At 36.9% G+C, this 144,179-nt stretch overlaps 4 protein-coding genes, 1 non-coding gene and 1 pseudogene across 5 annotated transcripts; 5 read left to right on the top strand and 1 right to left on the bottom strand.

The window, feature by feature from the left end:
- Window positions 1-34,476: 34,476 nt before the first annotated feature.
- LOC145765313 (ephrin type-A receptor 4-B-like) lies at window positions 34,477-60,074 on the top strand. Its single transcript, XM_082577114.1, has 20 exons — window positions 34,477-34,618; window positions 35,513-35,574; window positions 37,689-37,846; window positions 38,100-38,220; window positions 39,254-39,364; window positions 40,077-40,251; window positions 41,809-41,913; window positions 51,114-51,269; window positions 53,092-53,200; window positions 53,497-53,641; window positions 53,812-53,893; window positions 54,951-55,156; window positions 55,606-55,939; window positions 56,223-56,348; window positions 56,777-57,015; window positions 57,146-57,364; window positions 57,722-57,871; window positions 58,202-58,389; window positions 58,847-58,999; window positions 59,289-60,074. Exons 1-20 carry the CDS (start codon window positions 34,549-34,551, stop codon window positions 59,401-59,403), a joined length of 3,024 nt encoding a protein of 1,007 aa, XP_082433240.1. The 5' UTR covers window positions 34,477-34,548; the 3' UTR covers window positions 59,404-60,074.
- Window positions 60,075-63,607: 3,533 nt separating this feature from the next.
- LOC145765381 (ephrin type-A receptor 4-A-like) lies at window positions 63,608-110,115 on the top strand. Its single transcript, XM_082577197.1, has 20 exons — window positions 63,608-63,851; window positions 76,778-76,842; window positions 81,255-81,412; window positions 81,634-81,757; window positions 84,960-85,070; window positions 89,473-89,631; window positions 89,816-89,933; window positions 93,735-93,890; window positions 96,605-96,713; window positions 99,468-99,612; window positions 100,384-100,477; window positions 102,096-102,328; window positions 102,558-102,763; window positions 102,880-103,094; window positions 104,775-105,022; window positions 105,995-106,204; window positions 106,757-106,906; window positions 107,054-107,241; window positions 107,560-107,883; window positions 108,679-110,115. Exons 1-20 carry the CDS (start codon window positions 63,758-63,760, stop codon window positions 108,830-108,832), a joined length of 3,261 nt encoding a protein of 1,086 aa, XP_082433323.1. The 5' UTR covers window positions 63,608-63,757; the 3' UTR covers window positions 108,833-110,115.
- Window positions 110,116-111,011: 896 nt separating this feature from the next.
- LOC145765797 (U6 spliceosomal RNA) lies at window positions 111,012-111,107 on the bottom strand (annotated as a pseudogene).
- Window positions 111,108-121,560: 10,453 nt separating this feature from the next.
- LOC145765601 (uncharacterized) lies at window positions 121,561-123,203 on the top strand. Its single transcript, XM_082577437.1, has 2 exons — window positions 121,561-121,674; window positions 121,940-123,203. Exons 1-2 carry the CDS (start codon window positions 121,617-121,619, stop codon window positions 122,713-122,715), a joined length of 834 nt encoding a protein of 277 aa, XP_082433563.1. The 5' UTR covers window positions 121,561-121,616; the 3' UTR covers window positions 122,716-123,203.
- Window positions 123,204-131,460: 8,257 nt separating this feature from the next.
- On the top strand, window positions 131,461-132,365 carry LOC145788521 (zinc finger BED domain-containing protein 5-like). Its single transcript, XM_082600282.1, has 2 exons — window positions 131,461-131,527; window positions 131,869-132,365. Exons 1-2 carry the CDS (start codon window positions 131,461-131,463, stop codon window positions 132,363-132,365), a joined length of 564 nt encoding a protein of 187 aa, XP_082456408.1.
- Window positions 132,366-139,915: 7,550 nt separating this feature from the next.
- LOC145765783 (U6 spliceosomal RNA) lies at window positions 139,916-140,020 on the top strand. Its single transcript, XR_014288656.1, has one exon. It is a non-coding gene; the product is annotated as a U6 spliceosomal RNA (small nuclear RNA).
- Window positions 140,021-144,179: the final 4,159 nt, after the last annotated feature.

Here is a 144,179-nt window from a genome sequence, read left to right as displayed (position 1 = left end):
TGCTCTTTATTTATAGCTGTTGTTAGCCTAAACTTGGTTGAAATACTATCGTTTTGTGAGACCCTGGCTAAAATAGCGCTAAAAATTAGAGCTGATGTCGTCAATTTCTTTAAGAGGTGACGCAGTACTTTAAGCCGTGAAGTTTTTAGACAGTTCGCGCTGATGCCGTCAATTTATTTCATTGACACGTACAACACTGAATATATACTATTATATAGTTTTTAAAACTTCGAACGTTTTCCGCCATACACATGTTATCCCTCTTCAAGTAACGACAAAATAACGATTAAAGACCATATATTCGATTGCCAATCATATTTAAACAACAAAACATACTTGAAATCTTTTAGCGTTTTGCGTAAATGTTTCATCAAATTTGACACTAAAATCCATGAGGCTTTGCTAATAAAATCATGCAATCTTCGCCTCAATATGCAGTTGTTTGCCGCAGGTGCTTCTTATTTGCTTAACATCTTTTCTTAATTCATCATATGATGTGTGTTTGTCTTGCGGAATTAACCGCCATGTGATGTGCCTTTCTCCTCTGCTTTGCCGTTTCAGGCGTTTCATTCTTATGCATTTCGTTTTCAATTAATTGTGTAGATCAGTTATTTATTTCGGATGCAACCTAGTTCGTACCATGAACAGTTTGTACCGTCAGTTCGTACCTTGAAAAGATCGAGAAAAAAAAACAAAAAAAGCCGAAGTCGCTGATCGCAGTTTTCGCAATCGCTTTAAAATTTTCCCCCTGAAAAAATTGAGAGAAAAAATAGCTCAAAACCGAAGTCCGCTGATCGCAGTTTCCGCAAACATTTTTCCGCAGTTTCCGCTAACCTTAACCATAGAGTAATCTATGCTCTAACCCTCGCTGATCGCAGTTTCCACAAAATTTTTTCCGCAGTTTCCGTTACCCCTTACCCTAATTCTAACTTCTAACCATAGAGTAATCTATGCTCTAACCCTAACCCTCGCTGATCGCAGTTTCCGCAAACATTTTTCTGCAGTTTCCGCTTTTACCCTAACCATAGAGTAATCTATGCTCTAACCCTCGCTGATCGCACTTTCCGCAAACATTTTCCAGCAGTTTCCGCCAACCGCAGTTTCCGCTTACCCTAACTCTAACCATAGAGTAATCTATGCTCTAACCCTAACCCTCGCTGATTGCAGTTTCCGCAAAGATTTTTCCGCAGTTTCCGCTAACTTTTACCCTAACCATAGAGTGATCTATGCTCTAACCCTCGCTGATCACAGTTTCCGCAAACTTTTTTCTGCAGTTTCCGCTTTTACCCTAACCATAGAGTAATCTATGCTCTAACCCTCGCTGATCGCAGTTTCCGCAAACATTTTCCAGCAGTTTCCGCCAACCGCAGTTTCCGCTTACCCTAACTCTAACCATAGAGTAATCTATGCTCTAACCCTAACCCTCGCTGATTGCAGTTTCCGCAAAGATTTTTCCGCAGTTTCCGCTAACTTTTACCCTAACCATAGAGTGATCTATGCTCTAACCCTCGCTGATCACAGTTTCTGCAAACATTTTTCCGCAGTTTCCGCTTACCCTAACTCTAACTATAGAGTAATCTATGCTCTAACCCTAACCCTCGCTGATCGCAGTTTCCACAAACATTTTCCCGCAGTTTCGCAATTTCCGCTAACCACAGTTTCCGCTAACCCTCGAGTTTGTTTCAAATTATTTGGGGAAACTCCGAGCAGCGACTTCGACTTTGTGCTATTAAACTGCAATCAGCGACTTCGGCTTTTTTAAATTTTTTCTCTTGATCTTTTCAGAGTACGAACTGACTGTACAAATGGTTCAAGGTACGAACTAGGTTGCACCCATTTATTTCAATGTAGATGTAAAATCAGTTATTTTTTTGTTACTTGAAAAGGGCTAACATGTGTATGACTGAAATCATTCGTAGTTGTAATGTATGTTCAGTTGAATATATTATGTTAAATGCCGTGTGGTTGCTTGGTTTTATCTGTTTAAGAATTTCTAATCTAAACACTTGAAAAGTACCGTACTCGTTTATTTTTGGTTGTAGGAACATAATCTTTGATTTTGTACCTATTGCGACAACATAGCCTATTCCGGTAGTGCACTACAATCACAGCAGGAAGCAGCTAAGGGACACAGTCACAGAGCATTTTGACTTGACATGCCATTACGTGTCTTACAAAGACAGCCGCAAGTGGTGGCTACTGTCCAAGCGACATTATTTATCAAGTTCCACAGTAGGGTGGAGTGAAAAAAATTTTTTTTTTCAAATCAAAAAATGAGATTTACCGAAAGTGGCGTATGAACTTAAAACCAACTTCTGAGAAGGTTTTGGGTTTGTGCCACCTTCACCCAGGTGGCCCATAATTTTTAAAGGTCATCCGAGGGTCAAATTTTATGAAAATCCCATAACTTGGAAACCGGTTAAGCTAGAATGTTGGTTCTTGGCTTAAAACGTTCAGAAGGTCCATATTTATATCTGTTATATTGCAACTTTTGTCTCTATTTCTACCGCATAAGCCAGAATTTGCCAAAATAAAGCTTTTGCCTTATTCTTATGAAAAACGTAGCATCCATCATCATGTTTGATTTTCAAATGGAACCTTTCACAATAGAATATTTTAATAGCAATGATCAATGATCATCCCTCCCTTTTCTTTGCCATTGCACCATGTGATTTCTATGGAACTACACTGCTCATTAGTGCTTAGTCAATAGTCATCCATGACATTCTGCTAGGTGCACATGGCTCAGTGCAGTTTGCAGTAACCTAGTGTAGGTGTTACTGGTAAGTTTCAGTTTGTCAACTAATAAACCAATCATATAGAAGTGTACTTGAAATAGCCTAGAATTGTTATGTTGAGATTGCTGGCCCATATGCTGTATTTCTGCCAATGGGCATGTTTGTTAGAAAAATTATGACAGTGCAGAAGTCTGGTTGTACCATCCTGCCCAATTGTATTTTGAAAATTCCGTGAACTGTGTATTTTGGACGCTGCACATTTATTTTGTAAAATTCAGACCGTGAAACTATATTACTGAGTTTTGAAATAGCCTTAAACCGTTGTTTAAAATGCTTACAAGAAAGGTTGTGACAAGGATTTGGGAACGTCAAGGAGAGTATAAGTTTATGAGTACTGGTTCATTCCCTATGGGTGTTCTTCCCACAAAAAGAGATGTACTACAAAGATTATTGCATGAGCGGAACTGGAGAACAAAAGCAGCAATTGTTAACATCGCTTCCGAATTTGTTGAGCGTTGAATTCATCGCAATGTTTATTGCAGCACTGTAAATGGTGTAGTTTGTAGACTTCAAAAGGTAGTTAAAGGTTTTAGATACATGGAATCTCGGCCTAAAAAAGGAAAATGGGCAGCTACAAAAAGTGCGAAGCAGGACATTAAGGCGCGAACAAAACGGCGCGAGACAAAAAGGCGCAGAAAAAAGGGCGCAGAGACAAAATGGCGCAGAGGCAAAACGGCGCAGACAAAACGGCGCCAAATCAATGTAACAATTTTTTTTTCTTTTGAAAATACTTAACTCAAGCGCGAAGGTTGATCAATAATAGTTTTGATTCAAACGCGTTGCTCACTTCAAGTTCATTTGGGAAGCACGAATAACATTATTGTGAAGAGAAACTGCTGTGCAATAATATCTAATTTGTGATAATTAAATGAGTTTAACACTCAATGACATTCTTAATTCAAATGCGTTGCTCCTTAAAGAAGTTTAAATGCTTTTGATGTCATCCGTCGGCGACTGGCCTCCAAGGAATGGACACGGACAAATTGTTTCGGCTTGGGAGGGAAGTGTTGGAAAGCATGTCCAAAAGTTTAAACCAGAAAACTTTGGAGAATTTTTTTTAAATTGCTGAAAAAAAGTAGCCTACTGTTGTGAAATGCAGTGCGTAATTTCATTTGTGCAGTTTCGTTCAGTTGAGGAACATTGCAAATTAATTAATTTACCAGACAGCGCAAAAAACTTGAAAAAAAAAACCTTGGCGATTTCAAAACAAGCAATGAGTGTGCACCGTGTTTTTCTATCTTATCACTATTTTCGTAGGCCACATTCCATTCTCAAAACTACACAGCTGGTAAGGAGCTAAAAATAGCACGCTTGAATCAAAAACTTCAACAGTCAAAGTTCCCGTTGTGACATCACAGAGGTCGGTGAGATGAAAACAAGTCCGATTGCCGCAGTTTGTAGAAAAATGCTTTGATCGTACATGCTCTCCCAGTCAGCAAAGATGGTCTTTTTTACATTGTTTCAATGTCTGCTGACGATAAATCAATGTAAAAAGGACCAGTTTTGCTGGCTGGAACATACATCATAGTGTTAATGTGACACAGAACTAGTAAACTCTTTAAAGTTTAACCAGAATTGTAAACAGTTGTATGCAGTATCAGTTGTAATGTGCGTTGCTGCCTAGTCAGCACAGACACCTTCTCAACAATTACGCCCATTCACAATTACTGCAGAAACGTAGTAAATAAACAATTCCTGATTTCGCTAATCATCGGCAAACCGTTGCAATTTGTACCCAGCTCGAAAAGTAAAAATAAAACCCGTCTGGTTTGCCATAGATTCCGTCCAACTGTGGTATTGATTTGCATCCTATCTTTGACACCCATCTCTCTGAACTGTCACGTGCGCTAATTCTGTACTACAAAGCAATTATCCAGGTAACAATATCCGCCATTATAACTTTGATTCAACGTTGCCAGACTTTGAATCAACATCAATGCAAAATCAATGGAATTGTTAGCTGTGTAAGAATATATTTTTGCAGCTTGTAGCCAAATCTGCCTACATCTCAAGCAAACATTTGTTTTCGATCTTCGTACCTTTCAAAACAAACAATTTTCAAGTCTAAGCACTGTGGTCGCACTTTTGCCAGCTGGATAATTACAGAATAAATAGTTTCTTGGCAGTTGATAAGCCGTCACGGTTGTTAGTGTGAGAGACAGAACGCAAAGTGTGATGCGGGAATATTAATCGCGCCGTATTTTGTCTTGAAAATGATGCGACATAATCTTTGAACTTATTGCAAACAAATGTACGCTGTTTCAAATTGCTCCCCGACCAAATGTGGTCTTTACTTCTCGACTGAACTTGACTTCAAATATAAGGAGCAACGCATTTGAATTAAGAATGTCATTGAGTGTTATTGAACTCATTTAATTATCACAAATTAGATATTATTGCACAGCAGTTTCTCTTTACAATAATGTTATTTCGTGCTTCCCAAATGAACTTGAAGTGAGCAACGCGTTTGAATCAAAACTATTATTGATCAACCTTCGCGCTTGAGTTAAGTATTTTCAAAAGAAAAAAAAATTGTTACATTGACTTTGGCGCCGTTTTGTCTGCGCCGTTTTGCCTCTGCGCCATTTTGTCTCTGCGCCCTTTTTTCTGCGCCTTTTTGTCTCGCGCCGTTTTGTTCGCGCCTTAATGTCGTGGACCGCAAAAAGTGCAAATTTAATCTTTTACTCAAAGTCTATTTCCCTAGCTGGTTCCAAATCAAGCTCAAGAGCAAGATTACTGATGGACCAATAAATTTCTATAGTATTGTTGATTGTGTGGTAAAGTTTCCAAAGAAAAATGTACGAGATATTGCATTGAAAGTTCTTCAAAGAAATGCATATTTTGCGCACCATGAAAATGTTTTATTGGCAATGCTGACCGATGACGATGAAGGCGTTCGCCGGCTTGGGGTTAATAAGGTGCTTAGCATGTGACGAGCAGCAGGACAATATTTCATTGAAAATGAGGCAAATTGTGTTGATGATGGCAGCGACATTTAAGAATTGGCAACCACTGAAGAGTTTGGCCACAGTTCAGATCAAAAAGTCCAAAAGTTTCAAATTCCAAAAATTGATCCAACTGCTAAAGTATATTATAAATTATCCAGTTTGAATCTGAAAGCCATGTCCGAGCCACCTGCATTACAACAGTTGAAGAATGAAAATATTGAAGATTTTAGACAGAACAAGTTAAAAATCGAGCACCCATGTCACAACCAAGCCGTTGAAAGGCACATTAAGTTGGTAACCGAAGCTTCATCAGCTGTCGCCGGATTTGAAAGAAGGGATGGTCATATACGTCAGAAAATGAGATCGCGAAAACTCATGAAGAGATTCAATACAAAGCAACAGTTTGCTACATAGCCAAATTCTTAATTTAGTGTTTAATTAATAAACAATCAAGCATGTATTTTCATAGGATGTTTAGAATAAGCTTAAATTGTTGGGAACTAGTATCAGCAAAACTAATATATTTTGCTCTGCTAGTTATTTCCAGAGGTGGGCAGTAGCGCGCTACTTTTGTAGCGGTAGCGGCGCTACTTTTTAGTTGGAGTAGCGGCTGCAGTAGCGGCGCTATTTTTATTCCAAAGTAGCGGTAGCGGGAGAGACGCTACTTTTTTCAGTCGCACTCCCGCTACCCGCTACTTTTTAATTTAAATTGAAAAAAATGCTTGCTTTTTTTGCAATACTGGCATGGTCAAGCAGCTATATAATCGGCTTGATTGCAAAGTTTCGGTCTTTTCTAGCTGACGCCAACTTCTTCGGCGAATATCTCCATGTGATGAAGCCTATCTGCCAGGCTTTAGACATTCTCCAGGGCGAGTCCAAGGCATATTACGGAGTCTTGCTTCCAACCATCACAATTTGCGGGAAGAAGTTGACCGAGATCAGTGATCTTGTGACCTGTGAAGAGTTGAAAGTGAAAGTCCTTGAAGGGGTGAGGAAACGATTCAACAAGTGCTTCAACAACATGAAATGCGTTATGGCATCATGTCTTCATCTCTCCTTCAAGACGTCGTGGCTACAATTTCTGCACTAACTTACGTTTCCACGGATGATGCTGACGCACTGCAAGAAAAAGTCAAGACAGATGTAATTCGACTGTTGCGGGAGACATCAAGCCAGGTTGATACCGAGAAGAGTGACACCAACACCAGTCATGACTTCGAGGATGTATTTTTTGGAGTGTTTGCGCCATCCCGGAAACGTCGATGCAGAAGGAAGCCACAATTGTGGACGCCTTTTTTTTCGGACAAGAGCAAGTCCTTGAGTTTTTCGAATACCGAGTTAAAACATCTGTTCATTAAATACAACAACCCCATTCCTTCCAGTGCTGCGGTGGTGAGACTTTTCTCTGTTGGAAAAGATGTGCTTAAGTGAAAGGGTCTGCTACTATTCGGCTGGTCCGATTGGGCTGATCCGATTCGGCTAGTCCGATTCGGCTATTACCCTTTTCGGCTACAGCCCGATTCGGCTAGTCCGATTTGGCTGATCCGATTCGGCTAGTTCCCTATTGGGCTACAGTCTTTAGCGGTTAGTTCCCTATTTGGCAATTTTTTTGAAAATCCAACGATAATCCTTCTGTAATCCAACATCGTTTCTTTTGCATTCCGACAAAGAAAAGCAAATTGAAATGAAATCTAGCGAAAAATGTTTGAACTATTAAATTTAACTGTTTGCTCACATAAAATGGACAACGACGTCTTCTGTTTATTTAGAGAATGTTGTAATATCGCTTCTTTTATAGCCTAGTTGAAATCATCGAAGCTTTAGATGAGTGGGGTTTAGACCTAACCATTGAGATCTTAAAACTAAAAAACGAATTAAATTTATTTTTGAACTATCAATGTTTGCTCAGATAAAATTGACGTGTATCATGCATCGCCGTCTGCATGCAAACTTAGAATATATTAGAATCCTCAACAACTACAAAATTCTAAATCCAACGACGCCTTCTGTTTATTTGCAGTAGAGAATTTTGTATTTTATTCCACAATAGTTGATCTCGAAGCTTTAGATGAGTGGAGTCAAGACCTAACCACTGAGATCATAAATCATATTTATGACACCGGTTACATCCCTAGTGATATGGTACGTTCCATATTCATAACTTTACCAAAAAAAAAACGGAGCAACAGAATGGTCACTCCACAGAACAATTAGCCTTGTGAATTACGTAACAAACAGCTTACTCCGAATCATGTTGATGAGATTGAGACCAAAACTACAATCGGAAATTTCAACAGCACAGTTTTTATTTTCAGACAAAGGGACCACAAAAGGAATTTTTACATTAAAAATGATAACAGAGAAATGTATGTCCGGTTCTTCTGTTTATTTAGAGGATTTTGTATTTTAATTCGACAATATGGTATCTTTTGCATTCTTGCATTTTATCCAGTGTTTACCTTTGAGTGCTTTCCCAGACGGCAAAATCCGTCATTTTTACATTCATTCAACGTCTGCAGACGTTGAATCAATGTAAAAATGACGAGTTTTGATGTCTGGGTTCGTTCAAAATATGTGTTTTACATGAAAATAACAGTTTTCATGATTACCAATAGGGGTTAATGAGATGAAGTCTCAGCCAAAACGTGTCAACGAAAAAAAGACAGTTGCCAAATAGCGTTTGCCATAAAAGATGAAGTTAAAACCTAAGTGGCAGTTTAGAGTATACCTGGGTTTCGGCGTTACATGACCTGAAATTCCTTTGGTTAGTTCCTTCGTTAGACTCTCAGTTGATGTTACTTGATCATGGCAGAGGAATCGATTAGTACGCAGCGCAAAGGTGGGGTTTTTCTACATGATGGCTACATGTTTCAACTAGCTCAATATAGTCCAGACGGGCTTAAGAAATACTGGCGTTGTTCCCGACGTGATGACAAATGCAAGGCTCGCATCCACACTTGTGTGGCAACAAATCAGATAATAATGTGTGTTATGATGACTATATTTCGATCATTTGAGAAAATGTGCCAAGAAATGTCAAATACTTGAATTGTAATAATCGCAACCATTGTTCACCTGCATTGACGTTGGACCTGGGAATACACCACGGACTGGCCTACCCTAATAATTACAACTGCTTTGATAGTGACGTTGTGCTATTACTTATTACTAGGGCCATTTGTTTTTACATAAAAAATTGAAAAATATGACTTTATTTTTTGAAATATATGATAATATATGACTTTGTTTTATAGCATCAAATTTATGCTAATCTCTAATTAATAACTCGTATGTAAGTTTTTACATGTATTTTGAACAATAACACACTCGAACAACTAACAAAACACTTCTGTTTCGCTTGAAAATCATTACAAAAATGCAAATGTCTAATGCATCCACTGGCGCCGACTTACGGGGTGGCCAGCCACGCCACCCCATAACCTCTATGGCATGATGGCAGCCACCCCGTTTAGGTTACATTACTTACTGCAAATAAATGTAATTTGAACGAACGTTTAAATCTTTTTTTGATCATTGGTTTTCGCTTCAAGTCAACGTAAAGCAAGAGGTGAACCAATACAGTATTGCGAAGAAAATGATTGTTTTTGTCATAAGCATGATACTCGCGTAACATCAAGCAAGCTACGTGAAGATTACGCAACACGTGGCAGCCGTGGCTACGAGTTTTTTCCTTGTTGCGATCGTATTATTTGTTACTTTTCATAAGTCATTGTTACAATTGTTAGGTTTACAATGGGATTTATTAATCAATAAAATACGATCTTTCCATTGCCTCCCTCAAAAATCTTTTTTGAAAAATTTTAAACTGCTCATAATATCGCTATAAATTATGCCAGCTATAAAATACTTGGAAATAAAATTATCTCGATGATTTATAGCTCCACCTCCTAAATGAATATCTATTTTCAAATTTTATTAAAAAAAATGCAATTTTTGAAACTTTTTGAGTTTTTATTTAAAAAGTGCACCTAGTAAAGTAGCAGTTTTAACGTTCTGCAAATTTACACGTTTACATGATTCTATTCGAGGAAAGCTACACCCCCTGCCAATTTCCAATAATAAAGCAGTCTTTTTCAATTACTCAAGATTTTGCATTTTGAATTGTTTTCCGATTTCAATTGGAGTGTACTGTCATCTACGTCTTGCTTTAATTTCTACTTTGTTATCTACTTCATGCAGTAATAATGTAATATTGCGTGTCAATGCGTGACAAATTGTGAGGCGGGAATTTATTGGTCTTACATAGGAGTTGCTTGTTACATCATAGAAAAAATTACGAAAAGTTGTCCTGTAAAAGTTTGAGGAGGGAATTTATTGGTCTGACATAAGTTAGGAGTTGCTTGTTACATCATAGAAAAAATTACAAAAAGTCGTCCAGTAAAAGTTTTCCCCGACATTCCAGTTTTATTCAGCTTAAAGATGCCACCGAAAAAGCGTTCAACTGTCGCAACTGTTTGATCTATTTGCAAGCAATGAAACAAGATCATTAATGCTTCCAAACGTAGTCTGCATTGTGAAAATATACTTATCGTTGCCTTCCACCACCTGCGAGGCGGAGCGATCGTTTAGTAGTGCACTCAGGCGCATAAAAACCTACTTGTGATCTACCATGACGCAACAGCGATAGAACCACATCCTAATTTTAAATGTTTATCAAGCTGAAGCTTAACGGTTACAACTTGACCAGTTGATTAACAGTTGGATTGACAGAGCTGCCGTTCGCAAAAATACTTTTGCCAAATGTTAAATGTCGGAGCGACAACGTAACAATAAAATTCACGACATACTTCCTGTGGTTTGTTGTAAAGTTGTTTTGTAAATAATCGAGCTACAAATCAGGTGTGAAAAGACAATTGCATCTACGAAACACGCTTAGTAAAAAACAAAAACATGCAGTTTGAAAGTTTTTAGGTTGCCATATTGTGCTATCCGCCACCCCGTGCAAAATTAAAAGTCGGTGCCTATGCCGGTGTCATAAATATGATTTATGATCTCAGTGGTTAGGTCTAAACCCCACTCATCTAAAGCTTCGAGATCAAAATACAAAATTCTCTACTGTAAATAAACAGAAGGCGTCGTTGGATTTAGAATTTTGTAATAGTTGAGGATTCTAATATATTCTAAGTTTGCATGCAGACGGCGACGCATGATACATGTCAATTTCATCTGAGTAAACATTAATAGTTCAAAAATAAATTTAATTCGCTTTTTAGTTTTAAGATCTCAATGGTTAGGTCAAAACCCCACTCATCTAAAGCTTCGATAATTTCAACTATAAAAGAAATTTAATAATTCAAACATTTTTCGCTAAATTTGTCGGAATGCAAAAGAAACGATGTTGGATTTTGTTGGATTACAGAAGGATTATCGTTGGATTTTCAAAAAATTGCCAAATAGGGAACTAACCGCTAAAGACTGTAGCCCAATAGGGAACTAGCCGAATCGGATCAGCCAAATCGGACTAGCCGAATCGGGCTGTAGCCGAAAAGGGTAATAGCCGAATCGGACTAGCCGAATCGGATCAGCCCAATCGGACTAGCCGAAACGGGCCATTCCGTAAGTGAAAGCGGGCAGGACTTAGTGACTCTCATTTTGAAATGCTCGTGTTTTTGAAAGATGCGTAACAATAAATTTCCCTTAGAATAATTTCTATAACGACGTTAAAATGACAGCGTAATAACATACGAATGATAACATTCGTTTTCAAGTTTAATTTTGCGTCACTATAATTATAGGGACTTGAGTGTTTCCTAATGTCATTTTAGACAAAAGTAGCGGAAGAAGTAGCGGTAGCGCGCGCTACTTTGGCCCGAGTAGCGGTAGCGCGCGCTACTTTGGCCCAAGTAGCGGTAGCGGGTAACGCGCTACTTTAAAAGTAGCGGGTGCCCACCTCTGGTTATTTCAATAAACTTGTGCTGTGTATTGCTATTGGATACGTGTAATTACAAATGAGTTGATGTCATGGTTTCTGTAACACTCATTGCAAACAGTGGTGAATTAAGGTTGGCAAGGGTCTTTACCAAAGCCCAGTCAGCCTTGCCCAAATTTGCAATGTATCAGAGTCGAAATATATTTTTTCTGACTTTGATAGTCCTGATGTTTTCAGGTTGAAGATTTTCAATATTTTTTCACCACATAATAATTTTTATAATGCGACCCTGATTGTAAGTAGTTTCTCATAAATGTCATGGAAACCAAAGATGTAAATTTTTAAACTTAAGGTCAAATAACATTGTAACATTATCATATGTATTGCATATGAGTCTTTGCTTCATTATTTTTGTCATTGAGTTTTTTTGTCACATATCCATGATTGTTGCTTGCATATCCTTTGTACTAACTACTTAGAAAACAAATCAATAGCTTTTTTTCCCTAAAAGTCTGAACCTTAAAACATTTGACCAGGCTAACACTCACAATAGTACTCTAATAATAATAGTAACACTCACTTTTCCGGTTAGTTTTTCCCACTTTTGATACTAACTACTTAGAAAGTATTTTAAGCAGTACCGTACTTAGTCAGTTTGTACCTATTATGCCTTAACACATAACTATGGGTGCAAATAGTTCAAATATAGCATTTTCACTTCTTCGCGTTACATAGTTTTTAAACTAAAACGTCATTTTTTATTATTATCAGCTTATGTAGTTAAAATAGAGACAAAAGTTGCATTAGAGCACATATAAACATGGACCTTCTGGAAATTTTAAGCCAAAAACTAACATTCTAGCTTAAGTGGTTTCCAAGTTATGGGATTTTCATGAAATTTGACCCTCGGATGACCTTTAAAAATTATGGGCCACCTGGGTATAGGTGGCACAAACCCAAAACCTTCTCAGAAGTTGGTTTTAGGTCCATACGCTAATTTTGGTTAATCTGATTTTTTGATTTGAAAAAAAAATTTTTTCACTCCATCCTATTCCACAGACATTCTCACCAATTGCTCACCCAGAAGGAATGATTGATTGAATTGTTTTCCTCGGACTGGGAAAGCTTCTTGCAGAGCTTAATCCTGGCAGTTTCGCATACTTGTAGAGGCTTTGAATCACTGACACAGGCCCAGTCACCGAGATTGGCAAAGTGAAGTTTCTGATTGTTGAAGTCTTGTTGCCGGGGAACTATTTCATCCATTAGATGCCGCTGAATGGAGAGCAGTCCTTAACGTGGGTTGCTCAAGTCAAGCGCACACCCTGAAAATGGCGAGAGTTGAACCAGGGCTGCTAGATCTTGAAGCGTCTTGCTAACCAACTGCGCTATCGGGGCGGATGATATTTTAATTCTGTTCTAGCCTAGTGCCACTTATTGTGCTTATGTTTACTTAGGGACTAATGTTTACTATGACAAAACTACATTGAAAAGCTGTACAAATAATTTAAATGAAAATGAAACTAAATTTCCTCAAAAAAGTGAAAACGTTGGCACTTAAACATCAAATTCTTATTATAAATGCTTATTCGGTTACACTCAATTATTTCTCATTTACAATCTATTCAATTTGTTTGTCAAATTATACAGTCACACTGCGCTAGTTTCATGCAGCCTAACAGGCCACACTGAGAGTCACTCAGCCATTTCAAAAGGCAGTGGCTATTTGACCGGCTCCGGTCTTTGAATCTGAAACACTATTTGACCGGTCATGACGTCATTACATAAGTACTTTTTTCTTTTTCTCTTTCAAAGCAAAAGACGTGAAGCGCCGATATAAAGTTCTAAATTCAACACGTTCTCTTCAACTCAGTCCGTGGCGCATACGTTGCGTCTCGGGTTGCCATTCTAGAGGGGATGAGTTCGATATTATCCGGAAGCATTGACTTTTTTTTCATTTTTTTTTTTTTTATTTAAACTTTGAACCGAAGCGCATTTTTGTGATCAATTTTTAATTTGAGTAGCCTACAGCTCATTTTTTTATGTCTTTTCAAATGTGAGAAATAAAGTTAGAGTTTTTTTAATTTGCTGGAATTTGAGAATTTCTCTTGGTAATTTTCCGATCGTGATAAGTGGTCCAATTTTCCAATCGTCCATTTTTTTTAAAAGAAAATTACATTTTTGCTCTCAAGTTAGTTATAGCCTATACAATACTTCTTTAAAAAATATAACTAACTTGAGAGCAAAAATGTAGGGTCGTTCAGCAAACACGGTCACTTATGACGATCGGAAAATTACCCAGAGAAATTCTCAAATTCCAGCTAATTAAAAAAAGGCAGTGGCTATTTGACCGGCTCCGGTCTTTGAGTCTGAAACACTATTTGACCGGTCATGACGTCACTACATAAGCACTTTTTTCTTTCAAAGCAAAAGACGATAAGCGCCTTAAGTTTTAAATTCAACACGTTTACTTCAACTGAGTCCGTGGCGCATACGTAACGTCTCGGGCTGCCATTCTAGAGGGAATGAGTTCGATACTATCCGGAAGCGTTCTTTTTTTTTTTTTTAAACTGATATGAATGAATCAACAAGTGAATAAAAAAGTTTCAAAACGAATTAAAAAAGTTTTTTCTAGTCTTTATTTTTAACAAATTCCTTTCATTTCTTTGCACAAATTCTCTAAAAAAATCACACCTTCTAATAGGCTGTAAGATTATGTTTCGCTGAAGTCCGAAGTTAAAAATTAAATCCAGTCTCATTGTCGCACAACAATCAGTCAAGTTTCAAATCATCATCTCAACCAACCCTTCAAGACAACTTTCCACTTTCACTTTACTACGCTACGCTGAAGAGGTCGGGAGATCGAAACACTGGCCTTTGTCCGTAGTTGCTTTTCATAATGTCTTTTTAGACATTCTTTTTGGGTCAATAATGTCTTTTTAGATATTACTTTTAAAGAAATAAAAAGGAGTCAAAAGGCATGTAAATTTCACTCTGTGTGGAGCTACATGTACTTGAGAGGTTAACTGTTATTCTTTTATTCTTATGTAGTGTACGTCATGTACTTATGTAGTGACGTCATGACCGGTCAAATAGTGTTTCAGATTCAAAGACCGGAGCCGGTCAAATAGCCACTGCCTTAAAAAAACTCTAACTTTATTACTCACATTTGAAAAGACATAAAAAAATGGGCTGTAGGCTACTCAAATAAAAAATTGACCACAAAAATGCGCTTCGGTTCAAAGTTTAGATAAAAAAAAATGAAAAATAAGTCAATGCTCCTGGATAGCATCGAACTCATCTCCTCTAGAATGGCAACCCGAGACGCAACGTATGCGCCACGGACTGAGTTGAAGAAAACGTGTTGAATTTAGAACTTTATATCGGCGCTTCACGTCTTTTGCTTTGAAAGAGAAAAAGAAAAAAGTACTTATGTAATGACGTCATGACCGGTCAAATAGTGTTTCAGATTCAAAGACCGGAGCCGGTCAAATAGCCACTGCCTTTCTTTTATGACAGAACAATAGGCCTATACCTTTTTTTAAACTGTGATTATTTTTGTATTGTAATACTGTTACTGAAAATGTTTTTACTCGTAGCCTTGTACTATTTATTGGCTTGAACTTTTCTTGGTTGCACTGAAGTTTAAACGCCCTTGCTACAAGAGTTTATTGATTTCAAAAGTTTTTCCTATTTTTAATCACCCGGAATAAAGTTTATATTTGAATAAAACCTTGAGGATCGCAGCAGCACATGATTTCTTTTTTTCCATTAATATTACTAAACATCAGCTTATCTTGTTTTAACAACGTAATTTGCCGATGCTTGACATTTGTCACATTAAGAACTGGGAAGCAGCTGACTTGATATAGTCTTTCACTGCTTCCTGTCTGTTGTGGTATTTAGATAGCTATGGTACTATTTTATTCGTATTGTGTATAATTGTACCGTACTATTGTCGCAACAGACAAAATAAAAGGTTTCTCTCTCTCACTCTCAACACATGTTAAGAAATGAAATTTGCTTGGCACAGAGAAGTGTTGCCAGACTCCACAAAATAAAATTTCAATTCACACGTATTGTAAATTCTACAATCACAACTTCATTTTCAGCACTTTTTGACAGCAAATTGCCTTATGAAATTCTTTTTTTTAATCACTTTTTTGAATGTCAAATCCTCCGGTCCTTCAACTCAGGCCACGCTTTCTACTCAAACATCCCGAAACCTTAAAGTTTATTTGATTCTAAATGTTAGCAAGTGACTTCGTGAACACAGAAGTTTCAAGATCAAGTTGCGCTGGTTCCACTCTTGGGGTGTGAGCTTGAGCATTAGCAAAGCATTCTAAGGACTGCTTTCCATTTAGCGGCACCCAATGAATGGAATAAATCCCTGGAAACAACACTTCAACAATAGTAAACTTCTCTCTGCCAATCTCGCCCTCGGTAACCGGCCTTGCGTCAAAAGTCTCTACAAGTATGCCAGACCAGTAGCGCACTCAGCATGGGGCTAAGGGGCTCAAGCCCCCCCCAAACTCGCCACAAAAAATAAAGTTTTTGTATGTTTCCTATGTAGGCTAGGCTATACCTTTTGCTTACAGGTTAGATATGAATAAGACACAACAATACAACAGGCCCGAGCATTATAACAATATATTTTACATAATTACCGTACAAATAGTTTTAACAGTCGAACGTTTTCGGCTTAATTTTAAGCCCTGGTCACAGCGGTAAACCATAATCTCTTCGTGGGAAAATTGTAACATAAGATTCCCAAATCCGTTCGTCTGTATATAATGACCGAAGAAACACACACTTGAACTTCTTTTCAAACAGTGTATTCCTGTAAAATTAGCCCGAGGCTACCGAAAACGAGGGGGTGCAACGCCTACACCACTTAAACTGTCACTACACAACAGATTACTTGGATAAAAGACGGAACCTTTGTCCAGCTAGCAAGCACTAAGCCAACAGTTAAATGTGCGGCCAACTTTCAAACAATCATTTTACGAATGACCAGAATAGATAGCAATATCTCAAATTCACGTATGCAGTACTGTGACGCAATAATGAAAGACAATTATGAAGTCATTCCAACAGGTGTTTAAAGCTGATGTAATATTTCCTGTTTAAACAGGCCCAAACAGGTCTGACACAAGTCTATGAACAATGGTGCAATTTCGGCACATTTTCTAGCAAGTTCCATGACGTAATATTCAGTAGACTTGAACGGTTTTATATGACGTTTGATTTGTACAGAGATTGGCCGTAACATAGCGGCCCCTAGTTATGACAGTCTAACATGGCATAACTAAAAAAGAATTGAAGGACAATCGTGAGCCAATGAATAAAAACACATGATACACAAATTGTTTGAATCACTCACGTTTAAGTTAATACGCAAATACAAAGGGCATGCAAAGAATGAACAGCAATACGAAATAATACACGATACATGAAATTGGTACCATAGGTACACGCTAAAATGACGCTATATACAATGGTTGCGCTAATAACCGACTGTTCCGGGCTCAGACAAGGGTCGGCCACCGCAGACAAAACCAGGCTCAAACCCTAACACTTAGGTGTTCTTTACGGGGGCGAGGCACGAAATATCCCTCAACACGTAGTCTACTTTTACTTTCCCCGTACTCTCATCATAGTTGCAGACGGCAACTTTGGCTCTACGAACCACAGGCTTCCCTTTCCTAATTTGTGGAACTACCTCATGCACCCTCCCAAGTTGATACTTCCCACGTTTACCAATGTCTTGGAGAGAACCCACCACTACAAGTTGACCAGGCTCCAAATTCTCGGCCATTTTTAGCCATTTTTTCCGGCCCTGAAGACCTGGCAAGTAAAAATCGATCCATTTACTCCAAAACTGCTGAGAAAGTGACAAATTGAACCGATAATCCCTTCTTAATTGGTCACGATCATGTGGTTGCCCAACAGCACAGTATGGGTCTAAGTATGGGGTCAAAAGTGAGGCAGGGGTGATGACAGTAAAATCCCTAGGGTCGTCACTCAAAGGTACCAAAGGGCGTTCGTTCACGATCCGAACGGCACTGCCTGTGTACGTAAGCAGTTCAATAAAATTGGGCTTACGAATTGAAAAGTCCAAAATGTGAAAAAATGCAATTTTAAATTGTTTAACCATTGCCTCCCAGGCGCCACCTTGCGCCGGAGCATACGGAGGTATAAATTCCCAGTTTATCTCTCTCTGTCTCAGGGCGTTGTGAAATTCAGCTGATTCTATCAACTCGGGTAACTTCTTAGATGCTGCCTGAAAGGTACTTCCATTATCGGAATAGATAGCATTAACCTGCCCACGTAAATCTGTAAACCTTGTAAAGGCAAGTAAAAAATCACTCAGCGACAATGACGTAACCAGCTCAACATGAATAGCGCGAGATGCCATACATGTGAATAAGAGTCCCCAAGCTTTTTTGTGACTCCTACCTTCAACAAAGGTCAATGGTCCAAGATAGTCCAAGCCGCAATCAAAAAAGGGTTTCCTATGGGCAGTTGTGCGAGACAAAGGTAAATCAGACATGAGCTGCCTTATAGGCCGAGCTTTCTCAATCGCACATACACCACAATCATTAAGATACCTCTTCACGGAAGCATTACCATTAGCGATCCAAAACTTCTGTCGCGTAGACAACAAAGTGTGCTGTACTCCACAGTGCGCATTTCGATTATGATGCGACAGTACAACAAGCCTAGTGAAGGGGTGCTTCGAAGGCAAAACAATCGGATGCTTTGCTTCTAGAGAAATCTCGGGAGAATTACTTAAGCGCCCTTCAATGCGGATTACACCAGCATCATCTACACAAGGTCTGTACTTTTTAAGTGAACGCAATCCTTTCAAGCGTTCCTTCTCACGTTGCGAAGCGCCAACACTACCCCACTTTATCACTTCCTCAAGTGCATCCGGCGATCGTTTGGTCATTAAATGTAACACATCGCCATACACGCTTTTCTGAACAAACTTCACAGTTAAGTCTAAGGCTCTATCAAGATAAGAGGCGTCCAGTTTTGGCTTCATAAAGCTACGCTTTTTCGTTTTACAGCACAAAAATTCAACAAAAGCAACCAAATAAGCAATTCTCTTTTTCATAACATACAAAGAAGGTGCGGCCTCGATCAATCTGTGAAGGCCACCCTGTCCAACGTCAAGCGACCCCTCTTCGTCACGAAGATATAGGCTATGGACAGATACTGGAGTGGGATTTTCTACAGATGGAATTTCTTCACACTGATAGAGAAGACTAGAACCATTTAACCACAACTCTCGAAACTCTTTCTTTGTAATAAGATTTGGCCTTGTGCCAACATCAGCTGGGTTCATATCGGTAGGGCAAAAACGCCAATCCTGGGCTCCAGACAACAATAAAATATGCTCAACTCGACGCGTAATAAACTTATTCAAACGTAAATCAGGGTTCTTAATCCACTGCAACACAGTCCGAGAATCACACCAAAAATACTTACTGCAGTCGGGCATCTTCAATGCCTCGTAGGCCTGCTTCACGAGTCTTGCTGTATTTAAAGCGGCAACAAGCTCTTTCCTAGCTATCGGCCAAGAAAACTGATTTTTTACAACAATGGTAGATTTACCCAGAACGAAAGACACACTCGGAACTCCGTTAACCAGTCTACGTAAGTAAACAACAGAAGAGAAAGCTTGATTCGAAGCATCACTAAACCCATGCAATTGATATGAAACAATATCATCAGGACTGCACACACCAGAGTTTGCAAAATACCATCTCGGTAACGAAAAATCCTTAAGCAGGTCCAAAGAGCGAAGCCACGACTCCCACTCTTTAACAAAGCTATCAGGGACCTCGGTGTCCCAATCAAACTTGTCTATCGCCAATTGCTGAAGTATAAGGCGTGCTTTTAGAAAAAATGGCGCTCCAAAGCCTAGCGGATCAAAATTTTGTCCAAGCTGACTGAGCATACTTCGGCGCGTGTGTTTAGCTAAGGGCTTTAAGGAACATGCGATACGCATCTCGTCAGACTCGGTTTGCCACACACAACCCAATGTCTTCGCTGATGGCAAAGTCATATTTTCAGTCTGAAAGTCAATGTCACGAATCAAAGGTGAAAGCATCTCATTATCCAAATTTGACAAGACAATCATAGACTCCTTGTTAGCACTCCACTTAACAAGTTTAAACCCACGGCTATCAAACAAAGCAATTGATTCATGAGTGATTTGCTGAGCTTCCTCTAAGCTATCAGCCGAAAATATAAAATCATCCATGTACATATTATTTGCAATATTGCAGAGAGTCAATTCACCAGCACTGCTGGGATTCTGCTCGATCATTTTCTTTATAGCCAAGCAAGCGATATACGGGCTACTCTTTATTCCCCAAGGGTGTACACAAAAACGAAATGGTACCATCCTACCATTTTCAAGGTCATCATCTTCAAACCACAATATACGAAACAAATCCCTTTGCGACTCCGGTAACTTTATTTGAAAGAAGCATTTAGTCACATCAGCCATGAGACCAAATCTACCAAGCCGAAATCTAGCCAAGACATCTACCAGAGGGTTTAACAAGTCAGGACCCGAAAACATTACATCATTAACACAAGTTCCTCGAAATTCAGACTTGCCATCGTAAACAATACGCTTTTTTAATTGTGACGTCACAAAGTATGGTAAATACCATTCAAATCCCTTGACATTTCCTGCTTCACCCGCACGCTCAATATAGCCATTAGATTTAAGATCTTTCATGGTGTCAGTAAGGAAATCACGAAGTTCAGGTTGTTTTAAAGCCTTCTTCCTTAAAGCAGCAGCTCTATCTGACGCCAACACAAAATTGTTAGGTAGATCAATATCTTCCTTCAACGGAACAGGTATCTCAAATCGACCATCTTTCAACTCAATATTCGGTTCGACAAGTTCTCTAGCCAAATTATCATTGCGAGACAATTCACAGGTTTCATTTTGCAAAGTCAAATCCTGAATGACTTTATTCAGGTCTGCTATTTCCATATCACGAGACTGAATTTTACGCTGAAAGCCAGAGATGACATCCGACTCTGAAGACGTCTGCAGCTCTGCACTCTGCACACTTTAGCAACGCTTTCAACTAAGGGTGACTTACCACCACAAGCCAACCAACCGAGAGGAGTGAGTAAAGCATGCGGTTCACTACGATTTTCACCAACACGTTCTTCTTTTGTCCACATCAAATAAGCGTTGTCATTGCCAATCAGTACATCTACAGTACTACAATCATTCAAATGAAACATATTCACGTCATGGAAATGACGGAAACCACTTAAATCTTGTTTATGGGGTAAAGTTTTAACATCGTCAGCCCAAGCTGGGTTAACCACCGAGGTTATATCACAAAACAGTTCATCAGTCTCTAACGACTGGATGTTGAGTTTAACAAGGTCAGCACAAGTAAGTTTCTGACCAGCCAGAGTATCTATTTTAAACGACGCTTTATCTTACGGTTTAAGACCAAGTTCGCACACCAAGTCACTCGAAACAAAGGTCAACTGCGAACCAGGATCATGCTGACAATACACCAACTTCGATTTGCCAGTCATTGGATTCAAAACACGAGCAGCAGTAACGCGGTTAAAGGCTGCTTTAACATTTCCAATCTTAACATTACGCACAGGAACTCTGGCACCAGCATCATCTTTACCGACCGAATCCAGAGAATCACGTGACGTCACATAAAAATCATGCAGAAGAAAATAGTGTTTCCTATCGTTGTTAGGCCCACACTGACGACAGTTGTTTGCATGATTACAGTCCTTAACCATATGCTGGCGCAAACAGTTCAAGCATTTTCCAGCTTTCACAATGACATCTCTCCGACCTTTAGGTGTCAAGCGCAAAAATTCTTTACAATTAGACAAAAAATGATATTCAACTTGACCACGTGACGAACAACAAAAACATGCCGGTATGTCACTACGTCTGGCCACACCGCCGCGCGGTGCGCCAACAGCAGTCGAGTACTGCGAACTCCCTGAAATCACATTATCATGGGGTTTTACCGACGTCTGCCTAACCGGACATGAAAGCAATTTTCCTTTGCCAAACTTTTTAAAATGCTGCGACTCACCAGAATCGCCCATTAGCATGATGCTAAAATCAGTCGACTTGCGCGTTTCCTCCCGTACTACAAAATCAAACAAACTCTGAAAAGTAGGTTCCTCAGTGCTACCATACTGATCACCTAAAAAGTCAAGATAACGCTGCTTAGCGTCAAACGGGAGTCGTTTAGCCAAATCCAAAACAAAACGTCCTTCTAATTTATCACGCTGACCATAAGCTTTCGCGTAAAGCAAACACTGCGACAATTCATCTTTAAACTCTTTCAAATCACTGGAAGAGATAGAAGTCAATTTGCTACCATAGCGATACTTTCTAATTTCTGGTTCTGCGAAAAGATCTCCACGAACTCCAAAACGTTGGGACAAGCGAGCTAACGACATTTCTATCCTGTCTTCCTCTGACAAGCCAGGAGTGTCAGAAACCAAATTAGCAATCGTTTGTGCAGCTGTTCTAACACAAGCTGCTTGCAACAAAGTCAAACGAGTTCCCTTAAAGGGCGAAGCTGCCATCAAGGCCATAACACGATTTTTAAAGAAGACAAATGGCATATTATTACCATCGTAACCAATCAAGGCCGCCTTATCGAAGAACGTCCTACTATTTTGGTATTCAAAAAAGCAATCCTGCTGTTGAGAACTCGATTTAGCGGGAGAAGACAAGCTATATCCCTTAAGGGGCTGAGTGGGCTCAGTCACATGCACAGCCCGATCACGATCCTCACACACGTTAAAATCAGGAGACGCGATACGCCTCTCACAACCACCCAAATTACGTGTAGCTGGGCGATCAAAAACTAGCGGCGCTGAAAACTGTGAAGGGGGCAAAGCATTACTGCTAATGGCGGCCCCGTGACCTGTACGCTCTGGGGGAGGAGTTCGGTTGTAATTTGCAGACCTTGGCTCTACAGCCTTCGGAAGACCCTTAGCCGCGGCCCCGAGACCTCCTGAAACAGCTGGAAAACATGTGGATTGTACAGGTCCACTTACGGATTGAACAGGCGTCTGGAAAAGGTTAGGTAAATTAAACTGTGATTGATGTTCACTTCTGGAATGCCTAGAAGAGCCCTTCCTAGAGCTACGCCGGGAGCCCAACTCAGAACGATATTCAGCTAAAACTACCTCTTTACGTTGTTCGGCCCTCAACTGAGCGTCTTTGAGTGCGAACTCAGCAGCTCTAGCTTCGGCTCTCGCGGCGGCCTCAGCAGCTCTCGCTTCGGCCTCAGCTCTCGCGGCAGCCTCTGCTCGTGTGGCCTCAGCTCTTGCGGCAGCCTCAGCTCGTATGGCTTCAGCTCTTGCGATGGCCTCAGCAGCTCTTGCTTCGGCCTCAGCTTGGATCTGGAGCTCCTCTCGTCTTAACTGTAGGTTAATTTGTGCAACTATCCGTGACGAGCTCTCAGACATTCTAGTGCTTACATTTGAGGCGCTATCCTCAGGATGTATGTCAGCATCCAACCTATCTGAGAACTCACTTTCTTTTTGTTCGAAGTTATTTTTTAACGAGTTAAATTCGGGATCTACCCTATCACGAAGTTCTGCTAAGATTGCAGAGTTAAAAATTTTACTCAAGAGAGCATCGAAATGCCGTAATTCCTCTTCTAAAGTAGATAACTTAGATCTAAAAATTAACAGTTCCTGCTTATCACTCAAAGAACCTAGGGCTACAGAAAGTTTCCCAATTTGAGTCAAAATATCCCGTCTAAGATGCCGGGCCTCTCGAACTGACTTAGCCTCATCGTTAATGGGTCCCTCCCCAGAATGGCCTGCCCGACCGCAAAGAACATCATCAGGCTTAAACTCAGTCGAGTCGACGGCGGTCGAGTCCCTGTCACCACCGAGTGTAGACATATTAAATGTTAGGGCTAAATTTAACAATAAAAAATTAAGTTACACAAACACACAAAATTACAGTAGTTATAAAAAACTTAACTGCAAGACCGTAAAAAATACAAAAAAGAATTTAAATGCACGATACCGTAGCTGTACGAGTATGTGAAGTCCAAACGTCCACAAAACTTGCTTGGATTCTTCCACTTGAATCTTCAAGCACAGATGGATTGCCTTTAATCTTCTTTCTTGCCAATAAATGTCAAAGTTATTTTTCTTCTGTACCAAACTGAGAAGAAATGTCTTTACTTTTTAGCTTAAAGTTCTTCAGTTGCCTACCGAGAAGAAATGTCTTTAATTTTCTTTGCTTCTAAGTGCTTCTTAGCCTACCAACTACAAACTTCGTCTTTTATTTTTTTATGCTTTAATTTCTTGGCCCACCAGCTAACAAGAACTCGTCTTTTATTTTTTATGGTCACAGCGGTAAACCATAATCTCTTCGTGGGAAAATTGTAACATAAGATTCCCAAATCCGTTCGTCTGTATATAATGACCGAAGAAACACACACTTGAACTTCTTTTCAAACAGTGTATTCCTGTAAAATTAGCCCGAGGCTACCGAAAACGAGGGGGTGCAACGCCTACACCACTTAAACTGTCACTACACAACAGATTACTTGGATAAAAGACGGAACCTTTGTCCAGCTAGCAAGCACTAAGCCAACAGTTAAATGTGCGGCCAACTTTCAAACAATCATTTTACGAATGACCAGAATAGATAGCAATATCTCAAATTCACGTATGCAGTACTGTGACGCAATAATGAAAGACAATTATGAAGTCATTCCAACAGGTGTTTAAAGCTGATGTAATATTTCCTGTTTAAACAGGCCCAAACAGGCCCAAACAGGTCTGACACAAGTCTATGAACAATGGTGCAATTTCGGCACATTTTCTAGCAAGTTCCATGACGTAATATTCAGTAGACTTGAACGGTTTTATATGACGTTTGATTTGTACAGAGATTGGCCGTAACAAGCCCTAATCAAGAATCAGAAAATAATTAATAAATGCAATAAATTTCAACTTTTTGAAGGTAAATTTACATTAGGAAAAGGCAACTACATAAATAACTAAGCTTACAAAAAAATTTGCACCACAGGGAACGTGATACATCAAGTAAATGTTGAGGAGAATGAACGCGCCTCCAGCAAATAATTGTTTGTTTAAATTTGGGTTGTAGCGTATAGCGTTAACAGTGCTTCCTGAATTTTGGTGTCAAATTGGGATTTTCCTTTGCGTAAAATTATAAATGAGTCAGCAGAGAATTTTTGATCTGTGTAAAAAAGAACGCTCCATGATATGGTCTTTGATGGCACCTTTCTTTAACTCCCTAAAGCTCAGATGCTCCCGTACTCTCGTGGTCAAATGTCTGGTGGACAACTGAACATACCGATGTACCATAGCGTCACACGTCAATGCCGAATCACACGGACATGTAAATGGCCGAGTGGTTAGCGCGTTGGGCTCGCAGTCGAGAGCCTGCATGTTCGACTCCAGCCACCCGCACTTGCTGTTGTTTCTCTGGGCAAGAAACTTTACGATAATTGCCTCTACCCAGTGATCGATTTCGAGTAATGGGTAGTACCAAATTTAAGTCATAAGTAGAGTAGACAACCGAAACAGTCATTGCCGTCAGCTGCAACGTGGGTCAGGTGTACGTCGGAAGGCGTACACCGGTGCATAGCGCTCAAGTCCGCTTTCCCGCAATGCAGGATAAAGATAAACAAACAAACAAACAAACTGCATAGGCCTACGACATTTGAGCAGAGAGACGAAGGCGTCTGGGACTTTAATTGAAAATACGAACTAATTTTGAATGTTTTGTAAATAGGAAAAACATCCACATCAAATTTACTGATTACAAAATTAGTGTTTTGTTTCAAACTGTTTTCGTGCTAGTTGTTGGTTTCGCACTTATCTGTGTTGGCAAACGGAAAGCTAATTTTGTCTTGTCATAGGCCTAGATGACGAAAAGTCGAGATCTATAGAAGATTGCGAAAGTGGACGTATAGGGATGAGAGTGTTGATGATTATAATAGCGTGGGGTTCACTAGGCCAACTTCTAATCTGATTTGAGAAAACGAATCCTGATGTATCGGCAAACCGGTGGGTAGTGGGCCGTGAGTGCCTTTAAATATTAGGCCTAATCAAAGGGATGGGCACCGTGCCGATCTTAGGGTATTTCGGGCCCTGTGCGGAACGTACTTTGCTGGCCCCAATGACAATGATCCAATTCAGTAGCTAAGCTAGATATTTTGAAAAGGGAGGTGGGTGGTCTTACGTTCGGCGGGCGAAGCCTGACGGCGTCATCGCCGAAGGCCACCCTGTGGCGGGGGGTCTTCTCCTAGAAAATTTTGAAAAATTACTTTGACTTTGGGGAATTCTGAGAGCATGTTCAACAAAAATTTGGGTATGAATATTACAGTAAAATGGTGCTGTCCGGTGGCATAGCAAAAGGATAAGATCATGCTTTCCTCAGCATTTTTTGAAAATATAAAACTATGTCTCTACTCTATGTTGATTTGGATGCAACCTATTTTGTCCCCTAACAAATTTTTACCCCGATTCTGTACCCTGAAATCCAGGCGCGGATTTATGGGGGGGGCCCAGGGGGCCCGGGCCCCCCCCGAAATGTTGTGAGGAATTATTGTTGAAATTCTATGTATCCGCATCAAATCGTTTGATGTACGTCTAAACAGCTGATATTAGTCCCAAGGCGGACTTAACTTATCTGGGGGGGGGGGGGGGGGGGTAATTTTTTGTTATTATTATGGTTAAAATCATGCATCGATCAGACTCCTTTATTCCGTTATACAACTGTAAGTGCATTTTAATAGCAACATTTGTTGGTGCTGACTCAGCTGAAACCAATGCTGAACCAAATGACGTCAGTTGAAACAATCTGAAACCTTGAATGGCTGTTTTATAGTTTTTAGCCTTCATTATAATTTCAATCAATTGCCGTCTATGCTTGCAAACATACAAACATCCAATTGGTTATGGACACTGCATAAAGGGTTTTAAACCAGATTTCAAGTTTACTTTGCATGCTTAGCAGTTTTTATTCAAGCAAAATGTATTTTTCAAACATTTACAATTGACGAAATGGCTGTTTCTTTTAATGTCTATTTTATTTTATGGCATATCGTATATGTCGTAGTATAGTGGTATAGTGGCTTAGCCAAGGGGAGGGGGGGTTACAACCCCCCCCCCCCCCTTGGCACGCGTGCGACATCACGATATTGAGAATGAAGCTTTCAGTATCTATGTCTCTTAAACAAAGTTTTCCTAATTTTAAACGAAACTGCATTAAAAGAGCGAGTTTTGCCAATACCAAACATTCAAATATCTCAGCCAGGAATTAGCAACAAGAAAACATAGAGACTTAGGTTTATTACCGAAAAATCCGAAGAAAACATGATCTTATCCTTTTGCTATGCCACCAGACAGCACCATTTTATAAGAATATTTTTACTCACATTTTTGTTGAAAATGCTCTCAGAATGCACCAAATTCAAAGTAATTTTTCAAAATTTTCTGGGGGCTGCCCCCCAGACCCCCCGCCGGCCGTCAAAACCCCCCCTTTCAAAATTCCTGGCTACGCTACTGTCGTAGTATCATTGTTCATATCTGCTTTATCTTTTTCTTTCTGTTTAATTGCTTTTCAAATTTTCTGGCCCCCCCCGAAAAAAACTCCTAGATCCGCGCCTGCAGTGAAATCGGAGTAACAAAATCAAATTTCGACTTAATTCGTCGCCTGAAAAGTTCAAGAGAAATTTTGAAATGTTTGCGGCAACTCCGATCAGCGACTTCGGCTCTGTTGTTTTTTTTCTCGATCTTTTCAGGATACGAAATATTCAGGGGACAAAAAAGGTTGCACCCGTTGAGTCTCTATGTTTTCTTGTTGCTAATTCCTTTATTGAATTCACTTTGTTGAATTTTTCCATTGGAAATAACAAAATTACTGCATTTTGTGAGTAGATTGCGGCCCCCTAATTTGCGGCCCTGTGCGATCGCACGGTTTGCACACCCCAAACACCGGCACTGATGGGCATTGGCCTACCGTCACTATTATCGCAAATCACTCGGCCGACATTTCTGAATTAGCCCCCCCTAAATTTTTTTCTGGGTGCGCTACTATGCCAGACTACCAGAAGTCCAGTAGCGTAGCCAGGAATTTTGAAAGGGGGGGGTTTTGACCACCCAACGGCGGGGGGTCTGGGGGGCCTCCCCCAGAAAATTTTGAAAAATTACTTTGAATTTGGTGCATTCTGAGAGCATTTTCAACAAAAATGTGGGTACGAATATTCCTGTAAAATGGTGCTGTCCGGTAGCATAGCAAAAGGATAAGATCATGTTTTCTTCGGCATTTTTCGGAAATAAAGCTAAGTCTCTGTGTTTTCTTGTTGCTAATTCCTGACTGAGATGTTTGAATGTTTGGTATTGGCAAAACTCGCTCTTTTAATGCAATTTTGTTTAAAACTAGGCAATTTTTTTTAGACTGAAAGCATCATTCTCAATATCGTGACGTCACACACGTGCCAAAGGGGGGGGTTGTGACCCCCAAAACCCCCCCCTTGGCTACGCCACTGCAGAAGTCACAATAAAAATGAAAACAAAAAATTGTTTACCGCTGTGATAGTCAAGCGAAAGTTTGTGGTTTTATTCAAACATCAAAAAATATCATGCCCTACAAAAGTAGTATGAGAAAAAGGCAGAACCAAGAAAGAAAACAAAACACCTATGCAAAAATGATAACTGTAAACTGCTAGCATAATGCACGAAGCAAAACCACCAAACCTAAGTCTAATCAATAATCATAGTTTATAACTTCATACTCGGTCAGTCCAGTCAGTTCATATGCCGACTTGAATAGCCTACAGTCAATAAGATAACAGCCAAAATTGTTCAGTCCGAAACAATTTGCTAAACAGTCGTCAATGTTGTGAGTATGACAATAGAAAAAGTCATAGACAAAGTTTATTCAAATAAATTTTAAGTTTTTTTGTGAAAGTTTTTATAATCGTAGCCCCGACTATTTTTGAAAGTAAATCATTTCTTATTTTTGGCCCTAAGAATTTCAAGCTGCCTTGACCTTTCCTTGAGCTGACTCTTTGTAGCCTAAGTGAAAGTTTTGTTTGAAAAGCTCTCGTGCGACGGCAAGGTAGGCCTACTTCAGAAATTTCCTGAAAGTAAGATTCAAAGTAGCCAGACAATAGCATATTTTTGAATTTAAAGACAAGTTTAGAAATTTTCAATTGATGCAAATTACTGATAGGAAGTATGTCGAGATATTGATACAGTATAGTTAAAGTTTTGCTCTTTTGTTGCTAAAGGTTATTGTGCAAATGATTCGATTTTGCATTGTTGAAATCACCATGGTTGAAATCTTCTTGAGCAGTTTTTTGTGTGCTTGAACCCCCACACAAAATGTCATATTGGAAGCTATTATTGAGAGTGCAAGAGCATAGTAGGCCCATGACAAACTCAAAGTTGTGGCATAACGATACGAAAACTAAATACATTTAGCAAGATATCAAATCTTGCAAAATAATTCCTTTTTAGGCTGATTGCTATTGTAGTAAAAAAATCACTAAAATTTTGACTTTTTTCTTCTGCAAAATTGAAGGTTATGGTTATTTAAAAAATGTACTTTTATGACTAAATCTAAACGATTGAAATAGCTTTTTTCATGTTGTCAACGGTACCCGGTTAGTTGGTCGACAGGACAATTGGTCGACAAGACAGTTGGTCGACAGGACGTTAGGTCGACAGAACGATTAATTTTAGGGTTAGGGTTAGTTAACTAACCTTAACCCTAACCTAACTCTAACTCTAACCCTAACCCTAACCCTAAAATGAATCGTCGTCGACCTAACGTCCTGTCGACCAACTGTCTTGTCGACCAATTGTCCTGTCGACCAAATGTCTGTCGACCAATCGACCGTGCACCGTCCTTCTCAACCCCTAGGTCGCGACCCAAAACTGGGTCGCCGTTTCATTTGGCTGGGTAGCTGTAAGATGTGGTAATAAAAGATAATGTCCCTTGAGCAAAGTTAAAACTGCCTACCACTAGCTACTTTAGTTTTTGTAATTTCCACTATTCAAACTACGCCGCAGGTTTCACTATCGGATTTTGCCACACGCATTTTGGATAAAGTGTAGGCGTACACAGTACTGTATACAACAGCACACACTACAGCACTAGGGAATTGTAACAATTAATTGCTTCAAAAACCACACTAAACATAAAGATCGCGTCCCAGGAAATAGCATCATTTACTGTTTTGAATTAGTTACTGGAAGACACGGAGTTAAGGCTTTGACGATGTCCAATTGTCCAGCTTGTCATAGAAAGGCATTTGGGTTCATTAATACGAGAATTTGATTATCCCTAAAAGTGCAAAGGATTTGACTTTCAGTGCGACAGTGTACTGATGAACTGTTTTAAAAAAGACACCCTTGGTCAATTTTGGACAAAAGTCAAGAATGAAAAGACTATTTTTGGCACGCACGCACGCAGCAAAAGCTCTCCTGCCATATGTTACTGCCTGCCTGTGAGCGGGTTTTCTACGCTTACTCACATCAAAACAAAGAGAAATTGTCTTCAGCGTGAAGATAACATGAGATTGGCACTAAGCAAGATAGCTCCAAATTTTGACAAGATTGTTGAAACAATACAAAGTCAAGGCTCACATTAATTAAATTTGACATTTTGTTGTTATGTTCTCGTGTTATATACGAGTGTGGCTCATTTTTTCATGCTTACAAAACGTTGTGCGAAACGTAGTTTTAGAAATAGGGTCGCCAAATCTTCGCTATTAATTTAACCTAGCCTACATATTTGGGTCGCCACAAATAAAGGTTGAGAAGCACTGGCTTAGGCGTATTGCACACTACACAACATTTTACTGCAGAATTGGACATCTGTGCGCAATAATAGTAGGCCTATCAGGCTGCAATAAAACTATTATTTTGTGTTGTGCACAGTGCACATCATGATATCTGTCCTTTGCCAATTTATGTATCCTGCATTGAATTCGTGTGTCAGTTGTTGATGGTGCTGTTGAGAGGTGTCGCTTGTAGCTACATCTTTAATGTAAAATTTTTAAATTCATTTTTTTATTTTTCTTAGATGTAGCTTCTAATTATTTCTGAAGAGGACACTATGTGGTGTCGAAAACGTTGGGTTTAGTAGTTTTTTCATGTTATTTTTGTGTGTTTAATGTTAAATCCGTTAACGTTAGCCTACTGAGTGTTAGGCTATATATGTATCTGGTAGGCCTACAGCTACAAGCCAAGCTCTCTACCAAGGCTCAAACATAACATCTTGTGAAAACATAATCAAGTTAATCATCTGACCAATCCTAACCTTTCTTCATTAACTTTTGCATTCACCACATGCCCAGCACCAGCAGAAGTGAACGAGAGAAGTCACTTTTTTGACTCCGGCTCCGGTCCTGCTCCGAAAGTTTTTAAAAAATACTCGGGCTTTTTGCCCGGGCTTTTCTCAAACCTGCTTTTACTACACTATGCCCCTCCCCTTCCCCCTCCCCTACCAAGAGAATTCCTAACTTTTATGATTTAATTTAGGGTGCTTTTAACAGAACATTTTTGCACGTAAAGTATTAAATTACCACTTTGGGCCCCTAATTTGCTCGCAAAGCACTCGATTACCTTTCTGGGCCCTTTTGCTAGATTACGGTCTCCCCAGGACTAAAGAATAACAACTTTTATGCTTGAGATCAGTCGTTTAGGATGGTTTTAACCAAACTTTTTGCGCGTAAACCATAAAACCACGATTTCGGGCCCCCTACAAGCACAGGCCTGAGCCCTCAAGGGTACGCCGTACCCTTCGTACCCCCCTCTCATAGGCCTTGGTCACAATACATCATAGAGATGTTTTTCCGAACCAAAGACCCAGAAACCAATTTTGTTTCACATTGGTTCAGACGTCTGCAGACGTTTTGAGCTTTTTCTTGTTTAATTCTCTTTGTTCAAACTATTATGATCAATATTAAGCCTATCAATGTAAATAAATATTTGAGATAAATATTTCAGAAGTCAATACGAATTGTCACAAAAAGGCAACAGCTTATTTGTTTGCTGTCTGTGAGTGTGACTGGCTATTTTTAAAACCAGAACAAATCAACAAGCTCTTTCAAGCACTCATTTAAACTTTATAGTTCAAACTAACTTTGTTGATTAGCATGAATTTATTCAAAGCTTTTAGGAAATTGACCTAATTTGTGAAATTGGTCGCAGTTCAGCTTCTCAACGTATTTAAAACATTAGGTTTGCATCAGAATAACGATTATCATTACGAAGTATTCAAGTGCTACTTTTGACTGATTGGTGATGGGAAAACCTGTGAAAAGTCTAATTTCCTGAATAAACAACTTTGTTTATTTTAGACTCATGCAAAACCTTGACAGATAACGCAATCAGTTAAGTCATGTCCTTATTTGCTTTAACAAAGACGTAAAAATTTTCTACGATACTGTAACTCCGCTGAAATTTACGACATGCATTTCTGTTTAAACATTAGTTTCAGTCACTGGCGTTAGAGCGACATTCTCTTTTAATCACTTGCTTTTGTTAGTGATCCGATAGACTAGATTTATTAATTACGACACAGAAATCAAAGACTCGAGCGAAAAGTTTACAATCTTGACCAAAACATGAACTAAGTTAACGAGCATAAAAAAAGGACTGAAACAAAGAAGTGCGTATCATTCGATGTGCTTGAAGCAAACTTTCTGGGTTAACGATAAAATCAGTGCTTTGCTAGAAATAGAGACCACGTTCAAAACAGTAAACAATATGGGCTAAAAATGCCATGATAAGCTGAACATGAATGAAACTCACAGCTTCTTTCTGGAAAATGTTAAGCAGTTTGATACCCATCTGAAGTAGCTTAGAAAAAGTCAATGATTGGCAAACCGGAAGAATCTCTGCATACTTGTTTGCATTCAAGCAGCTGTGTTTTGTTTTATTGAGCAAATAAGGCATGATCACAAAAGTGCGTATGTGCTTAACCTAAAATCTATCTTATTCTTTCAGCAACTACAAATCGGCTTACTAATGGACCCATTGCATTTTCTCGCTTGGAACGTCACTTTTTAGAACAAACAATATTTGATTTTTACTTTCAAAGAGTTATCAACTTCTCATACTGAAAAAATAGCATGTAGCCGATCCCAAGTTATATAAAAGTAGGGGGTTTTGTTCTTGGCTGTCAGAAAGAACATTTTAACAGCTTTACGTTGATATTTTCAAGCCGTTTTAGATGACGTTATTTGGGCAAGTGAGTACTTTTTAATAATTGTTAACTTAACTCAAAGGCAATTCAAAACAAAACACCTTGATAAACCTGAAACTAAATACAAGAACAATCAAAAATTTAACTCATTTGAAGATATTCTGTTGAATGACGTTAAAACTCTTGTTTTCTCATTACATGGAACATATTTTTGTTTCATTAGTTTCGTCCAAAACACCAAAAAATATTTCTATTATGCAACATTTTTTTGTGGATTCAGCTACTACAGTAATGTTTAGCAGACGACGTAGACGAATTCCTGAAGTCAAAGAATTATTTTGGTAGGTGGCGTTCACGAGCACTCAAATCGGAGACATCAGAATATCTGAAAGGAAAAAAGGGCTGTCTGTCCAGCAAGATGCGCTTGTCGAATTCAATAGCACATCAATTCAAAGCACTCTTTTGAACTCTCAAGTCACTGAAGTCAGTCAGAACAAAAGCTCGGTCTGAATGGTTGCATGACTTCGAAGTGGACATTTGCACAGGAGATAGCTCAGTCACTTGTTTACAATGAACAACGCTATTGCCGAAGCTGCCGTATCATAATAGTTGTTGGCAAAGTTGCTGTTTTCGAATCAGCTGTTCATGTGAGGCCGGCGGGACTATGAACGCTTAGAAAAGTCGAGCTAAGATAGAATCGTAACCTACATTACAATACCACAAGTTTTAAAAGCACACCAATTTTTCAAGTGAAGTGTCTTGTCTCGGTGATTAATTTTTAATAAGAAAAGTTGAATTAGGCCTAGAATTATACATTTTTGTATCTGTTTGCGATTGACAAAACTTGTTGTGTTTCATTTGTAAGCTCTATGAAATTGATTGAGACTGGACGCACACTAGGCATTTTACGGGAAACAGTTTCTTGTGGAAATAGGCTAGTTACACTCTTCAGCTCAGTCTAATTATACATTCAAATTTATTGATTTAGTATTGCTTAATTTTTAAATGTTTTTGGTAGAGCGAGCTGGTCACCAATACGGCCTGTTTCTAATGTAGTAGCCTGATTATTGGATTTAGTAGAATTTTTAAAAATCAAATGAGAGGAGCTCTGGTTGAAATTCAATTTTAGCTGAAACCCTCAAACTCAGTATTTTGTTGGTATTGTGTGAATCAATGGGTACAGCAGCCCATCAGATAGCTCCGCTTGGCATTCAACAATCGGTTTCGATTTAACAAGTTGGGTAATCAGCTGCTGACATATTTAGGAACTTACACGCCGGTTCTCGTCTGAATGAACAAGCTACAGCAAAATGCAGCTTGCATTTTTTCCTTACTTTAATGAAAGGTCATTTTAGCTTTGCCGCGGCATTAGCGTTAAAAGCTGATTTGTGAATGTCATCACAGGGGTGTTGTCGCCACAAGTTATGAGACAAGACAGCAAGATGAACTTGAGCGTCATTGCAGCTCATACGTTACAGCCAAGATGACTTATGAAATATTATTCAACAATGCAACATGTTGTTGAGTTTCAGCTACGGTAATCTGCATTCTGCTTTTCATGTCAGGAACTTTGTTGTTATTTTCCAGGTTGTACTTTTATATAATTTGCAGCTAAAAATTTGAGCTTTAGACAACAGCACAAAGACGTCTCTTTTAAGCCGGATGGCTTTCTCACTAAGCTTGGTGTCAGTTGTTATGGGATTATTTTTCTGTTTTGCGTTATCAAAAGAAGGTAATTTTAAAATTGTTTACTTCTATCATTGGCTAAGTTACCTTAAAAACGAGGACAGTAGGGTTCAGGATTTGAAAGTACTTTTCATCCAATCTAAACTTTGAAAATGTCTCCGATTTGTTAAAATACCAATCATCATTTAAAATTTTTATCTGGCAACTTTGAGTAATTCTTTTTCAAGTTATCTTGTATGACGTTTTAAGTTAAACAGCTTTCTACATTGCAGTCTACTGCACATTGTTAAAAAAAAAATGTCAGGTAATAAAATGGTGCTGGTTTTTATTGTAAATTTTACGGTTTTTATTTGACTTTTTAAATGTTTTCCTGCAACATGGTTCTGTGATCTGCCACATGTTCCGATAAGAATGCACCAGCGCTTTAAATGGTAGAATAATATTTGTAGTTTCTGTTGGTGCCCCTTACGCAAGCTGAGAAAGGTGCAGATTTTTTCTCATTCATACCTCAATTCAAAAACGTTTGCCTGAAAAAGAGCCTTCTTAAAATGTAATTATGACTTTTAAGTAAGTTAAATGTGCTTTATCTTGAATTAAGTATTTACCTTTCACCTTAGGTTAATTTTGGGCCTGACCTTTTGGCGTGTGTGCGTTTTTGGAAGCCAGTGTAGTTGATTTGAGTTAGCAATATCTCGCCACATTAAAATAGAGAAAAACTTTGACTGACTTGGTCACTAACTTTTAACTTTCTTTTAAGTCGAATAAATTTGATTTTGCTTCATCATGGGGTGCACTTAAATTCATTCACTTAGCTTCTTCAAAGCGATTCGTATTCACTCCTGGCGGTTACAGTAACTTTAGACCTGCATAAAAACAACGTAATTTGAAACTTGGGGATGTATTGTTTTGTTGAAATCTAACATTTGCAGTTGTATTGCAGTGACAATCATCGATACACGTAATGCCACGTCCGACTTGGGATGGCCGTCCTCTGGATTAGGGGTAAGCTTTCATTTAATTATAATTATTTTTGTTCAACATCATTCCGTCTCCGTTAGTTGTGGTAGTAATTATTTTAGCCTATGACTGCTGCATCTCAACGACGGTGCGTGTTACTGATATCATTTGTTGACTATTGAGAATATTTACATAATCTTTCCGAAGCGGTAACGATAGAGGTTTTAGCCTTAAAAAATTGTTTAAAATTTATAGTGCTCATCATTCTTGTCATGTTATGCCTTTGAGCTGGAATTTCTTTCCAGAATTTTTTAAATATAATAATTTATTTGCATCAGACAAAGCTGTCCATATCCAAAACAAAACAACAAAATAATACACAAACTGCAAATGCACAAATAACGAACAACAACAACGAAATAACATCACAAAATAACAAAATAATACACAAACTGCAAATGCACAAAATCTCAATAAATAGGCTATCTACTGTTACAAGTTTACAGACAATGGTACGGTAGCGTTACAAGTTAGAAGAACTGAAAGTATTGAGAACGATAAAAACAATCAGATGACATGGCAGCCATCAAAACTAGTTAATAGCATACATAGAATTATTATAATGAAGACGGTAATTTGATATACGATGGCAATCAGACCTCATCAGCTTCTCATAAAGACCTCATCAGAACTCATAAAAACACCGATATTTTCCAACAAATATTTAGGGGCCCGAAACTTTTTCAAAGGGCTAGGAAGCATGAAGAAACCACAGCGTATTATTTGGATACATTGCATTTTCCTTGTAAATATCTTGATTTGTGGCCCAAGGATCGCATTGGCATCGGGTCCCAAATATCCTCTTTATGGCCTTGTCTGTCACATATTTTGTTTGTAATAATCAAATCAACAAAATCGTATCAACTGTCGTCTGTAAGATTTTAGTTTAACAGTGATTCCACTTTATCACGATTTTCATTCGAATATGACAAAACAAGAATTAAATAAATGATACCGTATGATTTCCTTTCGAATCTCTAATGGAGATTTGGCTCATGAAATATAGATGGTTTCTTTGTTGTGGCATAGACCGTAGATACGGCGTTTGTTGAGCTAGTAGTCGGTACTGGGGTTGTGGTCGCATATTCACAAACATACTTAATGCACTTTGTCCCTACGATACTATCTCATCACGTTACAATTTTTTTCTATGTATAATATTGTTATTTTTATTTTATTCACGAAGTATTAATTTTTTTCAAAGCTTAAACTTAACCTTTTTATTTATGCTATACGTTGATCACTAACTGAAAACAATGTATAAAAAAATAAGAGAATTTGATAAAAACTCCGATTACACGGAGATTTTTTATCAACTTTGCAGAATTTGTAACAAGCTGTTGTGGCTATGAAGTAAATTGCACACTATTGATAGGACGATGCGTCAACATTAATTACAAATGTCTCCTCGGTAATATAATTGTCAATGTTTGTAATTGCGTCATTATAACAAGCGTTGTCAAAATCTATTCGTTTCAATTCTTTGCTTCAGACGGCGAAGCACTGCAATCATTTCCAAGCTCTTAATGCACCCTGATGACATATAATTACACGGCTATAGCTACCCTGTCTAATATACTCAGCAGGCCAGTGGCCACCCGTGTATCATCAGCTACTAATCAACATGGCATTGTAGTTGTATCTAAACGTCTTCAACAATCGTAGACGAAATTTGCACGATATTGCGAAGTAAATTTTTTTAATACGGATAGTATTCTATGTTTTTGCAACTGTGCTTTGATTGAATTCATTGTCAGATTCAATCTTTTTTGGTGTCAGAATGTTATCAGGGCATCTGCATTATCACTAAGCCAACCGGTTTTGTGACGGGAAGCCATCTGTCACCACTACGACATTTTGCTCATAGTTGCATAATTTAGCCTTTGTATCAGTTATTTTAACGTTGAATAGCGAAATGTCACTGCACCAAGCATCTTTGCATCTTGACACACATTTATTTGATCAAATATACAGTCAAAGAAAAGTTGCTTTGTTGCATCAACGTCTGCTACTACTTCATATTTAGCACTTAAAGCGAACCGATCGATGATGTCATATAAAAGAATCTTTTGCAAGTATAAAAACTTGTACATTCACAGTGGACGGAAGTTACCAACACAGACGAGACGGAAGCAGACTTACGTACATTCCAAGTCTGCAGGATACGACGCCCTCACCAGAATAATTGGATGCGTACCCCTTATTTGGAAGTCGGGAATGCGCAAAGAATATTTGTCGAAATTCGCTTTACCATCAGGTGAGTACGGGATGATATTATGGCGAGGTTGACGAAAATAAACTTGAGCAACACAAACCAAGCAAACCAGACAGTGGGCAATGCAAACTTACTTGTTCAAGATGTTAACGTTACGTAGTGTATGCGTCACGCTTAAATATTTCTAGCTGATATCCGTACATTTCAAAAGATTGTATTTCTAACGGTAGCATTGAGAATATGAGCATATGTTTCACTTGCGTTAAAACTGTTTTATAATCAAGCACCTTTGCAGATCTTGTGAAGGAATGAAGCGAATCGTCTCGTGCAAGGAAACGTTCAATTTATATTATCTACCATCTGATGGGCAGGACGATGCCCGAGCATCGCATATGAACGTCATGACGTATACAAAAGTAAGTGTTTTCACCCTATTCTGCCAAGGGGTTATGCGCTCATCTTTGATTTTACGATAATCGTACATCCACCAGCCAATAGCATTTCCTAGCTGTGTGTCGTGACCTGCATGGTATGGTCATCAAGCCAAACTCCTTGAGTAGCATTGGCTTTGGAACAAGAGCCTACTTGGCTGTGTTGTTTGCAATGTGATGGATAGTTGTGGAGTTTCCACCTTGCAAGTGCGCTTCGGGTTCTGATGGTCATGTACGGAGTCTGTTTAATGTTGTTCAGGCATCTTCAACATATTTTAAAAGTTAGAGGCTTTGGAGCACTATTTTAAGCTTCAAATATACTGTAATTTGGTGATGATAGCTGTAGGCAGCACTAATGTAGTGTCACCCAATCCTCTTGGCCATGAAGGAATATGTGCTGTTATTTCGAAATAAAGATTAGACCCTTTTCAATATATTGTTTCTTCACTTTCTTCAGGCTGGTGTCCTCCCATGCGTCACCATAATGTAGTTTTTAGAAAATATATATCAATCTAATTTTAAACTACTGTACATCGCTACAATGTACATCTATATTTTAAATGTGATTTACGGCAACCATTTAAAAGTTGTTCGATTGCGCAGCTGCTGATGGCTACCCTCTTCTATTATAAACATGGGTTTAAAATAGTTGCCATGCTGAATTACTCAGCAACCAGATATTTTCAGTCATTTTGAAGAATTGAACCTTTTTGTGTTTCTTAATCATTTTTTGACAATGATGCATACAAGCTGATTTTTGCGTTATTTTAGCGTAATGGCGTGCTGATTGAATCGGTGATTCCTTTCGTTAGCCTTTGGGTGAAGAGATTTGATGGAAGAGCCTTCATTTCTCGAGTTACTTTGCTTTTGCTCTGGATCCAAATCCAACAAACGTTGCATCAACGTAAAGCCGGACAAATTTATTTTCCGATAAAAATGTTGAGGATAATATGTTTGGACCTCCCATCAAGTACTTGCCTGCGATTTAACAATCGATTAATCTTTCATTCTTTTCCAGGTGGGGACCATTGCAGCGGATGAGAGGTTTGAACCTCATTCCATTAGCACCAACACTGAAACACGAATTATTTCGCCTTTGCATACGAGAGGCTTATACATTGCATTTCAGGTACGTTTTACTACCATCAGCTTGTTTGTCAAATAAAAAAATACGGCACCTTTCTACAGACTGAGATGAGTTTCTTAAAGCTTTCAATAAAAGGTTCAACGCACTACTATCAAAGGAGCCGGCAATCTTGTTTGGGGCTATCAATTTGCTGTCGTACTCTGCTTGCTCTCCATACTTAGTATCTTGCGTTCAACTTTACATTTTTAAAATGGTGGTACAAAATGATGATGAAACAGTGAATGGGGATGCAAATGTCAAGAGAGTAATTATCTGCCACTGCACCGGCTTACGGAATACATTTTTGATCAATATTTACTGAATAAATTGAAGCAACTTTGCCTTTCTGCCTATAGGTGTCGCGTATAGGTGTTTGACAGCAGTGTCACGTAACGTTGGTTAAATATATATTCTACCTCAACAGATAATGTAGTTTTCTACACAATTTCGTTTCGAGTTGTTGCTTCTCACAAAAACCATATGGAGAAGATTGCAAGCGCTGCTATGATGCAGGAAATGCTTGATCTATCTGATGCAAGGATAACTTAAAAGCTCAGATTTTTGCCATCCTTAAAATTGTTAATTTTTCGACGATTCTGGCTTTGATTTAAGCAGTTTTGACTTGAAAATTTTTCTGTGGCTGAACTTATGCAGCCTAAAGCTTGATTTTGAATGGAGTGTGCTTGACTTGATCACAAACTATCAATTCTTACAGGACACAGGAGCTTGCATGACTATCATGCATGTGCGCATTTACTACAAAACTTGTACGGAGACCTTCCGAGATCTTGCCTGGTTTCCAGAAACAGTCGCTGGACCGGAAACGACATCATTGGTTGATGTGACTGGAGTTTGCGTCGAAAATGCGATTGAATTGCGTCACGATCCAGGTTTGCCGTCCAATTCTATTCACTGTTTCACTCGCTCAGATGGCACGAGATTTCAAGTCCTGCTAAATTTGCAACAATTTTGTTACTTTTGTTTGTAATTATATTTTGTTAAAGACCCATAGATGGTAAAGAGCATGAAAAACGTGCTGAAATAAGGCAACCCCTATGATGCTTAGCCAATAGCCATGTTCTTTTCACAATAGAGAATGTTTTGAAACAAGCGTATCAGTTGCATAAGCCCTATTCCCTTGTCAGCTTACTTAATATTAACCCGATTAGTCGCAAGATTGTCAGTCGCAGTTTGACAGTCGTTGAAATGTCGTCTGTGAACAGAGCATTGATGAAACATTTTTGGTATAATGATACTGAATTTGTTTATACTTCCCACATTATTGACAACTTTGTGCTCATTGCCCTTCACAAATTCACTCTTTTATTTTTGACACCGCAGCGAAAACGGAAACTGTAGTTTCAGCAATAATAAATTTATATTTATCAAGCTGGGATTATGTTGTGTATCAGTTGCATTTGTTGCCTTACGTTCATACTCAGCGTTACAAGAAGTTTGACTCAGGCGTGGATTAGCCAAAACAATGTCGTTTGCTACGTTGATGATGCTGTAGCTGCCGTGGTGGTCAGTTTTGTCATGCAACCATCAACGAATGGTAGAAGGTTTCATGTACGCTGATGTTATGCATACTTTAAAAATGAGCTCTTTTTGTTGATTCAACGTTTGCAAAATTTGAAACGAAATGAAACGGATCAATTTAGTAAGCTGGGTATGCTCTCCTGCTGATTATGCTTTGGTGCCCAACACACCTCAATGTGTTTCCAGCATTTTGATAAGTTTCGTCGTTGCTTTAAGCTAGTACAATTGTTCGGCAGAGGTCATTTTTAGCGTTTGCATAATAGGCTTTTGGGTTATTTGACTTATCAGAACCTCATCTATTCTTAGTCTATTAATATTTCATTGCTTCTTCCTCTAGTTGGCATGCCTTTTCTTTTTCTTATTATTTCAGCTTGCATGTATTGTCACCATTCAAATAATTTTTTCTAGTTCAAATTCAATGTTGAATTCGTCACGCAAATAATTGTAGTCTATCTGAAAAAATGTGTGAATTAATAAAGACTATTCTTCTCTCTTTCAATGGTTTATAGGCCTAATATTAGTAACAGAACGAAGCTTCAGGGTAGCTCTAAAACCTTTGATGTAAAAATCTTTTTTTTAAATGTTGCTGTTATTGAAAGTATAGAAATTGGTGTTGCCATAAAATGTTCCCCACTTTAATTTGAACACAAACTTGAGGATTTCAAGTCAACCAATCTAAGAGGTTTTGCTTCAAATTTGTCTACCACAGAACAATTCACACCGGAACAAAACATGGTTTTCATAAGTGTTTCTTTTATAATCCTACAGTTACTTAGTTCACATTGTGCAGCGACTGATGATTTTTCCGACATTTCGTTCTTTATATACTTTGCTCTATTTCTGATAAATTGCACAATAAACTTCCGTTTAAACCTGTGCATTTCCTAATTATACGATGTTTTGAACAGTTCCTACTTTACATTGCAATGGAGAAGGCCAATGGCTGGTACCATCTGGCAACTGCCTCTGCAAACCAGGATTTCAACCCAATAAACAACTCACAGAATGCAATGGTACGTATATAAATTTTTGTTAGGCGCTCAAACGGAAACTTGTAGTATAATTGAGCGAACACATTATGTGATTGTTGTGTAGAATTTCAATAGCGAGCGAGCACTACAGGCTATTCATCTATCAATTTTATTTTGATAAACTAAAGGTCAACTTGATTTCAACTATATTCATCCTATGCATTAATTTTTTACTGATTTTAAGTAGCACTGACAATGTTGTCTGTCTGTACTGGTGGCGAACCATACCTGGTTGATCTTTCCAAGGAGTGGTCTTTTTCAAAAAGCAGCTTAACTATTTTCAATAGTAGAGATTTTCTACGAGACCGTCTCTTAATTTTCATTGCTTATCTAAGTACTGTAAATTAGTATACTTCAGTAGATGTTCATTGTGATGGCTGTTTTTTGCTTTGAACATTAAGTCTGTCTTAACAAAAAAAAAAACTTAAGCGAGTAATGTCGGTCTGAAATTGCATGCAGGAATTTATTTACAAATAATAAACGTTGAAATAATGTTCGCTGTAGAAATGGCGCGTTTTAAGCAGGAATCTTTAGGATAATCCCATTTATTCAAAGCGCAATGATCAGGGTGAAGAAGAGTTTAAATCCCCTGCTTTTTACGCCCCCCTGGTTTGTTTAATAATAAAAAGGAAATCTGATTTGCAAAGATCAGGAATCTTTTTCATTTTTGAATGAGTTTATTGAAGAGCCCAATTAATGTAATGGGTGAATTTTCATTGACTGTTTTTGCAAAGCTTATTGTTTAATTTTATTGGGATTTAAAACAGCATTGCAGAACTTCGAAGAGCTAACTAGTCATTTGGGTTGTGCTTTGCACTGAAGTCAAACTGTAAATTATAAATTTACAGAAGTTATATACTGCAGTGCGGCTGCAGGCAAAAAAAAAAAAATGAAACACACATTGTTTTAAAGATTGGCCAAAAGATCTTGTTAGAATTAGAAACTGGAAGGTGCTCATGGAACGTACTCCACACCAGTCTATTTGACGTAGCCTAGTATGCGTATACGCTTTGTGGATGCTTTTGTTATCTAAACTTAAATCTTTCGCATGTAATGGGCCACTAAACCTCGACATTGGTAAAAAAGTTAATCAAACGTTTTAAAAACATGAACAACTAACTGTAGTTTGATTACAAGATGCAATGCCATATTCCATTACTAATGCTGCAGTGCATAAGTATATTTAGGTTTAATGATAGCCTTAATTTAATAATATGATATTCTTCATCGTTTGAGTTATTTCGGCTGGACAAAGATCAAGAAACTGATATTCAAACAGTATTTCCAATAGCACAGATTTTAATGGATCTTTTGTTGTTTTTGTGCTGTTTTCGCTTTCATTCAGGAACTTTTTCTTCGACAAACAACTCTGAAACAGTCTATACCTGCAAAATGATCGCAAAATGATGTATTTAAACGGTTAAACAAAGTGAAAGAGTTCATCCAATCAGTTTATGATCCAAGTTAGTTTTTTGCTTTTTCAAAGAAGTCTTAACATCCATAGATCACCGCATTATGAATCTCAACCAGTTTGCTGATTTTATGGATATTCAATATATTATTGGATATTCAACTTCGTGTTTGTACAATATTTTGCCAGGTTGTACCAAGAATTGATAAAAGCGTTGCTTTCAGTAGGTAGTTCTCATTTAGTGATCATCATGTTACATGGGCTTGACTCAGACTGTACCTCGACTGTACGCGACTGCGAAGAAACTGAACCATCTGGTCTGTAAGACGCTGGTAGTAACATGTATTCACAATAGATGAATGGAAGCGTTGTACCTGAGCGTATGGATATATCGATCTAAACGTTGACTTTTTGATATTTGCTAATATGTGTCAACAAACATATCAACTTTAATTTATGAAGAGGATATGAATTTTTCATGCAACAACTCTTGAATAATCCAGTGCTAATGTGCCCTGGAGACCAAGGGCATTAAATAAGGTAACGACAGATGGTATCAACGTTCATCTGATGCAAGTGAAAGTAAAAGCAACAACAATCAAGTTGATTTGCATTTTACGTTTTTATGTTGCTTTGACTTATCCGATAAACGTTGCAACTAGTGCTAGAAACGAAAAATGTCCTGATAAACACCCAAGCTATTCAGTATTCAGACGGTATCAAATGAAGAAGTGCGTTTCAACAGTTTTTAAGAAACATTGCAACGGGCTGGAGAGTTAAGTTTGAAGTTTACAGTTCCCAACTACGTTTGTATTGGCGCTTTACTATCCGAGACAACAAAATAAAGGATTTCTGGGTAAAAACACGAATCATCTGCGAGCTCGAGCCCTAAGAGAATCTACCTGGCGGTCAGAGGGACGGGTCTGCTACTATTCGGTGAGTCCGATTCGGTGAGTCCGATTCGGTGAGTCTGATTCGGTGAGTTCCTAACTTATAACCCCTAACCTTAACTCCTAACCTCTAACCCTAAAACGGCAATGATAATTAGGCTACGGTACCCAATAATTTAAAAAAAAAAATTGAAAAAATCCCCCGTTAAGGGATCGGACTCACCGAATCGGACTAACCGAATCGGACTCACCGAATCGGACTCACCGAAACGGGCCATTCCGCAAAGGGACACCGTTTTGATGCTCACTGAAACCAAATGTCGGTTGCGTTAGCGCACTTCGGTGCATACCAATAATAAATGCATCTTATTCAAATTAAACCACGCTGCACTTGTCTTATACTACCACACCGTTCTAATGTTTTGACTACGTTGTAACATCAATCACGTCAGATTAATGGGATTATATGTAAAATACACGAAAAGAAAGCGTTGCTCATGCATGGCTTTGGTGTTAAGAAAAAGAATATGCAAAATAACATGCTCAGACAAAACTTCATTTCTTTTTTTTATCGATTATTTCCTGTAAAAAATTGTATTCTAGATCTCTCAGTAATCAATATCAGTGTCTTACATACCTTGTTAAGTATTTCTTGGCTTTGAATTTTTGGATTTTGTAGGTTGTGAGAAGCAGACTTTGGCAAAGCTGATTGTGAACAGAATATATGCCTTCCTATTTTGATCTAGTTTAGAAGCAAAACATTTCTAGGTTGTTGTTGACGTAATTTTGATGTAACAACAAGGTAACTATGGAACGCTTGAGCATAGAGATGAAAAACAATGTCGTGATTTGGGTCCTTTCAATATTTATCCGGATTAAGACGTAAGTTGTTTTCAAAGCATATTTTTCCTTAAGTCTTGATATTTCAACAAGCAAACTGAAGCGTACTTCTCAGTGCTTTAACTATTGTAACTCTCAGCCAAAAACAACATTTTTTCAAGAGTTAACTTAAAATACAAATATAATCTGAATCCTTTGAAATTTCCGTTTCCGAAATACCACTTTAGGTTCTACTTCTGACACTAAAATTTGTTTAGCTAAACGTTTTAATAACATATCTTATTGAACAACCTAACGCTTGATGGTAAGTTATAAAATTTCATGCTTCGTACAGCAGGTACTTTATATTTTGAAGCTTATAAAAAAAATGTTTAGCAAATAGCCTAATGAAGGTTTTGCGATGCACATGTCTATCTGTGTTGTTGTGATGTTGATTTAACATCAGTTGATGTTACAGTATTGTGAATGATAGTGAAAACTTTTTGTTTCAATAACTGCACAGCTGCAGACACATTAAATTTTTTACGCGGTTGGTGTTGAATATGTTGATGTTTGACTTTGAGCTATACCTCGTGTTTATAATTTCCTTTAAATTATTTAAAAACTTTCAACTGACTTTTTCATTACACAGTTAAAACTTTCCCTTTTAGGAATGTTTCAAAAATGTTATTTGTTGTGAACGCTTGATGCAAAATTTCTTTGTTTTTGCGTTTTTTTAACGTAGAAAGTGCAAATTTATTACCAAATCAATCACTAACGTTCTTCGTTCACACAGGCTTTCACTGGTTTTTCAAAGGTTTTGCTTTTGTATCACACAATCCTGACACCAACAATTGGAGTCACATTAGCGATACATGTCTTTTGCGATGTAACATTATCTCTTTACATGGCAGCTTCTTTTGAATGCTTTATCTTTACCACAACAGGTCTCCAGAGAATTGGGAGTTGGAAACCTGATCACTCAATTACTACAAACAGTTTCATCGAACATCTCTCAAACCATTCACGAGTTTCACACGTTGAAATTATTTGCGCTTAATTTATGGCAACAAAGAAAATTACTTGCGTTAAAGTTAAAATCACGAAGACGAAAAGTTGATATGAAGTAAAAAAAAGTAAAAGGTTTTAAACCAAGTTGAAGCCTTTCAAACATTTATACTTTTTCACTTTTCTTTGGTTGAAACTTCGCGTCTTGGTGCCAAGTTTTAATGTGTTGGTGTTAGTGTTCTCAGCAACTGATGTTAGGTTGTGGTTGTTCAGTGGTTGCGGTTGTAAAAATATAACTTTCTTTCGTTTTTTTGTTTGTTTAGGCCTTTAGGGGATCGATAGAATTTTGTAGACACAACTTTAGCATTTTCATGTATTTAGTTAATTTAAAAACCGAGCAAAACACACTTTCAATACAAAAATTTTGCTAACCTGAGCAGCTGTTCTATCAACTTGTCCCCGAGGATCCGAAACACTTCTTTGTAACAAAATTGCTTAGAACAGTCGCACATTTGTCAAGCAATATGTTTACATCGGTCTGTTCAAAAGACCATTGTACCTCTTCTTCCACACGAGAATTTGATCTTTTTCAATGCACTTTTGTTTTCTAATTTCCCATTCTTAACTTGCCGAGGGCTTTTGTTATTCAACCCAACGCTCTGAAATTTGTAACATTACCACGCAACTTATTGGGGTATGCCAGTGAATACCCTCAATACGTTTAAGGGCTCTATAGTGGTAAATGTACTTGCATCTTTTCGTTGCTATACCTTGCTACTAATCAAGTTTTTGTTTTTACATATTCACTTCCAAAATTAACAGTTGTTGTTTATTAAATTGAAGTTGCTGCTGTCTCCTACCATGCCATGCATCACCTTATTTCAAAGAAGGCTTATCTCAGACAGCAAAATCGGTTATTTTTGCTGACGGATTTTGCTGCCTGGGATTATTCTATAGTTCTTGAGTATGTGGATAGCCATTGCACGTGAAAGTCAGTCACCTATTTATTTTTGTTTTTAGCTTACTTTTCCTATCTCACTGCCGAATCTTATTGTAGTTTCAATCGGCATTGTTTAGCTTATATCGCTTTTACCAACCAGTGTAATTTTTTAAAATTGGAATAAATAAAAAATGATAAGAATAAATACACAAAAAATAAAAGAATTACTACAAATACATATGCCCAAATAAGCAGTATTGGAAACGCTAAGTAGATTTTTTTTTAATGTTTAGAAATGCAACAGGTGGTTTCGCATTCAGCTACTGAATCAACCAAAACTATTAAACGTGGTTAGTTTGTTTGAATTGCACATGAGAATGCCTTAACCCTCACAACTACATTGTTTTATGAGTGCTGACAGAACATGCTTCAATGCTGTTTAGAAAGCATGCAGTAAAAAGTATTTACTTATCTTCAACGTGCATAAAGATATTATTATTACACTGCCAAGAAGGGATTTAATGAGTTCAGCACCCCAGTGATTTTTATAGTAATTCAACGTCTTGGGAGTCATGCTAAAAGACTGATTTGCTGACTGAAAAGGGGACGAAAAATAAAAAATTGGTAAATTCTTTCGAAATGAATCTTCAATACAAATGAGGGATTGATGGTCTTGGCGTCTTGAGTCAAATTGTTTTGTCTGCTTAGTTGTAATGACGAATTTTGCTTCCATAAAAAAAGAAAACAAGTTGTAACTTATTTTTAGTATCAGAGTGAATTTATCACTTTCAGGTTGAAGAGATAATTGACTGAAATATAGATAAATTTTGTTTTCTTAAATAACACTTTTGTTCTTTTTACACAAACTCAATGAAATCATAACGTTAAAATGAAATTAAGAAAAGCATTCAATCTTCTGCCAAACTGTCAGCGTGACAACCCATGTAGGAAAATTCGTCTATTTTTCATTGTTGAATCAATGCAAAAATAACGGATTGTGATGTCTAGGAGCGCATCCATGGTGGTTACATGCATGCTGCTGTGTGTAACTGTTCCAATCAGCATTGATCATACTCGTACATATAATGAAGGAAGGTTGCGGTGATGCCGCCAAACGTGATGGATTGAAGTCGTTTAGACGTTTGGAGTCTTTCTAACCACAATACGTCGGCTTGTTATTTTAAACGAGTGTTTTTTTGTTTCTCTTTTTACAAGATAGTAAATTTGGCAATAATAATTGTAATAAATCGAGTATCGTTAGACTTTTTGTCAAAGCGGAAATTGAGGAAACAGATTCAATTCAATTCACAGGCGCCTAGTTCAGACAGCTGAACTTTTTCACACAAATTGTGAACTTTTTGGCGTGTCTATTCCTTCTACAACGACGTAGTTTCAATGTCAAAGAAATGCTTTTTTTTTTCATCGTTGGTTGATATTCATCCTCTTTTGGCAAACGATCATTTGTTGTTTAACAGTTGCTTTTTCTGTAACTTGCATAAATCTTTCAGTACTTCGAATCTCTTTTGCTGTTTTTAAAACATGGGTAGACTAATAAGTCTTATTTTAATTTCTATGTTACTACGTTCGTAGACAATATTGCTGCACAAGTTGATGCTGACACATTTTTCAACACTTTCATAGCATTGAAAACGTGCAGACAACTCCTTCGACATTCCAGTTATAAAATTTGAACAGTCATCAAACTTTTCAACTCATCTCCAAAACAAGTGGTCAGCTTTGAGATCGTGCCATTTGCATTGATTTAACGTATGCAGACGTAAAAGTGTTGTTGCAAGGATCGTTTTCCACGCAGCAGACAGTAATAAAACAGAAAGCTAAACTTGTCTTGCATTGAGAGCTTAGCTTGCTTCGTTGCCCTGGTTGTTTTTTTAAAGGTTGAAACGTAATTTTTGTACTACTTAGTTATGACTATCAATTTTACAAGAAAACCTTGGAAACAAACGCTTGGGCCTTCATTGCATTTTTTCATGAACACATATCTTTCCTAAAAACAAAACGGAGTGAAACGTTTCGCACATCTGTGTCATTGCGTCGTACAAAGTCTCGAGGAAAAAGGATAGGAGGTTTTGAAATATGTTTTGATGCTTTTGTGTGGCCACATTCGTTTTGTTTCCGTCTAAGCAGACAATCCTTTGTGAAAGCGAGAACTTTATTCATGATGGATCGTTGTTTTTTGCAAAATTTGTTGTTTCTGTTCCTGTCGTATCAATCTCTTACTCATCACTTCCACAAACGGTTTACACCAAGTTAACCTACTTCCCACCTACATCACATTAACATAAAAACAACCTTTGCAATTGTGTTTGTTTGCCAGAGCTGTCCTGGCCAGTGACCACGCTGAAGATTCCAGCCAAGTGATTGCAGTTAGAAGATGCGTGTTGCATTTTCACACATGCTAACTACCACACTTTTACATGAAAAGCTGCTAGTTATAATAGATTTACAAAGGAATGGGATATGCTGCTAAAGTTTTTTGAAAACAGAATCACTGTCCTGTATCATCCCAGTGATGAGGCTTAGCGTAATGATATCTTATCACAGATCCACATGCATAAACATACGTAATAATCGAGTATACATTTTGAAACTTAATCTTATAAAGACGCATAATCATGTTTGAAAGCTGAGAGTATCATTATGACGTAATGAAACGCAGACACCGTAAAGCAATTATTTTAACATTTTAGTTTAGAAAGTTTGAAGCTGAACCTCATAACTGGCTGACAGATTTTCGAAAGGAGAAGGTTTGATGCCCCCTGATAGCATGTGCTTTTATGCCTGTGTCTAGACAAGGCACTCAGTGACCTACCAAAAAGCGGGCACGAGGATTTGTTTCTCTACTTTTGGTAATACATTTTAAAATCATTTAAAATGATTAACATCATTGGAGATGAGAAAATGTCCTTCTTTATGAAAGTAGCCTACTTCTCCTCCGACTTATCTCTAACATCCACATCAAAGTCCGATAATAACGATCTTCTTGATTGACGATTATAGAAACGTTTCCTCCTTTCCTCATGATAACAACAAAGCAAGCTTTTGTTCCTCAGTAACAATTTTGCTTTCACAGCAATGTAACTTTATGTTTTTTTACCGTTTTTTAGCAAAAGTGTTTTTTTGAGTGGCATGCTGAAACGATTATAAAATTGTGGAGTTTTTAGACAGTTTGGATGATTTTTTTAGTTGCTTGACAATTTGATAATAATGTTGTATCAACCACACAACTTTGCTTCACAAGCAAAATATTTTATTACCGTTTTGTGTGAGTAATAAAAGTACAAAGAAGTAAAACCCTTATCTTTACAAGTTTATCCATTATTCGTGTGGGCTAAGTTTCGATACTCCACTCCTTTAGTTTGAGACGATGAATCAGCATCGCCTTTTGTAGGTTGAACGTATGTAATAAGTTAACTCAAAAATTTATAACAACAAAAGGTATTTGCTCAGGCTCATCTTGAGTGTCATATTTTCCTATTTTCACCTTTCGTTTCAAGCCCTATTTCATTATGACGTCACAATGTATAGCATGTGACTGTTTCACAAGATAGCGATTTGTATGTCCCTTTACCTTGTTATCAACATATTTTTCCACTTAACACTACTTGTGAAGCACCTTAGTTCACAAGAGAATTACCACAGGGTCCTACACTTTAAAAAATTAAGTCACATTTCCTTAATTCGGTATGTGTAATTTGTACATCAACCATCAAGTACTTGTGCGCTATCACCTGCGCACGCAAATGGGCCAGTTGGAGATTTTTGAAGACGAATTAAACGATATAATGTCATTTCAACTGTGTCTCTTCAACATCAGTTGTTGTACACATGGAAACCAGTTGGATTTTTATTTTTGCTTGTGAATGAGTACACATGCCAGTGCTCTTTTATGTCTTCTCACGAATGCATAGTGTTTCACAGTCCAGAAAGAAGTGTTTCACTGAATTTATTCATTTTGCGTACGGCTACTTCAAAAAAACTATTGTTGTTTTTGAAAACTGCCTCTAACCTGAAATACTCGATTTTGCCTAGCATTGAGTTCTTTCCCTTGTTGAAGTGGCAATGCGGCATTCTCACAGATGCGTTTCCTTTTTAGAATGTCCAGTTGGTAAATACAAGTCATCAGAGGGAAACGAAGACTGCAAGAACTGCCCTTCAAACAGCTTTTCTCTCGATTTTGGATCAACATCCTGCAGATGTTCGTCAGGGTTTTTCAAAGCCGCCGAAGACCGACCTAACCTGCCCTGTTCAAGTGAGGATCTTCGTATGATTGTTTTCAGTTCTACGCATTGCTTCACAGTTTAGTTCGGGCAATTATCTTAGCTAACCAGAGTGACTTACTGTAACTTGAGTTTTACAACCAAAAGATTGAAGTCACATTGATGATATTACATGATATATTTAAGAAAATATCAGGGCCTAGTTTACTTTTTACACATGGTTTCCGAAAAGTGCTCCTATTCAGAAACAATTTCTGAAATCTGTCGCTGAAAGGTTCTGTAGTGATATTGCAACTGGGACAAATTGTCGTTGCAAGAAGTATAAAATCCTTCTATTTAAAATACTTTTGAAACCAAGTCATTAAAATAGATTTTTCATTTTATTATGGGTTCAAAATCACATTTTTCTAATTTTATATTTTATTTCTTACCACAACAATATCAGACCAAATCTTAATCTCTTTAATACTGCAATTTCCAATCAAATCGTGACAAGGATCACATTTTATCGATCACTTTGTGCAATCAAACTGTCAAGGTTCCTCATGCATTAGTTAGTTTGTGTTCCGTTGTTAAGTTTAATTGATTGAACATTGATTTCCAGGTGATACATTTAATGTTTTGTGATTCGTTAGCGCTGAAACATGTCAATCTTATGTTATAGTACAGCTTCATTTGTTGGGCGGTTAACTTTTTGAAAAATTCTTGTTAAAAAATCCATTACAGATTTTACATGAAAGCTTGGCTCTGGAACGTTCGCCAACAGCACGCAAACTACAATACAGCTCTAATTTAAATGATATGAGATGTTCTACTGGTGCAAATTAAGCTAAACTATCACAAGATGCACCAGTAGAACATCTCATATCATTTAATTTAATGCCTGGTGAACAGCCTCATTCAATTTTCAACAGCTCTAATTTTTTGTATTTTTGAATCGTTTTCGAGTTTGTTGAGTTAATTTGCAAGAAACTGAATTGAGCTCAAAGTTTTTTAATGTAAACTACTTAGTATTTTCTTGAAAACTTGACGGTTTTTGGATTGTTTCAAAGCATTTCACTCTCAAATTAGAGTAAAAGCAGCAATGTTGATATCATTCTTGCGGCCATAAACAACGCATTGCTACAAACCCATTATCTTATTATGGAGTTCATAGGTTCTTCGAGGTCATGTATTTGATTAAAAAACAAAGTAGGCTACGGAGTATTGGTTGCTACTCTATGCAACAACAGTGCTAGCAAGAGGTTACCTAATGCATGAATTATCACCAGCATTCATTATTACAGCACCTTGTAACAACCAATTGGTTTTGCTTAGGTTTAACAAATTTTTGTTTTAACATGGTCTGGCGTCGAAAGTTCGAAATTCTATTATAAAAGTAACTGATTTATGAACTTAGTATTTGTGACAACGTGTTTTTGAAAACTCAGTCGAGATTTTTTAAACAAACCGATTTGTTACCCACTAAATTGCTTACTTCAACATTTGTTTCGTTAACAAGAATAAACAAAGCTTGCAGGTGTTTTCTATGCTTTCTTTTTCTACCTCTGATTGCAGCTGCAGTGTTAGTAGTGGCAAATAACATCAATCTTAATTTCGCATCAACAGATCAGACTTTAAATTTTCCTGTTTTTTTTTTATTTAACTTTTAAATACGATAGAGTCTACTAGAGTAGCACACCAACCCAGATAGCAAAATCCGCCATTTTTACATTGATTCAACGTATGCAGTATAAAAATAACGGATTTTGCTATCTGGGAATGAACAAGAAAAGTTTAAATGCACAATATCAACGGCATTTGCCACTAGAATGCATAAAACAAAGCTATTAGGAGATTTATTTCTATCTTTAGAGCCTCCAAGTGCACCGACCTTGGCTGAGGCTGTTGTCAACGAGACCTCAGTGGTAGTCACGTGGGCTGAACCACGTGACAATGGCGGCAGAGCTGACATCACGTACAGGTAAGGAGTAATGAGGCATTGTTGTAGAATGTAGGCTACTTGTCTAGCCTACCTACCTCAAATTTAATCACCAACGTACCCAATAGTCTGAGGTATCAAGTACTGTAATACAATAGTTTAACAGCGCCTGGTTCAAAAAATATTTTTATGCTTTTTTGCGTTTGTTTTAAGTGTTTAATTTTAGGGTATTAGACTACAAGAAAGATAATTTTCCTTTGTGCATTTCTAGTAGGCCTATTTGTAGACTTACGGTTAAGTTATTGTCGTGTAACATTTGCAATAACCATCATTTTCAGTTTGTCTTGCCAAAAGTGCGACTTGACGTTTTCCTCGTGCGTATCTTGTGAAAACAAAGTAAAGTTCATTCCGGGACGTTCAGGCCTAACATCTAGGAAAGTGTTCATCCGGGACCTTTCGTCACACACAAATTACAAATTCAAGGTTAGACGAAAAACCACAAGCTAGACTTCAAAGACTTCAAAATCTGTTTACAATTTAATTTACTTAATACGTTGCCTGTAAGTAAATTACTCTATATCGCCTTTGTGATTGGCTAGAAACAATTATGTTTCACGGTAGTTTAATTTACTTTTAGAATGGTTTATTTTTAGATCTTTTCCTTCAACGGGGTTTCTGGAGTTAGCGTAATGAAATCACAATATGCAACAGTGCGAGTGAAAACTAACCAAGCAGGTACGAACAAGCAAACGTCAAATAAAATAAAAATTATTAGGATTAATTCCACAAGCTGTATCATACTTGTAAGGCAAAGTGTTTTTTTTCTGTCGTGTTCTACCACACCTAATGTGTGTTTACCTCAGAGATTTTTGATATTCACTGATCGCAAAGAACAGAAAGAGTAAAGACTGAAATAAATCAGAATACTAACTCTTAGATCAACAAACATTTTGAAAATAAATATTCTCAGGCCAACACACAATAAATATATGAACCTTATCAAAGGTTGGTGACAAACGTGTCAATTTTGTGTGATTTTGTAACTATATCATATTTTTTTACCAAGACTGTCCATTTTTACATTTGTAAACTTGGTAAGACTGCTGCTGTTAAAATACAATATGATACTTTCAAACAATCACCGCCCCATCTGCTCATTTACGTTCTCCTGTAATCTTTTTATTCAACGAAGTTTGTGATTGGTATTAGTCAACAGGAGATCGCCAAAACTTGATTTAAATTCGTGACTTGGTAAAAGTCTGATCCAAGGTTCACCACTGAAAACCTTCATCTGACCTTTTGTCAGAACGAGCTGATGTCTCTGTTAAGAGGGATTAGACGTCTGCATTTTTGATTTCAAACTCATCAAAACTGGAAGGCACTTGAGTTCTAGAAAAAATGTTCATTTAGTAAATGCGCGTATCATTGAGCTACAGTAGACATTGTATTCAGCATCGTTATTTTTCAAACCATGGATTTATCATGCCTCTAAATGAGGATATTTCTTTTTTTCTATTATCACTGGTTTTATATGATTAAAATATTTTAATCTTTCTGAATGTGAGAGATTGTGATATTAAAAATAAAATAGAAATTTGTGTTGCTTCATCATTGCAAAAAGGATGTGATGAGGGCATAATCAATTAATCATCCAACAAAAGTAGAAAAATAATTTGAAATTAAACTGATTTTTTTAAATGCGGAAGTCCTTCTCCTCTAGAAGTTTACTTGTCCGGATCTTTCAATTGTTTAATCAGCTTCTGCTGCGTTTATCACTGAGTTCTTCTTGTAGCGCCTTCCATAGTGCGATTGGTCCGTATGCACTCCATAACCGTGAAGGAAGCCGTTTTAGAGTGGGAAAAACCAGCCTCCCAATCCAGTCCAATTGTAAGATACCAGATACAATACAGCGACTCAAAAGAAACGAAGAGTAATTCAACAAAATCAAACACGTTTACGCTGACTGGCCTGAGACCTGCAACATCTTATGTAGTACAGGTATTGGTTGGTTTGTTGTTGATTAGTTTAATTTTTCTTTATCAAGGGGATAAAGTTAGACTTATAGAAAATGCAACATATGATGTTATTTTTGACAAAATCAACCAGTTGTGCGTCACAATAATAATACAATCATACGTTATGTAATATTTAAGCACAATGCTGAACGTCCACTGTATCAGCGAGCATTCGGTGCCACTATCACAATGCCACTTCGACTTTATGTACGATATGGCTTCCACTATACTATACAACAATACGTGCAATCGTGCATTTGGGCAGGTTGAAGAACTTCTTGTCCAAATTTATCGTTTAAGAAAAATAATATTGCTTTTGATCTTAAAATTCCTTAATATTTGTTTGATGATGTTTTGAGAATAATATTATGATGAACATTGAAGTTGCATAAAATTTTAATACATCACAATGGAATTGTTCTAACCTTGTAGGTACGAGCTGAAAGCAAGGCTGGGTTTGGATTATTCAGTCGACGGACCGCCTTCAGAACCAAAGCTGACAGATCCAACTCTGCTTCAGTTTCTTACGACGCCAACGTTTCACCAAGCGATCTAAATCTTAAAACAATCAGTCCGGTAGACGACGCTACAGTAACCCCGCCGCCTTCAGACAAGGAGCACCTTATCGTTGCCATAGTCGTCACATGCGCTTTGCTGCTCATAACAGTTGGCGTGTTGATGATTATATGTGGACGCCGTGCCAAGTATGTCAAAGCTGCAAGCATCGACCTAGAGAAATATCCTGGTTTTATCAATCATAGCACAGGTAACTGTCAGTTTATAATTATGTGGGCGGACTGTGTATTTAAAGGCAGTTTGTTACGGAATTTCTACGCGTTTATTCCGCAAGTAATTAAGAATTTATTCTTGATCAATAAAATACTATTTTATTGGTTCAGTATTGTGCTTAAGCGTTTCTTTTTATTGACATTTAAAAATGTCGCAAAAATATCACATTATGCTTCTTATTTACAAAAAAACTATGTCACTTTGTTCGATGTTAGTAGTGCGTAGTGATGCATGTAATACGTATGACGTATCTGTTGTAGTGGAATTGGTCACTTCGAAGACCTATGTTGATCCAAGCACATATGAAGATCCTTATAACGCGGTCGTCGAATTTGCAAAAGAAATTTTCTCAAATCTCATTCGAATCGAGCAAGTCATTGGCCGAGGTGAGTTCGTGCGCAACTTTTGAGTGATCAATTTTGTTTTGTTGTTGATTAATTTTGATTTTAGCCATTGTTAAATCCAGTAACTCCCTGGCGACATCTTTATCGCTATGATACTTCATTCAGACTGCTAACAACTTAAAAATGTCTGTGTTCATTATCTTGCCGTCAAATGTTCTTGGCCTGCAAACTCATCCCGGTATTGTCGTTTGTTATTGGCGTTATCTGTATATCTTGATCGCCGCAGAAAGTCAGAATAATGTTCACATTGACATATTTGACATTACTCTACCCTGACGTCACTCATCAGAGTGTAGTTGTACGATTCTTTCACTAGGCCGCATTTTCATGGGTTTGCAACCTCACCATTTCTTGTTTACCTGGTCTAAAGTATAAGTGTATATTCGAAACTTTATTGTTCGTACTTGCAGGGGAATTCGGAGAGGTGTGCAAAGGACAACTTGATCCACATGGACAAGCGGTGGCTGTCAAAACCCTTAAAAGTGGTTACAGCAACCAAGAAAAATTAGACTTTCTAAGCGAAGCCTCTATCATGGGACAGTTTGAACACCCAAACGTAATCCGACTGGAAGGAGTAGTTACTAGGAGTCGCCCTATGATGATCATCACCGAATACATGGAGAATGGCTCGTTGGATAGCTTTTTAAGGGTAAGTTTTTGCTCGTTCCTTTTTTCAAGGCCATTTTCTATGAAAGCCAAACATAACCAAAACTTGTTTTAATAAAGGAACAAAGCGCTGAAGTATTTGCAAGCTTGTTATCAATACTAATTCTTTTCAGAACAACGGGGCCAAGCTAGTACCCTTCCAACTTGCCAAATTTCTTTTCGATATTGCTTGCGGAATGAGATACCTCAGTGATATGGGATATGTGCACAGAGACTTGGCTGCGAGGAATGTCCTAGTCAATTCTGATCTCGAATGTAAAGTATCGGATTTTGGCCTCTCTCGATTCCTGGAAGAAGATCCGGATGAGCAAGTTGCCATGTACACGACGAGAGTAAGATCATTGGTTCATTCGTCACGTATAAGCGCAGACACACAATCATTCGTGAATTGAAACTTGTTTTTTTTCTATCCAAATGAACCCCGTGCCGTGATGTTTGTTGCTCAGCTTCTTATGTAGCTGAGAGTGGAAAAAAATTTTGGAGCTCCATAAATTGCCACATTATCATTCAGATTCTACGTTAATAACGTCCTGCTACAAACTTTGATCATACGTTCACGAAACCTGTGAAGTATCTAAACTACAGTAAAAACTGCTACAAAATCATTAGTTCCAAAATAGTTGCTTTTGTGTAAGGACATCGTGCATACTATTGTATTATTGATTTCTCATATCCAGTATATGTTCTAGGGAGGAATGATCCCCATTCGATGGACAGCTCCAGAGGCAATTGCAAAGAGAACTTTCAGCTCGTCAAGTGACGTGTGGAGTTACGGAATCGTGACGTGGGAAGTGATGTCATTCGGTGAAAGGCCTTATTGGGAGATAACTAACCAAGACGTAAGTATTTTTTATTCAATTTTTTTTTCTTTCTCGCTATGTATTTGAGTTAAAATAATACACGGTTTTGTTATTCACTCAAAGGTGACAAGATTCCTACATTTTTACGCGGTTATCGGCTAGTGCAGAACCAGTCAGCTGATTTGCCCACCTAAACCTTACCATTTACTGTTACTCTTTTATTTAGTTAATCTACAGTGGGCCTACAACTTGAAATTTACAAACTTTCTTAAAAAGGTATTTTTTGTTTCGTTATTATGTCAAACCTGCGATCGAATTGACTGATTTTCTAAATACAGTACTGAGCTAAATCAAGGTTTTGCATCCCAGGTTGTTCATCTGGTTGACAGCGGCTACCGCCTTCCAGCGCCATGCTATTGCCCGCGTGTTTTTCATAAGATGATGCTGGAATGCTGGCACGAAGATTTAGCACAACGACCTTCTTTTAACCATTTGGTGGAGTTGCTGAGCAGTTTTCTCGACGACCCAACTTGCCTCCAAGATACTACAAACAACAGGTGATTTTGTTTCTTTAATGCTAAGTTACAGTATCCTCCCTCAAAGCAATCTAAATAGGTTTGCGAAGTAATTTAGCATGAATTGTTACCTGTCTGGTATTTTTAACGCCATCACCTCGATATTTACTTTACATATATCTGAGAATTTTATTTATCGTTATATTTATAGTTATTTTTATTTTTCGTTTTTATTTATCAATCTGATCATTTTAGCTATAAAGATTTTTTTTTTCATTTTGTTCTTATGTACAGCGATACAGCCCAAAACAAATTTGTAATCGTCGGTTATTTTTTTAGCCAGAATGTATCCCTTTGTTATTTATTTTCTTTGTACTTTCATTGTCCATCTAAAAGGATTTTTGAAATGAAAACTTATCTTTAATTTAAACGGTAACTTTATACCATGGCGAAGGCCCTTGAGCTAAACGATATTCCTAACCCTGATTATTTTCTGCAGACCTCTTAGAGATCAAGATGACTGCATTCCTGTGTTAACGGATTTATCTTGTCTCGGGTTATGGCTGGAGCAAACATATCTCCTCCGATACAAACCGATCCTCTTAGAGCACGGGATCGCCACAGCGGAGCAGATAATGAGACTCACTGCGAGGTAGAAACGTTAAAGAATTAGTCGAAAAAATGACATCTTAAACAATTTATAAGAACTATTTAATGATTGTTTACTCAAAATTTGTTTATTCAGAGCAGGATTGCCAGATATGTTTTAGTTGCATTCAATATTTTGTTAATTTTTTGTTGTTGAATAATACAAGATGTATTGTTTTCTTTTCTTTTTCTTTTTTATCTTATCTTTGTTTGTAAAATCGACTACTAGACGTGTATGCGTTTGTATGTGTATGCGTTTGTGGAAATTATAAATATGTCTTTTTCTTTGCTAGCGAGCTCCACGATATGGGAATCGCCTTTCCGAATGACGTCAACACCTTTCTTCGGGGAGCAGACATGTTACGTCAGAAAATTGAAGAAGCAAGCAGCAAAGGAATTTCGGTTTGATGGGGACCCGCTGAAGTAAATTTCAAAGAGAAAGTGAATGACGAGTGAAGCGATGACAGGGGAACGTGTTGTCGTGAACATGGCGCAACGGACAACGACCAAGTTGTTAAATGCTAATTGATTATAGCTTGACGTTGTAACAACGTTGTCTTGGAGAAGAAATCGGATCAGTTTGAAAATTCTAACTTCGATAAAGATTGCGAATCTAACGTACCATTGGCGTTAAACTTGCTTGTTTTTCCAACGCAATATTCTATGATGTAACGTCATGACGTGACATTAGGTCATGACGTCAGGTTGTTTTGACTTTACCTGGATCAGCAGTCTCACTGTGAGGTTTACAGACAATCATGCCGGAACACCGGTTTGTTGTGTTCCCGGCAAAAGGACGGGTACCTAGAAAATGGAAGATGAAAGTGCAAAAAAACTTTATTGAATGACCTGATTGAAATAAGTGAGCATTGCTTTTTGTTTCGTTTTCGGTTGCTTCCAAATCCATTCTTTCTTCTTGACAAAGAGTAATGAGTTCTATTTTATAATAAATCTAAAATAAACTCGCAGTTGATTTTCTTTTCTTTTTTTTTTATTAACATTGAATGCATTTTCTTTATTATACAATTATATTCGTTTTTGATGCCACTGGTATCATTTTTGCAGCAGCTTTTCCGATATACCACCCCAGCTAGAAATTTCACGTGTATTACACGTAGATTCTACGTACCTTGGGTCGTGTATTATACGTTAATTTTCACGTATAATACACGCATATGTGTAGACACTATTTCACGTGCATTACACGTATATTTGGTGGTGGATTTTACGTGTTTTACGCCCGCATTGCACCTAATTTCCTCGTATCTGACAACACTAATACACGTGTTTTCCACGTATATTTGGTGGTGGATTTTACGTGTTTTACACCCGCATTACACCTAATTTCCTCGTATCTGACACGTAGATTCTACGTACCTTGGGTCGTGTATTATACGTTAATTTTCACGTATAATACACGCATATGTGTAGACACTATTTCACGTGTATTACACGTATATCTGGTGGTGGATTTTACGTGTTTTACACCCGCATTACACCTAATTTCCTCGTATCTGACACGTAGATTCTAAGTTTCTTAGGTCGTGTATTTTACGTTAATTTTCACGTATAATACACGTATAAGTGTCGACACTATTTCACGTGTATTACACGTATATTTGGTGGTGGATTTTACGTGTTTTTACACCCACATTCTACCTAATTTCCGCGTACCGTATCTGAAATCAACAATTTAACACATTTGTATTTATTTAACACATTTGTATAACACATATTGTTATAAGAGGCTACTGTCCAATTGTGACCCTTCTAGCACTCATCCGGAGAGTAAACGCTTGTTTTGAACTTTATTTGGAATTAGAGAAGAAAAAGAGCAATAGCAGTGGTGGGAATCGAACCCGCGTCAATGAAAGCCAACCAGCTGACAAAACCCCTAAGCCAACCAGCTGACAAAAAACCCATCACTTAATTTGCTTTCTATCATCTTCTTTTCGCCATTTTTACGTCACTTAAACCGGAGCTTATGATTGGTTGGCGGTTTCATTCTAGTCAATTTTAGTGGCAGAATTTCGACTTGTTAAAGTGGCTACCGTACCAAACCTTAGTAAGTAATTGTTTAATATCAGTAAGCGAGACCAGTTAAATTTACACTAAGAACTATCGTTAAAAGATCACATTAATTTGCGACTAAAAAATGTCACGAAGTTTCCTTTTTACATAACGTAATAAAAACGTGTAAAGACACCTACAAAAACACATAATCTAACTTATATCCTAAAAAATGCGGAGGAGCGTGGTTGACACCAATCCACTTGAGTGGAGAATTCTTTCTGTTTATACCGTCCTTGGGAGGTAGTTTTACCTAACACAGATTAAAAATTGCCCAAATGAACGAAAGAACTTCAACACGTTTAATATACGTGGAAAACACGTGTTACTTTTCAACAGATGGAAACGTGGAAACAACATATAATCAAAATACAAAAAATTCCGATAAACCATCCTTCTGCTGGGGTAAACATTTTTTCTCTTTTGTATGCCCTCTTTTGGGTGTGATTTTACCTTATATACCTTAAAAATTAGTCAAATAATCATAGGATTTTGAACACGTGTAATATACATGGAAAACACGTGTTATTTTTGCAAGAGTTATATTCAAAAAATAATCCCTGATAAAACTTCTAGAATCATATTTACACACTAGTCATACTAAATGATAGCTAAAATATGTCTCTAAAAAAATGTTTTTTAAACAAGTGAATTTGTGTTGGTGTACACAAACTCCTTAATAACCCCTGAATTCTACCTAAGATACCATACTACCTAAAATCAACCAAAAATCAACGTGTAGTATACGTAGCTTTCTAGCTGGGACATCTATATAGCAGCTTTTCCTAAAGAAATCGTTTTTGATATTTTCTGAATTGGATGATATTTAAGAAGGCAAATAAACAGCCACCAGTTTAACTATGTTGAGGATTTTTTCTGTTCATTTGTGGTGCGTTGTTTTTTACTTTGGCTTTTACGTTTTACTGTTGTTGTTTCTGGAGACTACGCTAAAATGCGGGAACATAGGTGAAGTGGCACATTGTGAACAGCAGCAAGAATTGGTACCAATGTAGTCATATCTTAGTGTCAGTGTTCTACACAAAATGAGCATTTTAAAATGCTTTGTTTTTTATATAGAATACAAGCAAGACTACAACTGAAAAACCAAAATCAATCTCTTTAAATACTAGGATTACATTTCCGCCTTTTAGCGTTGCAAATTCTTTGCATTAAATGTTTTTTTCCAATTGTTTGTAACTCTTTTCTTTTCCTTCATCATCATTCAATAATAATAATTGGTTGTTTTCGATATTCAGACTTTAACTTTTGTGTTGTATTAATATGTACGGTAATGACCAAAATGTTTCATTTTTCTTCAAAATGTTGCAAATATACTTTTCAAACCAGTAGGCAAAGCCTTCACTGCTATGGAACATGCTTTCATATAATAAAATGATTCGTTTTTCTGAATGTGTCTGTATGTTTTTATGCAAGTGTAGGCATATAATGATAGCACTCAAAAATACTACCGGTACATCATTTAACCAGAAATTAAACCATGTTTTGAGTTTCAGTAGAAAGTCAGTTTTATTATTCGTGCTGTAGCGACAGCTAGAGAGGTTAACACAACCAACAAGCGAAACAAGTCAAGTTTTTCAGCTTTTATTTAGCAAAGATTCTGTGCTGTGCAACATAACCTATAAACGTAAATAGACATAAAGCAACCACGTCTGAAAGGAGCGGAAGCTCGCAAGTAACGTTGAAACAACTCGATTGTAATTCGCAAGGTGTCTCGAAAGAGCAACGCCGTTTTTTCAGCAGAGAAACAAACGTTGGTTGCGAGTGAAGGTGAGAGACAGAAAAAAAAGAAGCATTTGAATCCTCAAATGTTTTGTTTGATCAAAAGTTAGCAGACATTCCACTAGTTTCAGTAATTGGCAGCACGCGCAATGTTGACGCTTGTTGAGACTTTGACTTTGCTGCTTCTATGTGTCAGATTTCGGCTTTCTCTGCAAGTCAGTAGATTTTAATGCAAGGCGAAGAATTATAAAATTTAGAAAAACATTCAGTTGAGCTACACAGCTCCTGTTTAAATGGTAGGCTAATAACTGTTCTCATGAGATATTACAGCTAAGAAGGCTTGAGGCCGTGTATTAATTACAGTTGCTTTTTAATGTCAGTATTTTTGAACCATAAAGGTTTTTTAAGTAAGTTACCGAGATATGTTTTTATGAAATTCTTAGTTCTTTCTTGTAGGCTACTGAAAAAATCACCGAAATGTTTAGGAAATTTTGAGCAATATTCATGCCGAGTTTTCTTCATATTTTTGTGGCTACTCGAAAAAAAGTTTCCATCAAGCATTTGTCATTAAATCGATTGTGAATTAGGTTACCAAATCTGATCTCTCCATATTTTTTTCTAAGTAGCCTGAATGGAGCCTGTCAATTTCATAAGCTAATGGCTTATGAACATTTTTGCATGAAGATCGGATTGAAACGTGCCACAAGTAAAAGTCACATATTCGTCCACTTAAACATTGTTTCTGCTCTTCGATTTCAGAGGACTTAAAAAAATTTGAAAAATGGATAACGAGCAGTAAAAGTGTCGTATCTGCCAGAGGTAAATAGCTTAATTCATAAGTTTGGTCAAATCAACAAGGGATATTTGGTTTGCAAAAGCAACGGTTTGCCGAATCGGAATCAAGTCTAGCCTTATTTCTGTGGACTAGTCTGCCCGTTGAAAGGCCAAGGACATGCAGCACATCTTTTTCACAAAGAGCTGTTTGCTTTTTCAAGTTTTCCTGTTTTTGGGCACTGTTATCATCTACAAAGCATCTGGAAAAGAAGGTATGTGAGTTTGACTTTATTGGGCGTGTCGGTGAAAACCTGATAACACGGTCAAGTGATATTTGAATTTGACATTTATGACATCTGAACCTTACGTTTCTCACGAAAGGGAAATATTTGTGACATGTATAACTTTGTATGTCGTCTAAAACAACTGTAAACATAACTGTTGCCCACAGCAACCAATATAACAAGCACAGTAATATCTATTTTAAAATATTCGATAACTTTTATTTAGTTTTGTAAATGTTTTTGAAACTGTGCACTGTGCAGCAAAGTTTTCTTCTGACCCATACTGGGCTTGTCTAAAAAGTCTGTTTATTTATGGTTGAAATGGCATAACTACAGAACAATAATCGTGGTTGACGTTTCGTTGGTATCATTTTCAATGTGAGATTTTTCTGGACATGTTTGTAATATGTCAGTGGATTGCTTTGACAGTAGCAAGAGGTCGCATGCGACAAGCTATGCTTTTGGGTTGAGCAGACATTTTTTTTCTACAAGTCTTTTCTCCTTGCTTGTCATTCAGTGTTGTTTCACATTCATTCAACATTTGCAGACGTTGAGTTAATGTGAAAAAAATTAATGCTGAATCAAAGTAAAAATGACTGGATTGCTGTCTGAGATGACCAGGTAGCTAGCAGAGACGAAGAATTTGCATCAGCAAAATTTAAAAAAATCCGAAATGCTGTTACTCGCTGTGGAAGAGTTCGTATGAGCTGCAAATCATTGAATTCTTGTCGCCAAGTTGTACCAAATTAAGTCAAACGAAAAAGCAAATGTCCTCACCAGAAATACTGCGAATGAAGTATGTGCTGTGTTTGTTTGCTTTAGAGAAACATCAAACATGAAAATTTTTGGGAATGGCCCGATGTTGGGCTCCCAGTTTTCAATTTATTAAACATTGACGAATGCCGGTTTCAAGTCGTGGTTAGTTTAAAAGACGTTGTACGGGTGTAATACTTACTTTCAACAAATATTAACATTACTCATTCTCTTCACCTGGACATGTCATATTTTTATTAGAAGTTATTACCTTTTGTACTCGATGTCTGGGGTTGAGTCATAGTTTGAAACCTTTCGGCTATTGTGTGGTTTGGTTTGGCGCAACGCAGAGATAACGGCGGTAAATCACGTCTTTAGTAAATATTTATCCATTTACGGTTTGATTCTGCCCGACATCGACTATATTGGATACGATGATGCGAAAATAACTACAAAGCCGCTGGTTTTGTGCCACTTTTCATAACTTTAGTTTCTGATTTACGACTTGAAGAAAAAAGTGGCAATCAAACGCCAAATTTCGTCTTGCCTGCGGCGTGTGTTAAACTAGGAACTTAAAGGTCTGATACCTTTCCCAGTTCTAATAAATGATCGGGTTGCAAGTCGGGAAATAAAATTTCGAAGACTCGATCTTTCTTGGTAGCATCTTCGTTTTCCTAATGGATAATTTGAATGATAAGTTTGTGCTAAATCAACAGCTGTTGTGTTTTGTAACAACAGCATTTCCTAATGTTGTTTTGGCTTTGTATTGCCTTATTATGTGTCTTCATTGTTGTGATTCCTTGCCCCACCAACCAAGCAAAGATCTCAAACAAAACAATATTTTCCTCAAGTTGATTACTCTCCGATGAAATGTAGCCGGCGTGTTGAAGATGAGACAAGTACTAAAGAAAATTATTATTTGAGGGTAGTCTTCGTTTCAAACCATCCAGCCAGCAAATCAATTCTTTTTGTGTTGAATTTGTCACATATGCTTTTTATATTTTTGTAGACGTTGGACCGATGTAAAAAAAGACTGATCAGTCGACTGGCTAACATCACCATTTTCACAGAAAAGTTTGTGAATCGTTAAAAATAATAGCATTGATTTTCCGGTCATAAAAAGTTGAAAACATGACATTGCTTCATCTTTACCTCACTGTAAATAATGCCTTAAAATCGTTCAAAAATAGACGTCGGCAGTTCTAAAATCGTTTTATTTGAATGCTGATAGAGATAACGCCTTCTCAACTTTCCACGTCATGCCGGGGCATTGATCACAACAAACAAGCAACAAAAAACATTCAAAAAGTTTTTTTTTTGCAACCTCTTCATTCATGCAGAGAAACTAGAGACTCTCGCAGCCCTATTAATGTTCGATTTGTCTTTCTGTGCATCAACCGAGAATTAGAATCTGACATGGTTCTATTAAATTGCAATTTCTCTTCACTGATTTTCCATGCAGCCCCTCCATGACGATGTTAAATCGCCATTATTGTCTACTTATGGGTTCTTAAAGTCATTGGTATAATTTAAAAAATACGTTGAAAAATCCCCCACAGCACTATTTAAAAACCGTCCTACTTGCAAGTTAAAACAGCGTAATTTTGCATTTAATCAATATCAAAATGCAATGGTTTGTTAAGACTTGTAGAATATCCAATTTTAGTTGGTCTTTTTGGCTTTTTTTCAATTTGGCGAGTCCTCTTCGTGCAAAGACGGAAAATTTGTTTGCCGTTTTGCCTGTATTGTTGAGTATATTTTTATCCATGAAAAGCGATATTTCACCAAGACCATGTTTGTGATGTCTAAACACAGACAGACTTTGGGTGATTCACTTTATTTGTTCTACAAACTTGAAAAAAAAATCGTTCCGTTACTTGGTACGGAAACTAATGTCTCAATCGTTGAAGAATAGACCCGCATTAGGAGTTAATGCGGATTGTGGGGGAATTTGAATCATCAGGTTTTACATAACAAGCTTCTACATAACTCCAGTCTACCGTTACAAGCATGCGAATGACTGACAACTGTTTCAATCTTATTACCATGTGCTTTTCTTTAGTTCTACTTTTATACTCACTTTTTGTCGACCAGTAGTCATTTTACGGACTAGATTTCAGCGTCATGTTAAATATTTATTATTTATTTTCCCTCCACATCTTGTTTGTATACATTTGTTAGCTTGCAGTATTGCTAAGCGACTTATCTGATCCTGGGCGGAACTTCGTCCGCTATTACAGCAATGGGCTTTCAGAGGCATACGCCTTTCTTCTCTACTCCAGCAAATGGAACTCTTTTTGTAAGGATGCAACGTCTGCAGTCATTGAATCAATGCATACAGGACCAACTTTTTGTAGTGAGACCTTTTCAGACAATCGCATGTAAACGCTGCATGCAATTATCGCACAGCAAAGATCCCGAATGCGTTCAGCTTTGCGTTACAACCACATTGTGGTTATGGCAATGTCAATTTCAAATTTTTTGTTGACATGAAATCGTTGAAGCGATGTGTCAGGTTGCAGTAGCCCAGAGTAAAAGGAGTTATGATGAATGCCAAACAAACATAAACCGTTTTAAATTGTAAAGCCTAGGTTATCAGATCTGTGCAATATATATTCAGAATCAGAGAGAAGAGGAAGATTTGTGGTTTTGTAATAATACATCGAACATCAACAGAGTTTTTTTGACCAACCACAACACGCTACCTGACAATATTGAACCAGTTTTCATGAAAAAGGTTTCATCTCTTAATGTTCTATTCAGCATCAACAATGTCTGTTTTACTTTTTCATTAGTAAAAAATATCAAATTCTTGTCAATACACGTTAAATCACCCTATGCATTTCACAGTTTCTACAACACCTCCTTATCTCTTATCTTTTTCGCTAGCGCCTCTGTGATCAAGTTCCTTATCTTTAATGTCAATCAGAACCAGACGAACCCAGCTGAAATTGACCAGTTTCAAAGTCTTAATTTAGCTTTCTATTTGCTCAAGGATAAGCAGTCTACATCGTCCAATGATAAAGGAATCTTCTCACTTTGTAGTGTACTGGTTTTGTGTGTCTTGTGCTATGTTTTGGTATGTCGCTACCAATTACACTTTCGATGATACTTTACAGTTCACGTTTTTTAGGCCATTTCAAATCAGAAGATCTGTGATAAACTTGGTTTTCTGATGTATTTGTTATACGGTCTAAAGCAGAATTTTGTTTGTCTGGGAGTTAGTCTTTTTTTTTTTTTTTGCGCAAACGCTCAGAGCTCAAGGTCGATACCCCAGGGTTACACCATACAAATTTATGTAATTTTTCCATACAAGATGGAATGTGTTACCTGGCACATTTCGATTGTAAGGGGGTAACTAGCTCCTCTACCAATTACTTTCTTTCAAACGGTATACGCTGATCATCATTTGCTACATAACGTATGCGTAAAAAATTGACATGGCAGTTTTTGAATCACTGCTGTCCTGGTTTAACCCCAAGTTGTCGTAAGATGAGTAATTTCCTTATGTTATAGTCTCCTCCCGCCGGCTAGTCACTGGTTGAAAGAACGGGAGCAAAGTCGCTCGTATGTGAACAAAGATTATAAACTTTGGTCCCGATCTTGACTATGACAAATTAGACGCATCGTGTCATGAGTTTGCAGGACTGTCGCATCTACGTGTCCACTTGGTGCGTTTACTATTGTTGCGTATGTTTGTATAATATACCCAATTACTCACGTTTTTCCTCCAATGTCACAGTTGTGTTAATGTGCGTAATATCAGATACCTACTCAATCCTACTCACAAACTCCGGCAAACAAACAACTTTTATATGTCAGAAATGCAACTTTTTTAATTTACAAGTTATCGTTTAATCCAGTAGTTTTTTAGCCTAGGTCTCGAAGCGATTTGCATTGGTCATTAAGAATGTTTTAACACTTTGGTTTTCTAGTGTTCATGCATAGGGTTCTTACTTCTTCTATCGAGTGTTCTAAGTTTAGGTGATTCATCACAGATTGACACATTCCTTTGCGATGGAGTTGTACTGAAAGTTTTTAACGTATTAATTGTCTTTTGTCATATCGGTAGGAGCGAATCAACGTCTTCAGTCGGTATCTTTACTCAAACAGATTGTTCCAGTCGGGCTCTAGTGTATTATGTTACCGAATCGTTCCATATTGTTGGCTTGTGCTGCTAGTGTTAATAATTTGTCAATTCAACATTGTGAATTCAGCAAGATTTTAATTCAAAAAATTGCGAGGTAACAGCAACTTAGCAAGCGGAGAATGTCTCTGGTCTGTGCTGCAGAAAATTGTTGATAAAAAATAGACTACATTGGTGTTCTGCATTCAATAACTTAACACACAAATTGTGCGCGTTTCTAATGTTGACAAGATTAACTAAGCAGCATTTCAAGAGCACAACTCCCCAAGATGAATCTTAGTAAGATTTTTGGTCACCGCACGTTTTGAAACCAATGCGTGACAGTTACACTTTTCAATTTGCTGTACAGTCCGTTTTCTAAAAAGAAGTTAATCATGACTTCTGTTCAATCATTGCTAATCTGTTCTAAAACAAAATTACAAAAAACATATTTTTTGTTTGACTTCAATCTATTTTGATTGATATATATCAATCTTGCATATCATGTTCAAGTTTTCCAGTACATATTTGGCTTGTCAGAGGTGTGGTGCCTGCTCTGTTGATTATGTTGACAGGTCAGCTATTTACTACCTGTCAGTGTGATTGTCTTGGTTCAATCGCATTGGGCTGTTTTAACTGGCCCAACGGTGTTTCTCGGTCGTCAGTCTTCTGATTCCAAATCAAGTTGATGTTTACAGATTTTAATCCACAAGCTTTGGATAAAAAACAAGTGATCAGTCAATAAAATGTACCGTTGTGGTGTTTTTACATAAATTTGCTCTTTTTGGTTTTACTCTTTAATTGTAGAATACACGAAAAGTAGTAGTAATAAGTAGACCATTAGAACTTTTGATGAACTATGTTTCTGCTTATGTTTGCATTGTCATGACAAGAGGATGCTGTTTATTGTATAAGGTCCGCTAGAGTTGAAATAAGTTAATGTTTTCAACCAAAATATCAGGCAGTACCACCAAAGTGGTAAAAACGCACATATTATCACTTAGTGGAAATAAGTTGTACTAAATAAATCAAAGTAACTTGATATATATTCAAATTTACGATAAGATGTAATGATTACGTAGAAGTGCTTACAAAACTTGAAAATTAGCCTATTCAAAAACTCAAACACATAACTACGTGTTCGAAGAACCCGACTCAGTTCCCATTGTTTTTTACATTTTTGAAAGTAAAAAAGGTCCAATGTTGTTTGTGGGAAAGTTCGGATAAGTTCTAAGTCTTGGAATGAAGTGGTCACTCACAATACTTGCTGATTGTTCTGGACACATCGTCATTCACCACATGTACTTTACATTAAACTAACATTCAATGATGTAAACGTTACAATATGATCACATTTTTTTCCTTGGTTAAAACTGTGAAAATTTACAATCAGTCAGCCGTCGTAGTGAAGTACATCTTGTGTTCTAACTTTGCTCTGAATCGCAAAGAACGATTTTAGAATGCTACTTCACTTGGAAAATGTCGAAACTCAACAAAACCATCTCGCTGTCGTTACAGCGTTTAGAACTGACGTTGAAAGTACGTCATCGTTGAAACTACGTCAAAAACGAAAGATTTGAAATCTTCGAGTTGACTACAGCCCACTTGATTATTGAATAGGTTTCTCAGGTTTAACATGCTCCAGTAAGATTTTTCATAAGAATCTGCTCCAGATTTAGGTAGGTAGGTATAGCATGAGCAGATAGGTAGTATTGCGTGCACAAGTGCCAGCAATACGATTTTGGCGACTTTGTTATTACTGATAACACGACGTCTGATATTGTTGTATGGCAACATTATGTGATTGTTCCTGTATGTAACTTTTGATGAAAAAAAAGTGTCAAAGGGATGCTTAACTTCTTCCAGTTTATTAATTTTCATTAACACCTATCTTCACATCACTAAAACTACAGAAAGGCATCTACCTCAACCGCATAACTTCAAACTTTGTTTTGCATCTTAGAATTCGCTATGAGCTAGAAGATAATCTTTCGTGATCTAAATTTAAATCCACTTATTTTTTCACAAAGACATGCCAATGAAAAACTTCTCGTTGATTGAAAGCATACACTTATACTATACATTTATGATTGTTTCTTTCGCTTCGAGCTATCTAGCAAGTAAATTCTTCGCTTAATTAATGCTTTTAAGCTTTTCCAAGCCGATTAAATCATAGTCATACACGATGTAGCTAAATTCTTACTTTGCTTTAGTCAAGTCGAAGCTTCAGAACGATAGAAATTTGAAGACATTTCCCTTTAGCTTATACCCATACAAGGAGTGGTATGCAGGCAACGTTTGCTTGGTCTTATCAGGTGGCAGGCTTGAAAATGTCTCAAACTGGATTGTCATTAAGAAAGATAATGAAGAACAAGATTGAAGCACAATTTTACAACATTTTGCTCTGTGTCCATGGTATCACAAGACTTTGAAAACCGATAGAAATTGCTGGCAGTTTATTGATGTCAAATAAATTGAATGTTCTGGTGAATCGACGCTGCACTGACAGATATCTAGGTGTTTACTGGGTTGCTTCAGTGCATGCTGTTGGTATTCACCTTGGTTATCAGAAAGATTATGACCATTTGCTTTGCATGTTCCCAAGACAATCTTTACTAAATCTTCATCAATCAAAATGACAAATGTTCCATGTATTATTTTTACCATCCACCACCAGCCATAGTCTAATTAGTTTACTATTTTATTCAATAAGATAAAACACTTCTTTTTATTCTCATTTTGTCTGTGCATTGGTAATGAAGTGAAATGGTTTAATTTGGATCAATTAGCGGAAGATTCAGGACACGCGCATGATTGAAATTGTGGTGTTTGGTTTTCCTGAATGTGTTTTTGTAAGACATTGTCACAAAGTCACATGCTGCATGCAATGTTGTCGTAATCCTTTTATTGATAGACGTGGTCAATGGTCATGGCGTTACTCAAAAATCTGAAAACTTCCTGGTGAAGACAAAATATTCCTTCCGTCGTATCAATGAATTGGTTGCTCTTTTGTCTGCAATTAGAGCAAAAAACGTCTCACTAATTTATCCATCTAAAACTTGTGGAATTGACGATTAATAAATTTTATTTTATCATCACGCTGCAAACAAACTTCTAAATTGTAAACCGGAAAATTGGAATTTTTAGCTTCCCAATAAATGAGTTGATATGATGGAGAACGTTGATTTAAACGTTGCATGCAGTTGCACGAATCGTGCCTTGAGCTCAACATCATCATCATTACGTTCCTTCCTCGTATCGAGGGTTGGAGGCGATGTTCACAATCTTGTCGTCGTTGGTACAATAATTTCATTTTAAATATTGATATAATTGGTCAAACTCACTTTTAGCAGCTTGGGAGCATTAGAACATTTTCAGAAACCTTTGTCAAGTGCTAAGTGATTGTTCTTCTTCTTGCTTAATGATTGGACTGTTATTACAAAGTTGTGCAACAGCAAAAAGTTATGTGTATGCCCGTGGAGTGCAAAGTCGCGATGCCGTTAGGTTTGAGCGATTTATGGGGACACACATTCTTATGGTTTAAAGTTTTAACTTTAGATTTTAAACTCTGATTATTTCAGAAAAACCACTAAAGTATTGTATTTAAACTCACAATTAGTTGTAGTTTTGGCTGAAGACTTCGGGTCACTTTTTATGTTTTTTAACTAGCCGGTCTAGCCCCACTGGTTGTTTTCAATATTGGCTTTGGGATTAGCTCTTCGGTCTTCAATATTAATGCGCAATTATCGAGGTCCGAGGCTGTGCTATTGCAAAGCGGTAAATTGGCCATTGCCAACTGTATTATTAATTCTTTAGACTTTCAATTGATAAGAAGGTTTTGTCTGAGAAAGTTAATTTTGTCTAATTGAACAGTACAATGTATGATTGGGTATTCTACGTGCAACAACAAACATGTCAAAATTTATTTAATTCTTGATGGTTATATCTGGATCTTGAACTTCACATTTTCTCTAAAAAGTAATCAAAGATATCTAATTTATACGGCAATATATAGGCTGCAAATAGTTTGTAGCAAACGAAACGTGCGTTTGTATGGAAGCCAGGTCTTTTAGAGAGTTTAGGAAAAGTTTAATCTGAAAAGAAACATTGTTTCATGAAATCATAAAATACGCAGCTATGAAAGCGGCTTTGTTATCGTACACTTATCACGACGTATCATGAAAACGATTAAATTTTCGTAACGAAGGATAATAATCATATATATTGTAGCCTGTTTATACTTGAGCCTTGAGGTTATATCTTAGCCTGTTTATACGTAGCCTGTTTATACTTTATACTTGAGATTGCAATGCCCTGACTTGTCATGAATTGATTTTTGTGACACTGAATATCAATTTTGGTAAATAGTAGCTCGCGTTGCCGAGGCCCTATTTTCGTATTTCCACACAAACCCTTTTTTGATCTTCAAAAGTTAAATGACATTCAACTGATACATGCAATCTTCTGCCAAATAGAATAGATGCTGCCGCAAAATTACTCCTTGTGATAAAATATGCATGAGATAATTTAATCTCTTAATCTAACCCGTGACAAGTGATTCTATTGTAAAACCCAGCAATGCTGTTTAAAGTTTTATAGTCTTTGTGTTAAATCTACCTCTTTTTGTCTTTCGGAACATTGAATCATCGTCAGATAGCTCATTTGGAATGGTTTGAATTAAATGATGGTCGGAAAAGTAGATGCTGTCAATTGGGGTCAAACCATGCAGCAAAAGCACAAAAGATAAGAAGTAAAAGTAATTTGGAGTGGGGTACCAGCAGCTATTTCATCGATTAATGAAAAAAATGTCGTCGTTTGTTAATCCTAGTTGCGGTCGTATTTGAGACCAGCTGTTTTCCGTTTGTTGCCAACATATCCTGTGATTGGTCATTAAGCTGCACTTGCCTTTAGCTGAGTGTAACCATGCAATGATAGCAAGTGCTTTCTCAAGTACCCTGTTCTACAAAATGCCCAGATGGATAACAAGCATTAAGTAACTCTTAATAGTGAAATAATCCCTCAATCAATCGGTGTTATCTTCATCGTAAATGCGGGAGACTGTGAGTTCCGCTTTGTTCTATTCTACTTCTAGACCAGTCAGTCGATATCTCATAAATGTCTCTTGTCTAGTGTTTTAAGTCTTAGCGCATTCTCTGCGTGTTTCATATCGATACCAGGATTTGTATTGTATTTTATAGCACTATATCTAACATTGATAGTGTTGCTCTCAAAGCTTTACTATGTAAAATTCCTTTTTACGACGTTTTATGAGGCGTAGGCCACACACAGTAGGTCTGTGTGTTACATACTTCTATCACCACTTCGACTTAGAACTATGAAAGAAATTTAAGAATATATCATAATTCACAAAAAAGAAAAAATCTTCTTTGGGATATATTCTTTATGCTTGTATTGTATTCCCTGGGTTTCAAAGAATATTAGTATTTTTACGTTGGAAGCAACGAGTTTCACTAATACCTGGCTTGGCCCATCTTTTATTGAAGCAATAAATCTGTAATTAATTTTTTACTGGGTTGTTTACTCAGCCAAAGCAGGCACTTGCTTTTCGCGTGAACCGATTCGTTTAAGATCCCAGTCACACCTAAATGGCCCCTTTTGGTTTGTAATCTAATCAAACTATGAGCCAACTCATACGCGCATCTGTCATACTTGACATCGTCTTCAGATTCACATTGAAAACCGAATCGTAAAACAAGACGATTTTCAATGGATTTTTACGTTATTTCTACGCCGGAAAGATTTATCGCTGCAGAATTAGTCGTTTTGTCAACCGATAGCCTTTTGTTCGGAGACATGTTGTTAAAACATACAGACTTATACACCGTGAAAACCTTTGTATATTTGCATTGGTAGGGTTGCCGTGAGTTCACGAGTTATTAGATCAGTTGAGAAACTCAGATTTCTGTGAAAATCCAAAGTTTAATGAAGACAACGTAGAGATTTTCATTCAAAATATTCACTTCACAACTGTCAAATAATTTCTTTTCAATTCAAGGAAAATCTAGAATAAATAATTTTGCCTGGTGGTAGCCCATAGAATACTATTTTTTTCTTTTAGCTTAAACTATTTTTTGTCATGTCTTCGCAAATACATCAATCATCGCAAGAAAATGAACAAAATGGCATTTTGCTGAGAACAATGTATTTTATAACACCGCAGGTCTATACGCTTTGTTGAGATATTACTTTGCACAGTAATATCTACCTCAAAAAGCCACAAAAATATTTTTGCTGTAAGATAACCTGCGCATAACACTAATGTGCTTTAAATTATGTGATTTGATATTGTTCAACTTATTTCTGTTTTTTTTTTTTGCACTGAAATAAATTGCTTTTTAGCGGCTAAACAATTGGAACTTGTTGCTTATGTGTGATTTGTGTAATTTGAATCAAAATGAAGAAGGTATGGTAAATCCCGTGACAGAAATCTATAAAAAGTTTGGTTTTACAACGACCCAGCATGAACAAGGTGCATTTGCAACGCCAACGCGTTGTTCGTGCAGTTCAAGCAAATGTGGGAGTGGGTTGCCTCGAAGATTGGTGACTGACAAGAGCTTAGTGTTGTTTTTAGCTTGTCAATTAAAATATCAAATAATTAAAATCATTTTTCCTCATTAACTGAAGTTATGCAGATAGATGCAAAAATTGAAGCAATATTTCTAATTCATATTTACACAGGTAAAGTTCTTCTTTATAACATCCTTTCATTAAAATTTATTCCGTCAAAATTCGAAAGGTTCCAACACACTTCATCATCTGTTCTCGATGGAAATTTATCAATTATTTCTGTCAATTCCGACTAAACTAGAAAGATTGGTCAATTATCTGGTTTTTGTATTTCAAAATGTCAACGAGACCAAGTGCATGCATATTTAAATGGAAATTTATGAAGAGAAAGAAATCATGTTGAATTAGACTGCAATTTCTGTTCTCCCAAAGGAGATGAATTAAAATAGAAGAGTGCCTTTCGGAAGCGTATGGCCAATATGTCACAAGATTTACTAGTTATGATCTCCGCTAAAATCAGCAGATTTTTTGACATGATCCTGCTTTTACTTGGCAAAATGCGTTAGGGAATTACAAAAATAAAGAATTCTTTAAAAGAAAAACGAAAGGAAACTTTTTGTTGCGAAGCTGATATCTTTGAGAATATATTGGGCAATGAATCTCTTCTTTTCTCGCGATCTAGCCCTGAAGGAAGGTTTACTCAAAAATAGTTGGTCGTTTTCAAAAGCAATTTTCAGCAGGTGTGTGAAACGAAGAGTGTTTATTGAAATGAAGCACAGCAAACGAACAAAACCTAACTGAAAAGAACAACTTTTGTTCTTACCATGACGCCTATCAAAACTTACATATAATGAAAACTGATACAAATAGCGAACACTGAGACATTAACTAACCAATCAAATATCATTGAGTGAAGTTGAAAGGTCAAGACCTTGAATTGTAAGGTCTTTGTTTCATAATTTTAGCTACAAATCCATGCAAACCCAGACAACAAATCAGTCATTTTTAACGTTGATTCAACGATATGAATGACTGATTTGCTGTCTGGGAACACAACTCTATCTCCTAAGGCTCACGCCTTAAATTGGTTAATGATTCGAATCTCTGTTTGCACAGCCCTTGGTCACATGAACCTCTCGCAATTAATCAAATTCTACAGCTGACAACCTGCTACTTTTTGATAGCCTCTGTCAAATTTACATCCACTTAACCAGTGTTTGACATAAAAGTGATACAAACGCGATTAATTTGTTTAATTAGGAACTCTCCGCATTAATGGCATCGCCCTGAGCGCGGAGAAAAGGCCATGACGTATGAAAATAGTTGAGTCGAAATCCTGGCAGGAAATCTCACAATTGCCTGACAAGTGAATTTTCATCTCTTCACTGTACAGTATTACGTTTTTGAACGATATAATTTCATTTACAGGGTGGTTGCTTTTGAATCTGTCTATCGTCTACTTTTTTTACAATCACTTTTGTCTAAATTATGTTTTCTTGTATTGCAGCTATTTTATTGGACACAAGAACAGCGCTGTCGGATCTGGGATGGACAATGTCACAAGGATCCGAGGTAAGATGAGGTTCTTGTTTTCTGTGTAAAAACGACGTGCAAAGGAACTAGTTATCTTGCGAATGTGCAATATACAATATTATTGCCCAAGTCTAAGCTTCTGATAGCAATAAATGTAAAACCAGCATTGCAATGAATTCTGACCAGGTTACCAAAGCAAAAAATACAAAACACAACCAAACAAATCTCGTATAGATTACTTTTAGCAAAAGAAATAGCCATGTGGGCCGTAGTGCTTGTATATTTAAAGAGGTTATGCTTAATTTAAAAGTCACTACTTTGTACACCAGCATTTGTTTGGTTATTTAAGTTCAGCAGAAAAGAAAATCTTAAACAATGTGGAGTTGGATGGTAATACGATGTTGGATGACATACGATTAACGTACATAACACCTTGTTCCAACTATCTTGGCAATCTCTCCCTTAGAGTCTTGAGTGTACATTCCCTTCTTGTAGTTCATGAAATCTGATTTATTTTGTAAATACAAGAAAACCACACTAACGCAAGGTGAAGTGCACATATTTAACCAAGTAGATCTGTGGTGGGGCTTTGTGTACGCTTCCAACTTCTGCCATGTGATCTCAGCTGCCCAGCGCTCTCAATGGCGTCTGAGATTTTATCTTTTTTCCCAATCTACTGTGAAATTATGTCCAGGTAGCCAATTCTTTCAGGGTTACGAGGAGAAATTGCAAAGCTCTTTTGTCTAAACTTATCAACCATTAACGTTGGATTGGTATCGAAAAAACGCTTCGCCCTGTTAAAATTTAGCTTTTGAGTGGCGGAGTATGTGTCATGGTTGAACGGAATAACGGTTTCCTACTTTTTTGCTACTTGCTTTAACTGTTTTGCAACAAACGCTAAAAATAAACAAATGTATTTCTGCTTCTAAGTTCCAAACACTTTTGAAAATAATCAGTAAATATTTGCCGTTACTCAATAAGACACGCACTTGCTACCTGTTTCTCAACCTTGGCTGCCTTCATGAAGATGGCAAAAAGTGTTATCACTTGCTCAAACTTCTTTTCCTTAAAAGTTATTAAAGTCGTATCGAAACATTGCGAGTTGCAGTTTTCCTCACCAATTTATTACTAACTTGTTTAAGAGCTTCATTGTAGCCAGATATGCGGAACTTCGATCCGAAACAACTGAATTTATATTGAAATTTCTGGTTTAAGCTGGAAAGAACAAATGTTGTACTGCAGTCTGCACCGCTGCAGGCAGGTATCATAAATTTGCGATTGCTTCAAACCTTTCGAGCTTTTGAAGGCTGTAGTTTTTTACTTAATTGTAAAATCCAGAAAATTAGACTTGGTTATAGTTCAATACTTCATATCAATGGTTAAATACCATTTCGAAACTTGTTCATGTAAAAATTGTATTATTCGTTTAATATAAATTCTGCTAATTCATTGTTAAAAAGAATTGGTTTGTTTGCGTACTGGAAGTGACAATCCAATGAAGCCAGTTGCTACCTGCTTTTCTAAACCATGCTGAAAATGTTTTAACCTTTAGCTCAAGATAATTGTTGCAAAATATGTTATTGAAATGGGAAGAAATAGGCCTAATTGGAAGCCAAGGCTTTCACGAAAGAAGTAGCATTTCAAAAAATGTGATAACAAAATCAGTTCCAAAGCAGAAACCAAACGTGTGGTCCAGCAAACGTTTCCACAAGTGAACTATCTTCACCTTCATTCCTAAAATCAAGAAGAAAAATTTAGTCTTGATTTTTCACCATTGAAATGTATTTGAAGTTTTGAATTTCTGTTTGTAATATTTCCATAGAGGATAAATATTTTTGAAACGTTTGTTGTGACACGGTTTTTAGGTAACTGCATTGAGTCAAATCTTCAGAGACTCAATGCTGTATAGTGTATACAAGTACAATTCAGTAATAATTCTAAGTTAGCTTAAATCTTGCGTAATTGTGACCCAGTGTGACGCTGTCCTTATCACAGCAAACACGTTTTTACTTTTCTTTTTTGTCGACTTGGGCGATCTTTTTGGATTTTTTGGTTTAGTGACCTTTGACATCACGTGACCTTGAGAAGTAACGCTACTCGTTCAGGTGACGTATAATGCATATCTTGAGTTACAAATCGAAAACTCAAGACATTACTCATTGCTGATAATGGCAGGGCAGACAAAAGCGGACGGGAAAGCCTTTAAATTTCAGTCAACCCTTTTGGGCAGCAACTGTGTAAATAACCAAGTTATCTCAAGCACAACGCTTATACTGAAACTTCTTGACGCATAAAGAATTCAAAAAAATAGTTTGACATGATGAAAAGCTAAACCTTTTCGGACATAAAATACAAATGTGTCATTAATGGGATCTTTGTTGGCTTTTGCTACATTTTTCTTGTTCAAACCTCTGGAGATGTTGATACCTTTTTCTTGTTTATACCAGTTTCTTTTCAGCGCATGCATGATAAAACATACCTCGGTGAAATCTTGTTGAAGTGTGATAAATCACCACTTTTTGTGGATTGCCATTCTGAAGAAAAACTACAAACAGTCGTTTAAAAATTTGCCTACTTGTTCAAGTCGTTTCAAAGGTTTCCAAGTTTTTAAAAGGCTGTAATATATATGTTTATTTTGCATTTGGTAATGTAGGGTATGTGTGGAAAAGTAGCTATTGATGGCTTGATTGTCCTGCAAAGCATTAAGCAAAGTGTATTTGATTTAACACAGAGCTGGCTCGTTTATCATCCAAAGAACTTGGGTTCGGTCGAAAGATTACAGATGGTGCTAAGATAGCAGACTATCAGCCTCACGGTTAATGGATTCGGTAATGACTGACAAAAACCAGCTTCTGTTTTCAAAAACAGGCCGAAGACATATGGCCTTGAAAATCAAATTTTCGTTTTTTTTTTTTTTAATGCAAGCATATTGTCGAATTCAGTGTAGTTGACTTCATAAGCTCTTTGTATCAATGCTTTTTGCCTTCGTTTTATAACTTTGATTGTGATACAATTAAGTGCGTAAAATAAGCAAAATATACAAACAGGTTATCCACCGTAATATAAAAAATGAGGTTTCAAAGCAGAACGCACAATGCATAAGCTAACTTCTTGGTATGATAAATATTTCTTGATAGCTAAACTGTTTTAATTTTAAATTTTAGCACTTCCGCATAATATTTAACTGTCACATTTGGCTATCACCTTTTTGTCAAATAGACTTCTGGTTAAGTACAAACGACGTTAGTTCAGTTTCTAAACAGAAAGTTTTTTAACATTGCCTGGTGTTATACGCATTATCTGAAGCATCAAGGTTAGAAAATACTGGAATGCAATTTGGCCAGAGCAGACTAAACTCTTTGAAATTTTACGAGTCATTTGACCTCGACCGGGGTTGCATGACCCATTTGCTCTGCACATTACACCAGTGGTGCCCGCGGAGTAACATAATCTATATAGAAAACTAAACCCAAGAATCGTAAACTTGCACCACAACACAAGTGCTTCCACGAAGCAGCATAGTTTCAACAAACTGTGTTGTTGCGATGTTTATTTATGTAAAACGCTTGAAATTTGTTCCCTGTGTTGAAACATCTGCACAAGAGAATGCGCACAGTGAGTCTATGAACCAAACCTATGCAAATAATGAAAACCTTTCAAAAACGTTCGCAAATGCACAAACAGTAATGCAGCCTTTCGATGTGTAACAACTTTAAAAAAATTAAAATAGTAAAAATACATCAAAGAAATGCCGGGAACCTGTGAGTGAGGGGGACGGAAAGTGACAAGCAATATGGCTACTGTTGTTGGCCAAGCTTCAAGTCAAAATTGAAGATGATAGATAGTCCTAATTGTCTTTTCGACAAACGAATTTCACCATTCACTGTTTTGTACATTTTGTATTTGAAACTGATTGCTGATACGCCTAATGCCTTTAAGTTTAGACGCTGACATACTGGCCTTTAGACGCTATTTCCGAAGGCTACCAATTCTTGCTTCTGATTTTCTTGTTTCTTTTTAGTGAATTTTTGATTTCCGACTTAAATTTATGTGAAAACATAAAGGAAGCTAAGGCCTGAACACAAATCGGCTTTATATTAGTATTTAGGAAAAAGTTGGCTACAATAGTAGCTCTTCTGCTAGCAGTAGACCAAACCACTTTATTTTGCATTAAATAAGCAAGAGGTCATGTTAATTGGGGCATTTTATTACCGAAGTACATGAAATGTTCAAGTTTAGATCAAAGAATGAAAGATTGGACTCACAAGTGATCCTGTTTGCATTGTGTACTGCATTTATAATGTACAACAGTTTGACTTGCCTTTGTTCGCAGTAAGATGGTGGAGGGCTGGAGGTGGCATCCAACATGCGACGTGGCGACTTAATGTTCAGTTCAGCTTGGCACAATTCAGTGTTATTTACGTTCACTGAAGTTGTTTTGTTGTTGATAGTGGCAAGAAATGAGTGGAAGTGATAAGGATGGCAACGAACGACGCATGCTGGCAGTCTGTCAGATTAAAAAACCTGATCAAAACAACTGGATGCGAACCCAATACATTCCTGTGCAAGGAGCCCGAAGGGTTTACGTCGAAGTCGAGTTTACAATACGGTGAGAGGACATAACTTCGAAACATTGTTTTAAGTAATACTGTACAAGAATAAATTCAAAGTTTATACTTCTCATCGTAAAAGGTATTCGAGTTGATTAGAAACAAATATGAAGTTTTTCATCCACTCGTTAAGCCGATTTGTTTTCTGTTTAAATTAAACATGATACTAAAGTTACAAGATTTTTTACCTGAGTAGACATAACAGTCTAATTACATTTAGGTCGTGCGAGGATGTACCCAATGTTGCTTCATGCAAGGAAACCTTTAATTTATTTTATTATGAAACGGACAGAGATGAAGCAAGCAGTACATTTCCTCCTTGGAAAGAAGGGGCTTATATTAAGGTAAAAATGCACTTGTGGCCTTTACATTATTAATACATTAATGCATAGGCGCCTAACTATTTTTTTGGCCGTGGGGGCGAAAGCGTGTTTAATCAGCGTGTTTAATACGCATGGTATAGCAACGCTGGACGAAGCTACACTCACCTGGCTCTCCACCACCTGCCCTGAAATTTGATCTAGTCTCAAACGAAAGAAGAAGAAGAAGCAACTTAAATTCAGCAAAATGTCACGCAGATGGATGACGTAATTATGTCGTCACACTAGGATTGCTTTTATTACCACACTCGGAGTTATCGCTACGTTCGACCTACCGTTAATTATTATAAATAAAACTTGACCAAAACACATGCCATGCGTCTGCGTTGGCTAGCGGTTGATGGTCTGTGACTCTTTAAGCTAAGCACAACATAAAGTTTAGCAACGAACTAGATTTATTAGCATGAAACAAGAGACGAAAAGGTTTACTAAAATGTATAATACTGTAAATAGAATTGAAAATACTAACTTGATCATACGCTTGAAAATGTACCTGTTGAAAGCAAAATCATTCATGTTTACATCAATCAAAGCGCATCAATTCAACAGCACGTCACCTTGAATAAATTTAAAAGTTGCTGACATCCGTAAACAGCTTTTGAAAAATAGTTACGGAGAGACGTTTGATTAAGTTTTCGACTTGACATTGCTTCCTTTTTACTACAATATCGCAACTTATGACTGACCTGCTTTCAATTCGCTGTAAAACGCCCGTTTTCGTGTGGCAGATGAAACAAAAGATGCGCACATTCCCGCCTTTGATCGGGTTTCTGTGGCAACGGTCGTGTGTGCGCCATGCAGTTTGCGCGAGTCCGTTGTTGCGTTGATTATGCCGTGTGTGTGCAATGCGATTTGTACCAGCCCTTGTTGCGTTGGTTAGTGGTTATCTCGGGCCCAGACTTCAAGTTCATTTTTACAGCGAGCGATTCACTGCCGCGACTATTCACTGCAGAGGTTTGGACTTTCGAAAGCGACATCGAGTCTGTTTGCAAGCGCATTAAGCCAAACGCACGCTGCGTCTACGTAGCAATTTATGTTGTTTTTGGGTGCATTCAACATCTGATGACATTGAATCGACGCAAAATGGTAGATTTTTGCTATGTCCCAGGCAGCAAATTCAGTCATTTTTACATTAATTCAACGTCTGCAGACGTTAAATCAATGTAAAAATGAATTTTTTGTCTGGGGTGGGATTGTAGCATCGCTACTCGTTCTGGTGATCATTTATCACGAAGCTGTTGCGGTTTGCATTTAAAAAATGTTTTCCTGCTGCCGATCGCTAGTTCATCTATTGTTTTATGTATCAATACAGCATAAAAAGTTGCTCTCACGCAGAAATATGCGTGGGGGCCTGGCCCCCACGCCCCCACGGGTTAGGCGCCTATGCATTAATGGCTACGTCTGCTTTTTTAATTGGTGCTGCTATTTTTCTTTTCTGGTTTATAAACCACAGCAAAGAAAAAAACAAGGAAATAAAATCCAACATGGTGATTTTGATTACATTATGAAGGATAACTAAAACCATTCATGAATCATGAGGTGTTTTGATACTCCTTCATAAAATTTCAATTTACTCATCATTACCTAACTTGTTTTTTGCATTGCATTGTATGTTTTGAGGTAGGTACTTATTAATAGATTTTTAAATTTGCGTTTCGGCTTGATATGCAAGACACGTTTCAATGAAGTACCGTAAGGTTAAAACAAAAACAATTGCTTCAAGACAAATCCCTAAAGGTAAAAAACGTTGTTTTGTCCAATAGTTATTTGCTCGAGCACTCTCAGACATGTTGAGACAAATGCTGTTTTATGATGTTTTTTGCTAAAATTAAACAACTGATCACTCAGGCAGTTTTACTGGTATCAAAATGTAACAAGCTACTCACATTTATTACGACATCTAGTTTACTAGAGTCGTTCAAAAACATTTGTAGTGCCAGTACGGAAAGTCGGCTTTGCAAACCATCGATTGACATTCAAGCTTTTAAGCTTTTTTGATGTAACTTGTCAAAAAGCTATTTGTTGATGACAATCATGGACTCTAAAGCTCCTGTGCATTGTTTGCCAGCTTAAAGCATACACTTGCGCTTAGAATATCGCACACTGCTCACAGTGCTCAGAGCTGTTTTTGACTCCAGCTCAGTTTTGTGTGTTGCTACGTTTGCAGAGACCATTTTTCGTGTTGTTTGTGCTTGTTGCATTACATAGTCATCCGATGTGTGAACGTAAAAAAAAATAATTTACTGATTTTTGTACCGTAGCCTATTACGCCTGCGATATACATGGACCAAACATTGAAAACTGTTCTTTTGACATTGAATTGATGTAAGATAACTTTTAAGTACTTGTTTGCCAGTTTGCGTCAATTATAAGAAAATGAATCGAATAATTGGTGACAGGGTTGGTGGAAAATCAAATGAAACTGGAGCCATTTAATCTTAAGAGCCCTGCAAAGGGTTTGTTTGCTATTTGCAAAGTCCCAGGCTACCTGAAATAAAACCCTGCTGGTAATAGTGGTATCGTGAGATTCGGCAACAACCAGGCTAGCCAAACCCCATAACTGTTTTTGCATCGTCTCAACATCACAAGATGTTTTTGTTTGCTTAAAAAAAAACTTATTTTTTGACGGTTATGCCAAAAAATGCAGCAGGGAATGCCTCAAACAAAACAAAGCAGGAAATGAGCAGCAAAATTAAACTTGAAACTTCAGTATTTTTGTGCACACTCATGCAAATCCTCTGAAAACTATTTAGGAACTTTTTTACCTTTCTGCAAACTTGCGACTTCTTGTTATTTTGTTTTACGGAACTGCCTTAAACTTTCTGTCTACCCGTTCACACGCTAGTTTTTACTTTCTAAGAAGTGCAATAGCAATGCATTCGCTTCTTTACTTTAACTTACAAAGTATTGAACTATTGAAAAAAGGATGAATGTAGTGGAACAAAATGATCTATGCTTTGTATCAAAGTGCGGTGTTTGTCTGCTGTATAAACATCAAGCTTTCACAAAGCTATGTCGTTTGTAGATCTTCTGTAGCGTTTCTCTTTAGCAAGCAAAATTGTTTACACCCCTGACCTTCAGCTCCGTCTGCCAAAAAATGTTTTTGGTTCAAGTTTTTTTTCAGCTCTGGCATGGTCACAAGTCAGTAACACGTTATTGCTTGCAGGTTGACACTATCGCAGCCGATCAAAGATTTCAACCAGGTTCTTTGGAAACAAATTTTGAGACACGGGACATAGGGCCTATCACAAAGAATGGAATTTATCTGGCCGTCCAGGTATTCTGCTATTTGACACCTATTGCTTTCTAACGCGAATTTCAATTTGGCAATGCTGCTGCGAACGATGAAGTAGATCCTGGCTGTAGTTTAAAACTTAAACAAAACTGTTAGTTTCGCACAAAACGTTGCAGCAGTGGTCTATGTTTACCTGACCTGCTTCATGTTAGGCCAATATAGAGCAAAATTAAATTTTACCTTTCGCAACAAAAATTTATTACTGTACTGATAATGGCGTTGGGCGGTTTGAAGTTTACTCGTCATCATAATCCATCGTCGGTTTGTTCCCCACTAGTGGGGGTGGCCGATTGTTTCCGCGCAGCAATTGTCTTAATCCCTTTTCTCCATTTCACCCTGTCCCTTGCATCTTCCTCCTTCAGTCCGACTTTTTTAAAGGAGGAAGATGCTTTAGAATTTAATTAATCAAGCAATAAAGAGACCTGCAACATGGCTAACGCACTGTAATAACAAAACTTATGTTTATTCAGTTCCATTAAGGATATGGGATATCCTGACTATAGTAGTAGAGCGATATATGCCGTAAATAGGGCTCTGCAAACTCTCCATGCGTTTTTAATAAAAAATACTGAACAAAACTTATGATAATAATATACGAATAGTGATATTGATAATATTCTATTATGATCGGTCATCACAAGCCTACAGTTTTACTGCATTTTTTAAACAATTTCTGCAACCCTGAATACAAAGAAATGTAATGTTTATTCCTGCTAGTTTTTCAGTTTTTGAATTAATAGCGCATTTTAAGTAAGTCGTACTTTCCGTTTTTTTTTTTTTTTTTTTTTTAATTCTTATCAACAGCAAAGTAATGACATGTAATTTTTTTAGCTTGTTTACACTTGTTAATGTGAAAAACCGAAATTCCACCCGCATATAGTTATTAAGAGGATTAAAAGATCCACAAGCGCTGTTGTGCCAAGAACTTTGAAAGTAATTCTTGAACACGTTTGGTTGTGACAGATACGTTTTTCGCATCTACAGTAAATAAATGTATTTTTCCACATGTGCAACACCAACTTAATATTCTAATCTAGCCCAAGACAACGACTTCGATAAAAACTTAATTTTAAAGCACTCTTGATAAACCTTTCATGAGCTTTAAATTTCCTGCACACAATAATAGAGGTGCAGTCCGTTCACGTTTTTCTTGAAAATCGCAATGCTTAATCATACGATTAAGAAAAGGACATTTTGACTAGAACATTGTTTGTGAAGCCAGTGAATCAAATCGCCTTTTCTCAGTACCTGACATGATTTAAATCCTTTGACTATAGGACATGTGCTCGTTCCTAGCACCTGACTCGTTTTATAGCGGCTAATTGGTCCTGCGTTCGAAGGCATTTACTAAAATATGGTTCTAAAACGTGGGCGCAGTAGAGTCCAGTGCTCCGCAACCTTTATTTACTCACGGCACACTTAAAAACTCTTTAAAGTTCTGCGGCACAATTTGGCCGACACATACTCAAAATGTAAAAAAAACTATAGCTTAATTTATTTATGAGATATTTGCGCTTGTTTCAATGAGCACAGTCGCTGTATGTTTGGCTCAATATTTGAAAGGGCAACTCGAAGTTCACCATCAATTTCTTTTAAGCAGGATCTTTTATCGTTTTTGATCAATACCAAAGTAGAAAAACTTTGTTCACACAAATAAGTGGTGCAAAACTGGAGCAGAATTTTAATAGCAGCCTGCGAAATTTGCTTATATTCTTCTTCAATTGAAATCCAAAACTCATCAAGTGGAACATCGCTGAATTTTAATCTCAAAGTTCTATCATTTCGTAGTTCAAGAAAGTTTTCTCTAACAGGCAAAGTCAAGTCTTGCGTTGATATTTCAGCATTAGCCGCAAAAGGATTTCGGATCCAATCGTATTGTTCCGTGTTAATTGTGAAAAAGTAATGGTCATATTTCTCATGCAACAAAGTTAAGTGCTCTTTGGCCAAATCAAACACCAATTCTTTATCAATACTATTTAGGTTGCTTCTGGGAAACATTTTCAGTGATCCCCTTTTTAACTCGTTTTTCCAGAGCACTATTTTCTCTTTAAATCCTCTTATCTTGTCAGAACATGTCAGTATGTTTTCACCTTTGCCTTGCATTTTGATATTGAGTTCATTCAAGTGTTCAAATATGTCGGCCATGTATGCAAGTTTGGCAATCCAATGATCATCTTCAAGATGTTTATACAAATCATGGTTGTTCTGATTTAATAAGAATTGACTTATTTCATGCCGTAGTTCGAAAAGTCTTGCGAGAACTTTTCCCCGGGAAAGCCAACGCACAGAAGTGTAAAATAGCAGTGATTGATGTTCTGATCCCATTTCTTCGCATAGCAATGAAAAAATTCTTGAATTCAAAGCTCTTGCTTTAATAAAGTTAACAATTTGGATACAGTCGTTCATTGTTTCTGTCAGCTCCGTTGGCAAATGTTTGATCATCAAGGCTTCCCTGTGTAAGCAGCAATGCGTAAGTTGAATGGCTGGATTTTGACGTTTTACCCATGCAGCAAAACCTCTTCCTTCGCCCACCATTGCTGATGCACCATCTGTGCAAACATTGATGCAGTTATTCCAATGGATACCATGGGCTATGAAAAACTCGTTGGTCACTCTAAAAATTTCCTGGCCAGTCGTTCGTTCTGGAAGTTCTTTGCAAAATAAATACTCGTTTGTTATGGAGTCGCCATTGACAAAACGTACTACACTTAACAGCTGTGCTTTTTTGTTAATATCTGTTGTTTCATCAATCTGAAGAGAAAACTTCCCAGACGTTTTTAGTTTATTAATTAGAGTTTCAAGTATATCACCAGACATATCATCAATTCGTCTTTTAATAGTTTCTGCAGACAATGACACTTTCCGTACCTCTTCAACTTCCTTTGGTCCAAGCATCAATCGAACAATTTCTAGGCATGCTGGTTTTAAGAGTTTTTCCCCAATACTATGCGGTTTTTTCTGTTGTGCAATCAGTTTTGCTACGTGATAACTAGCTTCTAATGCTTTTTCCGAAATTGTGAAAGACGATTTCATAAAGTGTTTTTGCTTTCTATTTTGACTTAAAATCCGCTGAAAGAATTTCTTATCCTTGTTGGCATAATTGACATGTTTTGTTTGTAAGTGGCGGATAAGTTTACTTGGAACCATTGCTTGATTTGCAAGTTGCTCTCCACAAATTACACATTGTGGTTTCGAAGCTTCTTCGTTACCACACCAAGTAAATCCAAACCGAAGGTAATCTGCTTTGTATTTCCTCTTTAAAACCTTCGGTCTTTTTGCAACATGGCTTGTACTAGGCATGCTATCTGGTTCTATTGATCTTTTCAAGAACTTATCCATTAGATTTTTAGTTAATTTTAGTTTTCAAGGATTTTCTTAAGGACTGCAAATGAATTAGCTTATTAGCTCACAATAAAGCGAAGCTAGAAAAATACAAGGAAACAAATACGAAAATTTTTATTAAACACTGCTGACTGACAATTCGAAATGACCTATCCTGACTTCTAAAAACAGACTAACCACGTTAACTAGCCTTTTTTTAAAACTAGGGCTGCCTTCCCATTGCGAAAACTTTAATTGTAAATACAAGGAAACAAATACGAAAATTTTTATTGAACACTGCTGACTGACAATTCGAAATGACCTAGCCTGACTTCTAAAAACACACTAACCACGTTAACCAGCCTTTTTCAGAACTAAGGCAGCCTTCCCATTGCGAAAACTTTAATTGTGAGTTATAAAAACATCATAAATACACAGTGGGAAGTCTAGCTGGAGTTTGAGTTGTCTTGCAGTGGTAAAGCGCGAATTTTTAAAACACAAAACTCCTTTCTTTTCAAAAAGTATGTTCTGATGATAGTTATCCCGCGGCACACCTAGCATCGCCTCGCGGCACACCGGCACCGCGGTGTGCCGCGGCACACCGGTTGCGGAGCACTGCAGTAGACCACAACTACAAAACAAAGTTCAATGAGAACTACATGAGAAACGTATTTTGGCTTTGATCCTGTTCTTCACAAGTGCAAGGGTGGTCACGGGGCTTCATTTAGTGATACAACTATTTGAAATGCATCAGCAACTATGTATTTGCAATGGCAGTATAAAAAATGTTATGACATGATGTTTCTTGTGTAAGTTTTACATGGTTTGGAGTTGGTCTTTGATGTAAAATTATAGACAGTTCTCCCAGCTCACATGCAGTGAGAAAAGTTGCCAGAAAAGATCTTACCACATCGTCTTTGTTTGGAATGTGCTCAATCCGAATTCAACTGCTATGCGTTTTCATCAGTTGTATTCCGAGTGTATCCCACCTAAAAATCTATTTCTCCAACTGTTGCAAATACACCATGATTGTTAATGTGATGTTTGTTCATTTTTTTTTCAGGATACAGGAGGCTGTGTGGCCTTGATGCACGTTAGAGTCTACTACAAGTATTGTGACAAAGACACCAAGAACTTGGCAACTTTTACTCGAACAACTGCTGGACAAGATTTGACGTCATTGGTTGAAACGAAAGGTTCCTGTGTTCGAAACGCGATAACGGTAATTTTATAACTTTGGCTTTGTAACCATAATATGTAGCAATGCAATACACTATTAGGCTATCATTCTTTAGACTTTTTACAGAAAAAAAGTAACTACAGAAATTAAATAATGAATAAAAGTTTATGTCTTCTAAAGGTGCCAATGTTTAATCATTTTGTGACTAGTGTAAACTTCATTTTAGGAAAACAGGGCCCGTCCAAGTTTATATTGTAACGGGGAAGGTGATTGGACTGTTCCATCTGGGACGTGCGTCTGTACCGCTGGCTATGAACCTAATCATGACCTTACTCAATGCAGAGGTTGGTACATTGCGTGGTTGGTTATGACAACTCATTGAAGGCGACTCTTCGTTTTGAAATGGGAACACCAAACTTACACCATCGTGATTAAATAACTGATAGTTCTAGTAAATGCAACTACCTGCTTGCTTAGATTTTGTGTGTGTGTAGAATACTTCAAATGCAACAAGCTGTGAGAGCTGACCTGATTTACTGTTCACTTTTTTACTTTTGCTTTAGGATTTTCTGTTGATATCGCTGAGCCGTTTTTCTTTGATCTTTTTCAAAGCTTCATTCCACGTCTTTTATTGTGTCTTTTGTTATGATTCATACAGTGTGTCTTTCACCTTGTGAGCCAATCTAGCACTTTCACATGGGTCAGTTGCGGGGATCAGTTGTTTGCGGCGATCGACTGCTGAACCAACGCGAACAAAAGTTATCTTTGTATTTGCTTTGATTTCATGTCTTAGCAACGTTGAAAAACTGCTTCTATTTTTGATTGCAAAAATGTTCGTTCGGTCACGGTGCTGGGTTGTTTATGTTACAATCGCACCACATGTCCACGCTGTTTTTGTTGGACAATAGGTCAAATATTAAGGTCCCGCTCGTTCTGAATGGCTAACGATGATAGATAGGTTGGATGTGGTTGTTTACGAAAAGCCACCTACAAGTTTTGCTTTTACGTTCGTCATTTGATTAATTCCATGTAGAAATGCGATTAATTTTCGTAAAAGTATTTTTCACTTTACTTCAACTGTCCGGTTGCTATGGCAATAGTAACGTCATGGAGAAGTTAAACCGGGCATGTTGTGTTTATTTTATCTGTTTATAGTTGTTTAGAATTCGCTTAATATTGCAAGCGCAAAAGATGTTGTGGCATTCAGTAAAATAATCTTACAACAGCGTACAGCAAAAAAAGAAAATTTTGAATAATAATTGATATATGAAAGCACTTTGGCGTGAATATAGTTTTGTGTTGTTCTGTTTTTCTCATTGATTAGTTTTACTGCTTCCCTACCCCTCAAAAAAGTATGTATGAACTTTCTGTACTACCGGTATGTACATATTGAAAAGGTAATGTTATGACAAAAAATAGGAAATTTACTAGTCCCACAGAAAATAGCATTTTTGAAGCATAATTCTATAAGTGAAAAGAAAAATATGGTGCCGAAAATACCAGTAGAAATTCGTTAATAAATGTTCAAGAAAATATAGTTTCGGGAGAGAGTTTGCTTTTTTATACCAAAAACAGGCAAGACACAACAATAACACAGGATTGTTCAAGAAAATATTGCAATTTTTTTTGCCATGCGCATTTCAATATCATTGTATTTAATAGTACAGTACGTTATGGCATGTCAACTCTAACCTATGTATTTTCGGCATGTGTGGCCAATGCTGTAAAGCCATATCATATGATACCGCGCTCCTCGGCTTTGCTAAAGTTTTAATAAGTTTATCAACGTGTCAGATATATCACTTCTGATACTATCAACCTGAAACACAACGCTAAGTTTAATCTTCCTTGCCTTTCAAAGTTTCAAATCACTCGAAAGCAGACTTATCATCTTAAAACAGTTTAAGTGGCAGGTTGTAGCATGTTGTGTATATTCTAGTTTTTAGACATATAATAAGCAGAGACTGTAAGAATAAGCAATTTAAACATTTTGTTTTTTGTAAAAGTATGAATGTTAAGTGTTCCTCAACATCCCGTTCGAATCATTCAAAGACAAGTTGCTTAGCCCATAACTGACTTCTTTAATATGGGTTTGAAAATGACTATGCTCATTTCAAAACTTAAACCTCAAATTAAAATTGAATACTATTCACTCTCGAAAAGTGTTCGGTTGACAGAAGATTTCTAGTCGTTATAATAACATCTGTGGCAATTATTTTGCTGTTACTGCTGCCAGAATTTTTTTGATGATGCAGTTTTCTCAAGACCATGGCGTATATTTTGTACAGTAAGTGCAGTAATTGTCAAAATATTCCTTTTGCATTCTTTTCCTCTTCAAAATCAAATTAAACCCGCTTTGAACCTGTAATAAACTGGATTAGCGTTCACACCGACGATTTGCAATGTGTTCTGTTGTTACATTTAATCACACAAAGCAGAACATTTGCCGTAGGGCCTTAACTTAGTCCAAACGTACACTACGTTGGCGGATATAATCAATCAAAGGCTTCTTCTAAACGTTTTGTAAACTTGATATGAATTGTAATAAAACAACAATAACGTTGTTATGTTTTTGTACGGTTTAGGTTACAAATTGCTTTAATTTACTTTTCATACTTGATTGCTTTTTTGTTTATAGGCAACAAGTTTCTTCTTTGTGCACTCAGAGCCAATAGTTTTCGCATTTTTGTGGTTAGTGCTGTCACGCATGATTAAGTACTAGTGCAGAAGCTGTAATGCATGACTGGCTTTTCTTTAATTTTTAAACCATACAAACTGGTATTTTTAGCACTTCTATGTCAAAAATATCTAGAATACTTTATCTTTCGTGATTGATATAGACATTTTTGGTCTTCCATGTTGGCACAGTGAGGGAGCAATGCTAGAACTAACATCTCTTTTATATCAATTCTTTATCGAATTCCTTTAAATCAACGTAATAAATGCTATTGCTACGTCATGCCCCAGTAACTTCATAGGTCTGTAAGTTGAGCTGTCAACAAAATTTTGAGCATAATTTCGAAACTCAGGTAGTAAACTCCGTCATTTTTACATTGATTTCAACGTCTGCAGACGTTCAATCAGTGCAAAAATGACAAAGTTTACTGTCAGGGAATGTTCGCTGCTGGTGAAGCGTAACCCACAAAGCTGTCCACGATCCTACAATCTACAGTAAAGCCGAATGCCTGGTTCACCATTCCTCAAACCACTTTTCAACGTTATTATTGTCGCACAAACAGATTCTGCGATTTTAAACAAATTTGAATGTTTGATAGTTTATTCACAAAGATTAAGGCTAGATCAGTCATATTCTAGAAGTCGCTTGCGATGTGAAAAACAGAGCCTTTTTCAGAGTGCACATGTTTTGATATAATGAATGGGTGCAGAGAAACACTCGATATAGAAATTGTTGGTTTATTCTTCTATGGGCAAGACTACAATTACCGCGTTTCGTAAGTCACCAATCGATTTGTGTTGTCGTCTGGGTTTAAAACTTTAAATAACGGTTTGCTGAGTCTCGTTTGGTGTCGCAAAATTCCTATTGTGTCTTTCTGCAAGTCCGGTGAGCACCAGTATCCTAGTTAACAAAAGTTGCTTTTTTATTGTTGAAACAATGTAAAAAAGATACTTTTGGTTTTTGGGATGCAACACCAAGCACTCGGTCCACCTTTAGTTCTTTCTCGCGTAGGAGAGGACGTAGTGCTCAAGGTTTCAATCAATTATGGCTATCCGTTACGTTTGCACCGCATTGTTTTGAATACTGATACGTTTGGATGTTTAGCAAGGGTTCCAATGCTATTTACATTTCCATCAGCAGTTGTAGCGCTCACCCGACGAGTGAAAGTGAAAGCAGAAACATTTTAGTTGTTTTAGTGTCAGCATTATAGACTACAAATAAAACAAGTTGTATCTTTCGGCTTCTACTTTCAAACGTATGAGATGAAAAGCAACAAAATGTAATGTTCTTTTGCGAGGTTTTGTCAGATCGTTTGCAACCATGGATTGAAATTTAGTGAACATTTCGTTTTTTACATTTCGAACATTTTTAATTTTGTTTCTCGCAAAACTTCGTTTTTTGCAAAACTTCGTTTTTCTGCTAACGTTTTCTTTGAAAGGTCAAAATTGCATTGTTAATTTTGTTACAGCGTGTAGACCTGGAAATTATAAGTCAACCGTCGCCAATCAACCATGCAAAAGATGCCCGGATTATAGTTTATCAAAATCACAAGGGGCAACACTGTGCGATTGCATGGATGGTTACTTTCGGGCTCACTCAGACGACGCAGATGACCAATGTACTAGTAAGTTAGTTTCTTTTTAAAGGATGTATTTTGTATGCGTGTTTTGAGGGCATGAGTTAATCTCACCCTGTTTAAACTACATCGCAACCCATCACATTGTTGATACGGAGATGTGACACAATTTATCCGTTTTTAACACAAGCTAATTGTATCAAAAATTGATATTTGATTGGCAAGATTTAAAACTGTTCTAATTTTTTTACAATTTACTTCAAAAAAAAAAGTATCCATTTGTAGGGCTCCATTACTTTTTAATTTCTACTGCCGATATTTTGTTGGCTGAAAACAGGCTGAAAACTATACATTTTCAGTAGGCTACATAATTTTTTTTTATTGGTATAATGCAGTGTAGAGTCCACTGTAGGCTACAGTATATCCAATAACTACACACTAAAAAGCTTTACAAGCTTGAAGGTATGCTTTGTAATTGGCATTATTTTATGACTTTTAAAGCTTTTGGTTTGATTGACTGGAACAAACACGACATTCTTCATCCAACAAAAGCTGAAAGTATTTTTCTCACAATCTTTACTTTGTGTTTATCTAAATAACGTGCCTAAGCCATAATCACCATGTTGCTAAGTCTGACTTAAGAACAAGACCAAATAACATATTTACTTTTGCTGTGTTGAAGTAGTGGTTGTTTTCATGAAGTGATCAAACGATAATATTGCTTTATGCCTTTTTTTGATCATTGCGATCAATTTAACTGCAAAAAATGTAAATTTGGTGTTGAGTTTATCAACTGTAAACCGGTTTCTTCAAATTCTCACACAAACAAAAGATCGACTTCAGATGGTGTTTTTTTATTGGTTTACCTGCTAAAGCTTATGTTTTGTAACATTTGTAACATCCAGGGGGTGGATCTCTCCAATCACCCCCCCCCCCCCCCTGGATCTGCCACTATCAAGCATTTCGCAAAAAATGGTGGTCGGAAACAAGAAATGTTTTTCAATCGGTCACATTGACACTCAAGATCAGGAGTTAGTATGAAAAAGTCTTCATTCTACTAGCCCAGCAAATACCTTGAAGTTTCTAAATGAATCTTTTCAGCCAGTTGTTGTACCAGTTTGTTAGCAACATTGTAGTCACAGCCACGCACTTAATGGGTTTTTATGGTCGTTATTTGAAAAAAAGACTGGAGTGTTTGCCAACTGTGAGGACACTGTTCAAAGTGTTATCAAAATCGTTGACACAATCAAAGTTATTTAAATTGTGAAGTGTTTGCAAAGCCTAACCTAGAAAAAAAAGATTGAAGGATATTCGTCATTTCCGCTGAACGACTCAAGAAATATAACTAACTTGCAAAAAGTTTAAAGTGATAATTTGCATTCTGAATTCTGTTGATAAAAAATGCAAGATTTTGAGTCAAAACAATAACGAGCGTCTTCGCTTTCCCGCGCCCATAAGACCAGCATCAACATTTATCATTACAACTAAAGTGGAAAGCCTCCAGCGATTTTACATACGTAGGCGAATCGTACATGACTGTCTAGTTTTTTTGCAACTCCTTGAATGTTGGTTTCAATTTGTTTTTGCAAGCAGTATTTTACAGTTAAGATGACGCGTTTTACAATGCATGCATTTCTGCATTATGTTTAACCGATACACGATTGCGGAGTGGTGTCCCATGGAATATAGCCCTTGATTTCTCTCATGATTATGAACAGTAAGCTCTTATAGAGAAAGAAATGCCTACATTCCTCCTTAGGACAATGGCCTACTGAACTGAAATATCAACTTCACAAATTAATGTTTGCCAATGCAAGCGTTTTCTTATACTGTAAACTGTAATATTGCTGATAATGACGTGCTGTAATGATGCTTGTAAAAGACATATTTAAACGTATATATACTTAAACCAGCATGAAGTGCTTTTTTTCTATATTTTTGTGATTTAAAATATTTTAGACAACTTTTAAATTTACATTTAATTGGTCAGTTGTATCATTTTCAAATTTCGTTGCTTTATGCAAATCCGTGTTCAAATATTTGCAGCGATTATTGTAACACAGCTGTTCTAAATTACCATTCCCGTACTACCTAATAGTATAAAGACACTTCAAAGCCCTAACCAAAAGCTGCTTGACGAGATTGTCGAGTTATATGGAAAAATGTAACTTTTTAGTTACGTTATGGTTTTAGTAGTTGAATCTTAATATCTCTTTCGAAATTTTATACTTTTTACAGATATCAATTAATATAGAAATTCCTGGTTTTGTCGCAGTGCTTTGTTTGTTCTTTTTCTAAAATTTATTTTTAATTCTTGTAAGTGATAACTTGAAATGGTGTTGTCTATGGACAATTAGTAAAAGTTAGTTTCTCACAAAACGCGAAGCATGCGCCACGCCAAAGAACGGTTGTTGTCTCACCGACTGGGACAGTTCAGGCTGCGTCGTGGCCGGTTTTTGTCAATCTCCAAATTCTTATGCACAATCAACATTTGGTGTGTCACGGTTATGATGTCGCCAAGTGTCGAACTAGAAAGTCTCTTACTCAACAGTTGCTGCGTAATTTAATCTTTGCTCTAGTGAAAAAGTCACAGGTCATAAAAACGTCGTTGGCAGTTTCAATGGAGTATTTCATTGACCGTCTCATTTTTAGACTGAATAAGCTATGACAGTTTTGTTTAAGCTTTGCTGTGCAGCACTGCCCATTATCTTCCGTTTAAAATCATTTATTTTGGAACGCTAAACCCCAATGTTTTGTTTCAGAACCTCCAACAAAACCAGTCAACGCTTATTCCCAAGTTAATAAAACATCCGTCACCCTGAAGTGGTCCCAACCATTGAATACCGGCGGAAGAAACGACCTAACTTATCGGTAAGGGGATCATTGTACATTATGTACAATATTATCATTAATTTGCGGAAATGTTAATTGTTTTTTCCTATTGCCCCCTATTCAATGGAGAAGCGACGCTCTTCATAGTATAGTAAAAGTAAACAATGTACAATGCAGAATGGTTTCGCAGCTGCACGGATACTGCAATCTAGTAGTTTGTATTTTTTTTTTAATATTTTCATATCTAGGAGGAGGACTTTGTCATATACTGCCTAGAAATAAAAAAAAATGCATAATTTTGTGACAAAATAATGTCATGAAGTAGAGATTTTGTCAGGATATGTGTGTCAAACTGCAAGACAAAACTAGCCTCATTCAAGCTGGCTCATAGCCTTCATTTTTTTTTTGCAAGAATTATTTAGAAACCAAGCTACCCTCGAATTTAGAAACTCGATCCTATCAAGTTTTTTTCCTAAATCCATAACTAAGTTCCCAAACAACAAATCAGCTTTTTTACGCTGAGTCTACGACTGCAGACGTTGAATCAATGTAAAAACGGCTGATTTGTTGTCTACGTTCAGTTATTGACTGCTCAGCCTTGCGCAAAAATGAAGTTCAATCTCTTTTTAATAAGTGTTAATATCAACCAGATGTGGGCTTTGCTATTTCAAAAATTTGTCTTCCCAAATTACCTCAATGTTCAATTTTCTTCAGCGTACCGATATGGCCAAATACAGCTAATGTGAGAGTAGCATGGTGCAATTATGTAGTTGTAGGATCAAGAAATTATAGCACATTCCTGTATAGCTTCTTCAAAAAGGACACTTATGTGTTGGAGGTGGCAGTACCGGCGTAGCAAATTATACGTTGTGTCTAGGCTGGGTTCTGATTGTGCGATGTTCTGATAAACCACTGTGCACATCAGCTGCTGTTACAAGCCTATAATGTATGAAGGGATAGCCTAACTTCAATTAGTCTATAACTGTTTTTATTGTCCTACGCCAATACGCCATGTCTTTGTATATTTATTTTGTTTTATCATCCAATGCAGAGTTAAACTAAGTTCTTCAAAAAGTGGTAGTTAGTTACAACAACAACAATTGAGTTTTACGATAAAACAATTTAGTTTTGGTATCTTTTTTTATTATTATTTGACAACAGCATTATTGTTGTTTTGGTATCGTTTGCTGAGTTAGTAATATAGGATCTGCATTTTGGTCTCTATTGTTTTACCTTACGTTTGTTGTGTTTTGTTTGTGGAAACACTGAATGGATTATGGGCAGTCTTCAGCATCGTCAGGTTTGAATGCAATAAATTGTCATTCGTGTTTACCTAGGGCCTGTTGCTAATGCTTTCACACTGTTGTGTCATAGGGGCAGTTAGAAGCAATTTCATGTGACTTCTGCAACTTAGGATTGTATAAATTTCAGTGGTGGATGAGTTGTTGTCAATTGTGTATTTTCTGAGTCAGAAGTTAGTTGCATGGAATGCATCCTTGTGTAAAAATAAGTTTTTATATTCATTCTTTATTTTTATTTGTCGTTAACTTAATTCTATTTATTGACTTGTTTTTTTGGCATTATTTTAACTTTGTGGTTGCGTTCATTAATTAAAAAATAAAAACAATATTTCACCCATGGTTGTGTGACTCGCGCAGTGATCTATTGTATGTTGGTGAATTGTTGGTTTAAAGTCCTTTATCAAATCACGTTTATGGTTGTTTCTAATTTGTCTATGTTGCTTCAACTTGAAGGCATATATATCTGAAAAGTAGACAAAGCTCACGTGCTACAGTGACTAGAGCATAGTTTAGAATTAGATACATAATCTTTTTTTACATTGAAAAAAATTTGCTGGGTAGATAGTTGCGGCATACATGAACAATATGCTAATAAAAATACACAGCTGATATTATCTCCATATAAAAAAATCGGATTAGCAATGATCTGTCTCCAAATATTGTTCATTTATTTATGAGAAATTGTAAAACAGAGCCTCTCATCAAAGAGAGACTCCAACAATCCAAACGAAAATCAACTTAACTGGCCGATTGAACGTGATATTCACTTTGGCACAAACACTTCAATAACCTACTGCAATTGCGTCAAAGGTTTAAACATCGGCCATTTTGTAGTAATTTTCGCATTACAATTTTCAAAATATTTCGAACGTGTGAATTACGTCTGTCGATTTACATGCCAATTTTCAATTGCATTATCCAGTTAAAATAACGTTTCTGAATTTGTTTAAATTTTTCTAAAATTCGCTGCGGAATTATGCGGTAGTTTTAACCCTGGTTTCATAAAAATGTAAGTAGCTTTTAATGATTACACTCCAATACTGACCCTTTGTAATGTTTCAAACGTACAATTTTCTGTTTTTGAAAAGGGGAGGGTGCTCTTCTTGATCCTAGAAATGTTACAACTTAAAAAAAATTTGCAGCATGTTCGGTATTTGGAAGTACACGTAATAAAAAAACATGCGAGTGCAATGATTTCCTTGTAAGCTATATTGGAAAGGCTTTTCATTTTATCATGGCGATTGGTACTTTTATAAGTTGCGCCATCATTGTAGCCTACTAAATATTGTAAGCTATTTTAGTACAACATCTTTTCGTTGTCACTCAGCACAAGTTAGAGTGCTCATCACCATTGCAGTCGGAAATGTGTATTGCTCAACACGCCAGTGTGGTATCCGCACCATCAACAATACTTTACTGAAATATGCGCACGTTTAAAAACACAAAAGGGTTCAGCAAGTGTGACAAAATCTTGTTTTTCTTTATTTTTTAGACTCCAGTGCTTTCGTTGTGAAGTTGCATTTAAGAATTGTCGTCAGTGTGCAGATTCTGTCAAGTATCAACCGGATCAAACTGGACTGAGGTCGACAACTGCCATCGTGTCGGTTCTCAGTTCGTACGCGTACTACAAGTTCAAAGTATGTAAAAGTTTTGGATCTATTTAGGTCTATGACAAACGGAAATAGCAACAGGATCAAAGCGAAATTTTGCTCATTAATTTGTGTATATTTTTAAATTTGACTATTTTGCTCTTTTCTTCAAATTAACAACCGTTAAGGCTGAGATGGCTCAGAGGATAAGGCGTTGGATTGCCAACTATGCCAACCTGGTTCGACTCTCGGCTTAAGCTGGTTGATGAAAATACCGCTCAAATCTACCTAGGGTGTTATAAATTGGGTCGGCATAATTGCTGAAGAAAAGGTGGCCGAGAGAAAGGAACTGGTCTCCTTACTCTCGTTAGTGCCGAAAGTGCTCGTTATGCTTGGATCAAGTATGGGACTACCTTTTACCTTTTAATGCAAACGGTGCATCGGTAATTGTAGTTCTTGAACGTTTTGGTTTTCACATCGTCGGCAACGTTGAAATGACGTAAAAAGACAACTTTTATTTGCGTCATAGAGTAAGCTTGATGTCATATGACTGAAAGAAAAGCTCAAAAACATATCAAGTTGAAATTGAGTCATTTTCCAAATGTCTAAAAAGTAAAAAATAATAAAAAATCAGGAATGAATTTTAAACTTTGACTTCCCAATGTAGGCTATTTAAAGACTGTATATCACATGCAATGTTATGCTCACATAAATCTGAAGGCTACTGTATAAGGTTTCCAAAAAAGTCATAGAATGATATAATATATAGATATTAAATAGTCGAAGTATTGCAAAATGAGTTTACTATTACCTTACCAGATTTGCGCCTACAACGGAGTGACCAGTGTTGCCAAGTCAAGCGGGCAAGGAAAGGATGACTGCGTCGAACTTCGAGTTGAGACCAACCAAGCTGGTGAGCTGTCGCTTTTAAAGTTACATTAGCATTTAGCTTACAATATAAGCTTAAAATGCGTCAGTCGTTGGAAGTGCAGTTTACTCATGTAAAAGCAGTCGTTGTATAAACATGGTGGTCTTTTTTATTCTTTTTTATTGAAATTTTGTAAACAGCAAAACAGTAAATATACGACAAGTAGAAATTTTGGAATTTTAAGTGGTTTACAGCAACTTAAAGCTGCTTTCATTTATGTCCAATAACTGGTTAAAATCAGATCTTCTTTTTTTAAAGTCAGTTGCTGGTAGTTGTAAAAATGCGAGGTAAAAGATATCTAGTATCGAGTTGTATTATATGTAAAACTGTTGGCATAGATGATTTAGTAAGGTGCTTCATTAAATCTCTATGTATTTATATTTTCTTGTCGCTATTTTAATATATTTTTCTAAATTCTAGTTAAACCTGCTTTGACTGTTTCGTTTTACTTAACATTATTTTACCTAAGAATCGATTTCATGATCCAAAATGCTTTTGGTGACCCACGTGATACTTGAAAGTATATGTAAGCTCATGGCACTAGCTTTAAACCTAATAATTTAATTGTGTAAAAATAATTCACTACTTTGTTCAGAAAAGCGTTTCAAAATCCGTTTCTAAAATCTGTTTTAAAGTCTAGCGTTGTCAAAAATAGTTTCTTTGTTTGGTTTTGAGTGGTTTATGTTTTGATCACGTTAAAACTGCGTTAAAAACAATTAATTACTCGTAGTGATATACAATAATGCACTTTTCTCAGAAAAACGTTGACATACATTGTAAAAACGTAATACCAGCGTGTTTGTTTACTAAGATTTTCTCATGTTAGTCAATGTTAGCATAGAGCAGAGTGGCTGCTTCTTTTTTCACGGGTGACCACAGATGTTAAGTATTTCACTGGAGTACGTGGTTACTTGGTAGATATTCTCCCCAAAGGTCGCACTCAATTTCAACAACTAGCCATAATTTGGCCCTCAGCCCATCGTATTTACGTGACAAAATAAGAAGTGGACAGATCAGGAGCCATCTTTTTATTTACTTTTCGGTTTAAAAAAGGTGTCACCTATCGACTAAGCAACTTGATGGTTATTTGCAAATAACCGATGGAATTTTTGTCAAGTTTTAAATTTCAATTCTTTTGCGCTTGTATTGTTTACAAATTTCAAAGTCCCATGGATAGGTGTCGTAAATAAGAAATGTTTTGATTTAGTGTGCTGTTCCAGGATTCCAGTCTTCGACGCCTTGCATGAATAGTTGCTGCATTTAACTTTGTTGAGTCATTTCACCGCTTATTTACGGTGTGGTAGCTTATCCAACGTACCACTTGTACGTTATTTGTAAAACAGGTTGGGGCTCACAAAGCATTTCTCTTTCTGCAATGACTATTCTAAAGCCATTCTCCATAACGATTTCATATTGCATAAAAATAGTATATTATAAATACCGAAGAGTTTGGGTGTTCATCAGGATAATTATCGTTTCAAGCACTCGTTCCAACGTCCATCCAATGAAAGTAAAAGTAAAGACTTGGGATAAGTGGAGTCTGTCTCATTAAAAAAGATAAATTTGTTTCACCTATTTCCTTACTCTATGTTTTGTTTTTTAGCTCCGTCCGCAGTGGTTGGTGTCCACGTGTTGCAAATCGCTCATCATTCATTTGTTGTTGCCTGGGATGCACCCCTGAGTATGAATGGTCCGATCCAAGACTACGAGGTTGCTGTAGAAACCGTCATGTCCCCTGCGAAATTGTCCAACTTAAATTCCATTATAAGAAACCGAACTGACCAAAGAAAGATAACCATCACAGGGCTGGAAAGCGGAGCTGAATATTTAGTCAAAGTAAGTTAAGGTTATATCAATTTTTTTTAAGGTTTTTATGTTCATTTCTCTCACATCTGTTTAACCTACGTCAAAGGTGTTAAATCATGTTGTTTATGCGCGCCAATACCTCAACGGAATCGTTAGCACTTTGTGAAACATCGCTTTTTTGTTTAACAAGCCGTTAACAATCACGTGATTGACAACACCTTTATAAGAACAAACATATTTTATTCTTACTTTTACCCAGGTTCGTGCACGTACCACTGCTGGCATTGGACCGTTTAGTACGTCAATCCGTGTGAAAACTACCAGCACAACTGTTGCCCCTTCACAACCGAAAAATGAAAAGGAAGTGAAGCCGACGAAAGGAATTGATACGATGTTAATAGCTGCCATTTGCGGAGGGGTTGTCCTGGTCATTGTGGTTATTGTGGCCCTCTTGTGTTATCGCAGGTATGGCTGTTGTGTATTTTGTAAGCCTTTGTAAAACTTACTAAGTATCACCATCACCACCTCAAAACACACCACCAAATTTATTTTTGTTACTAAAATTTTAATTTCATTTGTAGAAGACGAGCAAAGAAAATCAGATCCAGAAAAAATAGTGCGAAGAAACTACCAGCCGTTTACAATGGATCAAGTGTCAAATTCAATCGAACGTTCAGCTCCGGCCACAAAACCTACATCGACCCCACAACCTATGAGGATCCAAATAGGGCCGTGAGGGAGTTCACTAAAGAAATCGATACTTTGTATGTGAAGATCGAGCAAGTTATTGGAGGAGGTAAATTTTTCTACGCAATTGATTTCCCTTGTTTTTTCTCGCATCACGTCGCGTTTATTAAACGTAAAAGATAATACTTTGATTTTGTAAATACTTCTTAAAAATGTAATTGAATTTCATCTGCAACATTTTATTAATGATAAGTTTGGAGTTGTAAAATGATTTGTAAACACATTTTAAAGAAAAAAAAGGGAAGTTTGAGTCAACGAATGGAAAAACTTTAATCCATTTGAAAAAAAATAAAAAATTCATAATGCACTTGACAATTTTTTTATTTGGCATTAACCACCATAGTACAAAATGGCTTGACAAGTTACTGTACTCGAAATGTGCAACCGAAGAATGCAATGTGCTACATGTTGGCAAAGAGAGAAATAAAAGAAGAAACAGAAATATTTTGATCCACTTTTTCAGAGATTGAGTTTCAGGAAGTTGCTCAGATTGATGTTGTGCTTTGCATAAAGGTGAAAAATAGTTGAGTCAGACTCTTCGGCAAACATCGTACAATTTCGGCAATAATCGCAAACTTACATAACATTGATTGGTTGGTTTCTTAAAGTTGTGCGCAACCATCTGATGAAAATTACAAAAACTGATATTCTATCCAAATGAAAGAAATAACTGACATAGTTTTTCTGAAACAGAAACTGATGATTTCTTATGCAAAGTCAACGTCATTTAACGTATAACGTTTGTTGCAAATGCATTCATCAGTAAAGATTCTTTCCAATTAACTGAAACATTAGACTATGACTAATAAATATCCATACACGCTTTAAGGCCATCTGTCAAGCTTTGTCAAACAAGAGATTAAATCGACCATTTTTACTTCTCACTTTATAACATACCGTGATCGATGTTTTGGCGGGACTTCTTGCCTGGCTGAATGTAAAGTTGAGAAAATCTTGTCGGCCAAAAGAATAAGTTTATTTTCTGAAACTCTGATTAACACACTGAAAATACGATATTGCATAATTTTGTTTCCAAACTTTTTAAAAAGTAAATAATTTTCGCACGCTGAATCATGTTGGGTTCCTAAAAGTGTAAGCCCACAGAAAAAACAAACAGGGATTGAATACTTTTCAAGCGTACACAGCAGTGTTTCCGTTTTGAAACCATCTTTTATTGCTCGTATAAGTGCCAAGAGTCGTGGTTGGAAGTATTTTGTCGCATCGAGAGTTAAAAATGTTCCTGAGTGAAAGGTCAGACTGTTTGCAGCCCGACTCTGACCTTATCACACCATGTATGTTCTCAAGGCAGATTTGGCGGAGTTGTTTTTGAACTAGCTTTAATTATTCAGTATGAGGATATATGACGTCTCTCCAGTTTTTGGATAGTTACTCACCATCGTCTTTACTCTGATGTGACCATAACCTAAAGAATGACCAACCATTATTTGCAGTAGTATTAAGAAACAATAGATTGGAATTAGCGTAGAAATGATGTCAGCGTATAAATTCAAAGTAGTTCCAGCAACCTTATCGTCTTTGTAGGATGGGGTGCGAAGTCCCGTTGATGGTACCTTTTCTTTACAAACTATTGGTTGCAAGTAAATGGCATTTCTTGTAAGTTCAAGCCAAACGAAACTAGTTCAAGCCGGTTGACGATGCACAGCGCACAGTAAACTGCTTCTTAATCTGCGATCAATGTTTGTGAATAATCCTTATATTTTTTCTATAGGTGAATTTGGAGAAGTTTGTCGAGGGAGATTGCAGCTTCCAAATAAGCCCGAGCAAGACATCGCCATAAAGACACTGAAGACAGGATACAGCACTCAGCAGAAGTTGGATTTTCTTGGCGAAGCTTCGATCATGGGCCAGTTTGAACACCCAAACGTAATCCGACTGGAAGGGGTGGTTACTAGGAGTCGCCCTCTCATGATCATCACCGAATACATGGAGAATGGCTCGCTTGATAGCTTTTTAAGGGTAATTCACCTTTCTTTCAATAATAATATTGTTTTAGGACTAGTTTCTTTGTTTTTAAAAAGCCAATTGTGAACTGCGTGCTGTTAAACAAATGCTTGGCAAAACACATGTTTTGAGATCTGTAATTTGAATTGACAAGAAGTTCTGTTTTTCGAGTTAGCCGTTGTTTTCAAAGCTCACAATGCAAAGATCAACTTCGACATTAGCTAATTAGCGTGCCAGGTGCTTGGTGCCATCATAACAAGGCACGTTTTAGTTTCGCGCCATGAAGACGAGAGTCATGAAAAAACGTTTCACTTTTGTTTATTATAAAAAGCGACGCGCAGTTACAAATGTAGCAATCATGGCGATTTGATTTCATTACAGAGAGGAAGTAATGAATTACTTTAATTTTGAGTCAGCTGCATCCTTTGCATCTTACTATTATACCGCCAGCGTTTTTCTCTCTTGAGGTCTTTGTAAAAGTTGAAGGTTATTACAGGAAAACTGATTAAGACTTAATATTAGGAAATAAACCAAACAACCACAACTACGCACAACGATCCCTTGCAGCAACAGCTGTGTAATAATCGTTTTGTAAATAAAAGACGTAGAAGGTTAGCACGTAAATAAAAGACATAGAAGGTTAGCACGTAAATAAAAGACGTAGAAGGTTAACACGTTAAGTTAGTAAATTTAATTTTATTAAAGCTTTCACCATATAAGTATCGCTTTTTCCGCAAATAGCACTTCACTTGAAAGCCACATTTTAATTATGTACAATACCTTTGTTTCACCATCTACCGTAATCACACATTGGTGTGGGAGCTTTAATATTAGATTTCGTTAGTTTGACCATGGTTTGACGTGGCGCTTCCTTTGCAATACGTGGCAAAGATGACTTTAAATTTATTGAAAATGGTTGTAGGCAAGAGAACTCAACGATCTTTCTTAGCGAGCCATTCAGTTTATTTATTAATTAATTTTCCTCAGAATCATGACAACGAGTTCACAGTGCTCCAGTTGGTCGGGATGTTGCGCAACATTGCTGCCGGAATGAAGTATTTGTCTGACATGGGTTACGTGCACAGGGACTTGGCTGCAAGGAACATACTGGTGAACGCCCAACTCGTTTGTAAAGTGTCGGATTTTGGCATGAGCAGGGTCCTTGAGGAAGACTCTGATGCAGCTTACACAGCCAGAGTAAGAAACGATCATTTTGATGATGAATTATGTCGTTGTCGTTTATGATAGCTATCCTTGACATCGTTGCCTGGCTGCGGTTGTGCAGACAGATGATGAGAGTGTCTAGTCCAGATCGAAACTCTAGCAGTTCGCCGCCAATGTTGAGAAGGTGGCTGTTCTTTGACAATACAGTGTATTTATTAATATGCTTGATTGGGCATGAACATTGACTTGCTTACCTTTTTGTCGACTCAAGTCTACACCTGAGACAAACCTGCCACGCCTGCCAGGCGTACGATAAAACCCCAACCTTCTCCGCTTGTCGTATTGTGAAATAAAACTATTTTTATTATGACAATACAAGTTTAATATTCTGATCTCTTGTCTCCTTTGTCTGGTTATGTGTCGAACTTCCATGGAATTTTATTAAGTTGCCCACTGTGAGTCACCGTTAACTAAATCATGATCTTTCAAAGAAAATAACTTTGGAAATGTAAATCCATAGTTGAGTGCATGTCATGTGACGTTTTTCTCTTGAATTTTGAAAATCATTTGTGTCATATGTATTAGGGAGGTAAGATCCCAATCCGTTGGACTGCTCCTGAAGCCTTCACCTTCCGCAAGTTTACGTCAGCAAGTGACGTATGGAGCTACGGCATTGTGATGTGGGAGGTGATGTCGTATGGGGAAAGGCCTTATTGGGGAATGTCAAATCGAGACGTAAGTGTGAGGTTACAGTTTGTAAAAAATAAATTGCGGAGGACTGGTAATACATTAAAGTCATTTCCTTTGTTAAATTTTTGTATGAGTATCGTTGGAAGTTATCACGCAATAACTATTCTTGTTTCATCCTGCTCTTCTAACCAGGTGATGAATGCTGTGGAGACGGGATACAGACTTCCTGCTCCTATGGATTGCCCAGAAGTTCAACACCGCCTGATGTTAGAGTGTTGGAAGAAAGATAGGAACCAGAGACCAAAGTTTGGCCAAATTGTCTCATCATTAGATAAAGTCTTAAGAGATCCTTCTCAGCTCAAAGCCAAAGTCGCAAATGAGTAAGTTAATCGTCAGATGGAGCCAAAAGCTGTATATTTTCCTCGTTATTTAATTTTGCTCGTTTATCATCAATAAAAGGGTTAGTGTTTCCAGAATATATGCAACAATAAGTTATATGTAAGTTACCAGGCGTAAGAAGAAACATAAGAACAAACGTTAAGCTAAAAAAATATATCAAAGCTGCATGAGTTGCCAGATACTTCAATATCAACTGCAAAACATATAAACCATCCTTTCCTGGGGTAATGCATCGTTTTCAAAAAGTGTCTTTTTAAAAGGATACAGTGAACTTATTTTTTACTTCTTTTTATTTTCAGGCGGAACTTAAACGGACCGAATGGAACTCATGTTCGCTCTGCTTCCACTATTCCTACTGAAGCCTCCAATGCGGCTACTCCCCAAGCAAGAACATCTGCCACTCCTCCTGTTCCCTCCGCCACAACGGATTCCGGAATAAACGAAGACACGGATGAAGATGCCCCAATGCTTCGAGCAACAGAAACGGAGCTAAAGCCTCTTCATCAAACGAACTTTTCTTCTCTTGGAGTATGGCTGGAGAGCATTGGTTTCACACAATATAAGGAAAACTTTATGAGAAACGGTTGTTCTTCCTTGGAGCAAGTCATCCAGCTTAACTCTAGGTAGGTTTATATTTTCCTACATTGCACATTACTTTTGTATTCTTTTTTAGTGACAGTTAGTATGAAAATGCATACAGTACTACAAGTTTTACCTTTGGTGAAAAGGTTGTTTTCACCCGCACAACGTTTGTAGCGATATGGGGTAACAAAAAAAACTTTGAATTTTTTACCAGCTTACGTCACTATGTCACTATGGTCAATTAAAAATAATTTAATAAAAATGGAAAAAGTAGTAAAATACGAAAATAATGCAATACCGTATCGTAACCTACGTATACCAACAAATTCGCGTATCATTGCATGCTATTGAGCATGCATCATTCAAGTGGTTTTGATGAAGTTGAGGACTTCATACTCAAGTTCAGACACTTGCAGGGCGTAGATAACATTTTTACCGAAAATAGCGAGCGCTGATGTCTTAGAAATAGCACTGCGTGACGATTAATCCGTTTTTTCTGCATGGCCGAATGTTCTTCTTGACCTACGACGCTCAATAAGGCATTCCACCGGAATCTAGTTCTCTTAATCTTGCAGAAAGGTTGATAAGTTCACCCAGTTCATTCCGCTACCCATCTTAAAAAGAGATTAAACTTAATTTCTTTTGCAAATTTTGATGCTAGCTTATTTATAGTAAAAATATCAAAATGGAAAAGCACAACAGCATTTACTTTGTAAGTGTAGGCCTACCCATCTATCCTTGATAATAATAGAAATCGTCTTATACAGAAAGTATCTTTAAGCCAACTGTCATTTGATCTGGAAATACAATCACCAACGTTTAATTATTATTTTTAGTGATCTTGCAAGAATCGGCATTGTGGATGAAAACCACCAAGTGTCGCTATTGAACAGTATTCAAGATATTCCCCCACCTGCCGGTCACAGACAGCAACCTGGTTTACCAACGTATACAGAAAGTATGATGATGCCCCCAGGGATTTCTGTATGAGTCCACCAAGAGAAAGCCAACTTATGCTTGAGTTGACCTGCTGCTTTGTGACGTGACTGGCGAGGTCAAGGGTGAGAGATCAAAGGTTCCTGTGAAAGAATCTCCAGAAAGCAACAAGAACAGCATTTAATAAACTTGCTGTTGTTGAAGTGAAACTAAACTTTTTCCGTTTATGCTCATATTTTACGGAAAAAGAAATGGAAGCCCAAGGCTTAAAACGGCTTTTATTGCCACTTGGCTACGTGATAAAGGAGTAGTGGTTAGATCTTCAACGTCACGTCTGACATCACTGTTATGTCACAAGTGGGTGTTTAAACTCATAAATGTCTGCGCACACTTGCTTTACTTCGGCAACCGATCTTCATTAGAGCAATTTTTAACTCATAAAAGTTTTATAAATATTTTCGTTCATCTAAGTTTTATTTTTGCCGAAACCTACTGTACTTTGATGTTCCAGGTACATTTCATTTTTTTGTCTACGATAAGATTTTTTTATGTTAATTTTGTATGTTTATTGTATTTGCAGAAAAAATTGCTTTTGCGGCCGTGTTTGAATGTTTGGATCGATTTTTAAGTTTTGTAGCGGTGCCTGGCACATACATGTATCTTGCACCCAAATAACGGTTTATCGACGATATAAACATCGTAAGGTTTCCTTATCTTTTTTCCGTCGTTCTGGCAACGAGAAAAGTCGAGGTTTGGAAAAAGTTTAATTTGCAAGAATGTTTTTGACGCATTATTTTGGCAGTTAGGCCTATGCGGTCTGTTTGAATTGTCTCAAAAATGTATTGAGTTAAATCTTAAAAGGACGATCAGTTCTGCTTACTGGTTGTGCTTTGTGCAATTTGCTTTGTCAGATATCTGTTGCTTTGTTTTTACTGCCGTTTGATGCTTCATGCAATACTGTAGACACATGACCATTTTATGACGTGATCAATGACGTGTGCCACACTACTTCACAAGAACAAGGTTTTTGATAAAAAATTTTTTTAAATGCAATTCTATCTCCAACCAAACTTGTAAAACAAGTCTGGCTCAAAAACAAATGTCACTTTAGCCACCTTTTTCAATGGGTTTGCGTTGCAACGAAAGTAAAAGTTTCCCGAATTTTGCTTTAATGCTCTTGTATTGCTGAGCTTTTTTGAACAAGCTACCTAGACCTATTGACAGCTAGATCACTACCTTTATCAAAAAGGTAATCCGTGTCTACTCCTATTGCCACTACTTTTACTGTATTTTGATCTGTCGGGACAGTATTGTAATAAACAAGCAATTTCATTGCGTATCTGAATCATGCAAAGCTAAGAATGGCAAAAGACTTGTAAGCTGTAGTGACTAGTGACTACTACACTGAGTGTAATCGAAGCGAAAAGTCAAGTTTAAAGAATTGAAGGAAATTTGAAGTCTACGACATGCAGTCCGCTGACGACTGAAGATGTACACTGCATGTTTCTGGTTTAGAAAAAAAAAACTTTAAGAGAATTTTAATTCCTAATAAAATACCAACATTTAGCCCACTTACTGTAAGGTTACAAAAATCAGATTTTTAAACAACTTGTAACCCCTTTCCTTCATAGCAACTTTGCATGATTAGGCCTACTTGTCTACATAGCAGGAACTATTCTGTCTAATTCAGGGGTCACCAAATGGCGGCCCGCGGGCCGCATGCGGCCCGCCACGCTGTATCGCTGCGGCCCGCGGAAGGTATCAGCGTACAAGTATAACCAAAAATACTTTTCTTGAGGAGTTAAAGAGCACGAAGGCAAAAAATACTTTCCGGGAAGCATATTTTCGCTTTGCATACGATTCCACCGACCGACCAATCAGATTATAGTTCTAGGTGGGGGTTGCTTAAAGCTATTCCAATGCGATGTCCAGCCACACTGTAACAGTGGTTGATTAAAACGTCTGTTTTCGAATTTCGAAAATGTCTGTGAGCATAGGGTTGCTTATTTTAAGTTTGCAAATGTCATGTAAACACTAGTGTGGGTTTCACCGTTATTATGTTTCACGACCAGTGTTCTCTTTATGCAAGTTTTTGTTGGCAAAATAGTTCGGTGTGCCAACCCAATTTATAATAAATTGGCAAAATATTATATATAAATTTAAAGACTTTTTCTGATTGTATTATGAAAATATCTAGCTTAGTACTGCAAAATGTTTTTTTTTCTTTTTTTAAAGAAATATGGAACGCTTCACGATTTCGCGTGTCATCCTTGCGCAGGGCCATGCTAATCTTCTCTGTATCGTTCCAATTTTAGTATATGTAGGCTACTGCCGAAGCAAGTTCTGCAAAATGTTGTTAATCAACAAATTCTTGCCACGCTGATAGGCTAAGTATCGCAAGTGTCAGTTGTATACAACAAAAGAAAGACGGTTTTATAGACTTTCACAACAAGGATGAAAAACCAACTCATTGCTTTTTTAAAGGGAAGACTGTTCATGAATTACGATAGAATTACGATTTTTGGGTGATTTCTACAAGCATTTGTTTCATGGTGCCTGATTTCTTTTTCCCTGTTATTGGAGCCTCTTTTTCACTGATATGTTTGTAGGTCACTATTGTTGCCTGTATTGCGATGTGTCAAACATTTCCTTGTTTACTAAAATTGTTAATGGCAAGATATCTTTTGTGAAGCGAAGTGACAACACCACTCTTACTTGGCGATGCATATTCTGATGAAACCGCTCGCCTCGCTATAAGTGCGCAAAACAAGTGGCCTGGTTTATCATGCATTCTTAAAAAAAAGTCAAAAGTGTTGTAAAAGGAGCTTGGCCTGGCAGTAGCGTTGTTCGATTAATTTTGTTGCTGCGGTATTCTAACATAAGTATGAACAACATGTAACGCTGGATACTGGGTACGAAATGCGTTCTTTTTTAGCATAAGAGTCAACCTACCTAACATTTTATTAGTGCGGCCCGCCACAGCTCTTCTTAGTGCCAAAGTGGCCCGCATGCAAAAAAGGTTGGTGACCCCTGGTCTAATTGATTAGACTTCATTTATCTAAGTTCAAGTAGGTAGTAACAAGACCAATAAATACAATTTTTCAGAGCTGAAGAACAAATTTACAACAAATTTTTAAATTACGGTACAATTAGTTACACTTAAATCGCCAACGTAGCCCAGAAATAACTTCTCCTTACACGATTTTTAAAGAGGACAAAATTATTAGTAGGGACATTTGCTTGTCTACAGACGTCATACGTCCTACTTCGTTGCAGAGAAGGTGATTATCTTCAACACACCAAGGTTGTAGCAATTTGCAATGGCAACAAACCATTGTAATTTCCTATGCAGAGCACGGCAGTATCATAGACCCAAGAAGTTTATTCATGTGGAGTACCAAAAAGAGCGTTACGCTACATGTGAAGATAACGTTGTACGCAAGCTGCTTAATGATACCCCGTGTAGGCCTACTGTTATGTGGAAACATACTGTTATGTGGAAACATCAGTTATCTGTCTTCAAAGTATACAGTCCATTAATCACCGTACTCTTTGATTTTTGCAGAAGACTATCTGATTAATGCAGCAACTTTTACAATCTTTTACAACTACAGCCAGTTTTCTAAATATTTAAAACCAATAAAAAATTGTTTCTCACAGCTTTTGGAAGCTGTTCCTAATAATGTAGTGAAAGTTGTGTATTCATTCTTTTTTGAAACAAGGTTTCACTGCAACTTTTTCCAAATATTATGCCAATGGAGAGAGTGTCTTCAAATAGAAGGCTTAAGCCTTGAAAGAGGTTACAGTTGTGCTTTGTACAGATCCATTTGGCATAAACTTTCATGTAAATCATTGGCTAACGTAATACCTGACATGGCGAAGCGATTCAATGCAACTGCAATGTTGAGCGTCTGTTTGGAATGACTTGGCATTGTAGGCTAGGTGTTTTGGGGACATGACTAAACCCAGTAGCGTAGCCAGGAATTTTGAAAGGGGAGGTTTTTTGCCTAAAACGACACCCAGCGGCGGGGGGTCTGGGGGTCTTCCCCCAGAAAATTTTGAAAAATTACTTTGAATTTGGTGCATTCTGAGAGCATTTTCAACAAAAATGTGAGTATGAATATTACTGTAAAATGGTGCTGTCCGGTGGCATAGCAAAAGGATAAATCATGTTTTCTTCGGCATTTTTCGGAAATAAAGCTATAAGTGTCTATGTTTTCTTGTTGCTAATTCCTGGCTGAGATGTTTGAATGTTTGGTATTGGCGAAACTTACTCTTTTAATGCAGTTTTGTATAAAATTAGGCATTTTTTTTAGATTGAAAGCATCATTCTCAATATCGTGACGTCACACGCGTACCAAAGGGGGGGGGGTTGTAACCCCCAAAACCCCCCCCTTGGCTACGCCACTGACTAAACCTATGCTTTGAAATTCTCGCATTTGAAAACAATTTTAACAGCAAATTAAAAATCAAACGAATAAACCAGGGTTGACAAACCTTTTTGCGGTCGCGAGCCACTTTGTCAATTACACATGAGTTATCGGGCCACACAACTTTTTAATCGTAACCTACTATGAAATGTTTTAGAAGCGACTCAAGATATTATTCATGAAAAGTAACAAACGGCAGATGAAAGTAATAAAACACATACAGTTGCATTATCTTACGCAGAATCGAAACATACAACAGTAAAAAATAAAAACAAATCAACTTGAGCAAAAAGGATAGAGCAACAGTGGGCTACTTGCACTGATAATGAAGACAGTTTAATTTTCGAAGCGTTGCTTTCATATGAGTATGATTTCTTCTTTTTTTGGCTCTTTCCTTTTTGCTCAAGTTGACTAAATGTTTCGACCATTATGCTCCGAAACAACAAATCAGTTAATGAAATTTCTTTTTCAAACAACAAACAAAAGCCCATGCGAGTCATACAGCTGAAGCTATCTAATGCAGCACTGAAGCATAAAATATTAAAAAATAACATTGAAGCATTGAATTTTTTTGCTGAGTGGGATTTTTGGAAAGTTTTTTGCTTGACTAAGCGTTTGAGATGTGTTTTGTCTTTAATGCTTGAGCGATTGTTATATTGTTTTGCGGGGCGCACAAAATTCTTTGACGGCCGCATGCGGCCCGCAGGCCGCAGGTTCGTCACCTCTAGAATAAACTTTCCTTACTGTTTCACTGCAACAAAAAGGGGCCTTACATATTGCACAGAAGTTTTTGCACCACAATCAAGATAGCTTGCAGTAAGTAGTCAAACTTAATTGACAAAGCTCAATTATATTTTTCTGCTGCTGCAAAGTTTTGTTTTTGGCCACAGTTGAATGTCGAGGGCTGTCTTTCTTCTTGCTTAAATTTACAAGTCCACTAAATTAAACTTAATTTAGATATAGAATTGAGTTTGACAAGTTTTAATAGCACGCTTTTTAATAAGAAGCTTTGTTTATTTTAAAAACACATTTTAAAGGTTAAATTCATAACCGAACATGTTGCATTTACGTCAAACCATCACTCAATGTATACACCGGTGGTTCTCAACCTTGACCACAACATACAGTGCAACATTAAAACATTTTTATCACTATCATTTGATATTAAGATGAAGACAATTTTTAGGATAAGTTTAGTCATAATTAATAAATGTACGTTGCTATGACGTCTGTTTCTGCGTGTCAGAGCGTGGAGCCAGTGAGAAGTGACTAGCCGACAGCCACTTGGTCTTCTGATAGGACGGTCACTAACAAGTTTCTTAGCTTATCCACAATGCTGCTCAAGCCCATGACCAGGGCTGTGGAGTTGGGCAAAATATATGCCACTCCAACTCCTCCGTTTCTAACTGGCTGACTCCGACTCGGACACGCCAAAATCCTTTCGACTCCGACTCCACAGCCCTAATGGCTGAGAGGTTTTTACCTACTTTGTCAATTTTTTAAGATCGCGGAACTTCTCGTGAGTGTTTGGTGGAAGAGAATGGCAAACTAATTAGTGCATGAAAATGCGAGCAGCGATGAATTTCTGCAAGTGTTGTATGCGTCACAGGAGTTCATTGTTGGAATATTAGTCAATAAAAGCTACATATTTCTATACCATTGCTCACAAAACCGGACCTATTACTTGAAAAAGGAGCAAGTGTCTTCTTCGCAAATTGAATTTGTCCAGCAGCGTCGTTGTACAAAACGCACTGCAAGCTTCTGCTGTTATATCACAATACTTTATAAAATCACTTGGTCATTTAAAAGGCGACACTGCAGAAAATTCTTTTCAAAACTTTCATTTTATCAATTGCGTTTTTTTAGACACGTTGCCGAGTTCTGAGGTGTACGAACCTCTCTTTGAGAACCATTAATCTAGACTTCTAAACTAGGTTCTCACAAAACACAAGAACGTAACATTACATACCGACGATACCGTAACTTACAGTTGCAACCCAGACAGTCACTTTATGTGGTCCAGATCTGATCAGATCCGTACCCGATCTTATAATGATCTGGGCCAGATAAAGTGGTTATCTGCAAATTTTTCATTGTCGAGTGTAGCGATCGTGCATGTAACATGTTTTGAGATGGGTTATCTCGATTTGTCGCCGTTTTTCAATGTTTTCTTAAATGCCAATAGGCCCAGGCTGTACTGCATAACCATAAACACATTTGTGGTTTCAGTTATTTTTATACAGGAATCAAAATTTGTTGTAATATTACAAAGTGTCAGTGAAATTACCTCCTTTAAAGATATTCGGTAGATTTGCGTCTTGTTTGCAACATTTAGAAAATAGTTTTGATCAATCACACAAACTTAACAGTTTATCCTAAATACTTGTCAACAGGGGTGGATTTAGTAAGCAACCTTAAGGGGAGATTTTAATAAAACATATGGATGTGTACTGTGTAGATAACATTAATCCGAAATTGCGAATACAATAGGCCACACCGTAAATAAAGTTACTTTTCTGTGTTTCAGGCTGTGTTTTAGAATCGTCTTGAGTGGTGGGCGAATTGCCACTAATAGTTTATAAGTGAGTCAAGCAAAGTACTCCAGATTAAGTTACTTTCATGACGTTCTCTTTTCGAGATTAAATATATTTTAATAATGCGCAAACTTCATTAAGTTACAATACAACAATTAAGATAGGATTCATCATCAGTATGCATTTGGTCATGCGACATATTTTCTGCAAGGTGGAAGTAAAGGTTAACTTAGGCTTCAACTAAAAGATTCTAAGTAAGTTATAGGATGAAATTTTTTCAAACTCAATGCATCATACTTGGCAAAAAATTAATGAAGGCAAGATAAATTACAGTATTTTAGGAATTGCATGCATCAATTCATTTTCATTGATAAATCTAAACATTTGATTTTCTTTACTGCGTTCACTGTTATAATTGGGCAGTTTTAGCATTGCAAAAAATAAATCATTTCTTTCGGTTCTGATTCTTCTAAATCATGCAGATCAGTGATTCTCAACTTTTTGTCTTAGCCTTTTAGGTGTTCTCGAAGCGGTAGTGGACAGTGGCGTATATTCAGGGTGTTCAAGGTGTGCACTGAACACCCCAAGAAATCCAGAAAAAAATAAAACTTTCATCGGTTGTCGATGTTCTTTACTTTCATGATATTCTAACATCTTGCTGCATGCTGATTGCTTTCTTTTCAATTGCATTTGTCCCCTTCTAATTTTAATACTCCAACGTTTGAGGTCATTGCCTTTAATTTTTTTCGGTCATTACCTTTAAGCTGGGTGTGCACTCACAGCTTGGCGAGAGCTATTTAAAATAAACAATTAAGAAAAATGACGTCACAAGGCAGCGAAAACAGCAATGGTTTTAGGTCAGCCAGGCTGTGCACTCGCTGATCTGCACACCTTGGCGCGTCATTGGGGGAATCCCAGGCAATAGCAAGTTTTAGCTTGTTGGATTAGAGTTTAAGGTGATCAGAGTTGGAAACAAGATAAGATAAAATGTTTTTTATGCACCAAGTGCCAGTAAATTAGCACTAACTTGTCTGAATCTGCAACAAAGCTTATGGCAACAGCCAATATCATTGATGCACCATTCTAAAACAACACATCTAATCGTTTTGTAATTAGAGTGTTTGTATGTTACTGGTATTGTACCTTATTGCTGAAACACCTTAATTATATAGCAGGTGCCAGCTGACTCAAAGTCGCTTCCTGTGTCTCCTGGTTTGTCTCACATTAATTATTGCCTATGTTTGTTTCGTCTTGGGTGTACCACCGGTACGGTACTATAATATATATATTAAAATGTGAAGCTAATGAACAAAATGATACCGGTACTGATAATAAAAAAATTGGCTAGTGGCTATTGGCTAAAGCTGCGTTTAGACTACATCCGTTTTTACTACATGTTTGTTTTTAATTCGCTTGTACATTTCTCAAGGTGTTGCGACCGTGCCTAATCCTTGCATGAAGTAAATCATTTCCATCTCGAGCACGCTTTAACTTTCGCGTTTTTTCAGACTCCTGCTGTGTTATGGCAAGTAATATTGTTCGTTTTGATGGTCGGAAATAAAAACTGAACTGAAGTATGTGACTTTAGAAATGCAACTTAATGTTTGATATTATTAAGTCTTTCATTCAATAGGCGCTGTCAAATAAATATCTATTTTGTATTCTTCTCCATTCCGACAACATTATTTTTGTCAGTTCTGTTCATGTTCAGAATTTGTGCTGAAAATGCTCTCAGAACGCACCAAATTCAATGTTAATTTTAAAAATTTTCTGGGGGAGGCCCCCCAGACCCCCCGCTGTTGGTTTGCCGTCACTGAACACCCTGTCAAAGTGGTCACGGTACGCCATTGGTAGTGGACTCCCCCAAGCATTTTTTTCCTGAAATTTTAGTACATTGCGTCTACTAACTAAAAACTATAAATGTTTCATAAATTTGGCAGCGACCCACTTAGAAGAAGTTAGCTCAATGGTTACGCGCCCGGCTCAAGATCACGCGGCACTGGTTCGACTCTCGGGGTGTGCGCTTGAGCAATGCACTTTCAGGACTGCTCTCCATTCAGCGGCACCTAGCGAATGGAATAATTCCCCAGCAGCAAGACTTCAACAAGCGGAAAACTTTACTCTGTGAATCTCGGTAACTGGCCCTGCGTCAAGAGCCTCTACAAGTAGGCTATGCGAAACTACCAGGAATAACCTATCAAGGCTTTGTCAGTCCGAGGATAAAGATTCAAAACCAACCAACCAAATGCAAATAGACTGCTAACTAACGTTTGCATCTCTGAACCAAGGATTGATCAATAATCTGCTGTTTTCAAAGAATGAAGTTAAACTTAGATAGCCTGATGAAAAGTTTTAATTTTTTTATGCGATTTTTTTAGTTAGAAACCGAACCTTCGTTCGACACCATTTGAAATTTTAAACGACGCACAGGGAGTCTCGACGCACAGTTTGAGGATCACTGTAAAATGCACAAATAAAGCATAAATGGTTTTTAAATGTCATAATTCATCAATTATGCTGGGAATTCGGAAATTTTCACCGTCGTCTTGAAAGTGCTTCTTCGCGGACCCCCAAAGGGTCTGCGGACCTTTGGGGGTCCGCGAAGAAATTCTCAAAATTGGGATCTCAATGATTGCAAACGCAATGACCTTAAACGCAAGAAGAAGAATGATTAAACAAAGTCCTAAAGACCCTGAAGCAAGTTTGTTGCCTTATGCAAGATAATTTTGCTGTTCTGCAGCGCTGGACTAGTTTTACAGTATAAAAACGTTCCATCCTGCAGAATCATCGCTCGAGTAAAATACCAGTTTCAAGGTTTTCCATTGAAAAGATAAACCCCGGGGAGATGTGTCACCTACGGGTCATTTTTTTACAAATTTTTTATTTTCTGTCCATACAAAGGTCATGCGTCCTCCTTTTTTGGCATAACAGTAGGTCACATATACCCTGGTACATTCTGCCAAAAAAGTTTTTTTAATTTTCCAACTACTAACTGCCGAAAATTAATTTTTAAATGATAATAAAAAGTGCCCCGTTGGTCAAAACCCTATACGATCAACGGGCCACTGCTATTCGACCAACGGGTCACTTCTACATAGCAAAAAGCTGATGCACTGAAGCTTATTTTGGAATATCTAATACACGAACAACATACAAACAACACAACAACATAAGCAATAAGCACTAGAAATATGCTTTGATTATGAAATTTATTATTATGAAATTTATTCATTTCATATTTTCATATTCAATTCAATTTCATAATATGAGATTCTAGTGTTTTGGTGTTTATTTTACTCTTTTTAAATCTCGTATTTTTCTAACGTTGCAGAAAACTTTAAGATATCAGATAGGCGTTTTGTAGATGCCACTGGTGTTGGTGCAGTAGTTTTCTCACTATCCATTGATTCAACGTTGTTCGTGGTATATCATATTTTTTTGCCGACATTCGAACAAAAATATTTTGTTTCAATACATCTTCAACAGCTTTGTTGAGATTTTTTTGAGAACTAAACAACCTTGTTTTATTGCTAGTTGTTTTAATTTCTGACATCTTTAGTTTGAATACATAAAGGAAGACATTGTTAATTGAACAATTAGCTAGTGACCCAATGATCAAACAAGTGGGTGGTCCGTTGGTCAGATACATGATAATTCTTGGATTTTATGGCCTAGTTTGATGATGGATAAAATTTAAACATTTAATTCATTGCAATTTAATTAATCAATGAATAAGCAATCAGCAAACAAAAAACAGTCTTGAAAAAATAAACCGATGGGTGAAAAAAATTGCATCAGAAAAATGTTCAAAATTTACTTTCTACCTTGTAAACCATACTTTCCTTCATAACAATACGAAAAAAAATCACAGGTCCCCGCAAGGAAGATTTCCAAAATCAAAAAGGTTAATCTCGATACCACAATAACACTTTTCGTGCTTCCGACTTTTATTTTAAGGAATAGAAGGGTGGTCCGTTGGTCGTACCCTGTCCGTTAGTGGAACATCATTGTGTTAACGCATTTAATTTGTTTCAGTTTTTGCTTCAGAAAACTCTCTTATACAGATTACGATTCGCTCCAAATTCCAATTAGGCTAGATATTGTTCAACTCTATGCATTTTCAGTTTTTCAAACTCTTTCGACTTCGTTAGCTAAAGAAATTCCACTTGGAGTGGGTGTTGTTAGGTTTGAAATTTTATGTTTAAAAGTTGACCTCAAGTTACAAGTAAATAATTTTGCCTAAGATTTATTAAACATTTAAAAATAAGAATCCAATTTGAGTCTGAATTTAGCTTGACGGACTAGCCCATTGTATGTAGCTTTTTTTTTGAAGTTTTGTCTGTGTTATTGACATCTTAGCCTAAGGTTTAAATCTAAAACTTTAACGTAGACCAGGAATTCTCAAGACCTTTAACCTTAGTGTTTTTGTTGGCTTATCAAATTTCTCATAACAAGCAAACAGCAGAAAAAATGTTCACGCTTCGTCAAGAGAAAAACAGCATTAAAAGTTGAAATCTGCTTTAAAAGAATTTTTCAAGCTTTAAATTGGCATCAGCTGGAGGTAACGCCAAGATGCAATTTAAAGCTTTAAAAGAATTTTTCAAGCTTTAAATTGGCATCAGCTGGAGGTAACGCCAAGATGCACCAAGCATTTTTAGATGAAGCTGGTGTCAGAAACATCAAGAGTTTTTGCAAAAATCTTTGGCACAAGAAAAATAAAAAAGGTTTTGTTTTCCGATGTTGACCTTAACAACATCTTTGAAGTCTTCAGAGCAAGTATTTGCATGCCGCAAACATTTTATGGTATAGAGTATAGACAGAAGTGGGCTAGTTTCATTTGGGTAGCCGGAAATTTGTAAGGGCTAAAGCCGATTTCGTGCCGTTATCTAAAAAAAACATTTTTCTCATTTAGAAGTTTTTTTTGATCTATAGGTGAGAGTTTTGGCCGTTGGGAACCCCCTTGGTTACCCTACAGGCTTGCTCAATGGGGATTGAGGATTATTTATTATGCTTATGTAGAATCGGTTGAGTCATTCTACTGTCAGAAACATATCCCCAGTGGTTACCCTACAGGGACACCAGGAAAAAGCTCCAGTCAAGCAACTGATTGCATAATCTTGTTGGGCTTACTTTCAGCATTCAAAATATCATGCTTGTTCTTGTTCAACAAAGTAGCTAATGAGTTCATTGTATCTACAGTACGTTTATTCTCCTGTATACAACTTTTAATCACCTCCCGTTTATATTATAGAAAGGCTATATATAACGCGAAGAAAGCCCTTAACGTGGCGGACACGTTCAGTGTTGGAGCTGGGCCTGGGTAAATTGCGTTTGTCCTGTTAGTGCACAATACACTTGTGTCACTGCTCACGTTGTAGCATTGTTTTTTTTCTAGCTGTTAAATCTATCTATGTGATCTATGAATTTTGTTTGTTTGTTTGTTTGTTTATCTTTATCCTGCATTGCGGGAAAGCGGACTTGAGCGCTATGCATCGGTGTACGCCTTCCGACATACACCTGACCCACGCTGCAGCCGACGGCAATGTCTGTTTCCGGTTGTCTACTCTACTTATGACTTAAATTTGGTACTACCCATTGCTCGAAATCGATCACTAGGTAGAGGCAATTATCGTTAAGTTTCTTGCCCAGAGAAGCAACAGCAAGTGCGGGTGGCTGGAGTCGAACATGCAGGCTATCGACTGCGAGCCCAACGCGCTAACCACTCGGCCACGGCTGCCGACGAATGAATGCAGTAGTAGAGCAAAGACAAGAACTTTCAAGCAGATAAAGTGATGTTGTTACCAATTCTTGCAGCAATATTTAAATGAACATTTATTAAAAAGTTGCTGTCTATCTGCTAACTGGTTGTTCGGCATGGCAACAGTTTTACATCCAACAATTGGAATTCAGCTTTCTTCCCCTACCCAGCCAGGTTGGATAATAATTTTTTTCTCAATAAAAAATTAATTCTACTTTAATTAAAGTACCTAATCGCATACATTTTTTTTTTCTTTTTTACCAACAGTTTATGATAGTGTGGTTATTGGAAACGATTGTTTAAAGTTGAGCTTTTTTTTTAAAGTTGCGTTGTGTAGCCTACCACGAACTGCTTTATCGTCTCGGTGATTTACGATGGATAAGTCGCTATACTACTGTAAAACTTAAGATGAAAAATGAAAAATTTGCATTCGTTTCAGGGCTTTCCAACAGCATGCTATTTTTGAATAAGAAAAAAGCCGATGGCAAAAGCATGAATGACATGATAGCACAATTCGACCGTCTGATTAAAACAGCAACTGGTGATGCTGATAAAGATTATGACATCATATTCAACGGTGCAATTAAAATTTGTTTTATGCTACAAAAAGACTCTCAATTTGAGAATTGTCTTATTTTGCTTCAGTGGAGCATCACTGCTATCGACAAATTTATTCAGCCTTTGTTAAAACTGGAAAAAATAAAAGATTGTGGAAGATGCTTTTGGATATGCGCTTTAGCTATGAAGAGAAAAAAGAGTAACATGATAGCCGAAATAAAGCATCTAGTACTTCCAGCTTTAAATCTGTTACTTCAGAAAATTCATCAAATTAACACTAAAGATGTTCAAACCTTAACACTCACTACAACTTGGTGTCTATACTTCAGCGCCGCATGCTTCCACTACATCAAAAACTATCGTTCAGTTCACAACTGTGCACAGCAAGTCATTTGCTTGATGAAAGAACAGTTTGGCGAGGAATACATCAAGTATAGAGTAGGAGGATTGAGTTATGCTATCAGCGCTGCTGCCTACGAAGAAGAAAAAAGGTACGACTTGGCTATTCAAGAATATCAACACGCCACATCAGTTTTTAAAGCAGCTGAAGATATCAATGACGCTTATAGAAAAAGTTGCGTGGTTTATGAAAAATCCCAAGTGTCACAGCTTTCACTGACGCAAACGATTAAAAAGCACTGCTGTTGCTTTTGTTGAAGAATTCATGAAAGCAGGTTTCTACGTGTGCAAATTCGGAGCAAAATTGGAGAAATGCAATAATCGCTTTTGCAATTGCCATGCATTTTTGTAAAGCAGGTTCACTGAGACTGATGTGAACAATAGAACAAGTAAAAAAGCTTGTATGGTAAATGGATGACGTGGACCTTTTCAAGTGATCATCAGAAGTCGCTGGGTATAATCGACAAGTATCAGCTCACAAAGCAGACGTGCAGTAGGCTATTACATTTTAAAGCGATACTACAACTATGGTGTTTGCTTTAGTAAAAAATATCGTTTATGTGACAGGTATACGGTGACTACATTGTCAATTGCGTCAATTAAGTTATAATATGAGTTCTTTCACGATTGTGCCACAGACACAGCAGCTCAACATATGATAGTGTTTGGGTTATTTTCTGTTTCGTGCACAGTGTCATATAAACTTGTCAATATCGTGACTTATCTTTAATGCGTTAAATTAACAAAAAGGCCACTATCGGTAGCCAAACACATTTTAAGGTCTTTGGCATGAATTGACCCGGAACCAAACCCAGACATAAAACAAGTAAAGCTTAGTCTACAATCATGTCTACAATCAATAAAGTAGGCCTAAAAGTAAGTACCGTATAAGGCTTTCTGCTCCCTGAACAAAGTTTAGGGCGGATTTACTTGTGGAAACTAACTTTTTGTAAAGTTTCAAGTCTCAAGTATAAAAATGTTTAATTTTAAACCTGTTTTGGGTATCAGTGCTTTGCAGTGGCGCCGGCAGGGGGGGGGGGCAGGCGGGGAAGCTGGGGGGGGGGGGGGTAAAACCTCTCTTTAAAAAAAAGTATGGAAAACCTTGATGACTAAATTGTACAGTAGATAGAAAGATTTTCTACAGAAGCAAAGACATAGACTTTTTAAAGTTTTAACTAACGTCACATTGATGTAGAAAAATAACAACCTGTTAAATTTTTGATACCTCACACTCCCATGACTTCTTCCGCTCGCATTTTGGCATTGGTTGCTTGCAGTGATTCTTTCACTTGAACAAAACGTTTTGTTTCAGCAGTTTTGAGTTGTTCAATTCTTAAGCTGTAAAGGAGACTCAATTTCTCCAATATTTATCATTTATTTTTCTTCTTTAATCTCAGCAGAGTATAAAACTTGTAAAAGTTTTTCATCCATACGACGTCATGAATGAAATTATATCTCAAATCGGCGTAATGCCGTGACATCATCTGAACATTTTACCGAATAATAAATTAACAAATTCGATCGTCAAAAGTGGTTTGGTGGTGGTAAATATTACGTAATGAAAAAAATGTGATAAGGTTGGAAGACATTACGTCATGTCTTTTCAATACAAATTGAAGTTTAAAATTTATTCTTTTGTTCATAGTCGTAACTCGTAATCCACCTTCAAAGCGGTACTACAAAAAACAATTTTCGATAAGGGGGGCATCAAGAATAAGTCGACATGACTTTTAACCCTTAGAAAGTTGGGCTCCTGGAGTCTTGCTCAGTTTGGGGGGGGGGCTGTCGATTCTTCTTATGCTTTAGGAGTGATATCTTTCTTATTTTGGCACGGTTTCACAATTTGGGATTCACTTTGTAAAATTATTCACGCTGAGCATATCCGAAAATTAAAACTATGTGAGTTTTAGAACTGCTCATATACGTTGTAATGTTGAGGTCACTTATGAGTGTAATTTGTAGCGTGAGTTTACACATAATTTTTCGGCAGAGTAATGAAGAACGTCCATTGTAATGTTGTGATTATTTTTTTTTACATTATTGTACAATTTTACATACAGCCAATGCCTTTCACGCTGTGAAACAGTTAAGATTAACGAGACATGGACCAAATTAATTACTTTCATCCAGCTGGTGGGAAAATGTTTCACAATAAAATATGAAATATTTCAGAGGATGTGCTGAGAAATGCCTTATATCTTTCAATTTATAACCTTTATTCGCTCAAAATTTCAGCTCAATAGAGGTGAATAAAAGTTGGGAAAAGTCAAGAAATCTCATAGTGGCAGCCTCAGTGGTTTTAGAGATACAACTGTTGATACAAAAAAAGTTGAATTGACAGGCCCCCCCCCAACCTTCAAAGGGTTTGCTTTGAGTCAACAGATCTATGCCTTAAGGTTTACGTCAGCTCCGGAGATCAGTAAAATATGAGGTTGTCATCTTCGGTGCAACACGACCATTGATTGATTGGTTTAGTGAGGATTCGTAGTCCCATTGCTTTCATTTTGAGTGATCATACTGATTTTCAATTTATTCCTACAAGACGTTACGTAATGAAAAAATATATAACTAAGGTTGGAAGACATTACGTCATGTCTTTTCAATTCAAAATGAAGTTTAAAATTTATTCTTTTGTTCATAGTCGTAACTCGTAATCCTCCTTCAAAGCGGTATTACAAAGAACAATTTTCGATAAGGGGGGCATCAAGAATATGTCGACATTACTTTTAAGGTTTACGTCAGCCCCCGAGATCAGTAAAATATAAGGTTCTCATTATCGTGATTGTAAGCCGCGGGAAATTTTTTCTCTAAAAAGCAAATTCCCGGGAAGCTAAACATTTTTTCCAGCCCTAATAGAAAACAAGAGAAATTAAATAATATACCACTGTCTTGCATGTCTTGCACCAGTGGCGTAGCCAAGGAAGGGGAGTTCAGGGGTTTCCACCTTTCAAATTGAATTTACGGATGTTAATACATTGTTTACAAGAAAAGCTTTAGCCTATGATGTAATTTCTCGTCAAACTGTGCAAGGATGCAAGCCATCTGCAACTGCTGAGATCGCTTGTTCGATCTAGAATGATTAACATCTAAACAGCTATTCGTTATACAAAACTTGAATACATAAGAAATAGCCTCAAGTAACTTCATTGTCTCAAAGCTTTTTGTTTGACACTCATCAAGATGTATAACCTCTATGACGTTACATTTTCTAAACTTTGGGTTGACTTCAGAACATAAAAGTTAGTGACTTACCTGAATAAGATCGCTTTTTGAATCAACCAAGGAGAAAATTGATAAATAATAAAGCTGAAATAATCTCACAAAGAAAAGCAATCAACCTATGTCTCTAAAACAAAGTTTGCCTAATTTTAAACGAAACTGCATTAAAAGAGCGAGTTTTGCCAATACCAAACATTTAAGTATCTCAGTCTGGAATTAGCAGCAAGAAAACATAGAGACTTAGCTTTATTTTCGAAAAATGCCGAAGAAAACATGATCTTATCCTTTTGCTATGCCACCGGACAGCACCATTTTACAGAAATATTTATACCCACAATTTTGTTGAAAATGCTCTCAGAATGCACCAAACTGAAAGTAATTTTTCAAAATTTTCTGGGGTAGGCCCCCCAGACCCCCACCGCTAAGTGTAGCCTTCGGGCTGCGCCTGCCGGCTGTCAACACCCCCCCTTTCAAAATTATTGACTACGCTACTGTCTTGCACTGTCAATATTTTGCCCCCCCCATTGTTGAAGGTCTGGCGGCGCCACTGACTGCTTTGCAATAAACAATTATGCAGCTAACAGTTTTGGTAATAAGCTTTAAAAATTAAACTCAAAGGCAAGTTTCTCACAATGGGTATGAATTTATATCAGGATAAATCACATGATTTTATCAGTTCAGTTTCACGTGTTTAGCAAAAGGCTTTGTCCGATCTTAACTTGTTTAGTTCCATACTAGGCCTACCAAGTTTTCTGTCTTCGTTTTGAGCTTAATTTTATTTCTTAAACAATAGAATTTAGAAAAAAATGCTGTTTATTAAATCATTTGGGTTATCCGTTAAGTGGGGCACTTTACTGGTAAATGAAAAGTGACGTGTGCAAGATCATTCTTCGGAGTTTCCCACCATATGGTTTCATGGAGTAGACAATTGTGACTCTGAAGGTGGAAAATTCCACCCTATAACCAATCCATCTTACAACTATCTCAATAACACCCATAGCCGTACGAGACCAAACCATTTTGGAGTGGCAGAACGTGAATTTGCTCAAATCTGCACGCTTTTATAGAAATTGCCCAAATATAATGTATGCGGTGCATGATAACAGTGAAAATCTAACATAACAAGATCACCAGCTAGCTATAGAATTTCTTACCATGAAGTAATCAAGATAGAACAACTGAATTCATCTTTGAAGATGCGCATGCAGCTTCCGAACATTTTTTTTGCAACCATAAAAAGCAGGTCAAGTTAATGCAAACAACTGGATCTGTCTCCACAGAACAGAAGTCAAGATATTATTGAAAATAAGTGGAGCTACCATGTTTCACACAAAATCTTGCAAAGCAAATATTTTGCAAGCTTGCATGGCAGGTTTTGAGTTTGGAAAGCTTTGAAATAAATGTATTGAGATTATTTCAGCAGCAACATTTTAAACGTTGGTGAAATTAACATGACACAGTCGCATAAACAAACTAAATATATATATATATTTTTTTTGGGGCGCAACTGCATTATTTTAATTTGGGTAGTTTTATAAAAGTAACCAAACAAAGCTAAGCAACACCACAACGTTAACATTACATTTAACAGGTATAACATTTTTTTGTTAAATGTTGTGGTGTTGCTTATAGCTACGTCCGTTTATGGTTGAAAAAGTACTGTAACCTCTCCACCCGAATTGTTTTATAAAAGTAATTACCAGATTTTATATAAATTCATATTTTGTAGTTGCCCAAATCAAGATGATGCATTTATGGATATTACCGGGTATGAAAAAAATTAAAGACTTTGTAAATTTTGATGCCGAGGCAACTGCATCATGCCAATTTGGGCAGTTTTATAAATAGACTATGATCAGATAATTTCATATTTTTTGTTGCCCTAATCTAAACGATACAGTTATGCAAATGGTAAATAAACTAAATTTGTTCATTTTGTGGAAACTGCCTCACGCTAATTTGGGCAGTTGCATAAACAGACTAATCAGATAATTTCATGTTTTCAGCTGCTCAAATCAACACGATGCATTTGTGAAAATTAAAAAAATTAACTATATAGCAAATTTTGCGTTTTGATTTGGGCAGTTTCATAAAAGTATTAGAGACATATTTTGGTGGCTGCCCAAATTGGCATGATGCAGTTGGTTAAATGCATTTCATACTACAGTTTGATCACCATGCAATACGGGTGTGCCAAATGAAAATTTTGCAGCACATTTCTTGTGCAAATAAGAGGCTGTACTTAGTTTGATAGGTAAAAGATATTAATTTATAGTTTTTCTTAATTCATGCAATTTTGTAGCTTTTCATATAGCAATTTTTGTCCTGATAATTGCAAGATTTTGCCCGAATTCGCGATGTTTTGAAACAACAGGGGGGGCAGCTGCCCCCCCTGCCCCCTGGCTCGTACGGCTATGATAACACCTCTAAGAGCTTTTCTGCCATCCCACATTCTGATTGAATGAACAATTCCATATATGAATGTGAAAAAAATTCACGCTGTAACTGAGGTGGAAACGTCACCACAATATACTTTACCATGCTCTAATTCAGAGGTTCTTAACCGGGGGTAAATTTACCCCCTGGGGGTAAATTTCACCTACCGAGGGGGTAAATTTAATGAATCATAAACTAAAGTAAACTTCATTTTTTCAGTTATTAAAGAACTGTTATTGTTGTACTCGATTTTGATTCAAATTTATGCTGTTCTCCTTTATCACACTGAAGTTCGGTGGCTCTCTAGGGGTCTTGTTTTGTCTCAAATTTTCGAACTACATGGTGAAATCGAGATTTTTCTTCGAGAACGCAAATCTCCGTTGAGTAAGCACTTTGGCGAAAATAAATTTATTGGTGCATTGGCTTACTTGACAAACATTTTTTCAAGTTTGAACCAGCTCAATATGCAACTGCAAGGAAAAAGTGTTACCATTATAGATGTACAGCTACATGATAAAATTCAGGGCTTTCAGACAAAATTAGATCTGTGGAGTAAAAGAGATCAAAAAGGAATTTACGTAAAGTTTCCAACTTTGATGATTGGAAAAGCAACAACAAAAAACTTTCCAATCAACATGTGATGATTGGAAAGTTAGTAGAAGTCGCAACGAGATTTCTGACCTCGAAGTCGAAATATGCCAGCACCTTGCCGCCTTAAAGAACTTTGACGGTTACTTCGAAGGTGAAAGTTTTAACAGTAGGCCTACTGCTCATTGGATAACTCATCCCTTCGAAGCCAAGTTTGAAAGTATTGCTGACGATGATCTTTGCAAAGATGAATTGATTGATCTTCAATGTTCAACAACGCTTTGTTCCAAATTCTTATCGTGCAATGGTGACTTTTCCAAATTTTGCTGTGGATTAGTCGAAGAGTTTCCTACGCTGACTAAGCGTGCATTGAAGTCATTATACCTTTTCCAACTACTTACTGTATCTGTGTGAAGCAGGATTCTCTTCATTGTTGACTAAATCAAAACATCGATCTCGCTTAGTTCCCAAAGACAGCATGCGAGTAGCTCTTTCAACGACTGTTTTAAGAATCTCCAATGTTGTTCGTGGAAAACAAGCACAAAAGTCTCACTCATTGACTGTTGAAATTGGGTGTCAGTTATTAATAAAAGAAAAAAAAGCTAAACATTCTTGTGTGCTTTTATCATAGTTATTTAGGACATTTGAGTAGACAGTATTTTTCACATGACCCCGTCAACAACAATCGTGTCTTCGGCAAATAAACAGCTTGTTTTTGATATTTGCCAAGATGAATTCAGAGAAAAGGATGTTTTGCATTTCCTTGCATGGTTGACTGGACACGATGACATCACAAGGGGCCACCAAAACGGTGGGGGTAAATTTTACTTTTTTCATTCGGCAAGGGGTAAACGAGACAAAAAAGGTTAAGAACCCCTGCTCTAATTACTTTCTCCTATACTTTTTTCCTCAAATGCTTTACTACATGGCTTGGAAACATGTTGCATATGCCAAATAATGATTCAAAACTGGTGTATTGAGATGTTCACATTAATGTGATGTGAGTACAAGATACAATTAATAAACCCTGTTTAAGACACATATGAACTGGATGGGGGGGATATGTGAAAGCCTTAGAACAGCCTTAAAACAGGGGTTTCCGACCGGGAGAAGTTTGGAATTTGCAGAGGAAAATTTAATTTTAGGATTGTAAAGCTTTTTAAGCCTATAGTAGGTTGGCCCAGACTATAGCTTTAGAGCAGTGGTTCTTAAACTTTGGAGACACGGCTCCCTTTTACAATTCCAGCAAAATTCACGCCCCACCTTGTTTCAACATCAAAAAACATTAAGCAGAACAGCAATTCTTTTCCAGGTAAGTTGCATTAATGCGAAGTATGTAACTGTTTTTGGATACTAAATGTTTAATTTGAGGATTAGTAGCAGAAAATGCACATCTCAGATCTGCTTCACAGTCAAGTTTGTGTCTAGATTTTGTCTTTATGTTCATGAGCCAAATGACGTAACCAAGCAGAAGTGACGTTGTTAGCGCTTGAATGCACACGGTCGCAAAATCAAACCTGCCAGTGTAGACAGTTTTTAGTCAGTCGAGGCTGGACAATGCAGGCGTTTACGCTTTTCTGGTTTGTAGTGTGGACCAGGCTTTAAGGTGTCGCAGAAACGTTTAGCAACGTCTAAAACATCACAAAAAATATTAAATGACAACAACACGCTTTACAAACACTGTGCCACTGTAACACAAAGTTTCATCTTCAACAATCGACTGTCCAGCGTAGTTGTGAAGACATATTTAGTCATAATTCATGCAGAGTTTTTCAATTTCTTGCGCCACCCTTGTGAACCTCACACGCCCCCCAAGGGGGGCGCGTACCCCAGTTTAAGAACCACTGCTTTAGAGCGTGTTTAAATCATTGTTGTATTAACATGTTTTCACACACTAACTAAGCCTTTTCAACTTCATATTTCTCACTCAAAAGTTAAAAATATCAATAGACAATGAAAAGAGTAAACAAAGCATCTGTGATGTGTCAGATACCATACGAACTATATATCATAATTAGAGCCTGTTTGGGAAAGCAAGCAATAACACGCAACAATTTTTAGTTACAGTAGTTGGTGCAGTGATACAGTACGAGAGGAATTGTTTTTCATACCATCAAAATATTGTAGTGCTCAAACTTGCAATATAAAACATTTTTTCCTTACAATTTAACACTGGAATCAGATTTTTTGACTCTTTTGCAAATGAAAACACAACAGAGAAACATATTAGACGTGGAAAATGATATTCGTTGTGCTCTTTCCAATACTCTTCCACGCATCCAAAAGTTGTCGAGATAAAAACAATCACAAGCTTCTCACTGACTGTTAAATGCGCTGACTCTTATTTTTTGAATATTTTCTTTGAACAAAACGTTTATCAGCAAAGTTCATTTTAGTATGAAGAGGATAATTAGATGCAAAAAAGTCTATTACTAGTGGGAATTTAGTTCCTCTTCTAAGACTTAAATTAAACTATTAATGTAAACGAGTTTTTAACAAACTGAATTTGCAGGAGAGAAATTTAGATTTGAATATCTCCTAAAACGGTCCACAGGATAAATAATTTTGGGAACCACCCGCCTTAGAAGATCACCCCACACAATGTAAACAAAGTTCATGCAATGTTGTTATTCGAAACAATTTTTTTCATACGATTTATACCAAGATGTTAAGCTTGCAGTAAAGACTGCATTGAAAAAATAATAATTAATGGTACTTGCCAAATGCTATATAAAATAAAAACCATAACACCATGTCAGAATGCAAATGAAAACATTGTTGGTTGCTAATGCTTGCCTCACGCTTTCGCTTGTTGGAGTTGCTGTCTGTAGTGTTGTAGGTTGAGAAGTGGAATGACGATTGCAGTTGGTAGTGTTGCAGCAGAACTTACTGCATGAGCTAAAAACATAATAATAGTTTATAGCAGTGGTTCTTAACCGGGGGGGGCGCGCCCCCCCAGGGGGGCGTAAAGCCTCTCTCAGGGGGGGCGCAAGCTCTACAACAATTTCAATTTTTTTTAATTACTTTAATGTCCTAGGACCTATGCTGTTTGTCATATTTTGTATTTTATTGTATTTATCTGCGAAGCATTGAATACTCTCAACCTTTAGCTTCAAGGGAAAAACATCAACATCATTAAGCATCATGACATCATTTGAACTTTTATAGCTAAACTTGACCTCTGGAAGAGTCGAATTGAACAAGGAAATCCAGCGAGCTTCAGTATAAACTTAGATTCTGCTCTCAAAGATGGTAACTTTGAGTCTGAGTTGAAGAAACAAATAGAAATCCACTTTAATGAATTGAAAGCGGAGTTCATCAAATACTTTCCAGATCTGGATGAGAAGCGTGAAGCCTGGAAGTTCATCAGAAACCCGTTTCAATGGGAAGTAGTTGATATTTTCGAAGAAGGACAAGAGGAGTTGCTTGAGATGAAGTTCAACTTCACAGCTAAAGAAGACTTCAAAAAACTGGAACTTGAGACGTTCTGGGCCAATTACCTTCCTGTTTACCCTCTTATCGCAACTCGGGTTTTTCGAATTCTAACAATGTTTGGATACACGTATCTTTGTGAAGCTGCATTTTCTGCTCTCGTTGCTATCAAGACCAAGTACAGAAACAGGTTGAGAGTTGAAGGAGACTTAGGGGAAAGCCGTGTATTATGAACCGCCTAACAATAAACGTTCCTAATTTCACAACTTCAATGAAAATATGGACAATATTTACAGAACAGCAAGCTAACATGCATACCTATTCCCCATCAATATATTAGTATGTGATATTTTGCAATAAAAAAGTTATTTCAATTTTATTAATTTACCAAAAGAGTTCATATTACACAACCCTCTGTGTAATATGAACCGCTTTGAATCATTGCTGAATAGAGGTGGATTGACTACACAAAACTGCACTAAAGCAAGCCACATTGCATGTGCAACATAACAAAATTTATTACCATAAGGCAGGGATATCTATAACTACGGGATTGGAAACTCTATCCAGTGCTATACATCAGCAGGGTCATCACATTACTACGACTACAGAAAGATTAACAAAACAAAATACCGACTAAAAGATAGACAAAATTCGATTATACAATAATAATACAAAATGTACACTCATATTAAAACTTAATTGATTATAAAAGTACATTTACGCTGCTAGAAAAAAAACGATGAATACAAAAAATGAATAAATGCAACGAGTCCAAAAACAGCCTACTGTTGATCTTTAGCATTTTGCGTGCTGCAAATCGGATCAGAAGTAAATGAGGAGTGTTCAGCAATCAGTGAAATATGCTGTTGTATCATCAACTTGTTCACAGACCAATCCAATACGAAACCAATACGTTCAAGATGTCATCAGAACTATAACCAACAGTCATTCTTGAATTTTTTTAAGCAGCAAACAAAATACAACATGACTACGCTAATGGAATACAAACAAATAAACAAACCAGGCAAGCGTAATCCTTACAATTTACAGCAGGTGAATTGATTGCTACACATTTGGTTGTTCGTTTAGCCTACTACTTGCTGCCCTTTGTGGTCAATTTACGTGATTATTTATCACAGCAGCGCACAAAGAAAAGTGACCCTACTGGTGTATAAAATGGTTTTCAGTTCCACAGAGTTTCCAATCCCGTAGTTATAGATATCCCTGCCATAAGGTTTTCAAATAATTTACACCAATTTTAGTAAACATGCACTACTTTTTAAATGTAAGCATTAAATTCACAAAAAGATAAGCAACATTAATCGAATGACGTGCACTGCATTGAGAATGCTGGTAAAATTGAAGTCTGAACCCCAGTTTACAGAACCCAGAACCACCCCAGTTTACAGAAACCCAGTTTACAAAAATTCATTACACCATCATAAAGCACTTGGTAATATGAACCTGGGTTCATATTACACATTCAGCTAGGGTTCATGTTACACACTAGTGGTGATTCCAGTTAAAATGCTGATAGTCAACGAAATAATGCATTTTTTAAACAAAAAATGCATTATTTAGTTGATTTCCATCACTTGTTGTGATTTCCATCATCAAGTTTATTTGAGAGTATATTAATCAAAAAATTACAAGTCCATTGATACACTGATAAAAAAAAAAACTGCAATTTCTCCATCTGCAAAATAATATCACACAAGCTTTAAACCTTCATACCCCCAAAACTTCAGCAACACGCCAACTCTCAACAAGAACATTTCCGGTCGAATGACCAGCAAACTTGCTTAATTCAAGATGTTAAAAGTCAAACATTTTTATTGCCACGTTTTCTGAAAACAACAGGGGGTTCATAATACACAGCAGTTCATGTTACACGGCTTTCCCCTACGTTGTTCATTCTTTGGAGTTAAACCTCGCATCAAAAATCTAGTTGCTAAGAAGCAGTGTCAAGTATCTTACTGATGTGTACAATAAACAGACAAAAATGCAATTTTTTTGGTATGATACTTATTTAAAGTCTAGGGGGGCGCGTGGCTCATGACCATTATTGAAGGGGGGCTTGATAGAAAAAAGGTTAAGAACCACTGGTTTATAGTTTTATTTATTATTGCTCTGCTAAAATAAAGGACGACAATAGGATACTTTTATATATTTTGATCTTGTTGTGTCTCCATAATCTCATCACTTCAATCTATCACATTCTTACTGCTATAGACTACAAACGATTATATGAAAATAAACTAACATGAATTTGAAGTGCAGTTTATAAAAAGCAAATTTGTCCATCAGTCCGCCATTCAGTTGTTTTGAGTTCAGCAAATTGACTGTGCAAGACGAAACAAGGAGCTGTCATATTTTTATAGTTTTACATTAAGTTTTGCAAAAAATTAGCTTATTGCAGTCACAAATGTTTCCAATAACCGTTTACCAAGCCAGTCAATGAAAATTAATGTTTTAATGAAATGTAGGTACACATATAACTTACTGTGTATACGTAGTTTTTTCAAAGGCTTATCAACCTTATATGAAGTCTCACTTTAATTTATGAACACTCATTCAGTGGTTTAGATTTACTTCCAAACCAATTGTCATCAATTTCATTTCCACCGAAATACTTGATGAACAATAAAATTTAACTTACTGTATTATTTTGTTGCTTTTATGACGTGTCGTAAGGTTGCCTAAACAAATCGTTAATGTAGGGTAGCTATATCTCATGTAGAATGTGGGTTTTCAGCCGATTTTAACCGAGCAAGTGAGGTGAGTGGGTGTGGGTTGTTAGGCCTACTATGATTTGTTTAACCTTTATAGCCAATGAAGAATTGAGGATGTCATTAAAGATGGATAAGTTAACATAACATGGAATATCACTTGCAGAATTTTTTGGAGGATTTTTTAATAGTCGACAGTCTGTGTTTGACTGCTCGTGCAAACAGCTCAAAATGACCCTCAAATCTATACGTGTTTGTGAACATACCAGCGTTGCCGTTGGCTTAAACTACGAAGTAAGAAGCCATAAGCATTGAAATGCTTGTAATATCAAGCTAAATGAGTTTTGTACAGTGCTAGATAAAGACAAATACTTTTTCATTCAAAAATTCCATAAATTTGTCTTAGTTTTGCTGTTTTTCCTGTCCATTGTTGTGCTATGGTTGGCATGGATATTGTACCTGACCGTGGGTCTTTGTTTTGTTTCATCTTAAACCCGTTAATGACAAAATATAAAATAAACTTACTTAGCTCACATAATAGGCTACTAATAACAATCCATCAACCCCGAAAAGTGAGTAAATGTATTTTTTAGCTATTTAAACTCTCTTAGAGCTTATTTGTAGCAGTTAAAAATGAGCTGCTGTTTTTGAGTGTAAGTTGCATTTGCATCAATGTGTCGGCACAAGGTTTCAGGCTTATTATTTCTTATTATTAGGCTAATTACTTCAACTTCATTAAAAAAACATCTCAGTTATCGGTTACATATTGCGAATATTTTAGATTTGTTTTCAAAAGAGATAAAAGCAATGTATCGATTAAAAATTAAACCTACCAGCTGCAAACTCAAAACTTTTCGGAGCCCCTATAGAATTATTGTGCAAAATCCTGGTTGGGTTTCGTTTATAGGTTAATGAAAATACCTTACAGAAGTTGTTGTCTGAACAAAAATGGCGATTTATGTAACGGCACAGGTAACTTATGTTAACGTCACATGTAACAATAGCCACTTATGTGGCACCACAATGTAGCTTTTAAAAATAAAAGGCAATCAAAGACTCTCAGTATTACAATATCAATCTATTTACAATATCAATCTTTACAATACCCAATCTTTTTTGCGGTTGTAAGATCAAATCCAAGGTTTATTTGTGCTGATATCCATCTTTGAATTAAGCGATCAGTGAAATCTTGACAGGATAACATGCACGTCGCAATAGATCCACATTCTCCGACTACGAATTTTACTGAAATAAAATACTAGCATCAGGCGTGTGAAAAATGTAAAGGGGGTCCCATATTTGATTCAAGTGTCGGGTATGAGAAGATAAGGTTCTCATGGTATTAAGCCTTCGGCACTAAGGAGAGTAGAGTGGCCAGTTCCTTTCTCTCGGCTGCCTTTTCTGCAGCAATTATACCCATCCAATTTATTACACCTTAGTGGTGAGTGTTGTTTTTAACAACCAGCTGAGGCCGGGAGTCGAACCAGCCAACGCCTTATCCGTTGCTCCATCCCACCGCTTCATAAATCATTTATTTTCTGATATAATGTTGTCGTATCCAGGCTTACGCCCGGTGTTTGAAGGCTTTGATTGAGTGGACGGGAAGGAAGCCAATCTTCGTGTCCACCTTCAGGCATGCCTCCAAGTGTCCTGTTAAAGATACCGCGAGCGATAAATGCTCGAGCTGTGTCGAACCAGTTCCCTTTGCAAAATAATCTGAACAGTTATTGGTTCTCAACAACAACAAAAAAAAATTTGTATTCAATATCAGTTGTAACAATTCTAAAATACCAAACTGTACTAAAATAATCGGTTTAACTTGCTTACAGAGCATTGAAACTTGTGTTTTGAATGAAGAATAACGATCACATATTGGAAGATGATTCCCGACCCGATGTGTGATTGTGGCTTAGACAATCAGACGATGAAGCACATCCTCACAACCCCCCCCCCCCCTTAACCCTTCCTGTGATGACAGGGACCTCAAAACATGACTGACGATGCTCGTATCTAACTACGACATTGGAGTGACAAGCTAGGAATGAATGACCCAGAAAAGGTTGGAGCTGGTCCAACGAGAAATCTCTCTGTACTATAAGTAAAAAGGCTACGCATCATCATTTCAATGTTTTTTGTGTCCAGCTTGTAAGTTATGTTTAGTATATGTAGATGTAAGTGAACGGGAAGGAAAAAATCAAAGCTTCTTATCAGCCATCAAACATTTTTATTGTGTGTCTTTTTAAACACAGCCGCATGTTTTCAAAAGAAGTGAAACCGACTTCATTTTAATCACAATTCTTTCCATTCGACCATCATGATAACAGTGCCAACAATCTCATTGTGAAATGGTTTGTAAAATCTTTGGTCGGGCATAGTAGGCATAGTATAGCATAGTTGGCAAAAACAAAGGTAGACAAATAGAAGAGATGTAAAAGATTATAGTATTCAACCATTTCCATTAAATTACTTTGTCGTCAGTTTCATGGTGATGATTAAAGATTCATTCATCCGGGAACACTAGGGCTACCATATGTCCTCTTTTAGGAGGATTTGTCGTCTTTTTTCATAAAAAATGCATTGTCCTCCAAGGACACTTGAAAATGCTCAAGTGTCCCCTTTTTTGCATTGCTATCATTTTCAACGAGGTTTTATTTTGATGTGACCTTGGCGAAAGCTAGATAAGGCTAAGCAAGGATACCAAAAACTAAAAGTGTGTTTTCTGTGAGCTGTAGCAGAAGTAGGCTATCCTTGTTTAAGAAAAGTGTTTATTGACTTTGAGGTTGACAATACATTGCTTGCTGTGGATATGGTGGTTACATTTATTTCTGTTCCAAACGAATTAGGCAGTGTTACTCGATGACCATGTCAGATGTATTTTTATTGTTCGACTCTTGTGTTGCCTATTTGGATGAACAGACCACTAATTTCTTTTTCCGAGTTTACATCCTTTGATTGGATGCTCATTGCTTATGCTGTCTTACACCAAAATATAGAATAACGCTTTTCAGCGGTGTGTGGAAGTAGGCCTATCTGTCAGAGAAAAATGTTGGCATTGATGATGTTAAACTGTTCGATCTATACCAAAGCTAGTGCAAAGGCATCTTAAACCGGATAGCTAGCTTGCATTAGCTTTGTTTAAATGATGGCACAGTAGAAAATAAACAGGATAGTTCAAATATTGCAGAACTATAATTTTTTTTTTAATGAATTGTTAAAAATCGAGCAATTCTTCGTCTGCAATAAGCTATGGCTCAAAATGCAAATGTAAAACGCATGTTTTCTGCGAAGAAAATCAAATGAACAGCAAAATGTTCATTGACTGAATCTGACAAATAAATATGTTATGTTTTTTGTTTGTCACTTTTGCTACATAGGCCTATAATCATCTAAGAATATGTAAAAATTGTTTAAACGTAAAAATCCACTTGCTTACTAAACATGTCCTCTTTTTGGGTGATGAAAATATGGTAGGCCTAGGGAACACCCCAGAGCTCCTTTGAAAACTACCCATGTTTCGCGGGAATTTCAGTTTTTAGATTCGACATTTATCAAACGTATTGCTATTATGTCAAAACTTTTGAATCATTTCAAATTATTTAAGTAAAATATACAGTAGTTTGATTTAGAAAAAAATGTGAATTTGCAAGACTAAGCATATCCAAAAGCAGCTGAGAACGACTTAGGCTATAGGCTATAGGCTATCGCTCTGAAAGGCGTGTAGCCTACGTTCAGAAACAAACCCTGATGATACCTGCATTAATGATTAGTTACTAACTTTAAAAAAATTACCACGTTTGTCGTCATCTAATTCGAGAGTGAACTCTTGCCTTAAGCATTCGTTTCCAATAAATTCAGGATTGACGTTAGCACTAGGATTAGTTTCGCATAAGGTTTCCACCCAATTCTCCATGGGGGGAGAAGTAAGTTTTCCACCAACAGAACACATTATCCTTTTTTCAAAATCTAGAAAAATGTTTAAACAATATTTACAGTTTTAGTTTGTACGGTCTCTGAACAAAGGAACTGATACTATTCCCAAACATGATTCGAAAAAAAAATTAATTACAGCAGACTTACTGTACTGTATATTGCTTTTTTTGTAACATAAAAAAAACACTGGTTTTTGCAACGGAAAAGCTTTATTCTATTAAATTAAAACAAACAAAATGACGAATATCTTGTAGATTTTGTAAATTGTTATAAAAAAAAGTTCACTCAAAAAGCGTGAACTCGTTGAAAACTTCTCTCTTGAATGTGTGAAATTTTTCAGATGTTTTGAAGGTTGAAATGATGTTTATAACAAGTGGCTTTAAATATTACAAAAAAGTCGCTTCATGCTGACAGAATGCAATGTATTGCACGCTTGTAAATAATAAAGCTTTGGTAGAGAGTTTGCTTTGTTGAACCATAGAGAAATAAAACAAAGTAACTTCAGCGGGTTTAACATGATGTATTACATACACCAGGGGTCACTAACCTTTTTTGCGAGCGGGCCGCTTTGGCACTAAGGAGAGCTGTGGCGGGCCGCACTAATAAAATGTTAGGTAGGTTGACTCTTATGCTAGAAAAGAACGCATTTCGTACCCAGTATTCAGCGTTACATGTAGTTCATATTTAATATGTTAGAATACCGCAGGAACAAAATTAATCGAACGACGCTACTGGCAGGCCAAGCTCCTTTTACAACACTTTTGACTTTTTAACAATGCCTAATAAACGAGGCCACTTGTTTTGCGCACTTATAGAGAGACGAGCCGCGGTTTCATCAGGCTGCATACAATAGTGACCTGCAAACATATCAGCGAAAAATAGGCTCCAATAACAGGGAAAAATAAACCAGGCACCATGAAACAAACGCTTGTGGAAATCACCGAAAAATCGTAATTCTATCGTAATTCATGAACAGTCTTCCCTCTAAAAAAGCAATGAGTTGGTTTTTCATCATCTTTTTGTGAGAGTCTACAAAACCGTCTTTCTTTGACTATTAGACAACTGTCACTTGCGGTGCTTATCAGCATGGCAAGAATTGTTGATTAACAACATTTTGCAGGACTTGCTTCGGCAGAACATATACTAAAATTGGAACGATACAGAGAAAATTAGCATGGTCCCTGCGCAAGGATGACACACAAAATCGTGAAACGTTCCATATTTCTTTAAAAAAAAAAAATTTTGCAGTAGGCCTACTAAGCTAAATATTTTCATAATACAATCAGAAAAAGTCTTTCAATTTATATATAATATTTTGCCAATTTATTATAAATTGAGTTGGCACACCGACCTATTTTGCCAACAAAAACTTGCATAAAGAGAACACTGCTCGTGAAACACAATAACGGTGAAACGCACACTAGTGTTTACATGACATTTGCAAACTTAAAACAAGCAACCCTATGCTCACAGACAAATTCGAAAACAGACGTTTTAATCAACCACTGGATCAGTGTGGCTGGACATCGCATTGGAATAACTTTAAGCAAACCCCACCGAGAACTATAATCTGATTGGTCGGTCGGTGGAATCGTATGCAAAACGAAAATATGCTTCCCAGAAAGTATTTTTTGCCTTCGTGCTCTTTAACTCCTCAAGAAAAGTATTTTTGGTTATACTTGTACGCTGATACCTTTCGCGGGCCGCAGCGATACAGCGTGGCGGGCCGCAGCGATACAGCGTGGCGGGCCGCCAGTTGGTGACCCCTGACATACACAAATATAACATAACTAAAAATAAACTCTAACGTTTTCGACACGTAGCCTACGTGTGTCCTCATCAGGAATTACATATCTGCAATATACATAAAATGAAAATTGTAAGGTAAATTTGACTTTGCACTATAACTGTAACTGTATACTAACGACACTCCAGACTGAAAAGCACAAACTAAACGAGTGACACAGGAATGATTACAAGTAAATTATACGGTGGAAAACAGATCACATGAGGTGTAAACTACAGGCATTTGACAAACAACTAAAACACACACGAGAGGAACGATGAGCCACAGGCAAATAACTGCCGGTTGAGAGGCGGATTATTACGTTTGATTCTTAAGGCTTCCATGATTTTAGTCTGAAATTCAAATCTGCTTCGAGAGATGATTTTAAATCGTAAATAAGTAAACAACTTGTAAATAAGTAAACAACTCTGATTCTGATGTCATTGACATATCAATGGTCTGTTTGAAATATGCAAGTTATCTATACAATGCAAAAGTTGCAAGTTTCCATGCTGACAGGGGCACAACGAGACGACTATACGGTCCAGTCAGATCAATAATACCAAAGATGAATTTAATAAAGATTCATATATTACTTACCACCCGCTATGATTTCTTTCGACGCTAAAAGTGATTTATCATTGTTGCAAGCATTTGTGTTGCAACAGCTCAAATTGCAATATCTGAATATAATTAAATTATAAAAATATAAATGCAATCAAAATTAATTGGAAGTTTAACAGCCCAGCCCAAGTGAATATCATTTCTAAATTATTTCAACGATCCCAGGTGTGGGCCGGCAATGACACCAATATCGATCAATGACTTATTGTTAAGTGTTAACACATCATCTACATCTAAAGCAAGCTAATTTTAACAAATCTGAACACAGTTCTATGTTACAAAAAAAACACACAATTAAAAAGTTATATGTTTAGTTTTGATTCGTTTTGAAAGAACAAACTCCCTCATTATACTGCTCTGTCTATGTTACCGAAGACCATAATCTTTGTAAAAGTTAATTGCCCATGGATCATCTTCAGGAAAGTTGACTTCTCCACAAGGACGATCACAGGTGGACACGTTACCACACCATCCTTCAACCACGGATGCTGTAGAAAACATATTGTTTTAAAATGTTAATAAAGCTATAAGTGTAGCTGTGTAAGCTATTCTTTGGATATGAAGAAGAAGAAGACTCGGGGTTTCAACAACTGTTTCTGTGCTATCATAGATTGAAGTCTGGGGCCTACAGTGGATTCAAAATTTTAAGCCAATAAGTCAAAAGGTACAGTGAAAATAAAACAAAACATTTAGTTACATTCAATAGCAAAAAAGCATGTTTCCCCATTAACAGTAAGCAAATATTTTATAACCTATATTAAGCATTTTAAAATGTAATACACAATTTTCTTTTCGTTTGGTCGTAGCATTATACATCATCTTTGTAGCCTGCAATAAATATAGCCTATACGTCATATTTTAAAGGCAATTTGTTAAACTACTAAAATTCCCGAAAAAAGTTTTTTGTTAGAAACGCAGGTTAATTTTATCAAAAGCTAATACTAATATATACTCGTAGTTTACCTATGTCTGAAGGACCAGAAGCAATAGGTGGATTTAAAATTCTTTCTCTTCTTATGCATGTTGAAAACTCATCTGAAGAGCATTCTTGCTGGTTCCAGACGTTGACCATAGCAACCAACCTCGAATTGAAAATACGCCCATTGCTACAGTTTAAGCCATTTGCTGATGCCCAGTAAAGAACTAATATAAATCCCGCGGTGATCATTGAGCCTAATAATTGATTTAAACTGGAAAATTGATCTATCATAGACAGATAATTGATAGCAACTTGATGGAATTGAATTGCCCAATTCAAAATGATTCAAATATGTTATTTGTTGTTTTGTTTAGAACTTTAGATGAAGTAGTTATTTTCCTGACGAAGGCAGAAAGTTTGCCGAAAACGATTGAATTTATGTAGTTAACTTTTATTTTATGTATTGTTCTTGAATTATGCAATTCAATCCCATCAAATTGCTATCAATTAATTATCTGTCTATGGTATTCAAAAATTATCTCTCTACTAAAGCTATACTGATCTATGACAGATGCAGGCCTAATGTATTTCGAATAATTCATGTCTGTATAAAGTCGTCTACTAATCACTAATTGACTTTCACATTTGCTTTAACATTAGCGAATACAAAACTTCCTTAATCCCTGTAAGGACATCGTCATCATAATATAATCTTGAAAGGCATGCTTGAACAATTTCATTTAATACATACTAATTTTGTGAGACGGTTGACAGAAAATGTTTCTTTTCATTACTCTTGTTACATTGCTGCATAGGCCAACGTATGCAAACGCTTGCACGTGATACCTGGTTATATGCTTTTGCATATACAATGGCTCAATTCCAGTCGTGATGTTACCGATGTGAAACCAGTAGGGCAGTCTTATATGCTCTTGCTTGTTATACTTTGCAAATTGGTAACAAAACTTTGACTTGTGATAAGCGTCGATGCAGTTGCAGCGATAATTTGTTGCGCTATCTTGTTTTAAAAAATCTCATTTTCTTCTGCGTACGATAAAAACGTTTTTGTATTTGCTTTCTACTCATTTTCTGCCTAAAGCGCAGAGATAAAACAGTGTTCCAAGATGTGAATCTCAATCAATCTGCGTCTTCCTACCAAGATGCAAAGGTTTGCTTTCGCTGCGACTTTTAACTCACAAGTAATGGTAGAATAATTTAATTTTGAATGCCTTTTGCTGTTGCTAATTTATCCTCTTGTCAAACAGCAACTTCCTTGTCCACTAATGTGGCGTGACCAAAATACGTGTAGTGAAGAAAAAAAATCGACCAGCAATCAATGGCATCAAGTTTTGGTAAATGTAATTTTTGTTGATAATGGTAAACAATAGTTGCACCTCTTCAGCGACAGTCCGTTTTCACTTTGATATGGCAGTACTGTGAAGTTTTTCTACTTAGCTCTCCTGTTTTAAACATGCATGAAATAAGTAATAGTTTTAGCCTAATATAGGCTAGAAGTAAAAATTGATTGTGGCCTGTAGTGGTAGCCCAGTCAACAGTCGTCAAAACTTCAAAATAAATTTTAACAGACAGTAGACACCTGATGAACAGTTTTATTTATGGGTCATTTCTGTTGTTTAAAATTTTTAATGTTAAACTTCAACGTCATCGAGATCTAATAGTGACTTTGCTTTATATAGTAATGAATAAAAAAAGTGTTTCTCTTTGTGTTGCTTTTTTTTATAATATTCAGCAATACCAATTTAAAAGATTCACTAAGTAGGCGATATTCTTAAAAAATCAAAAGGAATTTTCTAGTATTTTTCCCACACGATTATAACAATCATTGCATGAATAATAAATAATAATTTTTGATTTGTATTAGAGTTTCTTCATGCGATCATTGTGAACACCTACGCATCATCACCAAGCACCGTTGGAACAAAATTATTTTTTTGTTGTGAAAGTTATTTTTATATTTCTTCACTTTTAAACACTTTGACTTCTAACCGAAAATTTTTTTTGCATTAGGTTCATGCGTAGTCCAAGGCAGGCGCGA

The sequence above is a fragment of the Aplidium turbinatum genome, chromosome 2 (assembly GCF_918807975.1).
Source record: "Aplidium turbinatum chromosome 2, kaAplTurb1.1, whole genome shotgun sequence".
Taxonomy (NCBI): Eukaryota; Metazoa; Chordata; class Ascidiacea; order Aplousobranchia; family Polyclinidae; genus Aplidium; species Aplidium turbinatum.
This window is presented reverse-complemented; position numbering and strand designations above follow the sequence as displayed.

Coding starts and splice junctions, on each gene's coding strand:
- LOC145765601 (XM_082577437.1), top strand. CDS start 121,617: ATGGCAACAGTTTTACATCCAACAATTGGAATTCAGCTTTCTTCCCCT. Junction 121,675..121,939: donor TTCTTCCCCTACCCAGCCAG/GTTGGATAATAA, acceptor CATTCGTTTCAG/GGCTTTCCAACAGCATGCTA.
- LOC145765381 (XM_082577197.1), top strand. CDS start 63,758: ATGCAGCACATCTTTTTCACAAAGAGCTGTTTGCTTTTTCAAGTTTTC. Junction 81,758..84,959: donor AAGAAGGGGCTTATATTAAG/GTAAAAATGCAC, acceptor TATTGCTTGCAG/GTTGACACTATCGCAGCCGA. Junction 107,242..107,559: donor AAAGCCAAAGTCGCAAATGA/GTAAGTTAATCG, acceptor TTTTATTTTCAG/GCGGAACTTAAACGGACCGA.
- LOC145765313 (XM_082577114.1), top strand. CDS start 34,549: ATGGCTTTCTCACTAAGCTTGGTGTCAGTTGTTATGGGATTATTTTTC. Junction 57,365..57,721: donor TTGCCATGTACACGACGAGA/GTAAGATCATTG, acceptor TATATGTTCTAG/GGAGGAATGATCCCCATTCG. Junction 58,390..58,846: donor CAAGATACTACAAACAACAG/GTGATTTTGTTT, acceptor TATTTTCTGCAG/ACCTCTTAGAGATCAAGATG.
- LOC145788521 (XM_082600282.1), top strand. CDS start 131,461: ATGCAAATGAAAACATTGTTGGTTGCTAATGCTTGCCTCACGCTTTCG. Junction 131,528..131,868: donor GCTTGTTGGAGTTGCTGTCT/GTAGTGTTGTAG, acceptor GAACTTTTATAG/CTAAACTTGACCTCTGGAAG.